General features: G+C 42.5%; 3 protein-coding genes and 1 non-coding gene across 10 annotated transcripts; 3 read left to right on the top strand and 1 right to left on the bottom strand.

Moving 5' to 3' along the window:
* Nucleotides 1-17,791: 17,791 nt before the first annotated feature.
* LOC135304205 (transmembrane 9 superfamily member 2-like) lies at nt 17,792-45,825 on the bottom strand. The gene is made up of 17 exons (XM_064426413.1): nt 45,445-45,825; nt 45,004-45,071; nt 43,603-43,696; nt 41,892-42,019; nt 41,538-41,667; nt 40,459-40,586; nt 39,175-39,286; nt 36,983-37,062; nt 35,978-36,086; nt 32,653-32,785; nt 31,444-31,563; nt 31,207-31,264; nt 28,194-28,353; nt 27,362-27,513; nt 26,248-26,359; nt 25,661-25,832; nt 17,792-18,432 (listed from the first exon to the last, which is right to left on the bottom strand). Exons 1-17 carry the CDS (start codon nt 45,808-45,810, stop codon nt 18,365-18,367), a joined length of 2,190 nt encoding a protein of 729 aa, XP_064282483.1. The 5' UTR covers nt 45,811-45,825; the 3' UTR covers nt 17,792-18,364.
* Nucleotides 45,826-49,546: 3,721 nt separating this feature from the next.
* RBMX (RNA binding motif protein X-linked) lies at nt 49,547-60,156 on the top strand. Of its 5 annotated transcripts, none has more exons than XM_064426418.1 (9): nt 49,547-49,659; nt 50,945-51,071; nt 51,269-51,375; nt 56,805-56,976; nt 58,046-58,162; nt 58,514-58,628; nt 58,746-58,871; nt 58,963-59,051; nt 59,557-60,156. In XM_064426418.1, the coding sequence occupies exons 2-9, from the start codon at nt 50,963-50,965 to the stop codon at nt 59,862-59,864; spliced, it is 1,143 nt and encodes a 380-aa protein (XP_064282488.1). In that variant the 5' UTR covers nt 49,547-49,659; nt 50,945-50,962; the 3' UTR covers nt 59,865-60,156. The 5 variants fall into 5 exon arrangements, with proteins under 5 accessions (XP_064282488.1, XP_064282485.1, XP_064282484.1 ...); XM_064426415.1 differs by having other exon boundaries at nt 58,948-59,051; XM_064426414.1 differs by having other exon boundaries at nt 49,550-49,659; nt 50,942-51,071; nt 58,948-59,051.
* On the top strand, nt 51,124-51,195 carry LOC135305535 (small nucleolar RNA SNORD61). Its single transcript, XR_010366654.1, has one exon. It is a non-coding gene; the product is annotated as a small nucleolar RNA SNORD61 (small nucleolar RNA).
* Nucleotides 60,157-67,716: 7,560 nt separating the features above from the next.
* Nucleotides 67,717-104,452, top strand: ARHGEF6 (Rac/Cdc42 guanine nucleotide exchange factor 6). 3 transcript variants are annotated; one of them, XM_064426409.1, is made up of 22 exons: nt 67,718-67,908; nt 68,909-68,992; nt 76,608-76,692; nt 81,284-81,411; nt 81,819-82,020; nt 84,560-84,630; nt 85,798-85,892; nt 86,552-86,647; nt 87,480-87,602; nt 88,889-89,027; nt 90,891-90,950; nt 93,038-93,184; nt 94,049-94,135; nt 95,213-95,291; nt 96,169-96,302; nt 96,583-96,708; nt 99,464-99,484; nt 100,281-100,374; nt 101,479-101,568; nt 102,277-102,376; nt 103,182-103,236; nt 104,139-104,452. In XM_064426409.1, exons 1-22 carry the CDS (start codon nt 67,744-67,746, stop codon nt 104,277-104,279), a joined length of 2,322 nt encoding a protein of 773 aa, XP_064282479.1. In that variant the 5' UTR covers nt 67,718-67,743; the 3' UTR covers nt 104,280-104,452. The 3 variants fall into 3 exon arrangements, with proteins under 3 accessions (XP_064282480.1, XP_064282479.1, XP_064282481.1); XM_064426410.1 differs by lacking the exon at nt 99,464-99,484 and having other exon boundaries at nt 67,717-67,908; XM_064426411.1 differs by lacking the exons at nt 67,718-67,908; nt 68,909-68,992 and adding an exon at nt 73,522-73,772.
* Nucleotides 104,453-108,709: the final 4,257 nt, after the last annotated feature.

Raw genomic sequence — 108,709 nt, 5'->3', positions numbered from 1 at the left:
CCTGCTAGGTGATCTGGGCTTGATGCCACATGCTTCTTTAATAGCAGTAGTGTTTTTCAGGGCAAACAAATTTTATTCCTTTCATGTTCAAATATGAAACACTTTCATGCCACATAAAATTATGTTAAAACACCCAAACTTACATACTGAAGTTTATTTCCACCAGAGAGGCTTCAGACATGTACAGATAAAATGGAAGGATGTTTCTGAGTTGTATATTATAAATGTTCATTGAAGTCAAACAGAGTGGCTTTCACTGACTTCAGCACACACTGGATGAGATCTTTGAAGATCAAAGGGTGCAATTATATCTTACTTGCTGCTGTGAATTCAAGTCTTAAGCAAATTATTCTGTTGGTCTGTTTTTTGGGTTTTGGGTTTGTTTTTTTTTTTTTCGGGGGGTAGTGATTTTTTTTCTTTTTTTTTTTTTTTTTTTTTTTTTTTTTATAGCATAGCTTGTCCTGAAAAAAAGAAAGGACAGCTTTGGGCTTGGAAGCCTGCAAATAGCCAAAAAAAAAAGAGTTGCTATGTTACCTAAAAGACATCTGTGATACCTGCCAGACTCCTTTAGGGTGGGAAAACTTATCTTAAGAGCCATATTGCAGCTAAAATGCCTCAGGAAAAAGGAGTTGTGCATGTAAGCATCCCCAGTCACTCTCCACCAGCAGGTATTTGTGTGGTAAGTGACATCCCTGGATGCCCCACATCCAGGGACACCACAGCTGCCAGCCCCAGGGTGCCCACAAGGTGCAAGTTCTCACCAAGAGCAGCAGAAGTTGGAGGTGTAGCAAGGCTCATCATCTTCAAATTTGACAGTGGGTGCTCTCTATTTTGAAAGTGAAGGGGTAATCAGCAGGAGGGGGCATTTGCCATAGGATGGGACAGGCAACAACTAAAAGTAGCTGATTTTCCAGAAGACTGGAAGCACTGTGGAACAACAACAATTTGAATTACACCAGGGTCAGAGAAGTCCCAAGGATTCTCTGCTCTTGCAGCCCACCCACGGGCAGGGTGGGCCCTTGGCTTCTGCTTATTACCTGAATTACACACTCATAACCCTCACATGAAGGAAGACTGGCAGTGTGCAATCATTTATTTAATTAACTAATTTTTTCCCACCCAAGTTTCTTCTTGACTTCACTTACTGTGCAATTTTCCAATGCACAGCTCAGCACTTTTTCTTCCAGGGACAGCAGTCACCAGCCCAGCTTGTCTCTCCAGCGGCAGGCTGTCCCCCACACACAACCAGGCTGGGGATGTGGCACTGACAGATCCTCTGCAAGGTGTAACGACACAGCTGAGGTACACAGGGATGGCAAATCCTGGGAAAGGTGCAGATTCATCTGAGTGCTCGTTCTGTACAGGGATTTGATCCAAGACAGAAAACAAAAATGCATTCATGCTGTCCAGAATTTGGATGGCTCCAGAGCTGCGGCTACCTTGGACAGTTGCCACTTCCAATCTTCTTATGACCATCTCAGGGTGGTGGTTTAGGTGCAGCCTCACAAGAAATCCTGCACTCAGAGGTTTGAACCAGCCCATCTCCCAAGGGACCTCTCTGGATAAGGGCTGAGGACCTGAGCATCCTCCAGGACAATGGGCATTTTTAAACTAATCGCAGTGGCATCTACCTTGAGCTTTGGCTAGCTGGCACAAATGTCACATCTGGACAGGTCGGTAAAACTTAGCTGAACCTCCTGCACTTTATCCCTCCTCCTGACCTACTTCCTGCCATCCCAAACTCCACCTGCTCTGCAGCCCCTCAGCTCAGTCCCAATCTCCAGTGCCATCCATCCACAGCCAGGCACGTCCTGGGGATGCAGCTGGATCCCGGCACCCCAGCAGGGCTGGCACAGAGGCAGTCAGCATTTTGCCACCCCCGAGGGCCGCAGTGGGTTTAGCTCAGTCGACACTGTCACAGCAGAGCTGCACAAGAACTGCAGCCCAGCTGCAGCAGTGGCTCCCGCGGAGTGAGAGACAAAGCCAGAGCCCTCGAGAGCTTTCAGCGCTCAAGCAGGAACTTTCACCCATTCCAGAGAAGCGACAGCTGTGCACAGGGACTGGCCTCTCCTCGGTCCAAATCAGAGACACAGTGCCACCTCCCCACTGGGCACCCTGCCAGCCGGAGCCTCTGCCCTGGTGCCAGCCCAGCCACCACTGTGCAGGGCAGGGGCAGCACAGAAATCCCACCTCGGGCAAACACTGATGACAGAAAACGTATACTCCAACAGACCAATTTTTTTTTCCCAAAATGAGGACTGCTAGCAGAAGATTCGCAGCATCTGAGCTCTCACTTTACATGTGAGGCAGCAGCCAGTCACTCGTCAACCTGGCTGGTGATAACTGAGGGCAAATCACTGAAAAACAGATCAGATTAGGTAGGATTAATTAATCGACATCTGTAAAGAGGTTTGAAGATGACAAGGACTTGCAGCTGCTCTGTGTTGGACTCAGTGGACCCTCCTTAATGCCAAAGCCACTTTGCCATCCCCTTTTGCTGCCACACACAGTCCTGCAGATGTGACCCACACCAGTGCTGGGAGGGCTCCAGGGGCACAGTGCCAACACTGGCATGTGCCCTTGCCCAGCTGTCCCCACAGCTGTTTAAACCAGAGCAGGGAGAGCAGAGCCCCTGAGGGGCTGAAGTTCCCCACAATGCTCATTCATTCCCTCATCATTCCCTGCTTGAGAACTGTGATTCACCTGCACCCCAGCTGAGAGCAGACAGAGGCAAATGAAATTTGCATTTATACAGCACTCTCCACCCACCAGTATTTCAGTGCTTTGATTAAAAAAAAAAACAAACCCACACACACAAAACAAACAAACAAACAAACAAACAAAAAAACAAAAACAAAAAAACAAACACCACCACAGCAGAGATGAAAACCCTCTGAGGAGAAGTTCTGTCAACCCTCACAGTCCCCAGATTCTCACAGAGCCCTTGCCTTGGGCTTTCCCACTGCCCCACACAGGCTCACCTTCCACCTGCAGCTGGAAATGTATTTAAAGCCCAGCCTTTATTAAAGTCCCAAAATTTTCCCTGAACTTGGACCAAATCATGTAACTATTAAATCTTCTGGGAGGAGCACAATGCAGCACTAGTTTCAGTAGAAACCTCCACACTTCATAGATTTTGAGGTCCAGGTGTCCATTCAACAGCCAGATTTGAAGCGGATAACACAGCAGAGATTAGCATAATTAGCCCCAAAGTAAAGAGTTTCTTGTTAAGTGCATTTTACTGCCATGTGCCTTGAACCCTTTTCTAGACAGAGCCTGAACCTCTCCTTTCCCCCAGCAGGAACCCCCCAGTTTGTGTGTATTCATTAAAATTCTGTCCTAATTGCTCCCTCATCAGCTATGAATCTTAAGAAGCTTAATTGTAAAGTGGTTAAACTGTGTTTACTGACAGAAAATAGAATATTCACTAATGATGAGATGGTGATGACTCAGGATTACTGTGGGGCCCTCACACCTAAGGCTAAGGCAGTAATGCTTACACTGAGATTTTTGTCCTTAGAGATGACAGGGAGGCTTTGCCTGGATGTACAGCACAAACACAACCCTGTGACACCCCTGGGTTCCTCTCTAGCCAGGGGAGGCTGGAGCAGCACCTTGCAACGCTAAAAACCATCTTCCCAAGGCACCTCCCTGCCCTGCAGGAAGGGCCTCCACCAGCCCAGCACAGGGTGCTCCAGTTTGACAACACCTCTCCCCTTTCTGGGCAACGTGCACATCAACGAGCTCAGTTTTTTTCAGATTTAACCCAGCAGAAAGAACACAAATATTAGTTTAAATTTCAAAACTCCCATCCCCTGGCTTTGGCTCAGTGGTGGCTGCTGTGGGGCAGCCCTGCATCAAGTAGTTGATATATTTATGAAGTCCTAACTTCCAAAAATATTGCCAGCAGCAGCTCATAATTCTCTGACGTGTGACCTATGGTTTTTAAATACTGACCTGAAAAGACTGGCTGCTGGGAATAGATGTGGCTTTTTTCTTTCTCAAGTTCTCCTCTGAGACATATTTGCTGAAATACTTTATTACCTCATCACTGAGCATAATTTAAAACTGCAGTTAAGCACTCAGCATTTAAGTAAGAGCATGCATCATTTTGACAGTGTTCAATTGTGAGGGTATAAAAACTTCACAAACATTAGTCCCAAAATTTCTTAAAATCCTCAGCTATTTGCTCTGCAAAAATGCTCTGACTTTGGCACGTTCACTGACGTGCATTTTGAAGCTTTAGATTCAGCCTTCTGTGTTTCAAGGTAACTGTTATGGATTGGCAAAACGTGTGAATTTAATTAGTGTAATCTAAACAAAAGAAGCATTTCAGAGCTGCTTTAATCCATATGAGACCAATATGCTGATTTGTCAATGTGAATTTAATTAGTGTCTTCGAGTCTAAACTCCAACTCCCTCTTCTTTTATCTAATTATCACATTTTTAAAAAATATTATCACATATTCTTTGGCCTGACTGCTTTGCCACGCAGTCACACTGAAATCTCAGAGTCAACATGCACTCCTAATAAGCTCAATATGTTTCAAGGTCACTGCACTGGGCACAATAGCTTCCCACACAGCCATTGCACACTCCCTCTCCCAGAGGCCCAGGACAACTCTTCTTGTATCTTTTCCCCTCACTCTGCCATGCAAAGTGAGATCCTTCTGGTGTAACCATCAGTTAAGTGCATCAATTATGCACCATTCTGGGGATGTCCACCACAAGGCATTCACTTATATAAGAATAACTGAGCAGAGAACAATTGCTATTCCTTTCACAAGTGGTTCCCAAGGGCTGCAAGGGGACTGAAGCAATTCACTCTTCATCAAGTAAACATTCAAGTCGTAAGGACGACCCAAATCTCTCTGTGGATGTTAAAGATGTTCTCATTTCTCCCTACAGCCCATACTTGTTAAATCCAGCAAGGCAGTTCCCAAGGCCAGTGCTTCAGCCAAAAGTGGGATGCCAGGCCCTGGGGAGTGGCAGCCAGAGCCAGGACTGCAGCTGGACTCACACTGTGACCCCACAGCCCTCGGTGGCCAAGACCTGCAAAGGAGCCCAGGGCAAAGGAGCTCCCCCTCCACTCAGGGCACCATCCCGCAGCAGGGGAGCTCTTGCGTGGGGAGGGAGACAATTTGGGGAGCTCCCACCTGGCCACCCTGACCCTCCAAGAATGTTGCACACACTCTCTCCACTGCTCTGTATGCCAGAACCAAAAACTCCAAATACTCCTTTCCATCAATTGCCAGAAGTCTGCAACCTTTAGCTGTTAGGATGAGCAGACAAGCCTACATTACAGGGAGCAAAAACTATGTGCCTGGGCAAACTCAACCTGCTGGACCCAAGCAAGAAGTGGGTGATGGCTCCACACCTGCAACAGAAGCAATGAATTCCCTTATCCCTAGCTCCAACAGCTCTGTGACCTACCTTTCCCCAAAGGAGAAAAATCCTTCTGCAGGTTATTCTTAGAAACTGTAGCAATATTGTTCAAGGAGGCTAAAAATTTAGACCCAATGTTTTTCTTTTAAAGTTAGTCAAATTTCCCTAAATGCAACTCATTGAAGGTCATTCAAATAATATGTGTTAAGTGATCCCAGATAATTTTTTTCCTTTCCACATTAGAAATTTGTAAATATCTTGAATTGTCCCCTTTTCCCCATGACAAACAAAAATCCAGTGAAGCAAGGTCAAAGGCTGGATTTCAGACAAGTCCTCAAGCCTAGTACAGCAGCACCCCATCCATCAGGTCATCCTGCTGCCTATCCTCCTTAAGCAGGGCAGCAAGATACAGCAGAGCATCCTGCTCAGTTTTTTTACTTCTGCATATAATTTTTGTATTTTAAGACAAACTACCCGTGCTTGGTCAGGTTGTGATGATCAGCCAGTTTGGCTGAGAGTCACTGTCAAGAAACTCTACCTCTGGACTACTGAAGAAAATAGGAGCTTTACAAGAGCAGTTGGATTAGGTTTCTGTTCAGAAGCAGGCAGACAGCTCTGCCAGAAGAGCAAAATCATTAAAATGCTCTTTGCTGCACTTTAAAAACTAAACTAATGCCTGGATTTCTCATCTGAGGATGAGAAATCTCATCTCATCATTTCCCTTGCCTGTGCTACCAGCAGAGATCCTTCAGTCTGTGCCAGGGGAGCGGAAGAGCTGGCCTTGCGGAGGCAAACTGCTACTCAGAAACTGTGTTGGAAGCTAGAGAAGAAAACTTGGAAAAAGTGGCCTGGGAAAGTTATTTAGGTCAAAATTCTCTGAAAGTCTTGAACCACAGAGGACTGAGGAGTTGTTGCCCTCTAGAGACCTTGCCCCATACACGCTACCCTTGTGAATCTGGCCTCCCTGAAGTCAGTCTGGGCAGTGGGAGAGGGCACAGCATTTTTGGGAGCTCACCTACACAGCTGGTACAAAGAGAAAAAGCTTGGTCTCACTTTGGATGGAGAGACTTAAGGAAGCATCCAAACAAAGCCAGATTCAACTGATGAAAAGCCAAATCATTATGAGGCTTCTCAAAAACAGTGCAACTCCAGGAGGCAGTGCTGGGAGCAGGAGAGCTGTGCACCTTCCTCCAGCACCTGGGTCCAAGTTGCCCAATAGACAGCTTGGAAGGTGCCAGAAATCATAGGAAATTGAGCTAGAAAAGATGCCCTAGTCTATTTCCCCACTTCAACACAGACTGTATAAACCTGCATGGCTGCAAACATGCTCACCACACTGCTCTCACCCCGCAGTGCCACAGATGTCCTGGGCAATACCATCCTTTACATTTAGGAAGGGTTTCTCAGCATGAAGTCTACCCATTCCTGCTGCAGCCCTGACTTCTCACCTTACCCCTCGCAGACACAGGAACAAATTACTTGTGATCTCTGCCGCAGGTTTGGGTATTTGACTGCCATGCTCCTCGTGTATGTGTGTGAGATGGGGTGGCAGGAGAGGGGGAATCTCCATCAACGAAAGCCAATTTTTTTCACGCAAAGAGATGAAATTCTACATTTTTGGCAAAAGTGAACTTTCATTAATTCTCCCAGCTGGAGGTTCACAATTTTCCAGAGGAATTTGGCCATTTTCCCAGTGTGCAAAGCCTCTGTGGGTTAGCACCAGCAGGGTTTCATTTTCACAAGATCAGACTCCAAATACACAACACAGCCTATTGTCTAAATACAGTGTGAGCACAGCTCAAGTCACCTGATCAGGGCCTGGTTTTCTGGCATTTACTTTTCCCATCTGTTGGCTTTTAGCACAAATTGAAGCACAAATGCCTACTAATGCTAGTCTCACATATGAACGTGCTCACAAAGCCATATTCTATCATGCAGAGCATATTGGACCCAGTTCAGTTTGTGTGAAATGTAAGGCATATCCCAAAGGCAGAACTGGAATTGCTTTGAGGGTGTGCTCCTTGCCCAGACCTCTCTCTGCTGAACATACACATGCTGGAGACCTCTTTTGGAAAAAAGAGAAATGCACGTAAATGGAAGCTTCCCTCAGGCTGGCTCTGATCCTGCTTCATTTCTCATCTGACCCCCAACACGTTCCAAATGAGCTCGGAGAAATCAATCCTGTTGTGTGAGAGACACAGAGTTTTGAATGATGATGCCCCGAACTTCCTTGCACGTTAACGACTGCGATGCTGAAGAAGTGACGCAGGCCTGCGCAGCAGGATGGCTCCCTGCACAGCCACACGCCATCCAAAAGCCAGCCTGGCGTTTCCAAGCTGCCCACAGCTTTTGTGGCCTCCAAGGATCGTCTCTGCACAAGGGCTGCAATAACCCTGAGCTTCTGGACCACGTTAAACATCTACCATCCTAAAAGTGCAGCAGATGGGTACAGAAACCAAAGCTAGTGCTTCACTACCAGTCATTTTCAAAGGATCCTCTTTAAGCATTCCAGCTCAGTGTTGTCTTGGAAAATTGAGAGTCAGAGTAGAGATTTTTGCCCTTGACCATTTCCTTCAGTCTTCTGCCCTGTGGAGCGGGGCCCCTCGCATGCCACCACCCAGCCTCAGGGATTGCAATGCTCATCCCCAAACCAGGTTGCTGAAGGTCAGTTCGCCCATAACCCGGGCAAGGAGGGATCATGCCAATTAAGAAGCTTACCAAAATCAGCACCTAGACCTAACCCACAAGGCTTTTCTGGATTTGTGTGCCTGTAATTTCAATAAAGGAGCTTCTTCCATATGTGCACCTTCTCAGCATCCCAGTTTGCCTTTATCTCTTTGATTCATCCTTAAAAATAGCTATGAAGTCTTGTGTCACATTTCATCTTCTGTTTCTCAGAAGCAGCTGAGAAAGCACCAGCTCCCTTCTCAAAGATAGGCAGTGTGTGACTCCTCTGATGGAGCTTGTACGTTGCCATATCTACTCTTGGTGATATATCCAAGGGCAGCTTCTGGGCCCCTTCTCTTTGAGCATCCAAGCAGCAGCACTGTGCTCTTGATAGATCATGTTCAGGACATTTTTTTGCTTTCTCCACTCCCAAGAAAGTATGCTATTTTCTACTTTATATTCCTTGGCAATTCCAGACAAGGTCTTAACCACATCCTTGCATGTAGACAGCAGACAAAACTCCCTTCTGAACCCAGATCTCCATTCATCTACTTCCTCCAGTGCCACATGCAAATTTTGTTCTCCGTTGGTGTGGCATGTACATAAGAAGCCAAGCAGGCACAAAGCCAAATGGGCAACAGAGGCCTCAGCAGGAGGACTGGGAGCAGGTTTGATGTGGTCCCAGGAGAGCCGCAGCAGTCAAGGGACAATGGGGACACATAGACAACAGTGGTGATTGCATCCACAAGCCAGTTTTGTGGCACTCCCAGGACTGGGGCAGATCAAACTTAAACTGGAATGTAAAGGGAGCTCCTTCAGAGACTTTTTCCTCTCTTCCCTGCTCCTGCTCAGGGAAGTGTTCAGGTGTATTTTTCTAGATGAATTTTCACACTAAAGCTGGAGCAAAAGGAAAAGCCATAGGTACCTCACATCTCCTGAGTCTCTGGCTAGGCAGCTGCTTGCTGCCAGCAGCCTTAGGACAGGGTGTTATTCCCCCAGAGAATGGGGCTTGGCTGGGAACCTGTTGTTCCCCCAGAGGAGGAATAGAGGGATGTGGTTTGGAGCAGTAGCACAGATACCTCCCTGTATAGCCAGATGCTGTGCTCATGTGCTGCACAAGGTACAGCCAGGGAATCACCAGGAGTGTGCCCAGGGCACCACAGTGAACTGGAAGAAAGCTCCACAGACCAGGACTGTTTCCCATGCCCACACAAGCTGTCTCACAGACTCCAGCCCTGCTTCCACCAAGACCTGTTCACTAAGTGATGCCACAGAGCCATTGTCCCAACAAAGATTGTGCACAATGTGACCAAGCATTTCTCCAAGACAAAGCAAAGGGCTTTTTGACCTGCACATGCCCAGGGCAGCTCCTCACAGATGGAATCTCAGCTCTGCACTTCAGCACTGGCCATATCTAGAAACAGTCACTACCTTGCAATGTCAGGAGATTTGTTCACCAGCAGAACCCACCCTGGGGAGCTTTGCAAGTGGTGTAGGCCAGCCCGGGGAGCACACACCACTTCTGCCCCTTGCCAAACTCTTCCTTTAAAGAAAAAAAAAAATCACCTCTCAAAATACAAGTAATTGCTCAGCAGTGCATCTAACACCATCTTTAATGTAGCCAAACGGTGTGGCTGGGTGTGAAGCCCCACAGTGTGACCCCAACACTGGTGAATTCAGAGATGCTGTTGCTTCACTTCGCAGAACGGAGAAGAAACCTTCGATTTGACTTCCCTCCAACAAATGGTTTTGGTTGAATCTTGTTATGTCCACCACCTTTCTGACAGCAAACCAAAATCTCAGCTGCCAAGCTGGTTTTTTTTTTAAATGCTGAAGCCATAAATTACTCCCTCCTGCGAGTTTCTTATGGCAGGGAAGACTTTGCTGGTGTAAGAAGGGGTAAAAAACTTGCCCCGGCTTGCACCACCCCAGACCTCCTCAGCTAGAAGAAAGCCATTTTGTCACAAACTCATTTCAAGATGGGTGGTTTTCACTCCACAACCCACTGTGACAGCTAATGGGCACCACAGGCCATGCCAAGGGCATAGTCAGAAACAGAAACAGGCTGGGTTCTGGATGCCCTGGCTGTCCCCCCACGCAGCAGTCCCATGCAAAGCACACCACCTAACTGTCAGCCCTGAGGATCCAAGTTCTGGTCCAGTCCTGGAACAGATGTTCTGAGTGTTGGTAAGGATACCTGTATTACCCTACTATGAACAGTCTCTTCAGACTCTGATGTAACACTTCTCTCCAGCACAGCAGGGGTTGTGTCCTACTCCAAGCACTGGCAAATATTACATGCTTTTCAAATACAAAGTACAGCATCCAGCTCTCAGGTTGAAGTTTTTAAAATAGTCAGTGTGATGAGGGCCAATATGTATTACATTTAGATGTATATGTGTCATTTGATAAACAAGACTAAACAATGATATTTTGAGTTTCTAGCTATAAATACACCTTTCAAAGAGCAGCTTTGTCACAGCAACTTCCTTCCACTATGGCATAGAAAGAGGCAGCCAGCAGACACGGGATTGAATACTTGAGAAAGTGCCTTTGCACACATAGCGTGCGGAGAACCCGAGCTCCTGGAAAAGCCTGCCTCAGTCAGACAAATCAGGCTTATAAACTCACCCCTTTTGGGGAGGAGGGAGTGCAGAGAGGCAGCTAATGGCTGCTTTATTGCATTAGGCAATATCTTCATTAAGGCAGAAAAGAGTAACCGAGGGGAATGTGCATGTAGCGTGACTTCTTTGCTAGAACCCCACAAACCACCAACTGGCAGCTCCTTGGCTCCTCGCCACCCAAATCCAAGAGACCATCTGGCAACTGGTTCAGTTATCCCTCCCCAGTTAACAGATGTACACTAGATGGTGTGGGAATGGCATTTTGCAGAAGCAATTAGTTTAATCCTCAGATAAACAGTTTAAATTCCAAGACGTTTGAGGAAAAGGAAAAAAAAAAGGGAAAACAAAATCCAAAAAATCAAACCAAGTTGTTTCCACTTTTAGTGAGAATAACTAATGAACAGCCAATTCAGCTGTTTTCACCATCAGTGTGTGCTCATGGGGCTTGTTCCTATTTCCAGCTTCATGTGCTGGACAACACAAATCCACCAGATTTATTTGGAGGCTGCAATTGCATGGACCCCAATCCCATGGCTGTGCAATAGCTGCACCCACTCTCCCACAGCTAAAACCCAAACTGGGTAGAGGCTGCTCTCTGAAACACAGCTCTTTCCTGACTTCAGCTCTTTGTTTGGCCTTGGGTTAAATCATTTAACCTGGTTAAATCAATTTGCCTGGCTCACACACCTCTCTGTCTCCAGAAAATGAGGTAAATTATGTGGTCCTGCTACAGGGAGTACTAAGGTGGAATCAATTAGGGTTTGTGAAGCACTTGGAGAGTCTTGAATTGGAGAAATTATTGAAATAGAGAACATCCTTATTAATTACACTAACTGATTAATTATTATTAAATTAGAACAATTTTGTTCTCTTGAGAGGAGAAAAATGTATTTTCCAGCCATTTCTTTTGCTCACATCCTTGGAAAAGTGACTTCCAACTGAAGAAGACTGAATGAGGAGCTTAACCCAAATAAAATAAATTGCCAGTAATTTCTGGTATCCCCTATGCCATTATTGAACAATTTGCATTTGAATCAGGGCTTTTTCTATCGCAATCCAGCTTCACCTGATCCTGCTCTATAATCACCATCTCCATTTATGAAATCCCAGCATGTTGCCGTAGAAATTATGTCACAAATTCATCATTATGACTTCCCCAGCAGGAGCAACTGGAGCTGGAGATTGGCTGTAAAAGTTGCCTTCTTACCAGTCATGCTTTAAAGATATTTTAATATTTTTTTAAGGTAGAGAAGTGAGATTAGCTACCATGGGGAATTAGACAAGCATGCCATGAATATCCCAGGAATACAAGATTACATCCATGAGTCACAGGAACCATAAAATATGATAAAGAGACTTTATGGAGGATAATCTTTGAAATTACCACCTAATCGCTGAGCAGTTTGCATAAAATCAACTATTAGTTTTAAAAAAAGTAATTCAAAATTCAAAAGTTACAGCTACTCCCATCAGGAAGGCTTATCTGTCAAGCCACTCCAAACCCACAGCTTATAGGTTTGCACACCCCTTTGATAACATGACAATTGGTCAGGCACTGTGGCAAGAAACATTCAGAGAATAAACTTTAGAGGTACATTATTTATATTTAAATATTTTAGACTTTTCTTGTGAGGCTATACTTCCGCGGCTGCTTGTCAAAGGCTGGCATGTGCTGCGTTTCCTAATGAGAGCTACTGAAGAACCTTGACACAGGAAAACCTCAAAACAAAGACTATTTCTACTATAAGTAATATAAGCAATGCACTTTCCCAGCATTGTCTTATTATACCTCTTAATCACTGAAAACAACATCAGAATAAAAGCCTCTTTTTATCAGCATTAAAACAGAAAATAATTCAGTGAAAAAACACCTTATAGAGAGTGTAACACCCAGTCTGAGGGCTCACACAGGAGCTTGGGTCTCGTCTGGATGCATTCACACTTTCCCTCCTTCCTCCCACACGTCCATCCCTCCACGCAGCTGGAGCCCACCCGCTCCTCTCAGTTTTGGCAGTGAAGCCTGGGTGATTTGAGAAGCGCCTGCTCCTGTGGCTGAGGAGATCAAAGCTACCATGTGCCAGGTCCTCACTGCATCAGCTATTAACTCAGACTGCCATCAGTTCTCATTTGAGCCGACACAAATTATGGCAGCTGGAAAATTACCCAGCCGTAAATCACCACCTCTTGGTTGTCAACCAAGTTCTCCAGTTGGATGCACAGAATCTTCTTCTCCCTCCCAGCTTTCCACCTTTTTTAAATTTAAAGCAAGCAAACTAGGCAGCAGATATGTCCTCTATTCAGTTAGAATAAACGTTTTTGTAATGTTGTTGAGCAGTCTGGTAGGTTAATTAGTTCTCTCAGGTATCCTGGAGAGCAAGGTTTGAGTGGTAAGGGAGACACCATTTTTAACCAACTAAAGACATTGAGGATGAGCAAAAAACCCCAAGGTTTTGCAGAAAAAGAACCCAAACCAACAGAGGAAAAGGAAAAAAAAGAAGCGTGATACAGAAAGGGGCTTATGCCTCCCCATGTCCCCAGAAGAGCAGCCCTACAAGCAGACAGCAACCTCCAACCTGCAGGTAAATAACAAGATCATTTAGCACCAGTAAGCCTGTTACACTGCAATTGAGCCCTTCTGCTTCTCAGCAGTGACAGGCAACAATTCATTAGTAGCAAACACTCTGATGGGTACTTGGTCCTTACTCCAGCAAGTAGACTCTTTCAGCCAAGACATCTGTCCCAGTGCAGCACAACTCATTAAGAGAAAGAGCAGGAGAAAACTTGAGAGTCATTCAGGGCTGGAATAAGAGGGAAGTAAAAAAGCAGACACCTGGTTCCACACATCCTGTGGCAAGATTCTCAGGAGCTGGCTAACTGGATCACACTGGTGTGTGGTTTTCTACCCAGGAAGCATGTGTCTGAAGCCTGGTCACCTCTGGTCAGTATGCAAGGAGTATTGTATGTAGCACACAGGAACAGTGGTTTAAAGTTATTAACAAGGTGGGAAGGCACCCTGTGCTTCCTGAGGGATACCTACGTTGGGCCAGGAAAGCATGGCTGGGCTTACAAACTAGAGACTGAAGTACCTGTCACTCAAAAAGGGACCTGAAGAGAAAAGCTACCCACTGAACCTGATCCACATGCCAAGGAACTACTCAAACCTCAAAGGAATCTTCCCTAGGGTCAATTCAGAAATCTGGGGAGGCAAAAGGCATCCTCCCTACCTCACGCAAAACAGTGCTGTCCTACAAGGTCTGTAGGAGTTTTTTGTGCCCACAGCCACCCCAGTCAGCCCTTTCACAAACTCCAACACGATACAGACGTGTCTACCCCAGCCACAGCACAGGCCACAGTATGACAGCAGCGGAGCCAAACAGAGTACACGCCCTGAGCACCTTTCTTGGGCAACCACAGGCTGGCCACCCAGCCATAGTCGCAGGTGAAGAGCACAGCATCTCTCCATTCTTAAGCCCGGAAGCACCAGCAGCTGCTCTGTAGAAATTATTTCAGTCCTACTTTGCAAATGAAAACGCAAAGTGGTAGCAGAGAAACAGCAACACCCGTGCTGAAATTTACTGCTCCATTTCCATTAGGTTTAGTGATGCAAGTCACGGGGATAGGACTGGACAGACGAACAAATGATCTAACACTACAGAACACACTGCACACCCAAGAACCACCCTTCTCTCTACAGCTTGTGACCAACATTGAAGCTGTGCCTCTCCAAGCAGCCACCTGGAATGCCCGGGCTAGTTTTGGCACAGCTAGCACCAGGGGACGCCCTCCCGCTCCTCAGAAGGCCGGGAGAGCGGCTAAGGCTTTCGCCTTCCACGGACGAGACACACTGCAACTCCGGTACAAGTGAGCAGAGTGGACTCCAGCCAGGGGCAAAGTCCACGTTTTTTTGTAGATGCAAAGGCATCCACAACCCAGGGACGCCAGCCAATGGATGACACCAGGCTGGGCTGTGCAAGAGGCAATAAAGGCGAGAGGAACAGGGGAGGGGCTTGCCCACCTGCCAATGGGGCTGCAGGAGGGTGCAGGGAGCGGGAAGATTGACATTGAAGGGTACCAATGGGGGAAGCTTAGGGGAGGGGCCCCAGCCCCCCCAGCCCCTGAACCAATTACTCAATGCCCCAGGTAGAAGTCTCTGGAAAAAGGGGATGGGGTTGTTGAGTGACAGACAGGGCACTGGGGCGGGATTAGGGGAATGACACTTTTTAAGGAGCAGGGGGTGGGGTGACACTGAGGAGGAGGGAGGGGCCAACTGGACCAGAAGCATTATAACGTGGGAAACTTGAACGAACCAAAGTTGAACCTACGAAAACACAACACGACATGACCCAACTTTTTCCATTTGCTTCAGCAGTCATTGGACTTGGTTCCAATTCTTACGATGCAAAATGTGTGAATATTCTTTTCTTTATATGTGATTTTCACTGCTGGCTCTTGACATGGTGAATGTTGGTAAAGATCCCACTCATGGGTTCCAGAAGAGATCCCATGTCTACATTAGCATTTAACTGCAGGCATGTTTGGTTTAGACCCCCTCTCTCCTAGTCCTTTGACACATATCTCTGTAAACATTCAAACTATTGGCACAGCAGACTTAATTAGGAGACAAATTTTAAATGTGAACTTGGAACCAAACAAAAGCAGAGTTGCTATAAGGATCAGCAAGCCACTGAAGTCAGGCTTATTGCTGCTCATTAAACAGCCTTCCAACACTACTTGTCAATGTGTCACGTGTTCCCAGGTCCCCCAGAGCAACACTGCTCATAGTCCTCAGGAATGTTCACACAGGTGTGGGCACAGATCCCACATACACACCGCCCACAACTCCTCTCCTTGCTGTACATGCCTATCTTCTTGACGTTTCCACTCAGGAATGATGCTGTAGCTGTCCAACACTGTTCAAGTGGAATGAAATGTAAAACATCAGCACTGATATCCCTCCTTCCTTTGAGGTTCTGTTGTAACTTGTCAAGTTTTACTTAAAATATGACAAAATTGACATTCTACAAAGTCTGCTGGATTTGGGTGGTTATTACCATGAGAGTCTCACACTGGAGATGCTTTACCTCATCTGTTACTGAGAGCATCACAAAAACACATTGTAGGGAATGCTTTACTATTCTCACAGGAGTAGATGAAGAATGGTTATTTCCATGTGACAGCTATTATTCATAAATTAATATGAAAAGGATATCAAGGAATCAGTTGCTGGTGTCTAAGTACTGAAAACAATCATCTCCCCATAATGACCATTTAATCTTCAAAACCCATCACTGACTCAACACAGAGTGGACAAGACCTTCAGCCATGCTTGAAAACCTCCCAAAGAGTGCTGAAAATCACTAGAAAAAAAATCACATTATTACAGCCTATTCTGTGCTCAATAAAATTAAAACTAAGAAGTTTGTCTATTATTTTCTGGCTAGGGCTTACACCACCTTTAAATTATGTGCTCAGAACCATTTGTATTTAGCTTACAGCCAAGGGCTTTCTCTATAAGCACAAAGCCAAGGTGACAGCTGGCACCTTTTCTGTAGTCAAAAAAAGATGCCAGAAAATTCTGAGGGCATATATTCAGATTCTCTACAAAACAGCACAAATCATAGAGATGGGGACAGCAGAAGTATTTAGATGTAGAGGACCTCAGGAGGAAAAATGGATGGTTGTCTCTTTAGCAGGGGGAGTGCAGCAGCAGTTGGAAATCTCTCTCACACACACATGAAAGTTCACTGATAACAGTTTAAGAACAATCAATTTTACTTCATGACTTTGACTCTGGACTGACTGGCAAGCTTCAGAAACCTGTTCAACTCACTTTCTATGTTTTAGCTCAGTAGTAGTCACAGTAAAAGCACCACAAATACAATTTTACAACCCATTTTACTTTGCCTCTTGTGAAATGCATATTTATTAATCTGGCAAAATTTCCTGTGGGGAGTTTATGGCAATTGTAGCTCCAAATTCTCTCATGAATTAATTTCCCTTTGAACATGTAAAATTTAAAAGCAGCTTCATGCAACATAAGTATCCAATAAAATCCCCCCCAACTTTAAATATAAAATTTAATAGGAAGGACCTATATAAACAGCAGCACAAATTCCAAGACCATGAAATTTCTAATAGAGTTGTGCTCTTGAACCAGCTGATAACCAGCCGCAACCTGATTTCTCTAAGAGAAATGCTGTTGTTTCCCACCTCTGTGAAGGAACAAAAGGGAAACAGAGGTTTTTCTTGGTAGGAGGGGAAAATATTTGTGAGGCCAAGTTGCCATCAAAAACATATGTGAACCACATTGGGAACTATGTTTACTGTAGCCAGCTCCTCCTGGTACACCAATGCTTGACACTTTTTAAGTCGTCTAAAGCTTCATTTTTATGCCACAGGACTATTCAAAAGATGTGGCCAGGCAGTCATCCCATCAGAGCTAAGTGATCTGTCCCAATATTTCAGTAACCTGGAAGGAACAGCTACGCACAGAGATGAGACTTGAAATCCTCGTACCAAAGATTACATTATCAAAAGGGTAATAAACATTAACTGCAGTTACCTGGTGTTTACATGACTATGAAAAGATACAGAGTCATTTTGGGTCTTGTTAAATTGTGGGTTTAGGTGCTGAAAAGTAGCTTCCAGTGATGAACATTTCCATATGCCATTTAATAAGCTTTGAGTACTTCACCCATTAATCTGAGTGACTATCCCCCTACTCATCTCCAACAGCATCTGTAACACAGCTATTGGAATTACACGTCTGCAGTGACTCTGCTCAGCTTCCAGGGCCATTCAAGATTTTGGGGAGCCTCTTTAGAACTTTGACATTCCTGAGAGAAGAGCCCTTGCCATCGTATAGCTGAAGAGGCTATTAAGATGATCCCTCTCATGCAATCCAGCACTGAAGCATAAGTTCTGCAGAGGAAGAAAAAGGCTCCACCCTTTATGAAACACCCATTATCAAGCCCCCTAGATTTATGTCTAAACTTCCCAACAAGCTCAATGAATCTTCACAGGATGAAGAATAAGGAGACATATGTTTGGTCCAACTAATATGATCTGTGTCCATGTAGTGAAGACCTAATCAACAAGAAAGGAAACACGTCAGCTGGAATTGTGCAGTTTTATTTGAACAAAAACCAGTGTCGATATTTTTAATAAAGTCTACATTACACTAAATGCATGTACATTTGTAAGAAGATAACCTAGTTGTAAAGAAGGTGCAGGATATTATGTACAATCATACTTTAGTTTAAAAAATTCACATTTTACATAGATTTACTTGACAGTCCTAGGCTTTCATGGTATATAAATGGTAACCAAAAGAGGTAACAAAAAAACCCAAATCCTAGTCACAAGAAAATTCAGCTGGAGGACTGCATAATGCACTCAATTTTTCAAATAAACTGTTTCACAGAATTCTTATTCATCCTAAATCAAATTTTGGATATAATTTTTTGAACTACTATAATTAACATGTTCAATGAGTATATTGATGTAAACATTTTTGTTTATATCAAAATGGCAATGGTGCCATTTTCTTCAATAAAAATCTGCATTTTATGTTGTAGTCTGGTCTTCCATTTTTACAAATTAGAATAATTACACAGGATGTTTCTCAATACATGGTAAAAGTTATCAAACAGCCAGGAGGATATGTTCAAAAGACACTTTGAAGCTTTTCAGTCCACCTTCACAACACTGTAAATCTTACTTACAAACCAGAAGCAGGCAAAAAATCCAATAGTCCCTGAAACAAGAAAGTAATAATGGTTAGTTTACTTTCCAGTTTGCCCTGAGAGAGAAATCTAACATGTACTTCCCAGCAGGACAGAATAGAACACTGTAATCCAGCTAACTATCCAGAAAAACAACACTTCTTAAATTTAACAACACACATTCATCCTCAAGCTAGCTTATTGATTTAGATCAAAGATGACTTTTAGGGACCAGGCCGCTTCACATTTAAACCACCAATGACCGTGTTGCCACCACTATGAGCAGGGACACAAGCACCAATTCGGAAACGGACTTTTATAAACACACCAAGCCAGCCCCTGCCTGATTTTTTTAGGTCTACAATACTTCACTGCCACCCATGAATTATGACACATAACTAGGCCTTGAAAAAATTCACCTGTCACAGTTTTATATTCATCATGCTCTATTTATACTTCAGAATAGAAATCTCTTCTTCTGTGTATCCTGTTACTTCCTTTTGGCAAAGGAATGCTCTGAGTGCTACAGCAGCTGGAAGCAAGCAGCAAGTGAAAGCAGCAGTGACAAACCAAAACACTGAATGAGATTAGTAGATAACAATTTTCTATTCTTAAACCAATTAACAAATTTGTGGTTTTCACTGACAGTCACTATTATTGGGCAACTGCAAAGACCCTGTCCATCACATTTACTTTTAAAATACTTGAAGAACTTCATATGCAAGGAGACAGAATCTCAATTAATTTAGTCTTCAGCCTCTAAAGGAAGCAATGCACTGCTCATCACACTTTTACCTAGTTGTAAATTGCCACAGTGATGTTAACCCTTAACAGACAAAAAAAGGGAAGATCTCAATTGCACTGAGTTCCCTCTCAAAAACACAGCTACATGCCAGCCCTGGGACAGCCTTTCCCACTGCAGGCACTCACAAGATCATGCACTCAGCTCTCTCCAGTTTAATGTTATCCTTTTCTGTCTGTACAGCCCATGTTTAACATCAGCTCCAATCTCTTTCACTACTGTGACTGACTTAATAACTACAAGATTCTTTATTAAGCATTCAGGTCTTTTACATGAGTTACATTTCTGTCTTTCAGACCACATCTACACATTTCCTAAGCAAGCAACCATCTTGGGATGCTTATTATCTGTATGCCAATTCTTACATTCCTCATGCTACCATGTATATTTTCAGTTAAAGGCTTTTTGACAAACTATTATTATATGCCACAGATTACCCTTTCCTTCGAAGTTTGCAGTCGTTGTTCTCTGAAACTTTAGGAGACAGCAGATTTATGCCTGTTGATATAAGATGAGACAGCAACCACACAAGGAATGCAATTCCTTTGTAGGCTTGACATCACTAAGTCTTTGCAGTTCACGGTCGTATGTCACTCCTTCCTACTGTGCCAAATATTCCAATACCAGCATTGTTACTCTAAACCTTACTCTCACAGTTTTATTCTAATAATGGTTCTCAGTCTCTACTTGTTTTTATAAAATAGCCACTCCAAGCCTTTTATGGCTTTGAAAGCAGATTCTTTCAAATGTTTAACAGATTAGATACCTTAAAATTTTATCTGCTGTTCTAGAACAAAAGTGTACTATCATAACATAAATGTACAACTATCCCAAGAATGACAGCTACCATAGATTTCTGAGCATGCCATAACTTAATATGGGAACACATTTTAAATCCACATATTTTCCTCCGATCCTTGTTACTCTGAATCTTTATAATACATCAGTTTTCTATAAAACACTGCCTCAGTCGTAACAGAACTTGAAGACTTCACACTGTGAAGCATTTTATCTATAGACAGATTTTCACAAGTTTCAGTAACATTGATTTTCAACTCCCCCTCCTAAAAAGGTCTGTTTAGCAGATCAAAGACCAAGTACACACTCCTCATTTTTCAAACTTTATCAAAAATTTTGCCAATGTACTGGAAGCAGAGTAAGACACTTTCTAAGTGGTATGTTTGTCACATACCAGATTTGAATCATAAATTCAGGAGAGAAAGGCAACACTCATCACCAAGACACAGACTTAGGTTGTCAGAACCTTCTCTGGTGAGCACAGATTTCTTCTGTTGCTACCTCTACATCAATAATTGGGGCTAACCAGCACTGTAATTTCTTCTTCCCTCCCATGAACAAATATATCTTACAAACTGCATATGTGGATAGCTCTAAGGACCAGAAATATCAAAACCAGAACATTAAACTAAAGACCCCATCACCTGTCAAAGGTACCTCTCCTAAAGAGCCACTTGATGCTCTAAGATCAGAATGGTTTAAAGATGCTGGAACAAACTAGACTGAAAACTGGTTTTCAACTAGGTTAAAAATCCAACTGCAGATTTAGGAGTGCAAATGAATCACACCAAATCAACTAGGTGGTTTTAGTGCCCTTTAAAAAAAAATAAAAACAAACAACCATGGGCCAAATAGACTAGAATCTTCTAAAGGCTCAGGTCAGCAGAGTTGTGTTGAAATTGCAACCAGTATTACTGGACAGAAATTAATATAAGGTGAGAGAACATTATTTATAAGGTTCTCCTAAACAGTAGCTTTACCTACATGATTGCTTATGTTAGAGCAAAAAAAAAAAAGCTCAATTTTTGCCTGTGTTTTTAAGAACACGAACCACAGCACAGCGCCTGATTCCACTGAAATTCAGTGTGTTTTTCCCCCTCAGCCCTTGGGATACTTGTGATTCCATGAACACTATAAGGCCCAAAAAAGGTAAAGCAGCAAAAATGTTTCTGATTTCCTACATAGCAATAAATATCCCAGTCAAAGGGATCTGCAAATGAATAGCAACTGGGGAAAAAAAAAAAAACAATAAATCTCTGAACTAGTGTGGCTTGTTTGAAAATTCTAGCCAGAATGTTTTCCACATTTTCTGTGTTTTAACACCCATTTCACAAATTTGTCACTTGTTCCAGATTTGAGCACTTCATACTGGATCTTTAGGCCAGTGCTGACAAGTACCACAGGTTTTAAGATTCTCCTTTTAACTACTTTGACTAAAGCCAATCTTAAAACACAGATAACCGCACACTCTGTTTCTTATACCTGTACCTCTACCCAGTAGAATTGCTATAATTAGTGGCACTAGTTAAAATTAGTTAAAATCCAACCCTGCCATATCACATTGCATGGCTTGAAATGTATTTTCTTGAAGAGCATAGGTAGCACTCCAATCTTGACCACTTTTCTAAGCCCATTTTGCACCAAAATTAAAATCATCCCTTATTAAAATGAGCTTCTCATTAGAACAGGAGAAGTATTTAGGTAAGGTTTAGATAAGACCATACCAGGATGTTGCTTTTATTTGTCTCTTTCAAAACACATTCAAACTGAAACCCAAGTTTTGAAGCACTATCAACAAGAAGCACAACTCTGCAGCTCAGGCTTCCCTGACAGACACCAATGAACACAACATGACAGAGAACAGATACCCACAGGCATTTTGGAAAGGCTGTTAAAAAAAATTCTAACACTAAGTACTTTAAAAAAAAAACAAACAAAAAAAACCACAACAAAAAAGACCCAAACGAAGCAACAAACAAACTGAAAGCACAAGCAAATAAGTAAAATACCCCACTAGTTGCAAGAGTTGAGACCATTACATTTATTTTCTGATTATTCTAAACTCTTTCACATCTTAAGGTTTTTTACATCTTTCACATGCACATCTATATCAAATGACCCAGCACCAAGCCTAACACCAATTCTTCCAATGAGCCTTTATAATCAGTTTGTTTGGTTTAATCCAATATAACAAATTAGTTTCTTGGCTAGTGTTTACTTTATCCAATCCCAACCGTTAACCAAATTAAACTGCATGAAAAAGCACCTGAATGGTCTGCATTGAAGAACTCACTGTTGTGGGATAGATCCTTATTTTTCCCCTAAGCGGGTGACCTGCATATTTTAAGATTCTACCTTTTAAAATAATCCCTACTAGCCTAGCAAAGTGATGCTATCCCAGTGTACAGCAGCTCACTGCATGTCATTGACCATTCTAGGAAGGTACAGGTAAAAGATCCTTTGCCAGAGTCATTTAAAACTCACAAACCCAGATATGAAGATGACTCAAGACACTTCTCTAGGCAAGAAGCAAGACATGTCCAAAAATCCCTTTATACATAGTGGGGAGACACTGACACCTTCATTGTTTTTTGATGATCTTGTCCTCTGCTTTATATTCTGCTGAATAGTCTGGTCCGCAATATATATACTACCACTTTCTGATACACAGAAACAAGATGCTATACACAAAGCCAGCATCTAACTGAGTAAGGGACAGTTATTGGTAAACCAGGTTAAATTAAAAATTACAAACAAGGATTATTCCAAAGAATAATGTCAAAATACATTAAGCAGACTCTTTTCCACTACTCATCTCTTCTAGCTTTATTGTTTAATGAAGAAAGAAGAATTCAAAGCACGAGCAGATTGTAAGAAAGCAAATAGAAAAGCACTCTGCACTAGGCTGATACTTCTCATGTACCTTAAAAGCTCTCTGTATCATACTGGTTTCAATCACTGCACAGTGGTGGGTGCTTCAGAATCTCAGATTCTAAACACAATCTACCCAGAAGATCAAAACTCAATTTTGAAAATGGCATTAACTCACAAGTGAAAATGATGTTCAAAAATAGAGGTCACTGTAAAGAAACATGCTTTGACTATGTTCAGGATTTTTTTGCCTCCACAAATAAAATACATGTAATAATATAGCTACCTCCATCCAACGACACTTGTTATTTCTTCAAATATTAGCTGCACTTTGTACATTAAAATCAAATTGTCTGGTTTGGGTGTGCACACCATGAGATTTTACCGGTCAGATTATATTACTGTCAGTGTTGGTATACAAGCATTCAGTTCCTATTTACTTATTCATTATGATCCCTTTTGAAATGCCCTGGGTAATGCAATGCGCTGCCTTGGAGGAGGCATTAACACCGCCCCTTTTATTTCTGTCAGAGTTGCTGAGACCTAGTAGGCAAGAATAGAGAAAACCAAAATACCTAGTGCTAACTTAAGTGGAACAGATCAAGGTCCCATTTTTGGAAGGCTATTAATGCAAACCATGTGTAATATTACATTAGTAAACTTCTTCATCTCCAGAAACTGTGAAGGATTGAACCCTTATTTTCTAAAACAATGCCTGCTAAGGAATATTTTACAAAACAAAGCAAAGTTAAGTGTCTACTGTTTGTGCCATTTATCTAAAACAGCTTACACTTCAGGTCCAAAATCGATCACCTAACTAAACATGGAAAAGAAAGTTATTACAGCATTTCAAATTAGCAAGGGAGGGCCATGTAGAAGCTTTCCTCATGAGCTACAAAAACAGCATAGGGAGCACCACTGTGGTTTTTTTTTTTTTCAAAAGAAAAAAGACAATGCTGCAAAAATAACAGCAGCACAGTTTATTACTGTACTTCATGGGCCTCACTGGCCTTCATATCAAGAAATCCAGGATGAGCATATCTGAAGGTTTGAATACCATTTCAGCAACTGCCATGACAATTTCAATTATCATTTTATATATGAAAGGGACATTTTTAATTCTACCAATTTGCATATTATAAGTGATATTTAAATTGGCAGGATAGCAACTAACCTATGCTAAAACTAAGACACATTAAGATATTGCTTTAGCATAAAATTAATTAAATCATTTTAGACTATCATTTATGGGGTTTTTAAAAGACAGATAGCTAGACAGACAGACATTATAGAAGACATCTGGAACATGTCTGTTTCACCACAATTTAAGCAGAGGTTTAACTGGCAATATGCAAAATTCCAAGTTTGCCTTCTAATAATTAAAAAGCAGAAAAATTAAATCCTCCTTGTTTTTTTCCCTACTTCCTTTTAGAACTTTTATTGTCCTTCTTAGAAGAGACACATTTCTAAAGAACAAAAACCAACAAGAAGTGACAGTTACTGTTATTTAATATCATTTCTACAGCATAACTGCTTTGTTCAAACACATACAAAAATTTTCTTCAGGTTTTTATGAAGAGTGGCTTTTTTGCCTTGTGTCATCCAGTACTAGGAAAATTAAATACATAAGGACGAAAGAGGTCCTTCTCCCTGTTACACTGACAAACTTGAAGTCTGACGTTAAGACTTACCTTTGTTACCTGTTTCAGCCAATCTTTTTCAACTGCATTTAACTAAAAGATGCATTTCACAAAGTGAACACAAAATAATCACAGCAGCTTTCAACAAACAGGCAGAAGTTGTTAAAAAATAACAATATAAACTACCATGCCATCCACAGAGAAATCCTCTATTACAAATCTTTGGAGTGACTATCACGGCTGTTTTTATCAACAGCCCATCATACCTGAACAAGCATTTTCTCTAGTTCTGTCATTGCAGTATTTCATGAAGCCAAGCAGTGACACCTAAAAGATCTGACTTCATGTGTTAAATCTACGTACACAACAGCAGCAGTATGATGAACACCAAAATAAAACTCTCATGGCTACTTTTGAAGGACAGTACCCTTCAAAGAGCTTCTTATTTCACTAACATATGGTATATTGGGCACAGATTTCTCATCCAATCAGCCTCAAAATTATTGTTTCAGTCAAGTGACTATGGACATTAAAATGATCGTCTGGAAGAGACTTTGTTTGCGTGAGTTACATCAGAAAAGTTGGACAACTAACACTGGAGAACCATATTTCAAATTGGTTCCTCCAGTTAAGGTACATTTCCATCATTATGAAGTGGTTTAAGGACACTAACAGTACTCGAGTACTGTAGACAGCTCTAACAGTACTAAAACTCTGTCTTGTCAACATTCACCTCCACAGCACCAGCCTCCTTCACTTGTTGATAGTGAAAGCTGAAAATATATTTTATCCTCCAGATGCAGAGTGAAATTATCTCTAACTGCAGAACTTCTAGAACCAATTATGAAATCCAGAATCAAGTTAATACTCAATATCATAATGATCAAAAATGGGCCTTTGAAAATATAATGGCTTGATATTCAATAAAGGAAAATTAATTCTACCATAAACAAATGTAATTTCAAGTTAGGAAGAAAATGTAAAAAAATAAAAAAATCTTGCTGTGTGGTGTCACGAACCATGTAAGTAACACCACCTAAAGAGTCATAAGTTATATTTAATATTTCATGTAATCTAAATTTCACCTAATGTTTCTCATGTCAAAACCAGAGCCCTCTATATTAATTGTAGTTTGAACATTGTATTTACCTGTGAAAAGGAAAAAAATCAAGACCATGATCATTGTGTAACCAAAGTATAAAATGGTGCTGGCAGTTCCCGTTATCTGGAGTTTGGAGAAGAAGTAATGGACTGCATAGATAAACAGATAAACTGCTGTAAAGCTGCTGGTCAAGAACGACCTCCACCACCAGTGATAGTCCTGAAAGAAACAATAAACTGATCACTAAGAATCATCATATAAGAAATGGAATATAGATAAGATGGTGAAAAATTAACATTGTCTTATGAACACATTTAATTCTGTAAAATTTAGCTCGGAAAAATTCCAACATGACATGTAGATACTTTCTCTTTTCAAAGTCAGCCATATTGCTTCCACTAGGAAGATGAAACTACTCTAAGATCAAAGCTGTTTGGTTTTGCTTATCTGTTGCCAGGAGATCATTTTGAAGCAAAAGGCACATTTCAGAAGAGTGGCTAAGACAGGCATGCCAAGGCTGAAAACGCAATCAGTTCATAGTGTCCAGCACTTCACAGTGTATGTGCATACCTCACCTGTATTTCTAACATCTTCCAGCTACAAGTTATATCTACACCAGAACTGCAACTTTTACCTCTGCACACAGGTGGAAGTAACACAGCAAAACTGTAGCCTCCGAACATGTAATTAGAAGAATTATAAAAACTAGGAACAAGAATCCAAACATGTAATACATCTGATGAGACCTAAAATTAAAAACAAATAAAAACAAGAGTCTCATTTTTGGTTGAAGTTCTGAGTTAATTCACAGTGTCACATCACCAGATTCTGAGCCAATTTTATTGAGTGAAGGTGACAATTACTGCAGTACAGGATTTGACAGAGGGAGTATTAGTTGCATATTCCCTCCATGCTTCCCTTTCATACAATAAAGGAGAAAATGTAAGCATTTGCTAATTTCAGCTACGAAAGTCCACAATATACCTGTTTGTCAGCTGATTATGTTTTTCAGCACAGTTACATTACACATTTTTGAGGATTGATATAAAAAGTCAATCTAATATATTTGCATTTAAGAAGTGATTTAGAAAACTGTTAGATCTCTCCACCTATACAGATAACACCATAAAACCTGGCACCTTCAGGATAATATTTCCCATTGAACAACAATGTATTAGACATTTTACGTTTACATTGTTAAAGTCATGAAAGATTGCACTGGTTTAATTTTTCATGCACTGCTTGATTAGGTTTTATAAGATTTAGGAGTGGAGTGGATTGTTCACGGGGAGTGGAGTGGATTGTTCATGGGGGAGTAGAGTCTTTGTTTTGCAGAACATGGAATCCCAAGATCTTGATCTGATTCTGATCTACACAGTTGAAACTGCTAGATCACTTTAGTTTCATAAATCATAATACAGTAACACAAGGGATTAGGTTCTACCTAACCACAACATGAAACCACAATAGCATGAAACCACATTTGTGCTGTACAGAGGCAGGAAGATAAAAGAAGGCAACAGAACTCTCATATAATATTCTGAAGTTCTCCTTAAGAAGAATTAGTTTTGTAAATTCTAAGCAGAGAAATAAATATAAAGACTCTGGAAATTCCATAAAATCTGCAAAATTATGAAAAACTTTTAAAATTGGTTTATTCCTTTTATTATTTGCTTTGGGACATTCAAAATTACAGTGTGTATTACCTCAAACCTGTATAAATAGAGGGCAAAAAAAGTGATACTCACCAAATGCTATTCAGAATGAAAAAAAGTTGAATAAAAATACAGCCAAAAGGCAAGATGCCACCCATGATGATACCAGGCAATGGCTTTGTGAAAAATGACTGCTCTGGGATTTGGCGTGGAATCTGGTTTGTACGTACTGGATGTTCAATAGGCTGCAGAAAAAAAAAAATTAGAGATAAAAGATGAATTATTACATCATAAATAAGATTACTTTTCCCTAGTATTAGCATATAAAGATTTGATAAACATAACTAGATTTTCATTCATAAGCCATCACAAGTTATCAAACAAAAAAACCTACAAACTTGATGTCCATCACTAGGAAAAAACTCATGTGCTTTAGACATTCCAACTATGAGCCAGTAATCAAAGCAGAACACAAAGAAAAGAAACCTGTTCAGTCCTTAACTAAAAGTCTTAATGAAAAACAAAATAAAATTTTTAAAAATCCAATAACATCACCTTTTTCTTATCTGTCTGGCATTACTTCAAGCTAGTGAAGTACAAAACTGAAGCCTCTCTGAAGCACTACTTCAAAACTCAGCAATAGTACCAGTAATACTACTACTATTGCTGAAGCACAAAAACCAAGCAAGAGCTTCAAGAACATAATTAAAACTTGATTCTAATGAATGGACAGAAAAAACAGTTTGGTATGACATTACAAACACATGCTCTGTTTCAATATGAAGACAGTAAAATATAATTTTACAATCATAGGATCACAGATGTTTCAATCCAACCAGATCCTGCCTAGAACTCTTGCTTAGAGATTCAATGGCTCAATTACAGAGGACAGGTGTATTTCAAACCTGTATTCTAAGGGCCCTACCTTCTCTTTGAAGCCAAAATAGGCACCAACAAAGGTTAGTGGGACTGAAATTCCAAACCACATAGCAAGGATAGCAACCAAAGTGCCAAAAGGGATGGCAGCTGAGGAGCCTTTCACCCACAGAATGAGATTCATAATGAAGAAATCAGCAAAGACAATCCTGAAAATTAAGAACAGAAAATATATTAAAATATTCAAGAAAGAATAAGTATCACTTAGTATTACAAAATGTAAATTAGTTTAAATAAATGTAGCTTCTTTCACTTCTCCAATTTCCCACAGTCCTAGTTTCTTTCACCACTGGTCCAGATAAAGTAAAAATGCCTGCACCACCCAATGCTTGTAATGTGAGTACCTATGGTAAAGCCATTATTTAAATAAAGACTCTGAACATAACACCAAAAAGTAACAGAAACATGCCATCGAAAAAATCTATAATCTATACAAAGAATGGAAAAGTACAGAATAAATGTAAAAACTCCTTATCTGGACCTTGTTTCCTATTAAAACCATAAATATTTTCTTAATTTATATCCCTTATAAAGAGTAAATTCCTTCTGAATAAATACAGTGATAGCAAAATCTCCTGCATAGGAAGCCCCATGGACTCCCGCAACATGGACTCTAATGTGCTGCTGCAGTTTGTGTCACAAGGTGAAGGGGGGATTAAAGAGGGCTCTGCTCTACAACAGAAATATTTGTATAAGCTTGGAGTTACACATACTAAGTAGCCTGTGCTTCTGGAGAATTTAAATAAAGATTGCATCAGTCATTATTTGTCTCCAGACCTGCTTTTCCCTTCCCCCTTAAACACATCTGCCTCATTTTCTAAACAACCTGGACAAAAACTAGAAACAACTCAGAGACGAGAATCAAGGTGTTGCTGAATTGAGATGAAGATTTTGAACATCCCCTTCTGAAAATAAAGCAGAATGTTCATTCTGCAAAGGAACCCATTATAAAAAAAAAAGCTTGTGCTAATTGCCACTATTTTTGGATTCAAATATACACCACAGAAAATTCAGCCTTAGAAAGGGTCCTGTAAAGTGCACTACTGTCTGGGTTTTGTTAAAAAAGTGATCCTGAAATAGAATTTAAGCTGCCCTGAAGTGAATACACCCCCTGTATTTAATTTAAAAAGAAAGGAGGAAGGATTAGAGCAATAGATAGGCTCCTTTTTTTCCTAGGAGAGGCCTGACACTTGCCAAAACTGCTTGGGGGAACAGACTTGTTCAATAAGCACACCCAAGCGACCCCTGGTGTAAGCATCTTGTTGAACAAAAAATAAAAATCAAATCCATTTTAGAAGTCTTTCTAATCTTTATCATCTACCCAGGCTCATAACACAGACCTCACTTACCCCCTCCACAATTGTAAAAAATACTGCAAATATGAACTCCCATCAGTCTACTGAGATTAAAAAGGCCTTGGGCTGTTTATGATATTATGCAAATTCACTGAACTAGCACAGTGTAATCAGGGCATCTGTTCATATTCTGTCAGGCTCAGTCATTTTACTTTCTCTGTGAAACTCAATTTATTTGGGAGTTTAACTGACTAGCACAGTATTCTTTCCATCAATATATATTTTCTTCTGTCTCTTGATAACATCTAAATGACAGCAGGGAGACTGAAGCACATTCTATTAAAAAGTAAGATTTCTCACAGAAATACTAGACTTGGTTGTTATCGGGTACATTAATTTGATGAAACTCTGCTTTACTTGAAGCCAAGCCATTTTTTATTTATTCTGAGGTTTTTTTGGGGAAAAATACCTTAAGAAACTTATAATCTTTTCTTCCACTTTTGCCAAAAATATTTGCCAAGTCATATAACCAGGAAACATGGAAGACTTGGAGAAGAAATTAATTTCTGCTCCCTCTCCCCATTCATTCTCCAAGAAGGTCATAAGAGCTATGAGAAAACAAAAGGTTGAAGTGCTATTGCCCTTCCCAGGCAGGACAGTATTGCCCACACTGTACAGTATGATACACGCTACAGCCACATCCCAAACTGGACACCACCTCCATTCATGTAACATTATAGATACATATTATAATATTGGCTTTTGCAAATATTAAAATGGATTCTATATATGTCTGGTGTTAAATAACTTTGCTATAAAGATATAATTTTTATTTCTGTTATTAATTAAGCTTAGACATAGCAGTGAAATAGCGGATATAAGTACGCTTGTGTTAAAATGCCTGCTTGGATGGGATAACATCCAATGAACATATGACGAGGATACCTGCTACAGATATGCCAACTATCAGCACTCACTGTCTGAATAAAGTATGGACCAAGGCCCAAACTGGAAATGATAAAGAGAAGGAGCCAAAACCACAGCAAGAAACACGCATGTTCTAAAAAGGCAGACCCAAGGAGGGGCCATGTAAAATAGTTCCTGGAACATGTAAACTAGTTTGGGGAAAAGCTTACAATGCATAATTGTTTATGAATATGTAACAAGGTAATGCAATAGAAATGGTATATAAAGGGTGTTTTCCAAAATAGCAGGTGACACACCCAGCCATAACATCTTTGCTTTATTGTCTTTGTCTCCTCTTGTCATCTATTAAACTTTCTAAATTTTTACAGGAGAGTGAACCGTATTTTTCACATGTAGGATTATTATAACCAGAATTACCTGGTAATGCAGTACCAAACTGGAATTACCCCAGCACTGTGCCCAATGTTCTGGTGCAGTGATTCACAAAGGCTGTGACAAAACCTTGCAAGACAGTTGCCCCACTTCTCCTACCCCCACACCTGACAACAAAACAAGAAGCCAAGAAGCTGTGTTCTAGCTGTACCAGGCTCCAGCTCCTCAGAGTTCACTTTTCTTTATAGTGACAGATAGGCAATGCACAAAAGGAACAGCAGCTTGGGAGTACCACAAACAAAATCACACAGACAAGCATCGTAATAATTGGCTTTTCCCCAACTCCTTCCTACTTCCGATTCATTTATACTTAAGAATAAAAGAAAGATGAGGGGAAACAATACTAACCCAGGGCAGAGCAGAGCTGTAAGCAAGACATTGGTCTTCCACTTCTCACCTCTGAATGCTGAGGAGAAAAAGTAGAAACAATTTCAAAGTCAAGATCAAGACTTTTTCCAACTGTTTTACAGAATGGCAGCAAGAAGCAGATACACTGAGACACCAGGTCCAATTTGAGGTATATACTCAGCCCAGCAATTCTGAATTTAACACTTTGTGTCACATTAAATAAATGTATGTACTCACTCTTATACATTCTAGCAGACACATAACCAGCTGGAGTTCCCAGTAAGACCCACAATACAACTGCACAGGTCATCAGAGCACCACGGTTAGCAGGAGAAAGGAAACCAAGGCAAGCTAGGACTAAAGAAACAAAAAGATTTAGTTAGTTGTGGACACATGTCAAAATATCCCTGTAACACAGTTCACTGTGAAGGTTTATCCGTTTCACTACTACATATTTAAATGAAGTATGAGTGCATAAGCTCTTTTACTCATTACATGAACCTCATTACATGAGCATACCCCTAATGGCACTGTTTCATTCAAAAGCATTATTTCCAACTCATCTCTTAAGTAGAAAACTTCTCATAGCCAAAATGCTGAAAAATAAAATGCCACCACCCATCAAAAGCATTTTGTCTTGCCACCAATTTCTTTCTATACTACTGCACTGATTGCACAGGAAACTGTCATTGCTAAGCAAGATACAGAGTTGTGATCAAAACTGATAGACAAACCTATCAAGAAAATTCTAGTAATCTTACAGTATCATGCAATAAAAAGAAAAAAGCAGCTCCCCTATGAAAGACCAAAATCTGGGTTAAACCTGGAGAACAAAACTTGAAAGATTCTTCTTTTGTACTAAGTATCAGTGTACTTTCCAATTCTACTCTACAGTAAAAAAAGGAATGCTCATAAACTTTACAGATAACTAATAATAAAATAACATCTCGTGACAGGTTACATAATCACATGCATATACAGCTATTTATGGTAGGCTATCATTATCTCAACATTGCATCAGTACTATTTCACTGGCGTGCACTCTTGCTCGTATTTTTGTACGGCTGCAGCCTCATGTCAAACATACTGGACAGAAAGGGCTCCCAGAACATTAAAGCTTTGATTACATCTTTGAACTTGCATTACTGGACCGTTGGATAATTTACACCATGCAAAACTGTGGCTTTTTAAAAGAAACTCATAAGAAGGAAGTTTGATTTCTGAATTTATGAAGAATCAGCATTAGCCCAGACATCACAAAGTTTTCAATGACAATGCTTACAACAGCATTACTAAAGCTATCTAATTACTATTATAAAATTGCCTTAATATTTTATGTTACTAAAGGAAGAAATTTATTTCCAAAAGAAGGCTACTATATAATAATATTGCATCTTTCTTACTACTATTACACTACATCCACATCACCTTAATGAAGTTACTTACACAAAGTAATAAACGTCATAATGAAAATTTGGGTTCCTTGGCCCAAAAAGACAGACAGTAACATCCCCTTCCTTGGAGGTCTAAATACATCTCCATGAACCAGCTTCCAGCCAAATTCCTCTTGGGCATCTTCCTGTATAAAATCAACAATGTCTTTAGCAGCAATACATAATGCAGTAGTGAATTAACACAAACAAGATGCAAAATACATATTTAAATTTTGATTAGCTTCCAGTTAAGATCCAAAGCCAGACTAATTGCATCTGATTCATCACTCATTGATTTTATAACCCCCTAATGGTTCAGTGAAAAAGGCAAGATTTATCAAGAAAATTCTCATCTCCTCAAGCAAGAAAAAGCAAATGTAATTAGTCAAACCATAGAACATCATTCTAAATTCAAACTAAAACAAAGCATTCAGTTTAGCTGTAACTTCCATCTAGTTCAGGCATTCATTTCTGTTTTGATTTCAAAGTCCATTGGTCTCAATGACAATATTGGAAAAGAACGAAACTGTCTCTGAACTCCAAAAGGAAGTTTGCACCTTGGAATCATGAGGGATAAGTACAAACACTCTGGCCCACTGCCAGAGGTGAATGGATGAAAGGATGGAATGGGGAGGGGGAAGCCTCAGTCCGGTGGCTCTAAGGAACCATTGCTGAAGAACAAAAGTTTTCAATAAAGTCACTCAAAACAGATTCCTCCCCTCACAAAAAACAACCAAACAACAAAACTAATGCACACAACCACAGAAAATCAACCCCACAAGAAGACCCTCTACTCCTCATAAATTTAAAATCTACAGGTTCCATTCAGTGTAATACTGAGTTCAGTTCAAAGAACTGCTTATCACTACAATTAAAGCTTGCTGAAAAACAGGGTAAGAGAAAGCAGACCACACTGGTGAATGACATAGAGCACCTCAAATTGCAACAGATGATGTAGCTTTTCTTTTTCTGGAAGACTGTCTTTGCTTTCCCCACAATGATACCTCTGCTTGCAAGAAATGACTCTCAGAAGGCTGATATATGAATACAAAAATTGAAAACTATTAAACACTGATAAACAGTATTAAACTATTAAACACTGATTAAAATATAAAACCACACCCCATACCTGACAGAAAATGATACCAGATATACAGGTATAATTCCAACCCATCAGTGTTCTTCCAGCAAAGAAAGAGTTGTTTGGTCAAAGAAGCACAAATACAAGATTTCCTGTAAGTCTGAACTTGAACTAATTGTGATAATAACGAGAAAACTGCTGAGGCAAGACAGAAGAAAGGCTTTTCCCAGGTAGTTGTAAGGAAGGAATGAAAGAGTTGCAAAGGCTACCACCTGAAGGAAATCTCTGTTTCCAAAATGGTGAACACTAAGCAGGAATAAATGCTTAGTACTTCACTTCCTGACAGAAAATGTTTACAGATTTGAAATGACTCGTACAGAATCCTTGTCAACAACTCATCTGGAAAATGGACTCAAAAGACACCTTCTGTTTCTAATGCGAACTTTAAAACAAATAGCTACATGGTAATTATCTTCATTTAAGAAATAAAGGAAAACTAAGTCTGGTAGATTGAGAACCTTGATTTATCCTGTATAAGCCTATGCACCACTGTTTGTCTCAAAGCTTTGCTTTTAATTAAGTTCTTTTATTACTGGCTAATTAGCTGTGAGTCAGAGTATTTTTCAGACTTCTGTTAAAAAAATTCAGCAGTATTTCATATCGCTAACCTTACAACATAATGATAAAAACTATAGAACTAAATCAAGTAGTAAGCTATATTTTAGGGTTTCAAAAATATTAGAGCAAAATTACTCTAAACTTTTCAAAGGTGCACTAATCCTCATCTTACCCATTAATTTAGCTTAGTTCTCAAAACATTCTAATGACGATTTAAGTCCCCTACATTCAAGCAGTCATTATCAAACAGATTTTTGTGGGGGGCGGGGGAAAAAGTTACCTCTCACTGGTGAATACATACTGACATGAGTTCTCTTCAGTTCAGGAATCCTCTCTTAGTCATAAGACCCTAAAAGTAATCTAATGATTTCTGAATACTTCATTAATGAATGTCTCACTAAATCCACACCACACTAAAAGCCAGCTAGCATCAGTTGAAACATTAAATGCATGTTCTAAGACCACAGTCACTGGGTGGTGCATCGATCTCTTTTGAAGTGCAATCACCAGCATCCCCTAAACGTGAAATACTACTTTGCTTCCCTGCATCTTCTTCAGCCCACATCCTCTTTTGCACAATTATTTCACACCTTTTTAAATAAGCCCCTTGAGCTGCAACAGAGCTTTAAGTCTCTCACACCTGGCAAGAAAATAAAAAACTGTGGCTTTCTGAAAGTCACACCTATCCCTGATGTTACTCATAAAAACTAATCAAGCTTCTACAAGTCTTGCTCTTTATCACATTAAGAATGATCAACTAATAAAGACAACAGAGTATAAAATATTGAACACAATTTAATTGAGAGATCAAACAGAAGCCTTACAAAAACTCAATTAAAGGATGCAAGAAAAATCATTCCACTTTAAATAACTGTCTGGATTTACATTAACAAAAGACATTCAATATTAAAACTACAAAGAAGAACAGAAATATTTTCACACAGAATTTACAGAATACTAAGTTATTTTAGTTGCAATATGAAACATTTTTGTGCATTTTGAAGTATTTCTTTAAGCAGACAGAGAGCAACAAAACTGAAAATCCAAACCTTTGTTGCATCTGACATTGCTTCTCATCCTTGTGTTGCAGATACCACTTTTACCAATGAGTAAAAGGCTGAGTAAAAATTACTCTAGGTTTACTGGTCAAGTCTTTCCAACTCACAATCAGTTATATTCTCGTCCATTATAGAAACCTGCAGCTTTCCCATTTTAACGAGTACATATCTCAAAAGAACTCACAACGGGTTTAGTCGGAGGGCAATTTAAACAAACTAGACTCAGTTTAACACAGTGATTATCATGGGAATTGTATTTACAAATAAAATAAAATATTGTTTACACACCAAGTAGCTCTAACACAGCTAGAGGTCAGAAGTTGTGTTGCACGTGAACCACAATATTATAATCTCCTAACTAAACAAAGTGATTCCACCACATTTTCCAGATACAGGTAACATCAGTTTGTATCAGCCTATGTTAATCAGAATATCTCCAATAATTTTTAACCCCCAGAGATATTAGCATGTATCAAACTCATCATAGTTATACATCTCTCAAGACTGTATTCAAAACTAAGACACAGACATCACTACGGACAGAAAAATGTGCTCATGTAAAGGCTGTAAATTTTACTCACAGAAGAGTCGATCTGGTTGTATCTTGCAATATCTTTATGAAGAGTCCTCAGAATGATCATAGCCACCATGCCAGATAAGAACAGAACAATTACGAGGGAATTCATTATACTGTAGATAAAGAAAAAGTCAAACTTTGAATCCAGTTATTCAGGTTTCAGGAGATGTACCAGTTCATACTACATGTACAGCTCAGATCTGAGGAAAAGCCTTAGATATTCAGACCTTTCAGTATTTTCCCATCCAGAGAAGATAAAGGTACACAACTTAAAAGTCTGTGACTTCTTAGGAGACAGAAGTGAGGAAAACAGTATTTCATGATACCTTGCTAATTCTGAATACATGGCCTTTCTTTATTTTCCTCCTTATATAGCTAAGAAGTAATTTCCCTGATGAAACAGCTACAGTTCCTAAAGCAGACTGACAAGTAGGTTTTATATTTATCAACCAATGAAATGGATTTTGTGCCATTTAATATTTTGTAGAGAACAATTTATTTGGATTAGCCTTTTCAAGATTTACATTGCAAAACATTAACACTTCAACACAAATTATATACTTAGTATAATTCCCATGCTATGGAGGGAAATAAAATAAGCAAGAACTTTTCACATAAATCTTTTACACATAAAAAAGACCTTTTTACTGTAAGCAGCTGCTGAGTACAAAACATTCATTATATGCATGTTTTGTACCTCTCACTTGGCAATCAAAGCCAGACAGTAACAGTAAGAACACTGCAGAGCTGCAATGACTCAAAATTTCTCCAGAATGGAGATGATAAAGTAAAAAAATGCAAGCTGTTTTCCTTTTGGATACTGATGCATTCCTTTCACAAAATGCAGTAATACAATTGCTCCCAAGACATGAAAACTTAATTCACATATGAAAGCAAAAAGTTTTCTTGACTGAAAACCTACAGACATTGTTCTATCTCCCTAGAAGTACAACTAAGAAATCTTTGTGCTCCCCTGCAAGGTTACTCATTGAATAAATGCAAATCTTACCTAAACCACTGGATGTTTGTATGCGGCATAGACTCCAAAATGTAGTCCCACCTGGAAGCCCACTTAATATTATTCTTTTCCTATAAGGAAATGAAATAGTAATTAATAGAAGCAAGTACAAGTTTGTTGCAGTCTCCAAGAGGAAATTAGCATACCACATCTCTTCCCAAACCTTCCAGTCAGCATTCATTTCTAAGCTTGTTATCAACACTGGATGTAAGACCTCTCTCTTGCATTAATTCACCTGTAGAGACTCTAAAAGAGTGTATATTCATTGAAATCTCCTATCCACATCCTCTACCTTTAAATTAGTCTTCACTAAGCCTCATCTTTCCATGATTTGGGATGTAGCTACCTGCAGATGCCAACTGCTGAAAAACAATTATGCCATCACTACAAGATTTTCCAAGTACAGCACACTGATCTTGAAATTTCAACTTTGTCAAACATACCTCAGAGAAAAATTCCAGAGGAAACTAGAAATATGTTTTTCTAATCACTTTTAATGGATTTAGCACAGGCTTCTTCACTCTCTGCCATAGTGTTGGCTGATACAGACTATTTTCCACTCTGATTCCTGGCACACAGCTTTCATTTCCAGATACTCCTGTGATGGACCTTCATGTCTACAACTGAGGACTCTTTCTGTCCTCCCCATTTGTTCTCTTTGGATGTACACATATGTTGTCCTGCTACCAAATTCTATCCCCTGACTGGCATGAAGTTCTGCTTCTGAATTTCTTTATTTACTCACAAAGTGTTAAGTTCATATAGCTAAGTACCAAACTGCTCTCACACTTACATCTTTGTACACTTGTGTACTAAATATTAGAGCCACGATGACATATACTTTTCACACGGTGCTAAATGTCAGTTAATTAAAGCAGACACCATAACTTTCTCAGAAGTCAGCCACCATATTAAAAAGGACCATAAAACTGTTATATATTTATACTTTATGTAGTCAGGCTTACTTAAACTGATGTTTTCCTATTTAAAAACACTTTTCACTGATAAAGACTACACTTTCAAGTTATTTTGAAACTACTAATAAAAAGTAAAACACACGAGGGTATTATTTCAAACCAAGGCTTATGGATGACAGAGAGAATAAGCAGTTTTCAAGTGCCACCTGCTGGAAGTATCTAAACCCACTGGATGTGAGCCTTACCTGCTCCACGTCAGAGAGAAAGAGTGTGGGTATCCCAACACCTCACCCACTGCATGAGTAACCAGACAAAGTTCACATTGACATTCTGGATCACAATTTACCTCAAGATTTAAACACAAATGTTAATGAAAGAAGCCTCATTAATGTAGGAAAATCAGAGCTGAAGGAGGATTGGGTGTCTCAAGGGAAAAGTAACAGGCTACAGAGCCTTGCACCTCAAGGTCACTGGTTCAAATCCAATTCAATTTGGCAGGATGAAAGCTGTTGCCATGTCATGGCTGCTTCACTGTCTGTACAAAACGAGCTTGTGGTCTCAAGCCAAACCCTCTAAGACTGGCGTCTTACATCAGAAAAACAACCATGCTTTCAGGCCGGACTGGAACAGAGGTACCAAGATTTGAAGTACCTTGAATCAAATTATAGTCACACCCACAGGAGGCTCGCTTTCCATGCTGGGGTAAAGACCCATTTGCCAGAAAGCAACTTCCTCCTCACTCATTACAGGCTGAATAAAGCATTAGTGTATTAGTAAACATTAGAGTATTAATTGTAAAAAATAAATTATCACATACTCAAGAAAAAGCCAGTGAACAAAATAAAAACCACACAAAATGAGACAAACCCTGCAACTTCATGAGATAAAACTTTACAGTCAACATTTAACAAAGAAAATGTCCCCAAATATACACTGTTCTTTAATGTAAGACTCTCAGCAGCCTGACTGAAATCTGAGAGCAGAGTTTACCTCAACAAAGACAACTCTTCCAGCTACTCAATCTGCTAATTTTCTATTAGTAACAAAACACATGGGGGAAAAAAGGCCTTCAATTATATTTCCATAGGGTCACTTAAGCTACAGGAACAAAAAACCTATTAATATTTTCAGAAAAATATTTCACAAGACCATCCTCATGGAATTTACACTGCTGTAATCCACTTACACCTATTAGCAAGTTATCCAATTGCTCCGATTTCATTCTTTTGTGAAATTACGCATTCATGCAACAGATTTAATACTTACTTCAAATGTCACAGAGTAGGTGTAAACCAAATTCAGTTTATTGGTGAATTCTCCAGGAATCTCCATAGGTGGGCCTTCACAGCTTAAGTTGTTCTCATCTGTATGCTTGTAGCTAACAGGGAAAAGAAGTTAAATAAATTTTTTTAAAACTTAAATTTTCTTTAAAAATATTTAGCATTGTGCTCCAATCACAAATACTCCCCCATCAGGAGAGCTTCAAGGTTGAAGCAAAGCATCTGGTCAGAGAATGACAAAATTAAGGTTATGTGCAAACTAACCGCCCCCTCGTGGTCTGCACTGCCAGGGAAAAGGGAAATTCTCATTTTTCAGCCAGTCAGGATGCTACTGATAAAACTTTTATGAAAAAATGAATAAGATTTGTAGAATCTTCCTGGCACTCATGGAAGGAATAAAATTGCATAGCAAGTATAATTCACTAAAAAACCACTTTATCTTTACAAGAGAAAAACCAAGTACAATCAAGTCATGCTCTACCAAGCATGGCTGTATGACTTCAGAAACTGTAGCAGTGTAATTTATTAACTTACTTAACCTCTACAGAAAAGAGAGAAAAGTTTAGCTATTAAAAAACTACCTACTTTGAAATTTTATAACTGGGCTGCAGTTTTCAAATATAGAAAAATATGAACTGTGTATGAACAGATTGATCAGAGGCCAAAGTAGTTGCTCCAGTGTTCTTCTGACCACTGACTTCTTGTATCTCCACTCTGGTCGACATAAAAACTAAGCAGCTACAGTTTGAGAAAATCAGTTAAGTCTTCTTAGGAAATTAGTTGTTGTCATCTGCAGTTCTGAATAGCAGTGTTAACATGGTATTTCAACTATACCTCTGTATATAAACTTACACAGGAAAAAGTACACCTGCACATTCATCCAAAGTATGTTTGGGAGACAGGTAACAGATCTGAAATGGGAAACTGTTACTCAGTGAAAGGAAGTTTCTCAGATACAAATCAACCAAAACATGAAAAAGGCTCTGTTTGGGTCAGGTTCTAAAAGTCTGCATAAGCGGCTTTTCTATCCTAAGGGACTTTGGGAAACACTTTAAAAAGCAAAGTTGAATGATATTTACAGTTGTGGAACTGTCCTTTTAAACAGCTCCAGACATAAACCAGCACACTGAAAGCTTTACCAGAAGTCAGAATAACAAGTTCCTCAGAATTTATTAACTCCCATAACATCTCTAAGGAACTGTCTTAGGACAGTTGTTAGGACTGTTAGGACTCCCGAGTACCAGAACCTGATGTTTTAATGCACAATTACCTTTGTGGTCTCAGTCTTGCCATCACCAGTCTTGCACCAGGCCAGTTTTCATCCTTCCCACTGTGGTACATGATTGTTATGTCAACGTGGTTGAAGAGGTAGAACGTGTTCTTCTTGTTAAACTCTGACTACAAAACATGATCAGGAGACTGAGCAACTTCTCCAACAGGAGAGGGCGCAAGAAGTCAAGAACTTTATCATGAGACTAGTGTTGTATGAAGGAACAACAATGGCAAACACTTCAACATTAATATACCTGTATAAAAGATCACTTTCAAGAGTCTGGGGAGCCTGAGGAGTAACTGAATTGGAAGGTCACTGTAGACAGAGTAAACTGAATGTGCATGATGAATGCAACACTTCAAAGAAGCATCAGACCTGCTGCATACAACTGAACTGACTGCACTGCACACAAGCAGCAGGTCAAGTAGTAGAGCAGAGTCATGGAAAGCTTTCTCCTCACCAAGAGGAGTGCTGTCCCTCACCCAGGAGGAATAAAATTATCACTATTATCTGTAATTGCACTAGTTCACAGTGGAACTCCCAGGATGACTGACACATTTCCAACTGTCAACATAATTTTCCCTGTCACAGCTATGTTTGTTATCCTTCAGCCTCCTGGGAAAACCCTGACACATTTAACTTGTAAACTGCGCTAGACATGACTTTCGCAACTAGAACACATTTCTAGGACTTCACTAGAAAGCTTCTATCTGATAACTGATAAAAGAACATCTTGCACATGAACATGACATAGACAAAAAATGAATAGGTACTACGATGGATACACATGAAATTTCAGAATAAAATCTCAATCTTTTATGGCTTTTGAACACCCACACCATTTTTTATAGCTTTATAAAACATATATTAGTCAAAGACCTGTAAAAACATTTTATTTGGAAAACTGTATCAGTGAGTCACTGCACACACTAGCAGCACTCAGCTCTGCCAGTGCCCACAGTCTGAACGTTAAGCATGTTTACAAACATATCTGTTCTTTCTCAGGAAAAGAAAGCTTGAAAGTAAAACCACAAATGAAACCACCCTATACTAACAAAGAAAGTTCCACCACTTACATTTATAACACAAGCATCTTTAACTCTACCATCTGGAGTAACAAAACATCCTATTGGAAATCCTGGATTACAGTATTTTTGTCCATCTTCCACATCATAACACCACGTTACAGGCATGTTATCGATAATCCTAGACAGAAATCATCAAAGAACACGTCCTCAGAAAGGGGTGCACCTCACTTCACAGTGACATTTCACATTCATGTAATGCACACACTTTTCAGTAGTGCCTACAAGATGCACAGTAAAGAGACAACTATCACACAACAGGAAGAAAGCAACTACTTAAAACATAGGTAACAAATAGCCAAAAGCAGAAAATAAACCCAACCTCAAGCATATGTCTTGGCTTACCAGTGATGCTGATAATTCAATTGCATTCCTTTCTTCAAAAAAGCCAGTTTGCTTTTATCAGCACTGTTTCCTGGGTCATATGATCTTGTACAAACCTTCTTGCAAGTTTCTTGCTTTTTAAAAGTGAACTGTTAAAAAAGCACACAAAAAAAAGTCACTTCAATTTTTCTTCAAAGATCTTTTAGCATTTTGGGTTTTTTTCAGGTAAACTAGGGAGGTTTTTTTAGCTACTTTAGCTCCTTACTACAAGTTTCTGAAAGATAAATCCTGTGGACTGAAAATTGAAAATCAGTAGAAAAAGTACTGCTTTTTCTTTTACAGTTTGTTTTAGTTTGATCATTTCATCGTGGGCTAAAACAGACTTTCACTACACTGTTCTTGAATGTCTCATGGTAACTTTAGCTGGTTTTCTCCATGACAGTCAAGTTAGATAAGGCTGCCAAAAGCACAAGTTGTACAATATCTAAGCTTCAAGCACAGACATCACCTAACACACATACACACACTCAAATTTGCATCTCCAACTTCTAACACAGTAAATATTTACCTGTTAGTGAGCATAAAACATGACTGAAAATTCTAATATTATCAAGGCCCAAATGCTAACCAGGAACAGCACTTCCTAATTACTGTTGGGTACAGCCATTTCCAACAGCCATTATAACAATCTATTCAATACATACCCAGTCCAAATGACCCATTATGCTACATATTTAAAAGCTTCTTGTGATCACTGGTCGTAAGACTTAAAGTTACCTTAGGTCAGAGAATCAAGGAGATTTCTAAGAGCAGTCCATATAGGGAGAGGGCATCACCTACTGAACAGACTACTGAAAAGATGTGATCAGGTCCCTTAAGACTGAGCAGCAGCAGACTCAGAAACTGCTGCCTCTTTTTCTCACAGGGATTTGGATTATCTAGCAACCATCACACACACACGCACAGCACAGTCTTCAGTTTCACTGGCAAATCTAAGTCTGGAAACTGTATTTGAACACCAAACAGCTCTCAAACACCAAGAGCCACTGTTTGACCACAGCTCCTCCACTGCTAATAACTGTCCCAAGTTGACAGCACAGCTTTTTAGATATGCTACATTTGGTCACTAATGCAGGGCATGATACAGAAAAATACCACATACCCAATCTACAAAATATTACCATACATTTATTTTACAGAAGGTTCCAAGTGATATGCATCAACACTGACAAATTTGGTTCCAGACAGCAGATTATAAGTACGTACAAGCAGAGAAAAGCTGCAAGAGAGCCATAACCTAATTCTCCTTCCCACTCTGGAAGTTGCCCAATACTACAACTAAGTATATGAAACAGTTCTTGAACTATCACTTTATAGTCTCCAATGTTACATTTAATAAACCAATTATTTCACATCATCTAGCACACCTTACATCCAGCTATTAAATAACTACCTAAGATATAGTTTCTAGACTTCTCTACCACAGCGCAACAGGCAAGAAGGGTGATCACTAGCCCAGTTTCTAACTGTAATTAACCAATTAACTAAGATGCCTTTGGGTTGGGAGGAGTTTTATTGCGTTTTCTTACACGAACTCCATTGTGGTTCTATTAAAAAATATAAACAAAAATAATCATCCAGTCATCAAATCTTCAACTATGTGTATGGATTAGAGCCATCAGAAAAACGGCTATCAAATTTAAACAGGATCAACTTCAAGAGATAAAATAACCTTATACGGAGACGATGCTATTCTCTCCCCAAACAGCACTTGTCCAAGATTTTCTGATGGTCTTTTCTCTTCCTTATCTTGACAGAAGTCAAAACTGGAAAAAAGAAGCAAAGATTCCCTTTTACTTTTAATTGACATACAACTGTAAATACCAGCCTTAAATTTAAATTCTTAAATTATGTCCTGAGTAGTTTTCATGATTTTTTAAACAGTTTAGCCACAGGTAGTTAAAAATCTGAGAGTCTTTGCAAAGAAAGCTGGTATCTATTTTAATATCAATTTCAACCAATACATATTCCAGCATATCTTTAACAAAATGCACAATGGTTAGTTCACCCACCCTTTTCAAATGGCAATTTAAACAAACAGAAGAATATTTCATTTTGTGGGAAAAAAAGGCACTATGCTACAGACTTTTCATTTCTCCTGCAAAAAGGTTCTGAAAAACTACACTCCTTTCTTAAAGGAATATTTACAAATAGCATTTAACATGAAATACATTTCAAAGAAGGAAAGTGCTTTTAGTCTTACAGTACCACACTGTCAAAAGCATTCACCAATTCTTTTCAGCTACGTACAGCCTGAAACTGCTGAATATGGGAGAATGTAACCATTATAGCTTTTCATTAAACACAGGTAGCAGCATATTATGTTAAAAAACCCCAACACAACAACAAATAAAACCATACTTATCTTTGGTACATAAGTACTTTTCCTCAATCAATGGTCCTAAATTCACCGGCTTCCATAAAGTTTAACGGAAATAGAGATGGGGGATTTCTTAGCTAGTCTTTGGTCTTACTTCTACTGCTGTACTGCCGAGAGAAAAAACTAAAACACCTGCAAGTTTTCTTTTCTGTGCCCAACAGCAAGACTGCAAATTATATTGTTTATCATTGCTTTGTAGGCCTAAAAATATCTGCAAAAGCAGATAGAAGTTTTCATATAAAAGAAGCAAAATTAAACAAAACCAAAACCAACAAACCAAAAATTAGCTACATTTTTAATCTTTGGGAAAAAAAAAAAAAAGGAAAGTTAACAGTGACTGGTCTCTGAGTTTCATTCAATTATCAGGAAAAAAAAGGAACTCAAAGCATCCTATGGCCTAGATTTGCCTAGCAGAAAGAACTTTTAAATATGTCAAACAGTCAATACTAAATCTTGTACTTAGCTCAAAAAAATGCACCCATAAGAAACCCTGCAGCCTTTTTTTTAACAATAACTGAGGACGGTCAGGTGGCACAGGTGTGGCCTTCAGCCTTCCCACCCTCTTGTACTTCATTCCTGCCACTGAGCATTGGATTCACTCTTCCATCCCTACAGCCAAAATACTGACACCCTTACAGTAAATAGAAAAGCGTCTTTTCAAACACTTCTGGAAAACTATTGGGATGTACTTACGCATCATATTCGTATGGCAGAACTGATTCAACAGAGTCCAGCCGGTTTACAAAGAGCTCAATTAGTGACTGAAACAGGAAAGGAGGAGAAAAAGCATGAAAATATGGACTTTCAGAAACAAACGTGTGGCTGGTACGAAACGCGGAACTAACTAGTAAATTGTGGTACCCCATGGTGAGTTACCCTTGGCTGCTGACAGGCCCCGGCCACGCCTGGAACAAGGAGCTAAGGGTCCTCCCAGCGCTGGCTGTAAAGTTCAGCGGGAAAAGGGAATACCAGCTAGGGGTGCCTGTCTTCCCGGAGCAGAGGCTGCCGCCCGCGGCAGGACACCTACGAGCAGCGGGACTGGGAATACCTCGCGGCGTCCCCTCGCCGCGAGAGCCCCGCGCGGGGCAGAGCGAGGGGACGGCCCACGTCGGGCCCGCCCGTGCGGGCTCTCACCTTGCAGCTCTCGGTCTCCTCGCTCTCCTCACAGAAGCTGACAGGCGCCAATCCGGGCAGGTAGAAGGCGGCGCCCAGAGGCGCCAGCAGCAAGAGTGCGGCAAGCAGCAGCCTCATCTTGCAGCCTGGACGGGCAAAGGCACCATGAGGCGCAGCTGGAGCCCCGACCGCCCCGGGCAGCGCCTTGCGGAGGCGGACCCAGCACAGTCGGAGGCGGGGGCCGCGCGTCACGGCCGGGTCGGGGCACGGCGGCTGCGCGGTGCAGGGGAGGGGAGCGCCGGGCGCCATCTTGGAGGAGGGCAGGCTGAAGAGCAGGCGGCGACGGGACACGGGAGCGGCTTCCCGCTGCCAGAGAGCGGGCTTCATGGCATACTGGGGAGAAATTCTGCCCCGGGAGCGCGGGTGCGCGGTCCTGCCCGCGGTGCACAGAGAAGCTGTGGATGCCCCATCACTGGAAGTGTTCAAGGCCAGATTGAACGGGGCTTGGAGCATCCTGGTCTAGGGGAAGCTGTCGCTGCCCATGGCCAGCGCGGTAGGGGTAGTGAAATCAGGTGATTTTGAACGTCCCTTCCAGCCCAAACCATTCTAGGATTCTACGACACAAAAACCTCTTGTTTCCAGACAGTGACATTACATTTGTATTGCCCTGCAAAACATCCATGTCCACTAATTTTAATTAATTCATCAATCTGTAGTGAATTGCCCTTACCATAGAACAGCAACAGGCAAAAAGAAAAAGAATAAGGGGATGCACAGGAATTCTCATGTCTTTTCAGCAGAGCCTGGAAATTAGAGTTGTCATTTCAGGCAGCTCCAGCTATGTCTTAGGGACCTATGGTCCACCTTGTGTTGCTAGACTGAAAGGAGCCTCAATGAAATCCCAAAGAGGTAGTTTGGGAGAAGCACATTAAGGAGTTCCAGTTTAGAAATGGTTGACAAAGTCCGTGCCAGAAACAGTTATTTTGTGCTGTTCTCATCTACTCTAGTCTGAGTTTTACAGAGGAAAATTCCTGAATTTCTATAAACACCTATCAACTGACAGTGCCTAGAAAATTGCTCCTTGTTATAAAACTATTACACTGATTTTTCAGTTATTAGTTTTTTGATTGCATATCTAGAGTGAATTACATTCCCTTTTTTATGAATTCTGAATGAATCTTTTGTGATCAGATTATTTATGTATTCATTAGTCCCTATCCCTCAGCTCTCCTAAACTCTTTATCCAGTTTAAAGCATGATGAACTTGGTAAAAGGCCAATATGTTTGACGAAAATATGCAGCATGGTACAGGGGATATCCAAAACACTTTGCATGAACAAGTTTATAGTGGAAATTCAATGACATTGTTAAACAGGGATTCATTTAAGAGAGTGACATTTTAGTTGAAAGCTATCACAAAAATCCATAAAATATTACCTCATGAAATGTTGTCTACCTCTCCCATCTACTAGGCTCAATTTTAGGGTTGTCAATGAAAAGGCAGAAAGAGATCAGCTTATATGTATGTGGGTTTGTAAGTAACATATTTAATTGCATTTCTTCTACTCTCGAAAATGTGATAATGCAAGGCCAAGTATATCTATGCTAGTTAGGGAGTAATTGTCCTCTGTGTAAAGGTTGGTGAAGTTTCCCTGGTCTCTGTTTCCCCATCTGTCCCATCCAAGTTTGTTTAATATTCCATAGGGTCCAGATAGGACCTCTTATTACTACCTAATTTCCTACCAGAAAATTCAAAGTTGAAAGGTCATCTGCAAAAGAAAATGTCATAGCTCTCTAGCCTTGAACTTCTTACTGAAGAGAAATTAGTTTCAATTCAGACTGCAGTTTGTTCCCTGATGATTCCTGTAGTTTTTCTTCAAAAATTCAAAATTACAGGGAAAAAAAAAGAGGAGAGGAGAGAGGAGGATTAGAAGAATTAAAGAATTATATATTCTTTAATCCTCTAGGAAAAGATCTGACTGAATTTGGAGCAAGACCATACATACACTGTGTAGTGAGAGACTGTAAAATACTGTTCCAGTTTGCAAAGATGCAACTAAGTTCTGATGAGAAGCCTCATGAAGACACCTTTTAGAACAACGGGGTGGAAGAATTTTTAGAACAATGGGCGACCCTGATACAATTACAGCATTTATGTTCAAATGCTGTTTCAAATGTCATTATGTTCATGCTAATCCTGCCTAACTACATGTTCAGTACGTGTTAACAAAATGTTACCAAAATGAAGCCTGGAGTTATCAATTAAATATTTTACTCTTTAAATCAGAGGAGAGAGAAAAAGAGGCTTTTGTTTGCATTTGCTTATTTTTCCAGTTGTGTGGCAGTCAATAAATACACCATGGGTCAGAGAAGCACAGTGACCCCACCTTAATGGAGGCCCTTTTTAGCATATTTCTTACAGGACTAACAATTTGCTTTAGTTTTCACTATCCATCCCAGGGAGGCTCTGAAGTTTAAGTTCTTTTGTATTGAATCTAGAATTTGAAGCGTTTCATCATATGATAATTGGATGAGTATCTGGTAATGCCATTCTTTGGTAACTGCATTGATATCACAGGCAGTGCTGTCTACCTCCTTATAAAGGTCAATCTTTCCCTTTTCCCCTTCACAGTAACAGCATCCAGAAACTCTGAGCATCCACACTGGCAAGGTGACATCTTCAAGTACATACTGGAGTTTACAGTAGAGTTTGAGAGCTCCTCTCCTTTGTGTTCTTAACACATCTATGAGCTTCTCTGAAGCAATGTTGCCTTCTGCTTCCTATAGCACAAACAGCAGCTGAATATCAGTATCTGACAGACTGAAAAACTGAAGGTGAGTCTGATGTTCTCTTATCAGAATGTACCAATTATGCAGCTGTACAACTGCAACAGCACTGGGCAGTGCCTTTAGAGTCCATAGACTCTGTGGCATCTCCCATAAATGAAGGTCTGGAGAACTGCAAGCAAGAACTGCAAGGGAGAGCTTAAAAGACTGTATGGTGGTTAGACTGGGTGGCACTAAGAAAATAGGCCTTGGTAACTGATAAATTTAAATTTAGATCATCTACAGGTTCAAATAATGAAAGTTTAGCCAATTTTTGCATGAGCAGATTTCCTCCTAACTTTTCCACTATCAGGTTTAGCCAGCCAGAGGAAATCACAATTAAACTTTGAGTACAAATAATTAACAAATCAAATTAGTTGAACAAAAATGGCAAAACTTTTTGCCATTAACAACACATTTAATTTTAAATCACACTTGTTTTGGTTTGCTGTTATTCTCCAAGGAAGGGGTGCTGCCATGCACATCTATTAATCAAACTAATTAAAAATGCCTTTAAGGCTGCTTTAGCAAACTGGGTTAAGCTCCTGCACAAACTCCAAAGTTAAACTGATACTGTGATTTTCCTTCCAAAGAAGTGATAGATCTGCTGCTTCACAAAATCAGTTAACATGACCTCTGGGAGATCATCCAGTCCAATCCCCCTGACAAGGCAGCATCAGCTGGGGCAGGTGACACAGAACGTCTCCAGAGAGGGAGACTCCATGACCTCACTAAGCAGCTGTTCCAGGGTTGTGCTACCCTCAATGCAAAATTCTTTCTCATTGAGGTCGAACCTCTAGTATTTTAGTTCATGACCATTGCTCCTGTCATTGGGCACCACTGAAAAGACTCTAGCACCATCCCCTTGGCACCCAGCTTTGGGATATTTATATGCATTAGTGAGATCCCCTCTCATTCTGCTCTTCTCTAGACTGAACAGCCCCAGCTTCCATGTCTCTCCTTGTAAGCGAGATGCTCCAGACATCTAATCATCTTTGTGATGACTACTATCTTCAGTAGCTCGTTTCTCCTGCTGAGGAGCCCAGAAGTGGACACAGCACTACACATGGGGCCTCAATCCTTCGGGACGAGGCGCAGCCGGCAAACAAAGCTCTAGCCCTCCGTTCCCACGGCCCACTCCCGCTGTTCTCCCGCCGCTCGCGGTGGCCGGCCCGCTCCCGCTGCTGGCAGGACGGCACTCTCCGGCGCGGCGGCCCCGTCCCGCCCGGGCCCGCCGTCCCTCGGCCGCGGCGGGAGCTCCGCGCCGCTCCCGCGGGGCCCTGCGCCCCCTGCCGGGCTCAGCGCTGCCGCCGCATCCGGGGCTCCGTCCGGCGGGTGACGTAAAGCTATAAAGGCCCGTAGCGCCTTTGTTCGCCCCCATTGCGCAGTTGCAGATCGGCGCGGGTGGAGGTGAGTGCTGCTGCGGGCTGGGGCTCTGCGGGCGGCACCGCGGGACGCTGCGGGGACTCGCGGCGAAAGGTCCGTGGGGTGGGGGTCGCGTGGCGCGCCGCTCCGCGGCGAAGCGGAGGCACGGCGGAGTTGGGCCCGGCCCTCAATCCCTCCCTGCCCGGCTCCGGTTACGACGGCGGGACCCGCGCCGTTGCGGTGGGGCGAGGAGGGTCCTGGCGGTGTGAGGCGCGGTGTCCGCCATTTTATGTGCGGGGGCTCTGCAGCATCCCGGGGAAGGGCGAAAGGGGCATGGCGGGCGCGCCGCGCCGATGTGTCCGGACGGGGTTGTGTCGCGCGGTGGGTGAGTGCCGAGGAGGCCGTCGGGCGCGGGGACGGAGCGGAGCCGCTGCCAGAGGTGGCCGCCATTTTGTGGCGGTGCCTGAGCCCGCGGAGGGTCCGACGCCCCCCCCGTTCACCGTGCCCGGAGCGCGGCTGAACCCGCGCCCCGTGCGGCCCGGCCCGGCCCCGCCGCGGCTCCCTCGGGGGTGCTTTGTCCGCGCTCCCGCGTGTGCCGGAGCTGGCGCGGGCCTTCCCGCCATCGCGCTGGAGACACGCGGGCAGCGCTTGTCCGCAGGCGCCGGGCAGCCTGCCAGGCACGGGAGGGGGGGTTTGGCTTTGTCTTCGGCTCTTGGACTTTTTTTCTTTTTAAACCCTCCCGCCCCCGCGACTGTAGTTGTGACATTGCTGTGTAGAACTGCAGTGGTGGTCTGGTGTCAGTTCAAGTCTCACATGTTGTGTAGGCCAGGACTTTAGCATAGGCTCCATGTACTTTAAATAATACAAAGAATGAACTTAATTTAAAAATACTGACCTAAGATGCTCTGAAGAGTTAACAGTTTTGTATTACTTTGACATATTAGGTACATTACTTGAAACGTCCAGGATTTAAAGGAAAGGTGTGCTAGGATTGCCATCCAGGACAAAAGGAACAGCACTTCTGGAAGAGTTTTCACATTCACCAATATTGCTTCATTTTAACAGTGCTTTGTTCCACTATTCAAAGTTCTATTTAATATCTTTTAAATATGCTATATAATGTGAAGAAGTAACTGTTCATACAACTTCCAGTTCCTTCCATTACAAAAAATTGTAATTACTTATTTTTTTTTATACCCTCTATTTCCTACCTAATATCTTTCTAAAGAAAATTTGCTTGTATGTTTGAGGACAGAAGTAATTTATATACCATGAAGTCTCTTACTGCAGTCTGATATTTTGTTAATAATGGCCTCATTCTTTTTAGTAGGTCATTTACAGAATCAAAATGGTTGAAGCAGATCGTCCTGGGAAGCTGTTCATTGGGGGCCTGAACACAGAGACTAATGAAAAAGCCCTTGAGGCTGTATTCGGCAAATATGGACGCATTGTGGAAGGTAAAGAGAACTTTTCTTGAGATGGTAATAGTATAAAACAAACAACAACATAGCTGTGATGACTTTTTGGCGTTGATCATCTGAAATGATGGTGCTTACATGTCCTCTAAGAAGTTCTGAGCTTAAAAGGTTAAATAAAGGTTAAGTGTTCCTTACAGGGAATTACAGGGAAGGCTGATGTGACTTTGTTTCTGCAGTCCTTTTGATGAAAGATCGGGAAACAAACAAGTCCAGAGGATTTGCGTTCGTCACGTTTGAGAGTCCAGCAGATGCAAAAGATGCTGCCAGAGATATGAATGGAAAGGTAGGAATTAAGACCATTTATATGTTGACGTTGCTGCTGACCAGGACAATTAATCTTTGGGGTAAATCAGTTGGTAATAAAAGTTGGAAAGAGAATGGATTAGAAGATTGTGGAGACAAATTGTAACTTTAAGTTTGACAAAATGTCTCTGTGTCCATGAAGCTGAAATCTTTTTCTCCTGTTCATGGATATGCTAATAGAAAATGAAGTCTGGCTGGCAGTCAGCTATGCTCTCTTTTCTTATTGTTCCTTAATCAGTGATTGAGGGGTTTTCAGCAATCAGCTCTTCATTCTTGCATGTTTCAATAATGATTTTTGGGTTGGATTTTCCTTTTTGATCATATTTGAATGCAGTACTGTGTAAATTACACTAAAGGGAAGTGACTTACCTGAAAATTAGTAACTATTCCCTTAACATGGTTTGACTGTGATTTCCCTTGAGTGCTGGACCATTGATGAGCTATCTGGTATTCTGTGGATATTCTGCTATATTTGTGAGTTGCATCATTGATCTGCTTGGTCTGTGTGAGGGACGTCTTTCCAGTTAATGTGCAATGGCTGTGCAGTTAGCCAGCAACCAAATTTTTTAATTTACTGCCTAAAATGCAGTGGTCTAACTTTGAGAGCAATAATGAGTGTAATGTTTTTAAAAATAAAAATAAAGGAATTTGCAGTACAAGTTCCAAGATAATACCAGGATAGTTTGTTAAAGAATTGTAGGCTGCTGTAATCTTTATCTATTGTGGCATATGTTTGAAAAGGTAGATAGATGTAAGTTGGCAATTGTCTGGTGAACTGCTTATCTTCATAGAGGTGCTGTCTCTTCAGGCAGTGAAAGCCATCTTAGATCACTTGAATTGCAGACTCTGGTTTTCCCTTCATTATGTGAATGATTGTGTTTAGGTCACACTGCACTGGCCTTGTAAGCAGTGTCTCTTGAGATGTCATTCAAGTGAAGAAACACTGAGTGATTGTGATTAATTGACACTTGGGATTTTGATATGTTTGTCTTGTTAGTTTAAGAAGTCAAAGTGAAAGAAAAATGTCAGTTATTGCAGTCAGTAAGTAAAACAATTTCAGGAATAAGAAAATGAGCTTTGTCTAGTGTTCATGAACACAAATAGTAAAACCTCTTGTATTTGTGTTGTAACAGGCTATGTGTTATAGAAAGCTAGTGGGTTTTCTGCTAAATGTACTGATGTTTCTGGGTGCTTCGTGGCAATCTTATCACAATTAGGGTTACTCTCTTAGAAGACTTTCTTCCCTTTTGAGCAAGCTAGTAGTTTTGTCAAGGCAGAGAGTGGCAAATTCAGATGGCATTCTTTCTATACCAGCCTAAAGATCTGTCAAGATGCTCCTTTATTGAATTTTATTTCTCTACTGTCTAGTTTGCCACAGTTCTGAAGACTTGTTTATGGCTGTGCTTAAATATTATTTTCTCTGAAATGGTCATTGAACCCTCACATAAGGTAATTTCAAGGACCAATAGGTAATTGTCAGACTGAAAGGAACTCTGTCACTAATCTGCGTATTTGTGGAGTGCAGCTTGCAAATCAAAATCCCTCTGAAAATAATAACCAGCTGTTGTACATCTTGAATCTTGAGGCCTGTGTTTGGTCACATTGGAAACATCTGGGAGAATACTGCTTGGTGAAGTAGCTAAATGAGACAATGTTTGTGGCCAAGGCTATGTCTACTTGTTCTGGAATGCACAATCTGCATTAGTGGCAAGAAATGCTAGAAGGGACGGCCTTGTGGATCATCGTTCTCATGAGTTTGTCTTCACTATAGATCTAGAAGTACCTTCATCGGCTTTGAAATTAGAACAGCAAGTAGTGTATGAAAAGAACATCCTCAGATGGGACTTGGCCTAGAATGTCCTCTGGTCCAACTTGCTTTGACCATGGATATGAAAGATATTCATGAGGTGGTCTCTCATTCTTATCTTCAGAAAGCCTTCTGGACAACAGGTACTAGTTGTATTCCCAAAAGACTCTGCATTCAAGGTCTAAGGAAGAGCAGTGTTAGAGGCCTGGTGTGAGAAGAGGCAATTGTCAGAAATCACAACTTGAAGGTCTCTTTGTGTGTTTGGAAAAGATTGATTGGAGCATTCTCGAGATTTTAATGCACCTGAGAAGCAGCAGCAGAAGCACTGTTCAGCAGACTACAGTTCAAGCCAGTCTGTAGGGAGTTAGGTGATCTGTCTGGCGGGGGGAAGAGTTCTGCATTGCCTGTCTGTTGCTCATTCTGTCATCCCAAAGGAATTTGAAGTTGTAGCCAGTAGAAGAGGCTGACTCCAATAGATTCTGCGAGAATGAATTTGCATTTGATTTTTTATTTTGCAAATGTTAATGAAAATATATGCAGAGTTTTTCACCAGTTTGGGTGAGGGGTAATACGTGAGCAACTATATTTCACTCTGTATTGGGACAAGCATAGACTAGTCAAAGCTTGCTTGTTGAAGATAAGTTTGTCCTGCAGAAAGAGATCACAAGATCACAAGTTACTTTGTCTTCTAGATTGAATCAATGCTATCATGTCTGAGCAGTGTAAAAGAAATGTAGAAGTACTTGATAGCAGCTTACCAGCCTTCCTTAAGAAGAATCTTAAGTCATGGCTGTCAAATCTACATCCTGATGCCACAAAATGCACATGCTTACCTGGACATAATGTGGATACTCCCCAGTCTGTAATGGTTGTTTCGGTGCAGTGGACTGTTCTCATGACCTTCTGATTCTGCATCCTTAAGATGAAATGGATATGTAAAGAGAGGATATGACTTTAGGCAAAGGGTCAGGACAAACCAAAGATTTAATTCCTGTGTAGACCTGCCAAGCCAGCTGGTCTGTGTTAAGAGGACGGAAGCAGATGCTACAATCCCTACAGCATAAACTGTACTCAGCACTATAGAAGGTTGTCTAATTGACAGAAAGTGCTTCCTTTTCTTTGGGGAAGAAGTTATACAATGTACAGAAGCTTGGCCTCTTGAGAAATGGATCTTCATTTCTTGGATATATATGGCAAAAGGAAACTCACTTAATGTGCCATCAAGGAACGTGGTGAAATGGAGTCATTGCAGCATCAACAGCGAAGTGATCCATTGAAGAGGAAAGCCCTGTGTGGTGCTAGGACCAGCTTCATGCAAGTTGTAACAGTTTCTTTGAAATACTTGGTTTCTTGCCCCATTCCCAAAATTATGCAAATTTCATTCATCTTTTCTGTTGAAATGTGGAACAGTTTGCAGGATAGTTCTCTTAATTGTGTTTGGTTACAGTTCCCTGTCTCACTTTACAAATCTGTACAGATGATTCATTCCACACATAGGAGACTTTGATTGCCAAACTATTACTGTCCTAAATTACTTGTAGCTTAAATTATTTTCATGCTTTTTAGCACCAGGGTGACTTCACTTTCAGGTGCTCATATCATATTAAAAATGCTTCTATAACACTCTGAATCAAGGATATAAAAAGAAACTGAGTGTTCATGTTGACAGCTTGTGCTTTGAGATCATTGAAAAAACTTCCTTATTCTGAGATGGGTTGTGTGACTTTTATGTTTGGTGAGGTAAGACCTTTCTTTGATCAAAGAAACCATAAAATGTCCCTTCTGCTTTGAAATAGGACTAACTTTGACAAATATTTTCTGTTTAGCAAAAAATGTGTTTTTGTACCTAGTGAAAGGTCTTTCTGGACCTATGGAATAGCTTTTTAAGACTGCTTTTGTAAAGCAGTCTGCAAAGAAACAATCTTTTGCCAAGGTAAGATGCTTAAGTGCAAGGCAGAAGAAAATAGGAGGAGAAATTACAAGGAAAACTGTACCTCCTACCTAACAAAAAAGAAAGAATTTAAACCTAGCATCCAGGTTTTCAGAACCCATGCTAGCAGAAGGGGACAGTGTTTGCTTTCTAAACTTAAAACAAGCTGTCAAGAATCTGCTGTGAAATTGAGGACAGCAGTGGCCATAGCAAAGCTTAATGCTTGAAGCCCTCTGTTCCTGCTTGAGAAGGCTGAAACGGAGAGATTAATTACAATAGCAAATCAATATCATACAAACTGAGAAGTTCCAGTCATTAGAGTGGATATTTCAGTTTGTCATGCCAAAAGGCTTTTTGAGAAACATTCCATAAGTAAAGTATAGGACTAAGTCAAAGCCAAGACCAATATGATTTTGCTGGTATTTCTTACTTTTTTTTCCCCTCACAATGGATCCAGTTGAACCTGTGTGTGTACATGCAGGTTTTCAAGCAATCACTACAGCTCTGAGCTGGCAAAATACATTCACCACTACAGTGAATTTTCAGAGAGCTAGATTTTGACAGAGAACAAAAAATATTCAGTACTTTGATAAAATACTATAGGCAGTGTAGATAAAGACATTACTAGCAGTCTAGCAGTCATGTTTGTTCATTTATTGCAGCAAAGAAGTGCAATGAACAACACTTTCTGCCTGATAATTAATTAGTTGTCATGGCAGAGTTAAATATTTAACTGCTAAAAAAGGCAAATAAACCATGTTTGCCAGGATAGGCATGCAATAACCTAATTTTAGCAGAACTTGTGATCTTGATTCTGCTATACTATCCAAACATGTGGCATCTAAAGATCATACAAAAATTTGATTAACTAGGTTGAATTATTCAGCTTGTTAGTACCTGCTCATGTTTGAGGTATATTAGTTGGCTGCAGAGTTCCTGGTATTGCAGATCTATATTCCAGCAAAAGCTTCTACTTTTTTCATACCACAGGAAAAAAAAAGGCAACCACATAACAGAACCCACAAACAAAAATACCCCAACCACAAAGCACCTTCCCTATGGAAAAGCAAGTAATAGAGTAAATTGTGACAGTCACCTTGATTGAAAACCCAGCTTGAAACACTAGAAAAAAGAGGTGAATTGTCATACTCAGTCTGCTGTGTAGATGCTGAAATAGCTTCTAAATACTTCAGCGATCACCGTTTTATCAGGACGTCAAGAAAATGTGCTAAACGGCCTCCCCATTGCCAGAAATCCCGACTGAAGCTAAGTTACGTTCAGCTTAATCTTGTAACTACAGGTGCACTCCTAGTTCGGTACAAAAGTACGTGGCAATTGAAAGTAAATTGTAGATCATATATCATGTTTCATTTACAGAATAAATGACCTGGGGCTGCCATAATCATTGGACACTTGTGTTTTCACTGAAAGTCCTTTCTGATGCTGCTCTGTAGTTTTTTTGCCATCAATACCACAAGAATGAAGTACTGTAGAAATTGAAATTAGGCCCAACATGCTGCTGAGTACTTGGGGACTAATACTGAAGACTGAAATCAGTTCTAGAGTTGCTCTAACTTATAAAATGGAAGCCCTATAAATAGTGAACCAAGAGGGGCTTCATTTAAGAAATACAAACATGACTGAGCAGTAAGTAAAGCAGCTTCTTCTTTAGTCATTAGATGGGAAGGCAATTAAAGTGGAACAAGCAACCAAGCCATCCTTTGAAAGTGGTGGTAGGCGTGGGCCACCACCCCCTCCCCGAAGCAGAGGTCCTCCCAGGGGCCTTAGAGGCGCAAGAGGCGGAAGTGGCGCGAGAGGACCACCTTCAAGAGGGAGTCACTTGGGTATGTATTGACCTCTCTCATTATACACTTCGACAACACAAGACAATCCCATTGGAAGATGACAATAATCCTACTGGAAAAAAAAAAAGTCAAACACCTGAATAGTGCACTCCTTGTTCTTTATTAAAATGATGAAATACGATCTCGGCAGTTTAGTCAAATTTTTGATTAGGCAAGTACACCTTAAGAAAAGGCTTTCAGATGTGAAGATTCCTTTCTACAACTAACACTCCACTTGACTTTTGCCTATGAAAGAAAAGCAGAACTCCTGCCTTGCACGTGAGAAAGGAAGCTTTCTGGTATTCAAGTTGAAAAAGTGATTCGCTACCACCAGGGAAAGGGAACTGCCTTTCATTCTTTATAGCAAGAGGTCTAAACTGAGAAAATTGTAGGGCTGATCCTTCCAGATCAGAACGTGAGTTATGGCAGCTAAACCTTTTTTGTAGAGTTGAAGCTTTTGTAAAGTGTAAGGATAGTGCATTACCTGATACTGGATATTCATTAAGATACAGCTATTTATTCAGACTTTTCAGTATCAAAACAAAACTCACTTAACTAGTAAACAGTACCTGAGGTGTAACAGTAAAAGCTGTAATGCAGAAAACCCCCCCCCGGAAACAGTGAAACTTCTGTCTTGAAGAGCCTGTATAGTAGGTTCTGCAGACTCTGTAGTAGTACCTCTGTTCCCTCTCTGTAGGCTCTTCTCTAGTACATCCTCCGAGGTGGCTCTTGTCTTCTGAGAACAGTAGCTTGTTAAGTATTTAAGCTGTGACTGATTACAGGTATCAGCTGTCTTTTTCCCTTGTGTCACACCCTGTAGTTTTTGGATAAGTTCTAAAAGACACTTCTTGACAGGAATTTAGGCTGTGGGAAGTTTAGCTCTCAGTTCTGCTAGGAGCATTTAACAGTGCCTAGAAAGCAAGAGAAGGCTTTGAGGTCTAGTTTTAGAGGTTTACCGTTGATCATGTAGTGGCAGTCATGGCACCTTTAGGTTGTCGTAGTTCAGGCTTTAAAAAAATGCAAGTGAGTATCACAGAAATAATAACTGGTTCACGGCTTCTCCTTCTAGGGTCTTCTCGAGGGCCACTTCCCATGAAGAGGGGTCCACCTCCACGAAGTGGAGGCCCTCCACCTAAAAGGTCTGCACCTTCAGGACCAGTGCGTAGCAGTAGCATGGGAGGAAGAGGTAAGAACTTCCTGACTAAATTAATTGCTTGGTCATCTCTAGCACCTTAGCCTTTCCTTAGAAACTGGTGCAAATCATTGATTCTAACTTCAGTCTGCTGTGGAATAGTGTGCTGTTTTTCTAACTTTTGTTTCCTTTCATACCAGTATAATTTTGTAGCTGTTGGGAACAATGTGGTGCAATTTGAATATGTTTCTTCTAGTGCTGCTTTAAAACTGTACAAGCAGAAATGTAAAATGTTCTAAATGTAGGCTCCAGAGATACTATTAAATTGCTTTAAGCTACTTACTAGCACTTGCCTTGACTGTTCTGCATGGCTAAATGCTAATTAAGTGGACTGTTTCTCTGAAGCTCCTGTGTCACGTGGAAGAGATGGCTACGGTGGTCCTCCGCGCAGAGAGCCGATGCCATCGCGGAGAGATGTCTACATGTCTCCAAGAGATGATGGCTATAGCACTAAAGACGGGTAAATTCTTCTACTATTTTATTTTAGTGAAGTGTTTTTTTGTTTGGAGAAGGATCTTGATTCCAGACCTTCTGTGGTAGGACATATGGCTAACATCTCAGTTTTTGTTCTTCATAGTTATTCAAGCAGAGATTACCCCAGTTCCAGGGATACCCGGGACTACGCACCACCTCCCCGAGACTACGCATATCGTGATTATGGTCATTCCAGTTCACGTGATGAATACCCCTCCAGGGGATATAGGTAGCTACTGTTAGAGTTTTCTCCCTGACACTTTATTCTGGCTGTGATGTTAGTGATTTGTACTAAGTCTTAGTAGTCTTTCCTCCTATAGTGATCGTGATGGATACGGTGGTGGGCGTGACAGAGACTACTCGGATCATCCAAGTGGAGGCTCCTACAGAGATTCATATGAGAGTTACGGTAAGAATCCATTTTGAGGATCATATAAATGTACAGACGTCATAACATCTGACTTTGACTAGGTTGTTTGTGTTTTAGGGGGAAGTGGCACAATTTTTTTCCCCTACAGTGAAAGTGCAGTTGTTGGTTATCGTTTGATCGTCTTGTTAATAAGCTATAAGCTAAAGAAGCAAAATCTACAGTTCAGAATGACAGCTGTCTCTGGAAAATATGGCTGAGTTTCTTCTCTAAAATAACAAGCTGTACTGGAATACCCAGTTAAAGAGCCTGCCTGAATAAACAAACACCGTCTTCATTCCTTCAGAATCTTTAAATCTACTCACTGCCTGATACACAATCCCCACTTAAAATACCATTAGTGTGGCAGATTATATTAAGACCATCTCAATACATATAAAAAGAGTAAGAGTAAACATTTTAATACAGCAATTCTGTAAATTCAGATTTGAAATTGTTCTTATATAACTTATGGTGTTGCCATATTACCTGACCATTGACCCTGCAGGTAACTCACGTAGTGCTCCACCTGCTCGAGGGCCCCCGCCATCATATGGTGGAAGCAGTCGCTATGATGATTACGGCAGTACACGAGATGGATATGGAAGCCGAGAAAGTTATTCAAGCAGCAGAAGTGATGTCTACTCAAGTGGCCGTGATCGTGTTGGAAGACAAGACAGGGGTCTTCCCCCATCCATGGAAAGGGGCTATCCACCTCCTCGGGATTCTTACAGTAGTTCAAGCCGCGGGGCGCCCAGAGGTGGTGGCCGTGGTGGAAGCAGATCCGATAGAGGTGGAGGCAGAAGCAGATACTAAAAACACTCTTAAACTTTTGGACCAAGACAGATTATTTCTCAAATGTGGAAGCTGTTCTATCTTTAATACCAGAGGACTACTAAAAGGAAAAGTTGTTTTTAACCTTTTTTTATTGTTGCCTGTTAAGTTTTCCCCTCCATGACTTTTATGCTTTTGTGAGACAAAGTTGAAACAATGTTTAATATCATTTCAAAATTGTTAACATTTCTTTCACAAAGCAGATGTTAAATGTATAAGCTTGAGCTGTGTACTAGTGTTGTAATTTTCAAAGTAAAGTTTCCCTGAAATGCCACACTTCCATCTGATTTTCGTCATGAATGGAACAAGCTGTTCTTAAGATCTTCCACACAACATCCAACCATCTAACATGGAGATGGATTGCTCTACATGTTCAGCATCTAATTCTGAAAGTATTGCTTTTGATTTGGAGGGTGGTGGGGATGATTCCATATAAAGCTCAGTTGTGCTAGAATTTGAAGTCAGAGTATTCCCAGTACAAAATGCCTTCAGATCCTTGTGTAAAGAAAAATAGAGGATTTCATTCACTTAAGCCGAAAAAGCAAGTGGATAATACTATATTCTGCCTTCCTACTGTTTCATGGGGAGTTTAAAAAGATCTCCCCTGCAAAAAAATCATGTTCATGTAAGTCAGCTACAAAATACTGTTAAAAAACCAACAATCCGCAAACCATTGACCAATTCCATCAAAGAAGCTGCAAATCGATGCTTACTCACACTGTTTCAAATTTTTGCAACTCTGTAGTGTTTCACTTTTAAAGGAACATCTTTGATTCCAAAGGAGAAAATAAGATAAGCAAAGAAGTCTTTCTCTCCAACTTCTGAAAGGCTTATGGCTTCCTAAAATAAGTGAATCTTTCAGCATTCCACAGCTGATTAAGAGCATCAAATGCCTGTGAAACAGCAAAGATGGTAAGCAAAGCAAACTAGTTTTTCAGTCTAAGTCAAAATTGAAACAAGTTACCTTCTAGTACAGTGAGACAAACTGCATGTCATGGCAATGGAAGTGCTGTCTAGATTAAAGAAAAAAAAAATCCCCAATACATTAAAAATTCTGCAAATTCAACAATCCTTGGATAAAAGCATTTATGGCACCAGCTTTGAAACTAAAGCTGTAATGCAGCACACTGTAGACGCAGTATTGCTATGTAGGGTGGGGAGGGGGTATTTTGTGACCAGTGTCTCTCAGTGAAGATGCTTAAAGAGGCTGCATATGCAGCATATTAACAAAATTTAAGCCATGTGAAATCAGGAATTTGTTTAGAGTGAGAAATATCAGCTCAGCTATTGGGAGTTGGAAGCAAGAAAAGCAGACTTGAAATTTAGTTGGATGCCTGACTGTTCAGTTTGACACTGCGTTGTAGGGATACCTAGGGATGCATGTGGCAGGGCCTGTGGCAAGTTGTTAAAACTTGGGTGAAGCCATGAAGTTCAAAAGATACTCTTGAATATAGTAAATACGAAGACTTCCAACTAAAAAAAAAAAAACAAACCACAAAGCCAAAACCTTTGTACTACTGTTTAGTCCTCAGTAAATTTTGTCGTTCAACTTATGGATTTAACATGGCAGTGCACCATTGAAAAGGAATGAGAATCCATAAGCCATGCAACTTTTCTCTAAGCCATTCCAGTCCATTCCAAGCCAGTGAATCCTCCACCATTTAAAGAAGTAGTAAAAGCTTACAACCGAATAATCTGCAAACCAGACGTGCCATTGTTTTGAAATGGGGGCAATTACTGAAGGTAAGCTTGTGCTGTAAAACATATTTTTCTCAATTTGTTGTATCTTCTCTTAATTGCAGGGGGATAACTTCTGGAAGATACCGCTGAAAATAGTGCTGGTTCATCTGTTGACGGCAGACATGGTGCCTGTACCAATACATGAGGTAAATATGACATGAGCAGTGTTAATAGCTGCAAGGAAGTTCCCTTGTCACTGTGTTCGTAGGTTTGAATGGATGTTTTTCCTGGCTAAGCGTTGTTTTTGACTGCTGTTTAAATTTTGGAGGAGGAGGCTTAAGAAGGCTTTGTAAACCAAGCACATTAGGAATAGCAGCAAGACACTAGTTGTCTGCAAAAACAGGGTTAGTTTGGGTACAGCTAAAGAAAAACATGTTTACAACTGCACTTCAGGTCATATGGCAGAAAGTGCTGAATATGAATTTTTATAAGAGCAGACCATAAAAATCAGAGTTGGAATAATAAATGTTAGTATAGACATTTAATCAGTCTCATTAAATGTGTAGGATTAGCAATTAGAGTGAGTATAATCTTCGATTAGGAATTGATCTCTGCCGAGGTCCTGGGATTATGCTGCAGACTTCAGGTACCTCCAGAATGGTTTAAGACTGTAAAACAGCTGTGTTTCATGGCTCTAAAGCCTACCCTATTAAAATAATTTTTCAAGACAATTCAAGAGCAGCTGGTTTTGGATTTTATGTGAAAGTGTGACTTGCTCCTGTTTCTCTGAAAACAGAAGAAAAAAGTGGTAGTGGCTGACATGCTAATCTAGCTTTCTGGAAAATAAAATTTCTCTACTAAATAATTGCTAGTAAAAATATGGAAGTAACTTAGAGTGTGTGCAGAATTTGATAAAATCTAGTGCAGATTAAAGGAAAAGGACAGCTGTCTTTTCCGAGAGAAGCATTTATGTAAAGAAGCATGTGTACTCTCTTATGTAATTTTTTTATTGAGTCTGTAAATGTAAGAACCTATTTTGCTGTTAGTTTTAAATTCTACTTTCAAGAACCAACTTCAAAATAGTAAAAAAGAAAAATCTGTATTTTGTGTGGTTGGTTTATCTGACAGCTGGTCACTGTTACCAGGGAATCCTATCCTGTGGGAAGGATAGGTTCTGTTGTATACTGTGTCATGTTTGTAGCCTCTGTTGGGTTAACAAATCATTCTCATAGAGTGTCAGTAACAGCAACTCAATAACTGCAATGCCCTTGTCAGAATATGCTATTAATGTTTTATAAATACTCCTGATAAATTGCTGCTCTTGCTACTGCCCTACCAGCTTTTAATTTGTCTGATGCTTGATAAAATTTCAACCAGCAAATGCTGTCCTTGTCTTTGTTTTCCTTTTAAGATGTGACTGTTGAAATATTTAAATTAGAGTCTTACTGAAAGGACACTTCACAATAGGTGTTTCTGAAGGTTAAGCACATTGAACCTTTTTCATTCAAAAATCACTAGTCACTAGTATGCCACTAAAGTGGATTAGGGAAATAGGTCTAAAAGTAGCATTTCCCCTTCATTTCCCCACCCACCTGCAAAAAACCACCAGGGGTCAGTTTTTAAATGTATAGTTTGATCCAGATGTAGGTCTTAAATTCTCTAATGAAGAGATGAAATGCTGTCTTTAATGAAGCGTTCTAGGAGACTTCAAAAGATACTGACAAATCATCATATAGGTTGTGTCAGAATGTTTTAAACTTCATGTGTGTGCACCTCAGCTCTCTCTGTTAGTTGGGAAGTTGAAGCTTAATTACTCTTGACAAGTGAAAAGCTTCCCTTTAAAAAAAAAATAGATGCTTTTTTTTCAGTTTAGTAAATCTGTTGTGATCGTGTTGTAATAAATACAGGTGTTAGAGACAAAAGCGCCCTGTATCAGCCTTCTATTCAGCTTCTAAACAGGCATGGTACCAATGTTAAGGGAGCAGTAAATAGGTCTTAACCTGTGGCAAGGAAGGTAATAATAGCCCTGTGGAAAAGCTGGCAAATGAAATTGCCAGCTGTATACCTTCCTTGATTACAAGTTTTATTTATAGCACATTATTACTTACAGATTAATACCAGTATGTATAGCAGTGTATTACAGAACTCCTGAGTAGCATGCTGAGATTATCAAGAGCTGGTGGAATTTTGTGGTGAGTAGAATTTGAAGGGGGAATTCACCCAGGAATTGCAGTACTTAGTACCTGCCCTGGAGATGGTGTTACACAAGCAGCGTGCATTAATACAAGTTATCCTCGGGACATTTTAATTATTGTGTTTAGCTGTTGATGTGCTTTCCTACTGTTGGAACAGATCAAATAAAATCCAAATGTATTAACTTTATATATAAAATGAATTCATAGATAATCTAGTATGTTTGTCTCTTGGCTTCTGAGAGGGTACTAACTTGCATTTCCTTTTTCCAGTTCTGGTGACCAGAAGGTGGCCATGCAGCAGTGGATGTGCATTGGAAAATCAAAGGATAACAAGTCACAACTGATACAGCCTGGCTTTTGAGTGTAGTGTTGCCCACCATGTGTAAACATTCAGGAGTTGCCTTTGAAAGTAGCACTACGGATCTCTTGGACATACATAAAATTTCTGGTGGAAGCCAACCGCTGTCTGCCATAGCTCACACCTTCCAGCAGTCCAGGGTGAGCTGGTTCGTTGCTCATTGCACACACATTCTACAGCAGCGAAATACTTGGGTTGCCTTTTACATGTGCTTGCCATTTATGCTGATAAAAAGAGCAAGTTACACAGAAGTGAGTCTTAGTCCGCCTGAATACAGAGGACTTCACCAAGGAACCATGGAAAGTTGTGCTATATTACATTTACAGTTTTGTCCTAGCCTTCTGGATGAGAGGAGGGGAGTGTTGGTGTATTGAGACAATGTTAGTGATGAATGGCCAGAATAATTAGTGTTCCTGTATGTACACTGGACAGTGTAGTACATCTCTTGGGAGTCGGTGCTTCGTTCAAAACTTTGTCTTGATTTTGTTGCATTTTTCTCTTACATACGTGTTGATGGGCCAGTGTATGCGAGAGGAATCCTCAGGCATTGGTATTTCATGTAGAAAACTCATAAACAGTCATGGATAATAAAATTTATACTGACTTCTGTGATAGACGTAAACTGATCTCATTTAAACAACCCTCAGTTCATAATGAGTAGCTAAAGAAGAAAAAGCATGCATACCTTGTCTCGAGATTAAAACTACATTTGCAGTGAGGATATCACTTCAAACCTCAGTTATGGGCTGCAGATTCTAGAGTAAATCTGTGTAGCAGATTGGTAGAATTGCAATATTTCCCAGGCCAAATAAATTTACTGTTGTCAAGAATTATGGATTTGGGGTTTTATTATCTAATTTAAAAGAAAAACATATTCTCGGAGATGCTTGGATGGTGGTCAGGATTACTAGTGTTACATTTTGGAAGGTTATTGTTACAAAGTGATCTCAGTATCTCTTCTGCAAGGAGTAGTAACATTCTGTATTCTTGGACTCCTTTTTCAGCATTAACTTAGAGTGTTGAGCGCTGCTGTTCAGGCTGAACTGGATCATCGTTCCTCAAGTGTAATGCCCAAAATGGCAGCTACTGTATGATCAGTGCCTGCCTAAAATCCTAATTAATGAGAATGTACCCTGATCTACAGTATTAGCTCATGCACAGAGTCAAACTTTGCCGTTGAAAGCTACCAGTTGAAATGTATCAGTAGATTCTGCAGCAGACAAATACTCCAGTGCTGTTCTTTGTGGTTGAGTATTTTCCCTCTGCTGGAAAAAGAGTGTATTACTTAAGCATGTGTGACTTCTAGAAGAACCACTCAAAAATGGTTTCTGAATATGAGACTGCTCGTCTTACCTTGCTCCTGCCCCTGTGCTGTTCTGATGTGTATGCTGCCAGAGTCACTTGGTTGTTGGGTAAAGGAAAGTCACCCCCTTTTAAAATAATGCTATGCTATTTACTCATCACTGGTATAAATCAGGCTGTAAATAAGTTTTTTTTTAACTAAGTTGACTCTGCAAGAGATGATCTGTGATTCACTTGATTTTTTGCTATCAGCAAATAGACAAAGGTGAAGCCTTTCCAAAGACCAGACCAGACAATGTTCCTTCCTTAGTGGCTCTACCTTCATACCTTGGGTTTGCCACAGAATTAATTCTGGTGTGGAAGTGAGTAAACAAGCTGGAAAGTATTTGGAAAGTTCTCTAAAGGATGTGAGGTTGGGATTTGAAGTGGCTAATCAAAAACTCCATAAATTTTTGGACTTGTATCTGCAGGTCTTTCAAGCAATTGGTAAGTATTCAAGATGTGGGAAGTATTTTCATTTAATTGTAGTTGCAGACATTAATATCTGCTTGGCTGCAGCAGCTGCATGTGAAATAATCATAAAACTAAACCCCTCTATCTATACCAAAGGTTTCCTGTAGAGGAGGGAGTGGTGAAGTACTTTGGTGTTCAGGTCTGTAACACTGACTTCAATGAAGCAGGTGTGCAGTTCTCCCAGTGTTGGAAGTATTTCTCTTTACATCAGAAACTGCTGTGTTCTGATGAGGTGACTGAGGTGTCTTCTATCCAAATGCATGTCCCCATTGATAAATGAGAATTAGTAGTTGTCTTTGCTACCTGCAGATTTAAAAAAAAAAGAATTATGAAATTATGGATACTGTATGTATTTCCTTTTGCAAAGCAGTAGTGCTCATGACAACTGGAAATAAACCCCAAAACAATTGCCAATTAATCATAATTTTGAAATATTTTGCACACAAGTTTGTGCCTCACCAAAGAGCAGTGAGCTGTGATTGAGCTGTAGCCCACTTTATTCACAGTGCCTGCAGCCGTGTGTTACGAGTAGTCCCACACTACAGAGACCTGGAACTCATCCCAAAGTCCTGAAAAAGTCAGAATTGTGTCTAACCCTGAACAGACAGTTCTTATTTACTGGTGGCTCTTAAAATTGGTCCATAGGTAGGTCCCAGTACCAGTCATAAGACTTGCAAAGTGGAGGCAAAACTATGTACACTTACTGTGTACAGTTTATTGCTCTGGTGCTCTGTTTTCCCCAACCCTTTAAATCACTAGTTTGGTAACACTGAGTTCTTGAATGCTGCTTTAAGTAACAGGGTAGGAATTGGCTCAGAACATTGTAACCAAGAAATTCTGGTCTCTAGGATACTTTGTTCCTGTTGGATTCTTGAAGCCATGATGTTCCAGCTTCATCCGCAACAGAATTGCTTCATTTTCCATCTGTTCTGGTGAAAGGACAGTTGCAAAGATGACTGGACTTTTCTGACTTGCTGTAATAAGTAGTGATGGTTAATACTGTCCTGGGCAGGGTGGAAAAATACCTTCAGTGGATCCTGAACTGGTGGTAGAAAGGGACATCTTAATAAGACAAGCAAAATAGTTGGGAATTTTGTTCTCAGCTTTGGATGACTTAAATTCCTGACCTGTTTGAAGTTATCCAGATAATTGTTTTGAGAGATTATCATCTTCTAAATAATCATGTTGGATTATATATGAACTTCTACACAGCAGTTGAAGAGATTATTCATGCGTAAAGTGCATGATTGCAATTTATTTTCAAAAATCAGACAATAGAAAATAGAAAACTACTGTAAAAGGTAATTTTAATAAAGGTTTGCCGCGTGAAGTTGAAAATCTCGTGTTAGTCCTACATTCCTCCAAAACATCACCATTGTGAATTCTGTTTTAACACTGGAAATAAACCATTATTTACAGTATTAAGAAATTTATTTCTTTGGGTGATAACCTTAAGTTCAGACCACATTTACTAGGTGATAGGGTGCCAGCTGCCACAAGGAGGAAGTCCCTATGTGAGATATTTTTGGTGTAATAACAATATAAAACACTTGCCTTTTCAGTCATTTTGCGAATGTAGTTAACAATTTGCTTTCCCTGTCTCCTGCTGAGTGCTAGAATCTTTTATTTTGACAACAGTTTTGTACCTTAGAGTAACTTCTTTTAGTTCCGAAGATTTGGTTTCTGTACCAGCCAAAACCAAAAAAAAAACAGTAGTTTCACATTTGAGCTGCAGCAGGAAGGTGTAATCACGGATGTGGGTTCCAGCACGCTGTTGTACAGAAGAACAGCGCTGGCGGCAGAGCTCTCCACCATGAATCCAGAAGAACAGATTGTAACATGGCTTATTTCACTAGGAGTCTTAAATTCCCCTAAGAAAATAGTGGATGATCCGGAGGGGTTCCTGAAAACTTCTCTGAAAGATGGAACTGTGCTTTGTAAACTCATTAATCGGCTTCTTCCGGGATCTGCAGAAAAGGTAATGGTCTCTGTATTTTGCTACATTGAGACAGAGCCCCGCTCAATGAAACCCTGCCCTGGGCATTCTGAGGCTTAGTTACTCTGGTGAGAGGAGCAAGGAGCTTCAGAGAGAGGTGTTTTACATTTAAGTTTCTAATTGAGAGCCAAGTATGACTGTAGCTTTGGTTCTTTGATTTTGTTTCTACATCCAGAAAAAAGCCTGCAAGGTTGCAGTTGACTCATCCATGTTCAGTCAGTGGCAGGAAATACCTGGCCTGCCAGAGATGAGAATATCTTGATTTTAAATAGAAGGATTTGCAGTGTGTCAGTATTTACATCAACATAATTAATTGCAACTGTAAATATATTCACTCTTTCAGAACTCTTACTGCAGAATGCTTTGTTAGTCAGGAAATGCACTGGAGAAGCAGATTGGAACAGGAATAAGCAAATAACGCTTGCATCTGTGCCATTTGGTCTGTCCCAAGACCAGCAAATCTCTTGGTACTGAAGCCATGTGAATGCCTCCTGTTATAGTTCGACAAGGCATGTATTCACAGTCCAGAAGTGTGATAAGAATCTGAAGGAGAAAGAAAAGGGAAGGAGCCTAATGAGAGATAGGAACTGGCAACACAGAAGAGAAGTTTTTGAAAAAGCTACACAACAGGTTCTCCACCCCATTAAAAAGGAGCCTTTCATTATGCAGAAATCAGTTTTGCTAGCTTCTTATCTTTTTCTTTCTTGTGGTGGTTTGGGGCAGCATGTTGTTAAAGGTCATCAATTTCCCACTGTCAGTTAGGGCACTGTCATATGCTGGCATTCAAAACAAGATGCTGACAGTTTCTATGTGTGCATCACTTCCTCCAGTGGCTTTCTTCCTGCTTCAACAGCTTGCCTGCCACCCCCACCCGCCCCCTGAAGAAGCTTCCCTAATTCAGTATAAAAGGCACATGTCAATATTCATGCAGGCCTTCTCAGTACAGGCAATGCAATGAGATCAGTGGATTTTCTTTCTTTAGTATTGCCTGGAGCCTAAAAATGAAGCTGATTGCATCAGTAATATTCAAGAGTTCTTGAAAGGCTGCGCACTTCTGAAAGTGGAGGTAAGTCAACTCTAGATCCTTTCTTTTATTGTAACTTGCCAGCTTGATCAGCCTTCTCAAAGGAAGCCAGATATCAGAGGGAAAAAGTTGGTATCAATTCATCATCTTTTGTATTAACAGCATAAATCAGAGCATGGATGATTTAATGTTCAGTCTGGGTAATTTGGACACAGTGTATTAACTGTGAGCTTAACAGATTCTCATCTTTTGAGACAAAGCATGCAGCAATAACAGGAAATCTGTCTAAACAGATTTCAACCTGGACCTGTTCATAATTCTTTTTTTTTCATTATTAGAAGGAATTGCATGTTTTAGCCCTGCTTTAATGGGAAGGTGAAGTATTCTTAATACTGCAGTATTTTTTCATCCCCTGCAAATATTGTGTAAGATTCTGGCACACACATATTAAATTGTTCCTTACACACACACACACACAAAAAAAAAGATACCTTTCTTGTGGCTGTTCCTGATCCTATCTGTGTAGATTCTTATGCTTAACCATAGCTCATATTTGCAAGATCAGGGTCTAAATGAATCACTTCACAGTTCTATTAATTTTGCCATCAAATTTGTTACTATCTAAAGACTTTTGTGTCACACTTAAATTCCTACAGTAAAAAAAAAAAAGAAACGTGTAACTATCTTGTTTGAAATATGCTCAAGATTGTAGAAAAAAATCTGAAGACAAGTCTCCCAGAAACAGGGACAGAATCCTTGGGCATTATACAGAATATTCATGCACCACAGTGAAATAAGTCCAACCCACAGTAGCTCTGCTCCTGCATTTTTTCCTTTGAGGGTCTAAACAAGAAAAGGGCCCTTCTCTTTAGAGCTTTTTAGCTAAGCAGCATGAAAATGTACTCATTCCAGAACTGTCTCCCTGGTCTTTTGTTGCCCAGTGATGCATTCCTTGGAGCCTGCTGCAGCAGCACAGTTTTAAGAGCATATATATATATATAGAGAGAGAGAGATGGATAATCCCTGAAGGCCTATTGCTTCAGAAATCACTCGTTGCCAGTCTTCTGGTACTGACCATGTGATTTCCTCCATTTTTCTGAGAGTTTATTTTTCTATTTGCAAACTAATAATAAAGTGGTTGTAGTGGAAGGTATTTTTAAAAATGGGAATCTTAAACAGCTAAAAGGTAGGATAGGGGAACAGTCCTCACCTGTTGTGCAGTGCCATCTCATAGCTTTGAAGCTCATCTGCAATGTTGCAGTCACATTCCACAATTTTCAGATACTCAGAACAGGCAACATGGTGTGTCCATCTCTAGGTGTTCCTCTGATTCTCCATGTGCCTTTTTGTCCTTGGCTTTAATGAATTCAAGATTTCTGGCTTCTTTTTTCTTCTGATTTATAACCCACTTTGAAATATTCTGAGCCTTCAGTAGCTTCCCTTATGCTCGTGTGTGCCTCTCCTGTTTGTTGTGAGAGGAGACTTCAAAAGCTGGATAAAAACTCAAACCTCTCTAGCTCAAGTTTAAATTTTGCAGTGAAATGACAACAATTTCATCTTGTTTATTTGTTTATTTTCTAAAATATTGTCATACTAGAACACCAAGACATGAATTTTGCTTCTTCCTAGCTCTTCTTTGTAGCCTCATGCAGAAGAGGGCTCAAGGTAAGACAGCTGAGATGGTGGGCAAGACATGGCACAGGCAGAGTGCTTATGCTTCCTTCCGACTCTTCTCCCATGTTGCCAGCTTTTCTGAGTCCTCTCAAGCAAAGCCTCTGCCATCTGTTCCTTCTAAAAGCTGCTCTGTTTGGAACATCTTGACAAGGAGACTCTAAGCAGCATTCCTACGGGTGATCCTCCCTCAAGCCTGATCCCTAGTTTGCCTTGGAAAGGGCCATTGCCCTTTAGGAGAGGATTTACTGCATCACATTTACTCTGGAAGTATGTCTGGAGCATCTGAACAGGCAGAGAACCTTCTGCTTCCAAGATCTATCAGCATTCAAGTTGCAGTGATCAGGTTTTAGATAAAAGGAAGATGAGCACAGAATAGCATTCTGTTCTGCCTCAGCAATGTAGCCTGAGGAAAGGGTAACATCATGAAAGGTCTGGGCTTAGTATGTTTTAATTCTGTCACAGCCATCCTGCTGCTTACCCACCCCATGGATATGAAAATCAAACCCCGATGGTTCTCTCAAATTCTGCCCTTCTCATAATGCCTCAGTGAACTAATTTTTTAGATATGAAGAAATACCCTAGGGCTGGACCTGAGCCACTTTTGTCTTGAGACTGACAAGGCTATGTTAAGGTCAAATATTCTGGTCCTGTTGCAGATGTGAACAAAAGAGGATATTCTGAGGAAAATGAGAGTTCACAACTTATTTCCTGGATGCTGACTTGTACAAAAGGGCCTCATCCCAGGGAATCTCAAACATGACATCAGCATGCCATCCTGGCATCCCTTGGCTTCCTTATACTCTGCTTTCCATTTGCTTTTGTCATGGGTGTTTGTGCAGCTGCCATGTAATACACCACTTCACTGGACATTGCCAGCGTGCAGGAAAAGTGGTCAGTGTGGAAGGTAGGGTTTCCAGCAGCTTTTGGTGGAAACTCAAGTCCCACCTCCCACTGAACATACACTGCTTGCCAGTCTTTCCCAGTAGGAGGGAATGCATAGAGGTTACTCTTTCAGAGCTACGCATATGCACTTCCCTCCTACCCTTTGTTGTCCTGGTAACTCAGGAAGTGGAAGAAAGACACAGTGAGGCAAACAGCAACATCTCTTGTTTTACAGGCACAGTGAAACATTTGGACATAGGGGTAGAAGGACACTCTGACCTTCCTGCTATGAGCTGGCTCCATTAAGATGAAGCCATTCTATAGGCTGGAGGTGTAAGCTGGAAGAATCCACCTCATGGCAGAGTATAAATAACAAAACTGTTCCTTAGCTTCAGCCCAGGACTGAAGCCTGAATTCTTTTGCTGTTTCATGTGTGTTAGTCCTAAAAGAGATGGCAAGCAGGGGAATCACCCCATCCTTCTAACTAGTCAAGTGTTTTAATGAGGTGATATAATGACACTGTGTCAAAAACTTTCCAACAGCTTTTCAGTGCTAGAATTTGATCCAGGTTATAAGAATATCAGTCAACCAGCTCTGCTGAGACAAAGAACTAGGCAAAAGACACGGGCACTTCATTGGAGCTTAGGTGTCCTTAGAGGATTCTTTCATGGTTTGGACTGAGGAACAGTGCAGAAATCCTGAATGTGCTCCATTTACAGTGTGGCTTCAACATCTGAGCTGTGTATCTGACCCAAGAACTGGTCCAGTGAGTGAGCACTGCTAAAGCAATGCCAGCTGGATGCTGGTGGGTTGAGGTGGAAAGTGGACAACAAAGAGTTCTGTCCTGATGGCCAGGTGCAGTCTAGTGTAGAAGAGTCAGGGAGGAGATCATGACTAAAGAGAAAAAATCATAGAAGGCTCCTGGTCTTGCTTGTTCTTAAGGACAAAAATGAGAACTTTGCTTTTGCTCTTGACACCAGTGTGCATATAACAACAGCAGATCAATAGCTAAGCATCATTTGCTAGTAAAGAAGCACAGGACCTTCATTCAGCAGCCGCATTTTATTGTTATTAACTACAAAACTTCAGGCAAGGTCTGAATTTTGTGAACTAAGAACAGTATATGCAAGATAAATCAATAGCTGGATTAAACCTGGCTGTCCAGAACAATCATAGAATATGCAGAAGGTAATTACCATCACAGGCAGCACAGAGGTTATTTGTGCTGTTGGAGGTGCCTGCAACCTCCAACAAACTACTTGGATTGAAGGCGTGGGAGAGCAGGTGAGAAATCATCACCCTTTTAGCTCCCCATCCATGCACTCCCAAAACCTGCTCTACTTTGGCTTCACTCCAAAGTGACATTACCTCTCTAGATGGATAACATCAGAAGCAAGAGCTCCTGCCCAGCACCAACCAGCACAAGCACTGGAGAATGGGTCTGTCTGCAGTTAGAGGATCCAGTGTACCAGAGACCCCTGGCTCCAGGTGTGTGGTCTGTCCCTGCATGGGGCTGGGACAGCTGGGCTTCACCCTGGATATCAGTGCAATGCTCCATTCCCTGTCTACACTGCAACCTGCTGGTGTGCTGAAGTATCTCGGGATTTTCCTGTTCCCTGTAGGAGAATGTTCCCCAAACAAATGGGCACAGGCAATAGAGGACATGTCTCACTGCCTCTACTGAACTGTGCTCCATCTATGGGCCCTTCTGCAGTGTTTCTCTTCACAGTAGTGCAAACCTGATGCAATTACTGTGCCAATAGTGTGAGTATTCCTTTCCTGTCCTTTAAAATTTTTCTTTTCCTTCTTTTTTCCCCCTTTATTTTATCTCCATCTTCTTCTCCTTCTCCTTTCCCTCTCTCCTAATTCACTTTTTCCCTTTCCCTCTCCCCTTTTCCCTTCCCCGCCCTGATTTACTTTTCCCCGTCCCCTTTCCCTTTCTCTCCTCCTCCCTCCCCCCACCTCCGGCCTTTCTCTTCTTCCCTTTCCCATCTCTTTTGCTCTTTGCCATCCGCTTCTCGCTCTTCCGGCGGTCTCCCGGTGCCTCCGGCCCGCGGCCGGCGGAGGGAGCTGCGGCCGCACGGCCGCGTCCCGCAGCGAGCGGCGGGGCGGAGCGGGGCGGCGGCACCGCCTGTCACTTCCCCTTCCCTTCTCTTCCCTTCTCCGCGCCGCGATCCGGCTCCGGGTCAGAGCCGCAGCGGCCGCTCCGCAGCACCGCCCGCGCTGCCGCCATGCCCCGGGGCTGCGCGCCCGCCCGCCCGCCGCCGTGAGTACCGAGCGCGTCCCCGCGGCTGTGCCAGCCGCTCGGCTGGTGGCTCCGGGCAGCTCCCGCGGCTGTCCCCGCTGGAGGGGGTGGCGGCAGCGCGGCACCCGAGCAGAGCACCCGGAGCGGTGCTTGTGCTCCGGGCGCTGCCCGGGGCAGCTCTGTCTCGCCGGTGCTGGCGGAGCTGCGGCCGCATCGCTGCTCCCGCTGGAGGCAGAGGCAGGTCCAGCGGCAGCAGCCGGGTCAGCATCGCCGGGGGACGGGCGGTGCTTGCCCCTGTCCTCGGGTTTGGAGGGGTCGCGGCCGCTCCGGGCTTCGGGCTTGGCGCCCAGCTGGGGCTTATCCGACTGTGGACAGCTCGGACTCGAAACACAACCCGGCTTTCCCCAACTTTTCTGTGCTTCCCGTCGCGGAACTGGGATTTTGGGTGCTGATAGCTTGCTAGCCGCACCCGGGTTTGGGTCTCCTCGTCCTTCCCGCTGAGGCGGGTGCTCTGGTCCCGGGGCACCGGCTCCTGCTCATCCCCTCGCTGCCTGTGGCGGAGGCTGGCGGTGCGGCAGTGCAGAGCTTCTCTTGCCCGGTGCGATGCTTGACGGAAACAGCCAGTGTTTTACCGAGGGGAGCTGCAGTCTGTGATTCGGGAAGTCAGAACAGCGTTTCAATGGAGATCCTCAGATGACAGTTGTAGATTTAAATCGGATTTTAGTTATATCCATCTGATCTTCCATATGTTAGAAGTGAAAAAGCCTTTTCTGCCTCTATTTATCTTCTAGCTGCAGCTTGTCTTTTAGCTGTGAATGGAATTATCAGTGGATTGTGCTGGAAAAAGTAAACTTTAGCTCATAAATCAGGACTTTTCTGTATGAGGAATTTATTCTGGAACGAGCTGCAGAGTATGTTTACATTACAGTAGCTGACCCCACATAGCCATTGTTCCACAGTGGCTGTTCCAGAAAATTTCCCCATGAAGAAGTTCTAAGTGTTATTACTTGCTTTTGTGCTAGAATTTTTTGCATATCTTTCTTCCTACCATTTTCATCTGGACTTTGTCAGCCTGATGACTCTGACCTTACAGCATTATCCTCTGCATTGAAGGATTTGGGATGTATTTTACTACTTGGCTCCTTAGGAAAAAAATGTGTTAATTCAAGGTAGAACTTTATTTTTCTGGAATTACTGAAGTGGAAGGAAAAGGATATGGATGAAAAAATGACACACCAGAGAGATGCATGCAAACAACCCAGACTGGCTGTTCACTTTGCTCTTGTGCAACTGTGATGTCCCATGCTGCAGCAGCTGCCACTGGGGTCAGCGCACGCCCGGGCTCTCTGTTACCGTCTCCCTTTCCGTGGAGATGGGAATATTGCTGCTTAGGGCTGAAGGCTATGCTTGCATGGCACTGCCTGTAACTGCAGGGCAGGAAACCTGGTTCCATGCACCTGCTGGCAGAGGGGATGGGTCCAAAGGAGCAAACCCACGTGAGTGCAGGTGATAGATCAACTCAGAAACAGCCCAAGGTAGGTGTGTATGTCCCTGGAATGTGCAGAGCAGTAGATGCGATGAAAGCAATGGAGCTGCAGGTTTAAATATTTGTAATGACAGCAAACTGTCCCCATGCTAAGCATGGATTAAATATCTTTAGGGTAAAACATGCAGTATTGAGTAGCTGAGTCAATCTGAAAACATATTTTCAACAAAGAGCAGCCTTCGTACTGTTGTACTATGTTGGACTTTGGTGCTGCTCTGGTGTGCCTGTTCAAGAGGAGGAGAAGCTGCAAGCATCCAGGGCTGTGAGAGAGGACGGTCCCCTTCCTATTTGAAATATGCCAAGCGTACTCAGTGAGCTCTGTGTGGAATGCAAGAAAGGGCTGTTTTTAAGGGCAGTACTAGCCTAAAGGTAATTAAGACTTGTCTCCTTATTTAGCAGGATATACTCTTTCGTGTGTTGGAAGTGTTTGTAATTAGATGGTGTCTGCAAGGAGAACTTTCAAATCATCTTTCCTGTTCATTGGATTTGTGTATCTGTGGTCTCGATCTGCAAGACAACATGTATTTGGGGATTAGCAGATGGTGCCATGGTGGCACCAATGAGACAGACTTTTTGTAACTCTTTGCTTCATTAATGGTAAGATTTGTACAGTCTGTAGGAAATTGAGAGCATTTTTTAGGTGTTAGAGGGGGATGAAGTGTTTTGGAAACTCAAACTGCCCTCACTGTTCTGGTGGTGATTTCTGAAGTGTACAAGGTTCAGGTTATTAGTCATGGAAAATAAGCCCGCGCTAACCATGTATTTCTGTTTCACCATTGAGGATTAGCAACAACAAGTTCTTTAGGGTGAAATGTTTGTATATAAGATATCTGGGTTTGTCTTCCTGTAAAAAAAGTGTAAATAAACTATATATTGCAATAGCAGAAAATTCCATGTGTATTAATTCTGCTGTGGAAAATACGTGTGTGTTTATACATAGATCTGTATGTACAGCCTCAGTCTCTTCAGCTCTCGATAACAAAAATAGCAACAAAATCTTTCTTTCCCTCAAGGCCAGCAATAACCTTCTCGGTGATTTTCAGAGGAGTCTCTGCTCTGCAGACAGCACTGATTCCTTCCCTGTTCCCAGCCTTACACTCCAAATGCTTCTGGGTTTCCCTGCCCTTCCCATGCTGCCTGCCAGCGGTGCCCCAGGAATTCTCTGGCTGTAAAGGAAATGGGACTTGTCAGCCCTGAATGATCATCCTTTCCCTGTTGAGACATTGGGGCTGCCTAATTCCCATTGTCACCGGCTCCAGCAGCCAGTGTGAGATGTTTTGGGCTCGACTGACTGAGTTCATCTTTCACAGGTGTTTGATCCACATGATTTGTACACTGGAGATCAGTTCTCCAAGGTCCTGAGCACATTAACAGCTGTAAATAAGGCTACTGAAGGTAAGAAAAAAAGGGTTCTTGGTTCTTCTGTTGTCCTTTCAAACTACTTCTTGTGTGTATGTAGGGCTGGTTTTTAATTTTTGTTAATTCCTACTTTATGGTAACTTCTGGAGGTTTGTCAAATTGTGCTGCCAGCACTGATGGCTGATGGTGGGATTGATATTTCAGGCTTCTGCCAACTCTGGGTTAAAATGTGATGTTTCAGAGTTGCTGTATGAACTCTGCAGAGCTCAATTATCACTTTACACTGAGGGACCTCTGCTCATTTTTTAGCATTAAGTATTAAGGGGCCTCAAAGTAGGTCAGCATAAGGGATCCTCAGTGTAAATGAACATGCACCTCCCAAAATGCAAATATCAGATTTTTTTAAAGAGTTGTGTTTTAAAGCTGAAGACAAAACCAGCTTAATCTGCATAATACCTTTCCTGAATGCCAAAGTAAATGTTGTTGCTAGCTGCTCAGTCAATTGTATTGATGTTTTTCTCTCTCTCCTCTCCCTGGCTCCGTGGAGTAGGCTCCTGGATCTGGGAAGCAAGCTGATGGCTTGTCCCTGGGAGCAGGAGTAGGCTGCTGATGCAAAACAAATCACCTCATCCTGATTCCATCCCAGATATGTAGCTGTTCCCTACAGATTGTTTTAAAATGATATTCAGTAGCAGAGTCTGTGAAAGGAGAAGTTCAACAGGGACTGGGGAAGATGGCACAGTGGTGCTCTGGGGAGGGGTGAGGGAAGAGTCTCTTTTCTGAGATGATGAGGAGCAGGTGCTGGGAGGAGTTCACAGCCTCTTGTTATACAGGTGTGTTAGGACAGACTCCTGCACACCCACCGAAGTCCAGCACCAGGAGAAGAGTTCCATTTCCTGTTTGCAGGTTACATTTGAGATGGTTTAAAGGAGGAAATTTCAAAATGAAAATTCATTACTTTCCTCTCATGGGAAAGCTTTTCTTTTGGCTTACTGCATTATGTCTATACATTATATAAAGTGGTGTGTGAATCGTACATCAACATATCATACATCAACATATATCATATGTCTAATAATAATATATAATGTATAATAATAGTATATATTTGTAAACCCTCTCCCACCCCCTGTGATTTGTACATATGTATGTATGTGTGTCTGTGTGTATAACGCTGCTCTGAAGAAATTAATGTTCTGAGGATGCTGTTCTGCAGCCAGGACTCGGCTCTGCTGACAGCTCACTCTGTAGAAGTTTGGGAATGGGAATTTGGCCTCAGCCAGCCTCAAAACCTCCTCAATTACCAACAGCACCTGCTGACCCTGTGTAGAAGCTCCTGCAGTTCAGTGTGATGTGGGGTATAAAATGTAGGTTAACTTGATGGGGAGCATCCTCTGCAAATGCTGCTGTTATGATTGATATTTGCTTCAAGCAAAAGCAAAAAGCAGAGAGAAACTCCCTGGCCTCTGTCTTTGCCTGTTGCTGAACTGGAGGGGTGTGATGGGGTGTGTGCTGACAGGGTGGCAAGGCTGCAATGCCATTTTCTCATCCGTTCCCTTATTTTCAGCCCCAAATCCATACTTCCAGTCATCCATGTGCCAGCTCAGCCTGGGACAGGGCTTTGCTGGGGAATAGTTCCTGTCATGTGTTACTGACAGGGCTATAGAGAAACTGGGATCCTCTTGGTTTCATGACAAACATCTGTTTGAACATATGCTTTCTGTGTTTAAATGTTAAAAAGCGCAATGCCTGTGATATAATTAGCTGCTCAGGCAGAGAGCACCCTTGGGAAAAGTACAGGGTAAACTAAATATGTGTCTCAAACATTTACTTTTTGGTGGCTTAGTCAAATTCCTGAGGAGCAGGAGCCTGTGTCCTACAAACTGCCACTGCAGATGGTCCAGTTTGTCTATTTTGCCAGAGGCCACAGGCTGAACAGAGCATCAGGGTAAACCTGGTACCAGCTACTGCAGTTGCTGCTGTCACCAAGGCTCCGACATGCCTGCACATGCCAACACCCTGGTTGGAGGCAGAGGGAAATAGGTGTCCCCTAAGGAAAGGTTGTGGGAATGTATTTCTCACATCCATTTGAAGTCCAAATTCTTGTGTCTTCATAGATCTTTCTATGTAAATAAATGGAGGCATCATTTGTAGTGGATATACTTGTAGTTCAGCAGCTGTCCATCAAAACACAGCAATACAGATGCTTTATGCTTTTTGTCTGCAAGAGAGGGCAGGGGAGGAAAACCAGCTGTGCTGGATCAGACAAGGCTCATCTGCCAAAAATAGTGTAGGAATGCGGGCAGAAAACCCAGCTATTTTAACCATAGTTTAAGCAACATATGGCAGCAGTGTTCCGTGCTGGACCAGGCATAAAATAGGACACTGTCATGATGCGATATAAATGATACACTTCCCTGCCAAACTGTCAAAGGCAGTTTTACATTTGTTTCTAGGTTGCTGCAGATATTTATAAAAGCTTTGGAAGATTGGGAGGGGCAGGGAGAGTCATAAAATCTACAGTAATGGAGTAATGTCCATGGGACTGTGGCTGATGACTTGAATAAGTGGAGTCTGGACTCAGGAATTATGCCCCCCCTTTCAGAAGGAATTAGGGGAAGAATATCTCACACTGGCAGGCAGCCACACCCCTAGCCTGTGAGTCACCAAGAGCAGCCAAAACCACTCCTGCTCAAATATCAGGATGCTTCAGAGACAAAAACCCACTCTGTTGGCAAAGTGGGTTTTACATGGGGAGGGGTTTTGCAGTTGCCACAGCCCAGAAAGCTGGGCATTCACCATGCAGTTGTCAGGCAGTTGTGTAATGAGCAGGACAAGAGAGAAAACTGACTCACTGACAGCACACAAAGTTTGTCATGAATGTTGTCCATCTCTGGAGCATGAACTGGCTAGACTGGTGTGTGAGTACGGCATGGCTGGGCTTTGTAAGGCAGCAGCACCTGGCAGTCACAGTCATGGAGGTGGTCCCCGCAGCGCAAGGGTTAGGAGAGAGACAAAGCAAGTCCCTTCCCCAAGAGCTCACAGTTTGTGTTGCTTCAGGTCCAATCTAAGGATGAGGTATTTTTCTATTGAAATAAAAATCCTCTGAGGAGAATAAAAGCCCAGCTGAGTTCCTGTAACTCCTACCAAACTTCCCCTTCAGAATGAGTTTTCCATGCTGACATTCAGACTGGAGGAGAATGGAGGAAAAGCAGCCTTGCAGTTTGTCTTTTCTGATTTCTGCACACATTTTATGGCTGTATCACCCTCTCCTCTTGCAGTGTTTTCAAGGCAGAACTCCAAACATGGTCCACGAACTTGCACATCCAGCACAGGATTCCCTGCAGACTGCTCTGTTCTGCTTTTGAGGTCCACTGGCACATGTGGTCCCCACTGCAAGTGGAAAACTCTAACACTGGAATGCAGAAAGGTCCTAAAGTCTGAAGAGAAGCTAAAAGACCAATCTTAAAAGTCCTTCACCATTTACTGAAATGATAATATCTGCTGTTGTGTCTTTTGAGCACCATGGGAGACAGAAAGGAGATGATCTGAGTGGTGTCCCACAGTGTGGTGTCGGGTACAGTAGCGGTGATGCACTGGGAATTACTGGGTGGTTTGTATCCCATGTTTTTACACTTCTGCAGCATCCAACAGGATTCCGGGGCTCAGCGCTGCCAGATTCTGCCAGCGCTGCTAGATTCTGTCAGGAACTGCTCTTAGCAACAAGGCTACTGACTCAGTCTCTGCACAGTTAGGACCAGGAAACTTTTTACCCTCTGGCGATTGTTTTGGTATTAATATAGAAACAAATCAGTAATTACAAAAACAGATGTGTCAGAGCAGCAGCATTGCCTCCAGCATCAGGTGGGGAGCAAAACAAGCCTAGAGACTGGCTTGCAAAGCAAGGAGCTCTGAGTGTGAAGGAGGCAGCTCCAGGAGCTGCTGGGATGATCTGAGCCTTTCCATGGGCAGTTCATCTCCTGGGGATGACACTCCTGTCCTTCCTCGGCATGGCTTGAATCCCTCTCTCACATGACTAATGGCAGTGGTCCATGAAAAGCAATCAAAATAGTGCCTAGCCTCTTTCAGCTGGATAATGAAGCCAGAAGGACTCCTCTAAATAGAGGAGCGATTGTGTTGGCCAACTGTTCAGCATTCCTCCCCACTCAGCGGGATAGCCCACACTGCAGCTGCAGAGGTGACCTAAGAGCACTCACTGGAGAGCTAAACTTTGACACACCTTCAACAGTACTTACTTTGATCCCAGAAACACCCCCAGTGAGTACTGAATACTATTCTACTTTTCTACAGTTTTAAGAGCGATTTCAAAGAAATACTGCAATTGGATGTGTGGCTGCAGAGCTGGCACAACCTAGGAATGCCTTGGGATGCAATTCAACTTCTTCCATGATGGAAGGGTTATCCCAGCCCAGAAAACCACCCTCACTACTAACTGGGAGCGCCCACACTGCAGATGCCATGCACTTGCTGTCTTGCTCTCATAGATGCTCTTTGAACTGTTGTGCCCTGTTCCTGTTCTCTCTACAGGCTTTACTCTTTGCTTTGCTGTGATGTGGAGGGATGGTGGACAGCTGAGTAAAACTCAGATGTTGTTTTGTTTCCTCAGATCAGCTGTCAAAAGGGCCATGTTCACATCTGTCGTCTCTTAACTCCACGGCTGGAGACTCCCAGAGTGACTCCAACGGCACAACTTCCCAGTCAGCAAGAGTGTTACGGAGGCAGTCCAAGCCTGTGGTACCCTTTATTTAATGTCTAATCGTGGGTTTGATGGCCTTGGGGGTAGTTGTGATTGGTGCCTTTGGGTCAACACCAGAGGTTGTTCTCCCCTGATCTCCATCATGGGTTTGCTGTCTCAGTTGGAGAGAGTCCTGCAGCTTCTCCAAACTGCAGTGTTTTTCTGTGTGACATGAGAAGAGTGATTCTTATCTGCCACCCATTGCACTGGAAAACTAAATTAATGCTTGGGAGGGACTTTGTGGTCCTCTGAAGGGAGTGTTTACACAGCAGCAACCTATTATTGGTTGTTATATAGAGCAATACTGAGAAAACAGCTGTCACAACAGAGAAGAACAATGGCTTGTCCTGGTTGTTTCTGCTTTTTTTGACTATTTACTGGTGTTTTTCCACATTTCTTTCCTTAGGAGATGACTGAGAATGGCAATCACCAGCTGGTGGTAAAGGCCAGGTTCAATTTTAAGCAGACCAATGAGGATGAGCTCTCTGTTAACAAAGGAGACATTATTTATGTCACTCGAGTTGAAGAAGGGGGCTGGTGGGAAGGCACCTTGAATGGAAAAACAGGCTGGTTCCCAAGCAACTACGTCAGAGAAATCAAATCTACTGGTAAGCAAATTGCTTTCAAGGGCTGATTGAATGACAGTGGCATAATGCAGTGAGGACCCTCGTGCCTTTGGGAAATTGCTGCTATTTATTAAGGAATGTTTGTGTACTTCAGGCAGCTGGGCTAATGGAAGGATGAACAGAAGGGTAAAATGCAGTCTTTCAGATGAATTGCTTGAGAGCTGCTTCACCCTCTTCCCACCACATTGAGCCTTTCTCTTGCTCCCCCAAGCCCCAGCAGCATGGAAGCAGGGATATTGTCAGAGGATGAGGACAGAGCTGGATGTGGGTCCCTTTGTCCTGAAGAGCTGTCAGGTCATTCCAGTGTCTGAGCTCAGAACTAGCTTTTTGTTAGAGACCTTGGTCAGGCAATGTATTTGTATTTGATCCTGGCTTTTCAGGCATCAGTGGAATGGATGTTCACCATCATAGTGTGGAATCCGACAAAAACTGCATGGCCACAGGGCATTGTCAATGTTTTTTGTCCAGTAGTGATGGTTGATTTCACAGAGTACATTTTTCTGCAGATGCTTCTGCAGCAATATTGTGAAAGTAAGAGAGAGAGGATGATCTGTCTGATGGCATCTGCCTTTATTGAGCTTTGTCTTGAGTGTCCTTAACATTTTCTGCAAAGTGGTTGTACCCAGACATAGGGTGGTGATGATGTGAAGCCCCTGCCCAGCTGCCCTGTGGCATTACACATCCATTCAAACAGCTCACCCCTGTCCAGGCCTTTGTCTGAAATTAGACTGTTTTTTTGCAAAATGAAACTTAACTCCTTAGTGTGCCTTGAGCACTTAGCATAGACAGAGAACAATTGTGTGCTTGGTGTTGGTTCTATGGCTCAGGGTCTGCTCTGGCCTCAAACACAGATGCCAGCAGGGATCTGCGAAGTAGCTGCAACATGTGCAGCCCTTGTTAGACATCCTTCCTTCTACTCTTGCAAAAATAAAGCAAAGGAGGGGAAAAAAATCACTATATAGTGCTCAGAATTAGGTCAGGTTTTATTTGATTCTAAATGAAAAAAATCATTGTTAGGATATCTCATCTCCTACTGTTTCCCTCTGGGAAATGATGTCTGAGCTGGAGCAGGAAGTTGTAGCAGGGATTGAAAGCTGGTCTGGCACAACTCAGGAATCACTAATTAACTCAGTGAGGGGAGAAGAGAGATGTTTTAAACAAAGGACACCAAACTTGAGTCCTAAAGGGAAAATCAGATGGGAGCTGCATGACATGACAGTACCTTACTGAAGTGAAGGGCCAGTCTCCCATCGATCCTGATGGAAGAGCCCATGAGATTTTTCTGTCTGTGGAGCTTTTCCCACCAGATCCTCTCTCAGCACCATTTCATGTGGCAGGAGGGTTCATTGCCCTGGTGTCTGCGTGCTCAGGAGATGTGTCTGTATTGCAAGTGAGGAATGAGGGACCATCAGTAAACCCTCCCTGCCCCAGGAATGCTGCTGGAGCTGCAGCCAGCAGGGAGCTGCTTTTCTCACCTCCACAGTGTAAGACTTCAGACACACTGAATGGAGTTACTTGTTTTTAGCAGTGTCCATACCTCTGCTGTGTCCTAGGTGTGCCCTTTGGGTGGAAATATTCTGTGATTCTGTTAAATAACTGTGGAGCTGAGCTCTTCTGAGCCTTTAGCTGGAAGTGACAGGATGCACTACAAGGGCAATATTTAGGCAGTACAAAAAGAGACTGAATTTATCAATTTCAAGTTTCTCCCCTGCTATCAGTGTGAAAGTAATTGCCTTGTTTGAGCGATTGCAGGGAGCCAGGAGAGCCAGCAGGCTCCACGTGCCACGGAGCTGTTTCAGTATGTGCAACGTGGCCAGGACTGGGGCAGCCTTGCACTGCCTGCCTGTCCCAATCCAGAGGGAGGATGGTGTTTCTGGGAAAGCCATGCTGCTGGAAGGGAAGAAAAATTGGAGCAGGGATTTGTCCATATTTATGTGCGTGCACATACGTACAGACCTGGAGGCATCCACAGGGATTTATCAAATGCAGAATGAGAATTGATTTCCAGGGTTTTGTGAGCTTTTCATTTAAATCTACCTTCATTCAGAGAAGGATTTTGCATCACAAGTGACTGTGGGGACAGGAGGTCAGCATATTGATTGGGGTTGGCTTCAAGTGCCTTATGAATCACCTGGAAAAAAACATAGTATCTGTCATTTCTGACAGACACCCAGTTTTAAAACCAAATTTAGTGGGCCAGGTGAAGCAACACTGTAGTTCCAAACATTGACAGATACTGGGCTGCTGCCAGGGATTTTGGAGCAAACATGGATGTTGGTTGGCTGAGGCTGCACAAAGCTTCTGGTGTGACTCGCTTGACCACTGTCAGTGTTGTGCATGCCACTGGTTTTATCCTAGTTTTCTTTTTTTTTTTAAATGGGGAAACAAACCCTGCAATTGAAGTTTTGTGGTCAGAGGGGTGAAATTATATTTGCTGGACATAAATGTGGCAGTGTCTTTTCCTGATGGAATAATGAGAGCTGTGCACTGTAATTTATTCATGGGTGTTTTTTTTGTACAGATAAACCACTCTCTCCCAAAGCATTAAAAGGGCTAGAAAACACTCAGATGACAAAGAATTATTACCCTGTGGTAAGTTTTAAAGTGCTGATCGTACATTTTAATAAGTACCATGTTATTAATCTTCTGAAGTACCTCCTTCCCTTAAAAATCATTGATGCAATATGTAACAATTGGGGATGTGACTCTGTGTTTAAATGCAGCTGTTTCCATTCCCTGATTCAAGGCCATTGAGACAATAAACCACAAGTGGAAGTGGCTGCAAGATGTCAAAAGTAGAAACTTGAAGTAGACAACTGAGATATTTAAGGAGAGGTGGCAGCTTTCAGATCAGTGCAGGGGGAGAAGGCATAGTATTTCCTGTTGATAAAGATGGGGAGATAATGCCATGGTGTAAGCAAGCGAAATCAGGGCTCTGGCCCCTTTCTTGGGTTTTGCTGGTGATGTTAGACCCCGCGGTGCCTGTCCTATGCCTCTGCCAGCAGCTGCAGCCCTCAGAGAACGGGCAGCTGCCACAGCTCATGGCCTGGCTTTGTAACTGGACTTGGCTTTGGAGTAGCCTGCCAGGCCATGAATTGCTGCTGCAGAAGGGGTAGGGAAAGATCCCCTCCTTTACATATTGCTGCCGAAGCAAGGAGGTCTGGTAAAGTAGGGGCAGCTACCACAGCCCCCTGTGTCCAGGCTGTGATGTAAGAGAGTGAAGATGCCTCATGTGAGCATCCCTGGCTCTCAGTGCTGGAGCTGGATCCTGCTCATCAGTATGTCTAAATATATATCAAGCAAAGCAGAAGCAGTATGTCCAGGGAGCTGGAAATCATGTCCACTGTCTCCAGAGCTTATCCACACTGAGAAACTGGAGTGCTGACTGGGAGTGTGCAGGCACTGTGTTTGTCTGCTGTGCAGCCAGAGACAAACCAGCTGCTGAGATGGATTAGCAAGACCAAACCCAGATCATTACATCCCTGAAATGGCAAATGAGGTGTGCCCTGCTTGATCTGTCACAGAAGCCATCCTTGGTGCAGCCATTAACACCTGCTTTCCAGGCCCCCCAAGTTTACAAAGTAAAATCTCTATATTTGACCACCAGGACTTCCCTGAGTGTTCTGGGTTCTGCATTAAGAAATGTAATTTCTGGACTTAAGACACACTTCCATGCTTTGCCAGACTTGGAAGCTGATGTCATGTTCTTTTGACTAATTTGCTAGTACAAAAATCTTAGTGCTCTGTTTATCACCCTAGGTGTTGCAAAATATTCTGGAAACAGAACGAGATTATGCGAAGGAACTACAGTCACTTCTGGGAACTTACTTAAGACCCCTCCAGTCTTATGATAAGTAAGATATAAGGGCATCTGAGGTGGAAAGAACACTGTGGGAGCCTTGGGGTGTCATGGACAGAGGGCACGTGTTTAGACATTGTCCAGTCAGGAGAGATGGGAGAGTTGTATTCTAAGGCCTCTGTATTTCAGTCACTTCTCCCTTCCCAAAATCTTCATGTGGGAAAATTTTTTGTGCTCTCAGCCTTGTAGGCCTAAATGAGGGTGTTATTACTCTTAGGATGACAGAAACAGGCACATTAGCTTAGGAAACATCCAACCTCACGCAAGGAACAAAAGCCCCTACCTGTTGGACCTTCCTCCCATAGGGAAACCCATGGCATGAATCCCTGAAGACAAAACTCTCTGTGCACACACCTCCTTCCCCACCTGTGGCTGAAATCCCATCTGTCTGTGTCTATTAGACAGATAAAGATCTGAGAAGATTAGTGGGAATAAGTGATTAAAATCCAATTGAGATAATCCTTTGCAGCAGACTTCTTCTCTGGGAGACTGTGGTCTGTAGCTCATAGATCATGAATTTTGTGTTCTGTCTGATGCTGTATCTGGGGAAAGAGAAATTTTTGTGCCTTTTTGGAAGGGCTGCTGACAAATAAAAATGTGGTTCTCCTGAGAGCAACTTCTCTTTAATGGTGACTAGTGATGTGGCTCTTGTAGGCTCAGCACAGGGGACATCGCGGCGTTGCTGGGAAACATGGAAGAAATCTCTGCTTTTCAGCAAACACTGAATCAAGCCTTGGAAGAAGTTGCAAAGTAAGTTTGTGTCATAGCACAGAGGTTGTTAAGCTTTTTAACTGTAGCTAAAAATAATAGAAAGGCATGTTCATTAATGTTTCTTCTGACTGCTGTCTTAGACTTGTTAAATATAGAAGAAAATATCAGGACTGAGGAGAGGTTGCAGTCAGTGCTTTGGCAGGAGGAAAGGTAGAAGGAACTCTATGATTACTGGTGTTAAAGCATCTGCTGGATGAGTGTCACTAGAACTGACACAGAAGTGTGCCTAATGCAAAGATGCAGGCATGTGAAGGGTGGGAGGTCTGGCAGGCATGAAGATGGGAATTGCCAGGCAGCAAAGAGCAAATTATTAGAGGTGATAATTTCCTGCAGGGAAGCTGACTGACATGATTAGCCTTAGCTAAGGGCTGAAAAGAGATGGGGAAGGACTGAATATTGAGAATATATTCAGGCTGTGGCTTCTCCTTCTTTCTCTGTCTTTTCATATTCGTGGGCAGCCCAGAGAGTGCTACTCCCCCACCCTCACACTGCCCTTAGTTCCAGCGCATCCTCATCATCTGAGCTGTAGCTCTGCTGGTGAGACATACCAGGTTGAGTCACAGGTTGTCTGAGGCTGATAATGGGTTGTGATGCTCACTGTCTGCACCACAGGAACCCAGACCCACCTGAGGATCCTCCTCTTCCTCCTCCCCAGGTGGCAGGTGTGGATATTTTGCTCAGTGCTGCAGTTATGAGGTGACCTGGGAACATCCCTGAGCAGTGGGTAGCTCTTGGGCAGGTCCCTGAGAGTCCTGTAGCTGCAGGGTGCAGATCCAGAGGCTTAACGTGGCTGGTGTGTTGGTGTCTGTAGGCTCCCTGAGAACCAGCAGCGTGTGGGAGGCTGTTTCATGAACCTGATGCCCCAGTTCCGCTCCCTGTACCTGACGTACTGTGCTAACCACCCTTCAGCAGTGAATGTCCTCACACAGCACAGGTGAGTGATGGAGAAGGAGATTCAGACTCCTTTAAAAAGTTAACTTTTGTTATTAATACTTGGCCTGGCAAGGCTGTTCACCTATGTTTTGAGAATAGGTCAAGGGTATTTCCTGCTGCTGGGACTTAGGGCTTTTCAGCAGGGCCTTTCAGCTTCAGCATGAAGACAACTCACATTGCTCATGTTCAGAGCTGATCTCACAGGTCCTTTTTGCACAGGATTCACTCCCACCTTGGGTGAAACAGGCAGCCTCTGCTCTGGCAGTGGCATCTTCTGTGATTGTTACCTGCTAAACAACCCAGGTGCTGTTTCAGACCCACTGCTCAAGTGCTCACACACTGACAAATGGGAGGGTGCTCCCCTGTGGCACCACGGTGGGGAGCACGTTGTTGCAGATGTGCAGAAGGAGGATGGTCATCGAGTCACCCAGTTACCCAGTTTATTCATTGAGCTTCTATTCAACCAAATGGTTGATTTTCAGGGTCATTGGTAGATCACATTAATGTGTCTTTCTTCGATGTGACCCACATGAGTAGACACTTGAATTTGTGTGATGTCCTGCTCAATGGTGTGCCAAGTCAAGATGCTATCACTGTGTCATCCCTAACGCAGATTCGCTGTCTTCCCTGCAATGATGGGAAAGCCAGGACCACATGCATAGTGTTTAAGTTTTCCCATTCTGCAATGGAAACTCACAATGTATTTGCCTACCTGCTGAAATCCAGCTTTAATTCAGTGTAACAACAAGCCTGGCTCCAGCAAATGACTCATTCATGTGATTCCTCAGTCTGACCCCTTTTCCTAAATCAACCAAATAATCAGCTTTGGCAAATCTGCTGACACACAGAAGCCATGTTCTGTGGAGCAATGTACATGCCAATACCTGTATCACAGCTTCCAGCAGGGTCTCAGTGCATTGCTGCAGCCTCCTCCAGCTTATGCAGCCCCCACCCCCTCTCCCCATCCACCAGATAGCTGTCCCTGTGCCACCTTGCTGTGCTGGGGGACCAGCTGCTGGCACCAATGCGCCTCAGGAGCTGTGCATTCCAGCACCTGTGGCCACACGGCGTTCTCTCCTGCTTTCCAGAGGAGAATGGTCTTGCTAGGGTAGAAGGTCCCTGCCTGCTCCATGAAGTGGGTAGGGGGTGCTCAGAGGGGAGTTTGTGCTGCCTTTAAGGATGCCCAGCTCAGAGCAGACCCCTGGCCATGAGGAGAGCATGGGCAAAACACAGCCCTCAGCTCTGAGAGCCCTCCCTGTTGTTTTTTTTTGTTGTCTCTTTTTGTAGTGATGAGCTGGAGAAGTTCATGGAGAGCCAAGGTGCGGCCAGCCCAGGCATTCTCATCCTGACCACAAGCCTCAGCAAACCCTTCCTGAGGCTGGATAAATATGTGACACTGCTGCAGGAGCTGGAGCGGCACATGGAGGTAGGTGGGGTGTGGGGCTGCTGGACAGGCTCTGCTCGTTGATGCTGCCAGAGCTGCTCCCTGAGCTTCAAGAGACACCTCTGCCTCTTGGTATATGAGCATTATGTGGCTAAAAGTACTTACCACATCTCCAAGGAGATGTCCCATGCCCCCCAGACATTATCCACCTTTCAGATTAAAAGTGAGAAACTGATGGAAGAGTCTGAGGAATGTTGTGGAAACACATTACCTGCTCTTCACCCCAGCCCTTCCTCAAAGATGGGCCATTTCCAGCACAAATAAAAGCAGAGTCTAGGGTCAGGCTACAGCTGCTGTTTATTTGCACAGCCAAGAGTAAATCTGTGTTTTTGTTATCATTTGATGAGATTCCTAAGCCTGGCCACTCACTCCTGTGGCTCACAGGCACATTCCCACCCCTTGTCCCAGGGCTGTGCTCCTGGGTGGAGGCAGAGCTGCACAGACAGACATGTATCTGGCCTCCAGCACAGATACAGGGGTGCAGAGCGAGCTCCTGGGAGCAGGGAGAGCAGTCAGGGGCACAGAGACTTCCTTGGCAAGAACCAACTGTGCTTCAGGACATTTCTTGCCCCAGGAACTGTAGAGATCTCTGCTACTGGAGCTCTGCTGCTCACTGCTGGTGTACTCCAGCTGCAGGAACGCAAAACTCAGGGGTGGTGCAAGGGGCTGAAGAAAACAGAAGTAACAGTCTGTTTTTAAGCAAGTTTCCATTTTCTCCTCATCCAGTTAATCACCAGTTAATTCAGAACATTTATCCATGACCTACAATCATGCCAAAAGATTAAAACTTCTATGCTTGAGCCAGGGATGTTCCTGCATAGGAGAGGGCATGAGAGCCTTCAGGGTAGGCACACTCAGACCTTTCTGTTCCCTCTCACCTGGTTGAGCTGAGCTGCAGGGACTGAGCTGAGCCTGGCTGCAGCCACCATGCCCCTGCAGGGATAATGTGCTCTTTGCAGGATATGCATTGTGCTCTTTGCCTGCTCTTCGCAGGCGGTTCAGCAGTGGGTTTGGGGACACACACGTCACCTATTTGTCTTGGTTTCTAAGCTGAGTGTGGGAGTTTTGTTGCATGAATCAGTAGGCCTGAGGTTTAAGTTGTGATGCTGTGGGAAGAGGATGGCTGTGTGCAGTGTGGATGTACACCAAAGCATTCTCTGCACCGCTGCAGAGCTGCTGAGGGGACAGGTGTGTTCAGGGCAGCCACTTGTCCCACATTGCAGATGAGCGATGCCAGGCTGCAGGGACAGGTCCATCACAACCTAGACACCTTATGATTTACTTGGCATGAGGACTTGGTGGTGAGGAGCAGGACCTTAGATTGCGGAGAACATTCTGGGAGAATGCTAGCATACAGCTAGGGTCAGAGATAAGAGGCACCATTCTGGTTTTACCTGGCCTAAGACCTCTCTGCTCAGACATGCCCTCCCTTAAAGCCAGAGGTGAAGCTCCCTTGATGGTAGTGGGTTTCCACCCTTGATAGGGCAGTGACTGGAATATCTGGCACTGCAATGGAAGTTTCCTTCCTGAAGGTGCACCCTGCGCTACTGCCTGTTTTCATTGATTTTTCTTTGCAAGTCTGATTTGTTCTAAGTCCAGTCATACCTACCCTTGCTCTGGCCACTTCAAACTCATTAAATTGGTATTAGTAAATTGCATAGCTGCCTTTTGCCATGCCATGTTGAAATGGATGGTGGGGAAGGTACCTGGGAGACTTTGATCTCCTCCTGAATCCCATGCTGCCTGTATCCTCAGCTCTGAGTGTACTGGAACAGTGGGTGGGTTAATGCTCAGGGTGGGTGCTGCTGCTGCTGATGGCTGAGGAATTTGCTCTCCCTTCACTAGGAGGCGCATGCAGATCATGAAGATGTTTTGAAAGCCGTCACATCCTTCAAGTCCCTTGTGGTAGGTGGCAATTCTTAAAATAGAGCCCTCCATTTCAGGTCTGCATTTCATGAAGAATGAGTCAAGCCTGACATTTGTCTCCTCATTAGGAAAAAAGGTCTTTTGGAATGGAAAAGATGGGTTACAAAGAAACATAATTTCACATTTCAAGCCTAGAGCTGCTCCTCTGGCCACAGCAAGTACATGCTGGCTCTATGGTGCCAGAGCAGAGATGGTGGATCTCTGAGTTTCTCTATTACTGAAAGCCATGTGTGGACGTTGGTGGCAGCAGGGTCCCTTTCGTGTCCTGTTGCTTCCAATCTCTAATAATTTTCCACCTGAAACTAGACCACCCCTTCCTCATTGAGAGAGAGGTTAGCACAGCTGTGACTGACCCAATGGGAAGTTCCCCTCTGAGCCTATGGAGTAACTCTAGGTTTTGCTGAGATTTGTTCCACAGGCATCAGGAGGCTTGGACCACATTCCAGTAATTTGTGGCTCCAGGTGCCATGGCCATCGGTGGGGAACAGAGAGAATGGATGAGTCAGAGATAGCAAACCCATTTCTGTGAACTCTGTCACCTGCACTCCTCAAAGTTCTGCTGCACTGAGATGAAATAGAGCAGGAGAAGCCACCCAAATGGACAAAGGTTTTACCTGGAAAAAAGCTTTTTTGATGGAAAAAAGCTCTAGTTTCTCTTGCTTTGTAGCCACAGAGAACCTTTCACTATAACCACTCCAGATATGGTCCAGCTTCCTTCCTTTAGCACAACAGATGTTACCTGTTTGTGACAAATGCAAGTGTTTAGCAGTGCAGATAAAAGATGGGGAGGAGAAAGTTCATAGAAAACAGGAAAGGGCGATCATGTTACATTTACTTAGAAACTCAGCACCCTTTCCATTTATTCTGGAAGTTAATAGGAGAACAACTCATTTAAATTATAAGGTGTCATTAATCTTTAGGAAATCTCGTAAGTGCTGGATGGTTTTACTTGAAATGTGTACTTCGGTGATGAGTAATTTAATGTCATTATGACACAACTAAAGAGGTTCAGTGTGAATTTGAGGTTAGACAGGCAGAGATGGCCCTCATGATGGGCACGTGGTCCTGTTATAGGACCAGGAAGGCTCCCAAGCAAAGGCAGGGAGGGACCAAGGAGCCATTGTTCATCACAGACTGTGATGAACTCCTGTGGATTATATTTGGATTTTTATCCTGGGAACATTGGATTGGGACACTTGGGGAGCCATCAAAACATACAATAGTTGTAGAACCAGAGTAAACCCCAGTTTGGTTCAAATGTGTGTGGTTTCAAACTAGACCCAATGCAGCCTCTCTCTTTGAAGAGCTGGATAGTCAGTGAATTGGAAAGGAGGAAAATCTCTGTCAGAAAAAGGGGTTTGGAAAAACCAAGCAGTTGGTGAAAATAGCCCCGGTTTAGCTTTGCAGCAATTTTCCATGTTGGCAGAGGGGTCAGTTAAACAAAGTATTGCTTGGATTTGCAGGACTGTGTCCAGTCAGCATTGTCCTCTCTTGCTGAGAGCTGATGAGATACTGGTCACTCCCTGGAGCTTCTCCAGTCCCCAGCTGCCCAGCAGTGGTGCAGTCTTTTCAATAACAGCATTTTCAGAAGATTCTTTTTTGTGCTAAACTACAGCACCACCTAGTCCTGCTTTTGGGTTCCCAGATTTTGGTTAGAAAATATCTACCCATCTGACTTGTGAGTGCTACAAGTTCAACTCTGCTGTTTGGACAAAACCGGCAAAATCCTTCTAAGCAGTAACAAAATTACAGAGATTTAGCTGTGCAGCTGTCTTGGTTTGGAAATTGTGACCCTGAGCTCTTAGAGGCGGGGCTGGTTTGGAAAGAAAAGTTTGCTCAGTGCAGTTTGCAATTTCCTTGACATTTGAATGTAATCATTACTTCATAAATCACTGGGATGTGATTTTTTTAACAGAATTTATGTAATGGAGCCAAAGTAGACTTTCCTGAACCCTGACATGACCATCCCTGAGCCCACAGGGCTGTGTGAGTTGTTGCTGGTGAAGTTGGGATGGTTTGGGTTAGCTTCTGCACTTCAGCTAACAAATCTCTGCTGTGATTCCCAGTCGCAATGCCAGGAGCTGAGGAAGAGGAAACAACTGGAGCTGCAAATCCTTTCTGAATCCATCCAGCGCTGGGAAGGAGAGGACATAAAAATGATGGGAAACGTCATCTACATGTCCCAGGTTATGGTGCAGTCTGGGGGAAGCGAGGTAAGGGTGATATTCCTTCTGCTGGCTGTAGACTTCATGTCTGAAAACCCACTTGCTCCTGGGGTAAGTGATGTGAGGCGGTAGTTCCTCTCTTTCCAAGTCACAAACTGATGGCAAATAATGCTGATAAATAATTTTACCTTGGGAAGAGATGTGCAATGGGACTGTGCATGTCTTTGGAGTGAATCAGGCACCCTGTAGGCTTCGCTTCAGGCCTTTGGTGACCCACTTTTCAAGAGAAGAAGTATCTCAATATTGTATAGCACGTTAATTTCCCTCTTTCTCCCCTGTGACTTACTCTGAAATGAGAGTGACTAGAAAATGTCCTATGTGCATCACAGGGGCTGCTCTGACGGCCCACCGCAGAGCTGACTGTGTTTTGGAACTAACTGGAGTGATTCTTGTCCTACTAGTCCTAATGCATCACACCAGTGCCTGACACAGACCTTCCCCAGTGGTGCTAAAGCCATGTGTGCTGCATGCTCAGTGTGGGAAAGTACGTGTTAGCACTGAATTGCTTGCTGTTGCAGTTTTTCCTTGGGAAGGAAAGACCTGTAAAACAAACCCATGCAGCATCTAGTCCCAAAAGCCTTTCTTGTTTGGGATGTGGGATGCTGGGGAACATAAGACTGCTTTCTGAGGCACTCTGCAATGATGGGAAGAGGATTAGCAGGATGCAGACAAAAATTTCTTCAGGGAAAATTGATACATAAATGAGATGCTGTAAAGAAAAATAAAGTCAGAGTAGTTGGTTTGGGGGTGATCTCATAGCCTGTGATTCCAGCTGCAACAGGTTTAGTTTGCTAGAGGCAGGTGCTTGTGATGCATTGCAGACTGGACTAACTTAAATTCTTATCCCCCCAGGAGAAAGAGGAGCGGTATTTCTTGTTATTTTCCAATGTTTTGCTGATGCTGTCTGCAAGCCCACGGATGAGTGGGTTCATCTATCAGGTAGGCCTGCTTAGTTTGAAGTTGCAAGACCTTAGGTGTAAAAAAGCAAAACAAATAGTTCTTATCAAATTCAAGTGCTCTGCCTCCTTGAACTCTGTGTTGTGATGCAAATACCCCAGGCTGGGAACCAGGGCTGGCTTTATCATGTGCCAGGGTAGTCAATGCCTTTGTCCTGTTAATTGGTTAAGCAGCATTTGGTAAGTGAATGCTTTGAAATTTAAAAAACCAAAAAACAAACAAACAAAAAAACAACAAAAACCCCCAAAAACCCCAAAAAACAATAACAACAAAAAACCCAAAACAAACAAACAAAAAAACCCCCAAAAAAACAAAACAAAACCAAAAAACCCCCTCAAAACCTGTTGTTTTATCTGCTGTTTTTGGGAGTGGGGTGTGTGTGTAAGGTGTCCTGATCCAGCCGTAGGGTTTTGACCAGCCACCTGGCTCTCAGTTTTATTCCATCTCTGGAAAATACTTAAAAAGCCCACTGCAAAGTGCATGAAAATTCCATTCCATGAGGTACTATATATAACTCTGCATTTCTTGTGTTTTACCTTTTTCCATACCATCCAATGGCTGTTGAACACTTGGCTTTTCTCCAGCTGTCTGAAACCATCAATACTGCCAGGAAAAAATGCTCTTTTTTTGATGTGTCATTTGTCATAGCAAGGGAGATGAGAAAGATTTGGGAAATATTTGGCTGGGTTTTCTGACTTGACCCACTGGTGGGAGTAAGGTGAGCAGGCAGTTTGGCATGCAAATCAGAGGGATGGGGAAGGCTTTCAGAAAAAGCCAGGGGAAATTGATCCTTCTGACTTGACTGTATAAAAGGTTTGCACTGAATGAAGGGAAAGGGTAGCAGATGAGCCGGGGATGACTCAGCTGTCATGGGAGTCTCATTTTCGGGGTTTGACCTAGTTGTGCAGGGAAATCTTGTTCCATACATTAAAGGAGACTCTTCATGAAGTCTGAAGCATTCACAAATTAATTTTAAATGGCGATTTCCAAAGAGAAAGGAATCAGCAGAAACAAGCAGAACAATACCTGCAGATACTGACTGCTCTTCAATTCTCCCAGGGAAAGCTGCCTTTGACAGGAATGATGCTGACAAAGCTGGAAGATGCCGAAGGGAATGAGCACATGTTTGAAATCACAGGTCAGTGGGGCCCTCTGCCTAGGGCAGTCCTCCCTGTGCAAGCAACAGTTGCCATTGGAAGTACTGGTCTGCCTTCCTCTAACCCCGTGCCATGATCTTCCTCCTGCTCTTTTACCACATGTTGTCTGAGTTTCTGAGCACCCTCTGTCCTGCTTGAGGCAATCTCCTCCAAGTGCCCTGGAGCTCTGCCTCTGGCTGCCTTTGGAGACCATAGTGTTTTGCATGGGACAAATCTCTCGCTTCAGTAGCACTGCTCTGCACTGGAGTGCCCTGTCTGCATCCAGTAGCCATGCCTTGTAGTTCTGAGTACCTCATTTATTTACAGATACATGGTTCTGGTCATGAGGGAGCTTTCATCCCATTTCCCCCTTGAGTGTATCTCATTACTTGTAGGTATACACAGTCATGTCATGCTCAGTGCCTGGGCTGCAGTGCAGCTGTTTGTGCTGGTGGTATTTGTTGTCAGCATCCTGTTAATCGGGGAAATATTGTGTTTAATGACCTTCAACATTAAATGATCCTCACACATTCCTCTTACCAGTTTCCTTAGCATTTCTTGCAGCATCCACACTGTCAGTGGTTACCTGGAGCAGGATGGGCAGTCACATCATCATTGTGGAGGAGATGCTTGGGGACGTGGTTTAGTGGTGTACCTTGCAGTGCTGGTTTAATGGTTGGACTTGATGATCTTAGATGTCTTTTCCAACCTTAATGATTCTTAATGATTAATGCTTCTATCTTTGCCTTGGCCTTTTTGGAGCCACTGGACTGTACAAACTGAGGAGCCATTTCCTGCTGTGCTGAGCTGATTTCATGCTGTGTTTCCTCCTGAGTCTCTACCACTTGCTAAAGACAGTTATTTAACCCTCTGCCACAGGGAACATGATGGAGCGGATCACTGTGTCCTGCAGCACCAGCCAGGACTTGCACGAATGGCTTGACCACTTGCAAAGGCTGACCAAAGGGACATGCAGCACCGTCTCCAAAACACAGTCCTGGAGCCCACATTCGGTAAGTGTCACCTCCTGGCATCTGCTGCCTGGGTTCCTCACTGCTGCCTGAGCTCTCTGTTTCAGCAGCACCCTGACTCGGAGGTGACATGACAGCTGTAAGACACATCCTGCTCTTTGCTTTGTAACCACGTTGTGCTTGTACCATTTTACATGTATCCTGCCCTATTTTTGTTGCAACTTAAATGTCTCAGTATCTCAACACTTGTCCATCCCCCTTCACTTCTCTGCCTTGTTTGGTGGTTAACAAGTCTTGGTTTGCTTCTCATCTATTTTCTCAGACATTTAGTTCAGCTGGGCAGATCCGTGGGCCTCTGGAACCCCCCAAAATCCTCAAGCCCTGGAGCTTGAGCTGCCTCCGTCCTGCTCCTCCACTCAGACCTTCAGCAGCACTGAGTTACAAAGAGGTAATAATCCCACCTACCTATCCAGGACCCTGATTTCGCACAATCCCTAGACCTTGTGTTCAGGTTTCATATCCCACAGCAAGGACACTGAAATGTAGGTTCTTGGGGATGTTGGGAGAAATTACTCTGTCACTTTGGCCCTAGTCCTGTGATGGATGTAGGTTGCTGTCCTGGGCTTTGTGCTACACGGGGCTCATGAGTACATGTGTTTGCAGGCTGGATGTTAGCTGTTGGCTGCCATGGCCAGCACTCTCAGCTGCTGGATTTCACCAGTCCTACATCTGGGTGTCTCATTGAACCCTGTCTTCTGGAAGTGCCATGGTGGAGCTGCCTTCTCTTCTGCTTCCTCCCTTGGTCTGAGCTGTGGCCAGGGGCCTGTTCCCTGCTGGAAAGTGTTCCAGCTCCAGCTGTGGCAGCAGCTCAGTGGTACAGGATTGAGAAGCGATAGTGCACCATGAGGATGAGGCAAAATGCCTGCCCATGTTTCTTGTGTCTTCCACGCTGTTTTGGTGGATAGAGCAGGATGTGGGGCTTGACTCTCCTTTGCCACCCACCCGAGTGTTACACAGCAAGGTCCTGCTGGGAGGCAGCAGCCGAGGGATGGCTTCACCTGCAGGAATCACAGCCTGGGAGCTGGGAGTTGGTGTGGGCAAACCCAAAATACAGCCTAGCTCTGTTGTCACCCTGCACCACAACTGTAGTGCTCTCCTTCCCTACCTCATGTTAGATTTTTGGAATTACTCACCAGTATCTCAGGTAACGTTCCTCCTATTGAGTGAGCACTCTGGGTCTGAGTCAGCTGCCTTTCTTGGTACAGCAGCCCTGAGAGTGTTTCTGCCCCAGTGGGGATGGGGACAGGGAGGGGGCTTGGATCCCCTCAGCCCTCCTAGCACTTAGGGATGGAGAGTCTGGAAGCTGGCAGAATTGTGGGTCTGCTGCTCCTGGCAAAGGTTTTAAGTAGCCTCATTGCATCTTGTTGCATTTATTTCCTAGAATTTTTAAATTTTAAATTAAAGTTTGGGAATTAAATTGGTTAAATACCAACTGAGCAGACTGAAAATTACATAATCTTTGCGTGTTCCAAATTCCTAATGGAGACTAAACTGTTTCTTGCTTTTGTGGTGAATTAAAAATATTGACTTGAGGTAAAAGAGAAATTTTTCTGTGAGAAAAACGACAGATTGAGTGATATCATGAATACCATGGTCCTTTACAATTTCTTGTCCCCTGCCACTCATAGCAGGACTTAAACTCTTTGTATCAAAAGCAGGGGAGAGGTTTTTGCTACAGAGGCCTAGCCCACAGCGAGTCCCAAGGGATAGGATGCTGTATGGTATCCTGCAAGGTGTCATAGGACCAAAAATGTGGCTTCTATGGGAACAAGCTGTGCTGACCATGTCAGTAGAAACCCAAAGGCCAACATGTCCAGCAGAGTTGGGTAGATACTGCCTGGTACTCAGTCAGTCCTGCCTGAGCCTGGGGAGAGACTCATGGACACAAGCCTGTGATGACAGATGGGGAATAAGTTTGGTGGCTGGCCCAAGCAGATCCATATCTGTCTCATTTCTCCCTCTGGGGTGCTTAATCCTTAAACAGAATCCCTATTTCACTGTATTTTTGTTTTTTTTAAATTTAAAGTAGAGCACAAAATAAAAAAATGCTGACAGTTCCATGCAAGCACCTTCCTATAATGAAGATATAATGAAGGAATATAAATTTCAAAGGTTACTTGCAGGGAAGTGAGTAGGACAGTTTGATTAAATGAGCTGAGATTTTTAGACATCCAGTGTTACTTTGTCTTCTCATAGTGTAGGATGGGATGGCATAGTCTTGTACACTTCCTTGTACCCAGGTCAGGAAACCTCAGACTCTGCTTGTGTATGGCACCTCACTCTTGTTATTTCCATTGAAATTGGGTATTTTTCCTGTTCTGTTTCCAGTAATCATTTGAAATGACAGAACAGGTAAATTCTGTGGGTAAAGTGCTGTGTCTGGATTCAGTTTAGCAAAGGGAAAATGATTTACAGATAGTTTCTTCTACTACCTTTTTTTTTTTAACTGGCTGCTTTCCATTAGGTGAAAACTTTATAACATCAGAGTTCAGCACTTTGCTGGGCAGACCTGCAGGAGAGCCTCATGGCTCCCTGGGTCAAGCATTCCAGGGATGGGATCCAGGGATGGAATCCTCCACAGGATGTGCAGGGAGCTCCCCATCCCTGCCAGTGAAGCAAGGAGGTGTTGCAGTGCTGATGCCCAACATGGTCAGGCCTTCAGCGAGGATGGAAGGTCCCCTTTGAGAAGATGGAGTCCTAGGAGATTGTCACCAGGATGGGCAGAGTGTCCTGACATCCTGACTAGGCTGAATTGAGGCCCTTAGAATTGGTGTTGAGTGCTGGCCCTGAGCATTTACTGGGACTTGGATGGAGCCAGGCACATGGGGCTCCTGCAGCTGTAAGCACCAGTTTAGGCAACCAACATCCACAGACACCCACTACTAACCAAGGAAGCATGTTCTCTGTGTTTAGAGTGTATTAATGCCCACTCATCCTGTGTCTCACATGTAAATTTTCAGTTTTGCATGACATGGTGCTCCTTTGCATGTTGATAGTGCTTTAAAACCAGGACAGAGGGTGTGCTGCATTAATCTCAGGACTAACATTGAAATGTGGTTTAGAATTGTGGATTTAATGGACTTGGTGATAAAAATCATCAGTCTCTCACACTCATCTTCTCTTTCTTTGCATATTCATTGTAGAGGATGTCTTATATCTTAAAGGTAAGGGTAGATACATCTCTTTGGCTTGTCGTGGCACAGAATGCTTGTTCCTGTTAATGCTTCTTGTGCTTGCATGACCCTAATTTTGCCTTGTTGTATCAGTAAGTTATTGTCAGAGACAGTAGCAGCTGGAAAATATATTTTGAGATAACTCTCAGAAAGATTTAGTGTTATGGTACTTAAACCTCCTGGCATGCCTCTTCTCCTTTAAATCCTTATTGCATGTAACCTACTAATACTCTAATTCTCTCTAAATCAGTAAGACTTTTAACTGAGTGAAGGAGATAAAAACTTGTGTTTCTTACTCACAGAGTCATAGCAAACACTAACTATATGTGTGTTTATCTGTTCTCTGTGTATATTTGTATGTGGGATTTATACTCTTAAATTGTGGGCATTTAGAAGTGGAGCTATTTGCCAACTCTTTTATATTAGAAATTAAGTCAATGGAATAAACCACATTTTAGGGTTTTCTACAGTTTGTAAGCAACTAAAAGTGCTATGAATGTATTTGAATTCCTTGGCCAAAGGATTTTTCAGAAGAGTTGAATTTACTAGAGGAGCCTGTCCTGGCCCAAACCTGCAGGTGCAATTCCCACTGCTGTTCAAGGGAGCAGTGGGTCACAACTGGTACATGTGAAGGGCAAAAACTATAATTTTTCCCAACTTTGTCACTGTCTGCTTTGTAATTTTCTAAAGTGTTGTGTGTAGCATGGGTAGCTACACCCATCTGTGCTGCTCCACTGTTCCGGCTGCCTTTGGTTCTGGTTAAACACAAGAGTCTATTTCTCTGTAGGATTCTAGCAAAAGTCCAAAAACAATGAAGAAGTTTCTTCCAAAAAGGAAAACTGAGAGAAAACCATCCGATGAAGAGTTTGTTATTCGGAAAAGTAAGTGTTGCCCAGAGATGCTTTGGCTGCCCCATCCCTGGAAGTGTTCAAGGCCAGATTGGATGGGGCTTGGAGCAACCTGGTCTAGTGGAAGGTGTCCCTGCCCATGGCAGGGATTGGGACTAGATAATCTTTAAACCCAGCCATTCTGTGATGCTATTTTTCTTTTGTTTTTGGAGATTTCTGTGTTCTCAGTGATCTCCATGGGGCTTTGAAAACACCCTTTCTTGCAGTGCAGGATGTGACAGGATGCTCTTACTCTGAGCCTACATGCTCCTGAGCATGGGAGACTTCTTGAAGTGCACTGGTCATCTGATGGATTCCTCCTCCCTTCCCAATTCTGACTGCCAGACATGCCACCACCCTCCTTGTGATTGCTAGCACAAGGTCATGGGTTGTGGGTGGTCTTATTCTGAGTATGAAGCCAAGGAACTTCTCCCAAGCAGTTAAAAACTGCACTAAACTGCACATGAAGAGTCAACAAAATATGTCTGACAGCTGGGACAAACCCTTACCTGGCCATGCCAGAATGTCCTAGAACAGTGTCCTTGGGGAATTAGGAAACAAAAAGATCCTCATCCCGACAGAGGTGTTCACCTGCAAAGAGGGATGTCTTGAGAACTCCCTAGAGCCCACTTGGGGCACACCCTGGGGGTTTTACACAAAAGTCAAGTCATGGTCATGCTGCCATGCACAGCTCCATGATTAGCTCTCTCCCTTGAGAAGATGGCACTGAGCAGAGGCTGGAAATTAACACTTCATGTTTCCAAGTGCTGCTGTGGTACTGCTATACCAGACCTCCCACATGGGGTTTGATTTGCCTTCCCATCTCCCGGTGCTGCCTGCACCCAAAGTAAGCCGTCACCCCCTGAGATTTGCCAACATGAGCAACTAGAGATGAGTTTTCACACCATTTGGTCATGGTGCTTGATGCCACAAAGGCCAGAAAATGTAAAGGACCAAAAAACAGATTGGCCAAAGTCCCAGAGGTACTCAGCCAAAGAAACAGCATGATCTCTTAAGGGGCTTGGGTGCAAAGACTGGGAGAGACAAGGCCAGAGTACCTTGATTTTTGTGCATGCTGTTGTTTGCAATGTTTTACAGGTACTGCTGCGCTGGAGGAGGATGCTCAGATCCTGAAGGTGATTGAGGCATACTGTACTGGGGCAGGCTTCCAGCAAGCTCTCAGCTCAGGTGGGCACACAAACACATTATTTAGCTTCTACTCTGCCCACAACACTGATAACCCCTTTGGGAATAAACAGATGTTGCATCATACAGCAACAAGACTCATGCTAGGAAACTGTAGTGTTCAATCTTTGAGATAAGGAAGCTTCTTCTGCCTAGTGGTTTAGTTGCCATTGTTTTTCTCCTAAACACAGAGAATGAAGCAGGTAGGAGGGCAGATGAGACACTGCTATTTCACCAGTGATTACCTGATGATAATCTCAGGTTGCTTATAGCTTTAGAAAGGAAGCATGAATATTATCTCTCAATCAGCTGCGTGTTTAAGAACAACCTGCTTCATAAGAACCTATCTAACATCTTCACCTCTGGAAATATAACTATTTATCATTGCTGGTGAGATGTCAGCCAATTAAATCTCTGAACTTTCAAATAGTGGTACAGAGAAAAAAGGGAGGCCATGGTTCTTTTGGGAGCTCTTGACCCTAGTCGAATGGTTTCATTTATAAGTCATGATGTAACTTTAGGTGCAATGAGTACTCTTGAAAATTTTCCACTTGCTGCTGTAGCTCTGGGTTAGTGGGATGTAGCTGACGTCTCCAGCCTGCCCCAGGCTGATGGTGGAGCAGGAAAAATGAGAGCTTCTGTCTCTGATGTAGCATGGGCACCAGGGAAGATGACCCCTTTTTCTCCCTCATGAATATTTCTTGTACACAGGCTCCCGTAAAGACTCCATCCCCCAAGTCCTTCTTCCTGAGGAAGAAAAAATCATCATAGAGGAAACACGAAGCAATGGCCAGACGGTCACAGAGGAAAAGTAAGCGCAGCTCCTTTCCACTTGCAGATAGATGCCTGTCTCACTTTTTGGAAGGGCATTAAAAACCAATGCCTTCTCCTGTGCCTCCACAGAGGAGCAGGCCTGGTGTCATTGACTGCTGCCTTAGTTCTGGCAAAGAACCACCAGACAATTTCAATGGCTATTTTGTCCCTTTTAAGGACAGGGCCACCCTCCCAGCTGCCCTGACATGGCCGTATCCCTCTGGGAGTCTAGATCCCCATTTTATGGCTTATCCAGATGTAGCATAATGGGGTCAGTGAGGACAGAACCAAACAAGTGGCTTTTATTTTTTAACTACTGCTGTACTGAGCTGTTGCTGCCCCTCAGGAGCCTGCCTGGCACTGCCTGTTCTGTAACTTGTGCATCTGGGTAACTGTGTTGAGCCTCTCCCTTTCCAACCCAGTCAGTGTGTTATTTTCACATTTGATATGTTGCAGCACAACTTCAAGGACTCAAGGCTGCTTTACAAAAGATACTCAAGCATTTCCACCTTTAAAGTCATTGTCATTTATTGCCATAGCATAAACAAGGAAACAAAAACCACAGACCTTTGCTGATAACTCAAAGCAGAACAAGATATCAAGGTTTGAGAAAAGAGCCCTGAGTTTTGGACCAGTGGCATATAAATGCTCCTGGGCTGTGTTTCCAGAGTCCCCTCCCAGGCAGCAGCCTGATGCTTGGGAAGCAGAGCCTGGCTGCTACTTTCCTGTCAGGACTTCTCATGCTATCACTGTATTCCTGCACACCAACTCTAATTTCTTTTTTCTTTAATTTATTTTTTCAGAAGCCTTGTTGACACAGTTTATGCACTGAAAGATGAAGTCAAAGAGCTGAAGCAGGTAATTTGGGTGGGATTGTTTGTGCTGGGAGTTGAGTGACAACCATCCAGTCTGCGCTGGATCATCTTTTCCTGGTTGGTGCCAGGAAAAGTCTTGCTGATGCTGGTCCAATCCTGCAAATTCCTGAACGAGCATTAGTTTTTTTCTGGTTTATCTCCCTGAATCACAGAATCATAGAATCTTTAAGGTTGGAAAAGACCTCTGGGATCATGGAGTCCAACCATCAACCCAGCACCACCACTATGTTCACCACTAAAGCATGTCCTGAAGTGCCATGCCCACACATTCTGTGGACTCTCCCAGGAATGGTGACTCCACTACTTCCCTGGGCAGACTGTTCCAGTGTTTGACAACCCTTTCCATGAAGCAACTTTTCCTAATATCCAACATAAACCTTCCCTGGCAGAGCTGGAGACCACTTCTCATCCTCCAGGCTTGAGTGCTAGAGAAAGCAGGAGGGAAGGAGTAGTTGGTCTTTGTGGTAACTTGAAACTTTCCCCATATTCTAAAAGCTCTTTCATCTTGACCATTCATTTTATAGTGGTCTGGTGGACGCCAGTTCTTGTAGAATCAGGGGAAATATGTCCTCTTCCCTCCAGGCCCAAGTCTGGAGGTGGGAGAAACCATCAGAGGAGAAAAGGGTTCTTCAACCCAAGATAAAATTAGGTTTTCAGGAGGATGTTTGTCTGCCCAAAGTCAGGGAACTTCTGTGCAGGTCTGTGAGGTAGTAAGGGTGTGTTTGGGTTACTTGTGGTCTGATCCACTTATGTTCTTCATCCTCACAAACTCCTATCAAATATCTCTGTTATTTCATCACCTCTGAGGCATATACGTGGAGTACCTCACTGCATAAAGTGCATGGGCATAACTGCATCTTTATTCCTTTGTTTTTCACCTTGCAGGAAAACAAAAGGATGAAACAGTGTTTGGAAGAAGAGCTTAAATCCAGGAAGGACTTGGAGAAGCTGGTGAGAAGGCTGCTGAAACAAACAGATGAGTGTGGCAGGGAGGACACCGGGCGCAAGTCATCCCTGATCGCTTGAATTCATGGAGAAGCTGCTGGCAGTGGTGTGTGACCTCATGTGTATTTTTGGGAAGTGGAACTGGATCCTTTGCCTCTTCTTGCTCCTTATTTTGTGGTTTGGGGTATTTTGTTACCAAAAAAAAAAAAAAACCAACGACAAAAAAATCATAGAGAAAAAAATAGCTTTTCTTCCATCCAGTAAGGAAATAAAGCAGAAACAATCAATCACAACTGGACCAGTAAGCAAGCAGTCCATGATTCACAATTCATCTGCAGCAACTAATACCTCATTCTACATGCTACTGGGAGCAAATACAAACTCTGCTAGTGATTGTTGCTCACAAAGGCTTGGGCGGCAGTTTCCTAGAAGAAGCTTAAGCACTTTTTAATGCTTTCATTCTTTCCAAAAGCACCAGTACCTATTTATTGAATGAAACCATTACTGAGGTGGCATTGAGCAGAAACCAAAAAAAGCACCATGCTCCTCTTTTCAGATAATCACAACTGGGGAAGCTTTTCCCATCCATCTTCTTTTTCCCCATTAGTTGACTGTAGCAAACTAGAGCCCAGCAATACTGTGGTTCCTGTGTGGCCTTGATACTGATTAAAATGTGCAATTAACATGAAGACATTTGAACTCCTTGGGGGAAGCAAGATTTGGAGCACCTGTCAGAGCGCATAGGAAGTTATTTTGCACAGTGCTGCCTCCTTACAGCTAATGATTAGCGCAACAGGTAACTGCTATTTTGCCCCCATCCCTCTTTTTATGCATGATGTAGAATTCTTACCCCCTACTTTGTTTTTACATTGAGTGTCCAGGTATCCTAGGAGATGATAATTTTGCTGTGCTTCCTCTTGCAGGACATGCTTTTCTCCATATGAAATGTAAACACTGCTTGACAACAAAAAGCAACCCCAAATGTGCTGGTCCCCTGCTCCCTTCTGCCTACTTCATGCTTTCCATCGCTCCTTCCCAAAGGTTGGGAATGTTGCCAGTGGCCACTTCTCCCCACAGGGACTTTCTGCTAGGGAAAAGGAATTTTCTCTTTGGATAGGGAAGGTATTTATGCTTTGACAAGAGCTAGAACGCTCCTGAGGCAAGGGTGTGCAACACCCTCACAGATCCCTGCACAGCTCCTTGAACACAGCATACAAGAAACATGCATATGTATCAGCTGTCCTTATCTTATTTGGTGTTATACCCTAGTTTAGAACTGGTGTTTTCCTTCCTTCCTTCCTTAACAGCATTATAAAAATAACCTTCTGTTAAAGTTAATTATGTCTTATTTATCTCACAGGGCAGCATGGTCCCAGGGTGTGCAGAGGCACCACAGCTCATTACAGTCACACCATTATGTTGGTTGTGAAGGACATAACAGAGGCAATAATTACAATTTCCTCTTTGCCATTGAATTTCAGCCAGGACATTGCAAATGGTGTTTTGGGAGATATAGACTCCAAAACATCTCAAGGGGTGTAATAAGAAACCCTCTTTAAAGGGTTTCTAGAGCAAATTATATTTCTAGAGCAAAACAGAGGTCTGGCTACATTTGCCATCCACAGAGCATTCCAGCCAGATGGCAGCTCCCCACATCCCTCTCTGGGCACTCAATTGAGTGATTTGGTCAGCAGTCTAGCCCTGCAGTGCTTGTGAATTGCCCAGACCCCTCGGTACTGCCTGGCCCTGCTACCTGCTCCAAGCTGGGCTGGGGACTAGGCTGCTGACATGCAGCACAAACCAAGGGCCACTGACACTCCAGGGAGAGGGTGGAAAAGTCCTCGCTGCCCTAAGCTCAGTTGAAACCCGTGCTATGTACATATGCATGTTTGTAAGGTATAATGTGATGGAGGGCACACTGGGACTTTTTGGATCAAGCATTTGTCAAGAGCTAGAAGCCAAAAAAAGACAAGAAAATAAAATAAAAAGGAAAAGAAGCCATGTCGGATGGACAGCAATGTTTCCATATTTACTTTGTTTACAGTGCTTTGTAAATAGGTTCCAGTGAGTCTGTCTTTAGATGGATGTTGTGTCAGCTGCCTTCCAGTGTATCTTTGTCATGTAGGTTTATTTACTGTAAACTACTTATGCAAGTTCAACTTTTCTAACATGTTTTTATTTCGAACAGTTTTTTAATTGACATTTTCAACAAATAAAGGATAAAAGTCACTTCTTAGCCCTTGGAGCTGCTTCCTGTATTTCTGCCATGAAAACAAAGCCAGTGCTTGTTCTGGACATCACTGATTTCCTCAAAATGCCATGGCAGCATCATACTTCTCTGATTTACTGGCGGGAGTACTGGTGTGAGAGGTGACGCTGGCACTTGGACTGTTGCTCCCATTATCACCCATACCTGCAGTAGGCCAAGGGCACCTGGTCCCAGGGCAAGAGATTCATTTCCATCCCTCAGACCCCACATGCACTCTGTTCACAAGGATGCTTTATGGAAAACAGACTGCTCTGCTGCACCCGGCAGTTGCTGTAGATAAGTGACTTCCTGCCTGAGATTTCATTTTTTTTTAGTTAGTGTGTGTTTTTTTCTGGCAATTAGGTGTGGTGAACAGGATTTCCTTTGGTCTACCATCATTTGGACAAGACGTCTCCTGCAGGCTGGGAGTTTTAACTCTTTGGTGGAGATGTGCCACGCTCTGCAGTCTCAGCCCACAGCAGAAGTGCAGGATCAAGGGCAGGAAGGCTGGACCCTCCTCTCCTTCCCCAAACACAGCACTCAGAGTAGGAAAAAGAACAAGGGAAAAAGAAACACTAGCCTTGGGTGCATTATGTAAAAACACCAAAGTCCAAAACTTCCAGAGGGCAGGGTTAAATGGGATATTAGAAAGAAATTCTTCCCTGTAAGGGTAGTGAGGCCCTAGAACAGATTACCCAGAGAAGCTGTGGCTGCCCCGTCCCTGGAAGGGTTCCAGGCCAGGTTGGATGAGGTTGGATGTGGCTTGGAGCAACCTGATATATATATATATATATTTTATTTTTATATATATATATATCTACATATATATACACATATATATGTATATATGTGTATGTATATATTTATGTATATATGTGTGTGTATATATATGTATATATGTATATGTGTGTATATATATATATAAAACATGTACATATACATATACATTTTTTTTTTAAATTTTTTTTTAGTAAGCTCTGTGTGTATTGAACCATGCAAACACCTCTCCCAGCAATGCCCATGCTGCTGCTTGTTACTGCCACTGCTCATTCATCACCCCCTGTACCAGTCTTGCTGATGTACCCTGCAAACTCATTACCCTCTCAAACCTTTCTTAACTGAGAACAAAAATCAGTTTGGAAATGGTAAAATCCACAGCCTGAGGACTGGCATAGAAGGCCTCACGTCAAGGAAAAAAATCAATATATTAACAACCTTTAAACTTTGCATGGGGAGAGGAAACAGTGCCAGCTACAGCCACAGGCAGGGCTGGGGCAGAAGGGTACAGCAGAATGGCAGCAATTGCATCTCGTCCCCTCTCACACACAGCCTCACATCTGAATCCCGTGGGCTATTTTTGGCAAGTCAAGAAACGGGGGCAAGAAACAAAAGCCCTGAGAAAGGTAGCCATGGTGGCAGGGGCTTGGGTTGGTCAGGCAGCCCAGAGGCAGGGGAGGTGGCAGCTGGCATCTGCTGCCCTTGCTGCAGAATTTATGGACTTGTTTAATTACTGTTTTTCTCCTCCCCTCTTTAACTGTTTTCCTCAACCACGCAATTTGCAGCTCCAGGACCCCTGCTCAGTGATCTGGGCTGGGGACCACAGCCCAGCCCAAGGTCTCTGGCAGGTGCTCCTGGCCATTGAGACTGGGGGCTGCAGGAGGCTTCAAAGCGTGCACTGATCACAGTTTCTCCCTGCCTGTGACGTGCAGGCTTTCTGCTCCTTGTTTTTGGCCACACACACACTCCTCATGGCTCTCTCCACCCCATCCACTTGCTTCTAGCTTCTCCCCCTGTCTCCGGCCATGCTAGTTTGCAGCATCTTTGTTTTCTCCTGTTGCTTCCACCCACACTCCCACCATGACTGAGCACCTCCACCTCCCCTGTGGAGGTTTGTGGTTTTCAGGCAGCCCAGCACTGCCTCCAGGAGCCTGGCCCACAGGGCTGGCTGCATTTCAGCAGCAGCAGGGATGTGGTAAGACCCACACCAACACAGGGCACCCTGGGAGGCAGCAGTTGCCCACACACACACAGCATGTGTAGAATCCATCCCTCTGCTCTGAAGCAGAGACATCCCTGCAGGCTCCATGAACTTAGGACAGGCAGGAATAATCCTCTTTCAGTCAGGTGTCCTAAATCCCATTAAAACTATTCCCACCCCTCTGTTTCATAGCTGTACTAGAGGCTTCAGCCTTGGTGTCTCACTGCCCTCCCAGGACAGGGGCTCTCTGCTTTCTCCTGCTGCCAAAATGTCCCTAGTGTTTCC

Source organism: Passer domesticus, chromosome 7 (genome assembly GCF_036417665.1).
Source record: "Passer domesticus isolate bPasDom1 chromosome 7, bPasDom1.hap1, whole genome shotgun sequence".
Lineage (NCBI taxonomy): Eukaryota > Metazoa > Chordata > Aves > Passeriformes > Passeridae > Passer > Passer domesticus.
This window is presented reverse-complemented; position numbering and strand designations above follow the sequence as displayed.

Excerpts from the sequence above, each read along its gene's own strand:
- LOC135304205 (XM_064426413.1), bottom strand. The coding sequence starts at position 45,810 with ATGAAGCCCGCTCTCTGGCAGCGGGAAGCCGCTCCCGTGTCCCGTCGC. Across the intron at positions 39,287-40,458 it reads GCAAGACTGAGACCACAAAG|CTACAAGCATACAGATGAGA; the intron begins GTAATTGTGCAT and ends TTTCCCTGTTAG. Across the intron at positions 31,265-31,443 it reads GTCTGCTAGAATGTATAAGA|CATTCAGAGGTGAGAAGTGG; the intron begins GTGAGTACATAC and ends TTTTCTCCTCAG.
- RBMX (XM_064426415.1), top strand. The coding sequence starts at position 50,963 with ATGGTTGAAGCAGATCGTCCTGGGAAGCTGTTCATTGGGGGCCTGAAC. Across the intron at positions 58,163-58,513 it reads CAGTAGCATGGGAGGAAGAG|CTCCTGTGTCACGTGGAAGA; the intron begins GTAAGAACTTCC and ends GTTTCTCTGAAG. Across the intron at positions 59,052-59,556 it reads AGATTCATATGAGAGTTACG|GTAACTCACGTAGTGCTCCA; the intron begins GTAAGAATCCAT and ends TTGACCCTGCAG.
- ARHGEF6 (XM_064426409.1), top strand. The coding sequence starts at position 67,744 with ATGAATCCAGAAGAACAGATTGTAACATGGCTTATTTCACTAGGAGTC. Across the intron at positions 82,021-84,559 it reads CAGAGAAATCAAATCTACTG|ATAAACCACTCTCTCCCAAA; the intron begins GTAAGCAAATTG and ends TTTTTTGTACAG. Across the intron at positions 101,569-102,276 it reads CCAGCAAGCTCTCAGCTCAG|GCTCCCGTAAAGACTCCATC; the intron begins GTGGGCACACAA and ends TCTTGTACACAG.